Consider the following 118685-nt stretch of genomic DNA (forward strand, 5'->3'; position numbering starts at 1 on the left):
TTGCACACTGGTCTGACTGGACTCAGAGCATCCAGTGCTTGCCAAGGGAATCCAAATATCACCCAAGAGCTGTACTGGAATGACTGACGGGGTGCAGTCCAGAACACAGAGTGGTAAAGCCCCACAGCAGGAGTGTTTGCTATCACCTGGGCACAGCTGGGAAGAGGAGATGAAGAGGCTGCTTCAAAAGCAGGGAGAAAAAGGCTTTAGCTGAAACGATTTGACAGCTGCAATCAGGGCAGGAGCTGAAGGAGCTGAGGAGAGAAAGATGCAGTTGGGTAGGGAGGAATGGCAGCCAGCAGTGCACAGCTCCTACGATACCCTCTGAGCAAGCACACACCTCCACATCTGCAGAACCCTGTGCTCCTGCGGGGATCACGGGGCCAGCAGGAGTGCAGGGCTGGGGTCTGTTGTTTGGCCTGGCTCCTGGCTCAGATATTCAAATGCACAAAGCCTTCCCCACCTGAAAATGGGCATTCTGCGTGACGGAGGCCCCGGGTGCAGCTCTGCATAGAGGGGTGGTGGGAAGCTGCAGTTCCCAAGCTGCCTGCACGGCACCCGTGTGCAGGGGCACACAGGAACCTCCTACAGACACCCGTGTTCTTGCCAGCCATGGGCTGTAATGGATGGGCTGTGTCTCTGTGCCTAACGTCGTCCAGGAAGAGTCTCCTCCTCTGCAGGGTTTGAACCAGCACTGGGTCCGTCTCTTTGGTTCTGGTTTGGTTTGTACCCGGTGCCTGTAGGAACACCTGGCCTGTGTGTGTTACAGTCGTGCCCCCAGCTCCTGTCGCTGCAGCTCTTGCGCCCTGTGTTTAGAAGAACAAAGCGGGTGGTGCAGGTTTTGGCAGGACCAGGGACTGATTTTCTGGTTTGAAAGCTCTGCTGCTGCAAACAGAGCAAGACAGATGGACAAGCCAGTGGCGTATGCCGTTCCCTCTCTGAGTTGTGTGAAAAGGCATTTTCCACGATAGAACGGGGCTAACGCTCACAGTTCCCAGGCCATTAGAGTATCTCTAATGTACATCTGGGAATACAGGCTCAGGTTTGGGTTTTGTTTTTAATTTCAGGGAGTAGTGCCCATATTGTAAACCTGACAAATCTGCTTCGCCACGAGAGCTGTCGTACCTGCGAGGAAAACACCAGACTTTCTGCTGGAAGCGTTGCAGGAAGGAAAGGTTAAAGTATTTTCTGTCTTAACACTGCAGAGATGGCCCCGACCAAATGGCTGTGCTGGGTGTTTGCTGACTGTGTGCTCTCCAGCTCTGCAGACACTGCAGGGTCCCTCGCAGCGGGACCTCCTCTTGTGTGAACTCTGACAGATTGTGTGAACGGGAAGGTGGCCAAATGCAGCGCAGATAGAGAGAGCTTCTTTGCACTGTCACTAATGAACTGCCTCTGCAGATTGGTGTCACGCAGGCAGAGGCTGTTGTGGTCCCAGTGTTTAGGATTAAGATATTGCTGCAGTTGGCTCAGGCAATGCCCTGGGCTTTTAAGCTGAAGCAAACATCTGAGCAATAAACCTTTGGTAGGCAATCAGGTCAGCACACAAAGGGCAGCCAAAATCACTGGTGCTTGGGCAAAACCCCATAAACTGCTTGACCGCCTTCAGGAAGATCATCTGCTGAGAGGGGCTCCTCTTCACCGTGTACTCGTGGTACTCCATCAGCGTCCATCAGCCCAGAGGGCTTTCGGAGGTGCTGGGCAGGGTGGAGCAGACATCGTAGTGCTGAGGGATTAGATTAGCAGGAGTTAGCTGTGATGAGACACTTCTGCCCAAGTAAACTGGGAACTCTGAGGGAACGGAGCACTTCTCTATCCTCTACCACGGTGTGGACCAGGGGAGAGATTCATCCACCTGCAGCTCGAGCAGGCTGAAGCCCGATCCGTGTCCTGAGCCTTGCCCCGGCTCCCAGCCCGTGGAGCAGGAGCAGCCGGAGGCTGTGCAGCCACTGGTGCTCCATCGGCTCCTGCAGGGCCTGTCCATGTAGGATGCAGCTGGAGAGGTGTCCGCAGCTTTCGGCCCATGGACTCTCAAAGACAAACTCTGAAGGATGCTCATGCTATTAATGGGGTGTATTTGTAGCTGTTTATCACTGTCAGTTGGGTGGAAAATCGCCAGATGTGTCATTTGCCTTCATTACACAGGCATGTCTCCTGTTATCTGGATCAGGGCTTTTAAGCGGTGTGTCACCAGCAGGGGAAAGCTCATTTCTTCTTCGTGGTGTTGATGTTTGTGGGATCTGCCTTAGAGAGCGTGGGGAGCAACACCCTGGAGGCAAGCCTGCTTATGGGGCAGAGCGCTGTCCTCTGCTGCTCTGCATATCAATTCTGTGGAAGGAAAAGGAAGCAGCAGAGCTGAGAGCCTCCTAAGGGGGGCTCCAGAGCAGCCAGGGCTGCCTGGGCTGGGTTCTGCAGCCTCAGAAAGCAGGTTCCTGCCCCCTGGGCCAGGTCATGTGGGAAGTGCTCAAGGGCAGCAAGGGGGTCCTGTGGGCAGGGGCTCCTGGGGAGCACAGACACCCCATGTGTGGGGCAGGAGCTCAGAGTCATGTACATCTTCCTTCAGACACAGAACAAAGGCGTAAGAAAAGAATGCCTTAAATAGGAAGAAATTGTCTCCAAATAAAATGTTTTTCCTCATTTCCCATGATACAGTGAAATTTCTTCATGGAAAGATAGTCAGAGTAGAGTCCATTACACTCCACGCTTTTTGCCTTGAAACATAAAGAGCTGCATATCATCTAAGTGTTTGTTATGAGGAAATGTGTATGCTGGAAGAAGCTAGAAATTAAATCATTATTTCATGCAGAAAGATATTGCTAAAGGGAGAGGATTACTTACTATATTAATTCTGTCCTTCAGCTCCCTGTACATCTCTGTGCACATAATGACTTTAGACACAAAACATGTTGTTGAAATGATCCTGGGTCCTCTCCCTCCCATTTCCTCAGAGCCTGCACCCTGGGCAGAGGTCCCTTGGCTGCCCAGGCTCCAGCCTCGCTCCAGGCAAAGCCCCGGCCCTCAGAAGTTGCCAGATCCACACAGCTCCTTTGGCAGGGTGCCTCTGACACTGGTGGGATGTGTCCAACCCCATCCAGAACACCCATGGGGCTGGTGATGGCAGCATGGGGAGCTCTCTGCATGAGTCTGCAAAGCCCCAGTGTCTTTCTCCTCTGGCATCCTAGAGCACCACTAGCTTAGAGCAGAAATTCCTCTTAATCTGTAGGTGAAACCTTCCCTGGAGTAATCTTCTGGTCTGGGAGCCCCTGTCCTTGCATGGGGTGCATGTAGGCAAGTGCTCACGTCTATTGGGCTGTTAGACCTTGTGTTACGTCTAACACATTCCAAAATATTCCTGTTGGTGGTATAAAGCAATAGCAAAGTGAGCCTCAAATTATTTCTTCTGATTTCAAGTCTTTCACCTGAAGTCAGAAGAGCTTCTTAAAAGGCATCAAGGCTTTTCTAATCAGATTGTTTTTCCAGCGAGTGACTCATAGAGGGATCGTTTTTGAGGTCAGCAAAGCAAAGCAAAACCCTGAGCAAAAGGCACCACTAAAGCTGTTGAAGCAAGAGCATCGCTTCCTTTGGTGGTCCTGCCTGGAACATCTGGGAGGTCACAGCCTGCTGGCACGGAGGCAGGAGCCACCAGACTGCACCACGCGGGGTCGCCGGCTCCGTGTCAGGGAGGTGGTGGCAGAGGGCAGGGTGCTGGGGAAGGGAGTTTGTTCTCGCTGGCAAAGCTGCAGCAGGTCATGGTGGTTTGGACCTGGGCAGCTGAATAACCCCACGTTGCTCTTCTCCAGCTCATCTCTGTCCCAGTGTGTGAAAGCCGATGGTGGGAGCCCTTCCCGGCTGCTCTGGTTTCCTGGTTTTGCTGATGCAGGTGCAGAAAGCCCAGTGCTACACACAGGACAGGGAAGGGCAGTAAGGCACAGGGTCTCGTATCGCCATCTGCCTGGAGGTCATCTTGGGCTCAGTGATCATGAAGTGATAGTTCCAGTTCCTGGAGAAGTAAAGTGGGGGTCAGCAGAACGGCTCCCTTGGACTCCCTGAGGCCAGACTTTGAACTGAGCACGAGTCTGGGTGGCAGAGTCCCTCAGGGCGCAGTCGTGGAGGCAAAGGGGTCCAGGATGAGTGGACATGCCTTGAGACGGAAATCCTAAAGGTGCAGAGGCCAGCAGGGCAGAAAGAAGCCAAGCCTGGCTGAACTTTGCTGAACGGGCTTTTGCTGGAGCTCGGGACAAAACCAGAGTTCATAACCTTTGGAAGAAGGGGCAGGAAACTCAGGACCACAGGGGTGTTGTGAGGTTATGCAGGGAGAAAATTAGAAGGGCCAAAGCCCAACGAGAACTTAATACAGCTACTGCTGTAAAAGACAAAATGCTTCCATAAATACATTAGCAGCAAAAGGAAGGCTAAGGAAAATCTCCATCCTTCACTGGATGTGGGGTCCATCTCTTCTTCAACAAGCAATAGGACAAGAGCAAATGGCCTCAAGTTGCATCAGGGTTTAGATTGGATATTAGGGAAGATTTCTTAACTGAAAACGTTGGAACAGGCTGCCCAGGGAAGGGGCTGAGTCACCGTCCCTGGAGGGATTTAAAAGATGTGTAGATGTAGGTGCTTGGAGACTTGGGTTAGTGGTGGCCTTGGCAGTGCTGGGTTAATGGCTGGACTTGATGATCTTAAAGGTCTTTTCTACCCTAAACAATTCCATGATTCTGTTTAGTATGTCATCCTTATTCAAAGGGCTCTGTTTGAAACCTGGCATCAGCACACACAGAACATGTTGATTCTTTACTGGTACCTCTTCAATCTGGTTTGCAAGACATCCTGGAGGATGTGACCTTGGAAGGCAGGCGGAATATTGAACCTGCATAATAAGAGCATCTCCGCATCGGTGGCAGCCTGTTGGGTACAGGGCAGTTAATAAATAATGAGGATGTCAAAGATAACAGCAGGAAAGTCAGGGCAGGCAGCAGCTTTGCAGCCGGCGTTCTGACAGCCGCCTGGCAACGGCCAATTAAGAGGTGCACGCTGGTGCTCAGCCCCACATGGAGCACATCCAGCACCAGCACCAGGGTCTGGTGATGCCAGTACTGGCACTGGGGTCTGGTGATGCCAGTACCAGCACCGGGGCTCTGGTGATGCCAGCACCAGGGCATCCCGCACATGTGCAGCATGTGGAGGGAGCGGGGAGCTGCACAGGTCTGCTGGGAGCAAATCCCTGTAAGCAGCAAAAGGCGCCTGGTTATGGTGCTGAGGAGCCAAAGGGCAGTGGATTGCAGGGAGTAGCAATGCTCGCTGGCCAGACAAGGAGAGGTTTGCAGAGGGTGGTGAAGCCTTGCATGGAGCAGAGGAAGGAGACGCTGTAAGAGGCAGCTGGAGCAGCTCAATGTGGGGCTCACCTGGGTCTTGCAAGAGAGGAAGTTGCACAGGAGCCCTGGCCCTGCATCCATCAAGTGCCAGTGCTGCCAGGGCATCTCCTCAGCGTTACAGTCCCTGCTCATGGGGGTGTTTGATTCAAGGTTTAAATTATATCATGCCACAACCTAAATGTTAGAAATCTGATTATGTGTGAGGTGTAATTGATCTTCTGCTGACTTTCTAAACATCTGGTAAGAGGGGACTGCTTTCCAAACAGCAAGATCTACACACAAATGATCTTGATTTGAATGAGTATTCCATCCTTGTTTAGCAAATATACCCAGTGTTAATGGGGCTTAATGGTGCCTGTAATTGGTGTCCAAAGTTATTTAAAAGTAAATTTACTAGAAAATAATTAGCAATTTTATAGTTGACTACTTCCTCATTTTGTTGATAAAAGTTTTTCAGTGGTTTTTATCAGATGACACAATGGGGCTGTGCTGTGAAATGGCGTTTTTCAGACTAGCAGGAAATTGTGCACACAAAATAAGAGAAAAAAAATCCCCCCTCATCTCTCTGCCTGCAGCCAGCCCCCTCCCTCCCCTTGTTATCCACTGACCTGTCCTTGATGAGCAGCAAGTGAAATGGCTCAGGCACTGCCCAGGGATTTGTTCTTTGTGACCTTGGGAAGTGCAGCCCAAGCTGTGAGGCCAGTGAGGAAAGCTGTCCCCCATTGCAGGGACAGTCCTGCTGTCCCCAGCTGGGGCAGCTCTGGGTCTGGGGGGCAGTGACTGATCCCTGCCTGCAGGGGAAAGCAGGGTTTGTGCTCTCCATGGGTCCCTGACTGGATCCCATGAAGGACATCTCAGGATGTCTGAGAGCCTGTGGGCTGGAGCTGGCCCAGGTGGTCCTGGACCTGGTCCTGGTTCAGGTCCTGGTCCCACTATGGCACGCACCTTCCTCCAGCCCTTCTGGCACCAATGGGGCCGTGTCCCATAGCGGGGTCGAGTGGCTGCTCAGGACTGGGCTGGCTGATGATGGGTCATGGCCAGCACCCATCGTGGCTCTGCTGCTTGCAGGGTGTTAGTGGGAGAAATGGAGCAGAGAAATGCAGCTGCTACAACGTTTTATTGTTTAGTGCTGTGGGTTCAAGTGTTCAGTTTGGGGTTTTCATATTGTTCAGGTACACTGACACTGACAGACAGAGACGCGTTTGGGAGGAGGCGACAGCACAGCGGTTTGGTTTCAGAAAAGACTTAACTCTCCATTTCCAGTCTCTGAACCATAAAGCACCAGCTTTTCCAGAACAATGAATCACCCGGTCTGTGTATAAAATTAAATATAATTTATGCTCTGCTAATTGAAATCAAATACAAAATTCAATTTCCTGTGTATTCTAATGCTGACATTTGAATAGTTTAAAAAAAACACATTATTAACCTGACTCTCCCATTCGCAGGCCACTCTCGGCCAGATAGAAAATAATTCCCCTGTCAATCCCCAGCATCGGCGCGGCAGACACGGGGCGCGTGCCAGGGAAGCAGAAGGGGCCGGTGGCACCGTGTCCTACCGGGATGGGGCTCTCGGCGGCTCCTCCCGGGATGGAGGCTGCAGCCAGTATAAAAAATAAACCTCTGAACATATGGCAGAAAGAACGGGAGCGAGAGATGCGCACGGGCAGGCCCAGCACCCCCGGCACCCCGCACCGCTGTAAACCATGCGGTGACCCCCCTTGGGGGCTGCGGTGCACCCTGCTCCAGGGGCTTGTCCCAGCGGCAGGACTGAGCCCCAGGTGTGACTGTGCTTCATCCCAGCGCAGGACAGATGCTCCTCCAGCCACACGCCGTGACTTCCCTATCGGGATGCTTCATCGGGTCCTGGTTCTCAGACAAAAATGTGGTTTCAGATCTCCTGTCCCTCCAAGTGAGTGAGGGGCACGGTGGGAAGAGTGACAGTGGCTTGATGGCAGCTGGGGACCAGAGGTTCTTCCCGGGAGAAGCCAGCCTGAGCTGCCCAGGGAGACACAGGGCAGCGCCTGGACCAGACCACACCAAGGCTGGGGCACGCAGGGAGACCTGCAGGGTGGGCATGGGGCTCCTTGGGGACTCTTCAAGCTCAAGAAGACCTTGCTCAGAGAAAAACTGCTCGTGGTTAAGCTGGGGATGGGGGCTGAGGCAGTCCCAGCTCTGGCCATGAGGTGATGCACAGGGCCATGCTGCGGTCATGTGCAGCCAGCAACCTGCCAGACCCCGGCCATGCCATGAGCTGGGGCAGCGTCCCCCAGGGCCAACCCCCCCCCACCCCCGGCACTGGCAGGTTCTGCTCAGCCGGGTGTTGGGGCTGCAGCACGCTGGGAACAGGCAAAGATCTCTGGATACCCCCGGTGAGGAGCCTGGACTCTGGTCCTCGGTCATCCCCTCCCTCGTCCTCCACTGAACGCATCGAGCAGCTTGCACTGAACTGTGTAACAGCGGTTTTCACTCGGAGCTGATCTGACATTTTAATAACATGTGAAACACTGTAAAATGATTCCTGTTACAGACTTCCAGTTTTCAGGTCATAATTCGGGGATTGTGGGTCTGTGAAAAACTGTTGTGTCAGGAGCTGGTTTTAAATCTAATCATGCTAACGGGAACTGACGTGATGTGAGCAGGGACGTCGCGGTGCCCCTCCAGCATGGCCCACGGGCTAAATTGTCCAAATGGCTTCAGCTCTGCCTTTCATCCAATCCAAGGCACCAGCACCACTTCATGGCGTAATGAACCACGCGACAGGCCACGAAACCCAAGCAGGTTCAGCTTGTTACCCAGAAAACAGTGATTTCATTTGGTTAGCTGGCTCAGGAGGGATTTCTTGCCACCTTAATCAAAACTGAGTCTTTGTCCTCCCACAGTGATCATGCACAGAATCTCCGCTGCTTCCCAACAGCCAGGGGCCAGCCTCTCGCAAGGGGACAGGACTCACACACAGCCCAGGAGGCATCCTCACCACTTCTTAAAACAAAGCAAGCAGCCAGCAGCATTGGAGTGCCCTTAGAAATCACCCCTACGAGGGGAGCATTCAGCAACAGCAGCTCCGCATTTTCCCTGTTGCTCCCTCTCTCTGTTTTCCCTCAGTGATGGGGATGGGAACAGCGCTGCTGTGTCAGAGTGCTGCTGGCTGCTCTCCACTGGTTCCAGCGTGCAGCACTCACCACGTCGCTGGCGGATCCAGCTGGGATCCGGGTTTATTCTACAGCTTCTATCAGCACTGCAAATTTGGTTGACTTGGCCGTTTCCAGTAGAAAACACACATTATCTGTGCAGAGCAGTGCTCTCCCTGGGAATCCATTGCTTCTCTGCAATTGTGAACTAAAGCTGTGCGGGCCCCTCTGTCACCGACAAGCAGGAGAGCTCTCGTTTTCAAGGTGCAAAGGGCAGTGCCAGAGGCCCCACAGCCAGCCCTGCCCAGGCCCTTGTTGGGGCTGTCCCCATGGCTCTGCCTGCAGGCACCCCGCCATTCCCACCAGGAACACCTGGCTCCAGACCTCGGAGCAGGGCACAGCACAGAGGAGGGGGGGCTTGGGGAGGACCCAGGTCTGACCTCACTGAGCATCCCAGCAAAGAGGAAGGGCTCCCTTCCAGCAATGGGGATGCACCCATCAGCTGGAGGAGAATCAGGCCCAGGCGTTTTGTGGCACTTGGTAAACACTAGTTTTAGTGCAACAGGTAATTGGAACATCTGGTGCAAATGAAGTTTCTGTACATAGTTCCCCTGCAGCATAACTGGCTTTATTCCTTCCACACATAAACACCAGTGTGCATGTGAATGCACGAGCCTGGACTTCAACAGATCTGATGCTGCCGCTTGGGCAAAACTAGAAGCCAGGACAGAAGAAATCAAATCTATGAGTTTGACCCCATGCTGCTGGGTTTTGGGCCACCCTCCTGCTCAGGCAGCCCTGCAGGAGCTGCTCCTGCCTTGCCTGGCTGCGAGGGGGAGCCAGCAGCGAAATGTGGGCACGAAGCATCCCAGCACCCCGAGGAGTCCCGCACCCTCTGCCTCCTTCCTCCCACCAGCCCCTGGCTTCTCACGGTCACAGTGGGGAGAGCCCAAGTGCGACCCGAGGTTTGGTGCCATTAAGGTTTCAGGGCTGGAAACATGGGGTGGCTTTGGCAGCAACCTTGACAGTGCAGGAGCCTTGCGCTCACGATGCTGAGCCTCCAGCCCTGGGTGAGTTTTGGGTCTCTAATGATGATTTACACCTCAAAAGAAAAGAGCATTTTTTGGTCCTGATTTTGTGGGTCTACTTATCACTCTCTTCCTGCTCCCACTGGAAATCCTGGCCTGTCATTTGGTAAAACATGACATTGAAGGGTTTGTAAAACTTCCGCAGTCTGTGGATGACGTCTGGGTCTATTTTGGGGTGAGTTCGACCCTTGGACTTGCCCAAGCACCGGGGAGCACTGCTGTCCTCTGGCTTCTTTAGGCAGGGGAACCCCTTGGTTTTATTAAAATAAAAATGTTTCTCTGTCACAATCCTCTTGAGGCCTAAGAAGTCCTGGACCTTGGCCATTTCCCCAGCCGGGTCAGTGATGAGCCTCTCGCCACTGACAAAAAGGATCTGCGAGAGAGGGAAGTACTGGAGCCAGTTCTCCAAGTGCAGGGCATAGATCCCGATGCGGATGGCGCTCCAGGAGGCGTCGATCAGCCCCAGGGTCCGGTTCTTGAAGGCCAGCACCTCGAAGGTGGGGATCTCCGGCTTCTTGGAGAGCGTCTGCGTGTAGTCCGAGATGGCGCGGGTGACCGGGTTCCGCACCACCACGATCAGCTTCGTGTCCTTGGCCATGGAGTGAATGCGCCTGGGGGCCTCGTTGGTCACGAAGTAGCTGGGGGTCTTCTCCATGGTGATCTGCCCGTCCAGCGTCTTGGGCATCACGTTCCTGTGTGGAAGCAGAGGAGGGATGTTAGTGAAGGGCCGGGCATGGGGGGACACCCCGTGTCCCTCCTGCCCCGTGCAGGCGCTGCTGGGGCTGTCAGGAGGGGGGATCCTGTGTGCCTGAGGGCCCCAGTGACCAAAGCACTTCTGGCTTGGCTTCCTCTTGGACCCTGGACATGGTGGGGACCTGAAGCATTAAATCAGCCTCGGTAACACATTATACAGTCAATTCGCCATAGGCATATGTAGACAAAAGTTAATTGACAATAAACCTGTACAATACCTGTCTGTTCAGCAAGCCATCTGCTTCCATTTGCTCAATTAAGCCTATTCACTTCTGAGCCTTGTACCAGAGTGGTGCAGTTAGGATTACACAAGACCTTTTTGTTATGATGACATGCTTTTAAATGTCTCAGCTAATAAAACTTAATACAGAATAAGATCCCTTGCTTCTAGTACAATAATTAAATTTATTTACTATCTTGTATGTGAGAAAGAATGACTTTTTTTTTTATCTCTAATTCACATGCTCTGTCAATAATTAATTGCTGCTGGGTTTTGAGCTTCCTGTGCAAGCACTTTTATTAGCCAAAAGGAATTTGCCTACTGGATAAATTAGCATAGCAAGACTTTCCTGGATAGCATATTACCATACTGTAAAATGAAACTGTGGCGAGATAGCATTTATATCTAAGAAAATGAAGAGGTAAATGCTCATCCCCGCTGCCCCCAGTTAAAGATTATCATAGCAAGCAGGAAGGTATTAAGTGATGTCCCTGGCAAGAGCATTAGAGCCTCTTTCACACCTCCTGAGGGTGCTGGAGATGCTGGAGAGTGGTGCCAGGAGCCAAGCTCCGGCTTTGCATGTGCCATGGCCATGAACTGCCCGCTTCTTAACTGAGTTACAGCAGTATTTTTACCTTGAGCTCCCCAGGCGCTCCTGCATGGGTGCAGCCCCACAACCCCTGTTTGTTTAACCTGTTGTTGGCTGGTTTGCTCCGCAGATGGGGTGCCTGGGAGGCAGGAGGAGGAGCGGTGTCACTGCTCCGGGAAGCACTGGTAGCACTGGCCAGGTCTCCTGCAGCAGGCACAGAGGATGGCGATGCTCGGGGTCTTACAGGATTATCCCCTCGCATTGCGACTATTTTTAGTACAAACATACGGTGAGGGAACAATGTGAGCAGGCTGGAAATGGTTCTGTAAGAGCACCTTGGGCACCGGCGGCCGCGGTGATGCTGACGTCAAACGGCTGAGCCCCGGGAAACAGCCATTTCAGGAATTACACAGCTCGAGTGAGGCCAGGCCCAGCTGGGTCTGACTGCCAGCCTTGCCTCCTCTGTGTGACTGCTGCCCAGCCCAAGGGAAGGGGCTTGGTGCTGCCACAGGGCTGCTCGTGCCACCAGCACTTTGGAGTGAAGATGCCAGCAGGGTCCTGGCATCCTGCAGTCACCTCTTCCCTGTTAAAATACCTCTCTCTGGGTCCTGGCAATGGGGCTGTGCTGGGAGCAGGGCTGCAGGGCTCCGGCTCACCCCTTCCAGCACACCAATGGCCAGGACCTCCAGCATCATGTCCCATCGGAGCTGCCCTCTGGAAGTGGCAGGCAGGTGCCTGTGCTCTGGGTGAGCACTGCCACAGCCTGAGCCCCAGTCCCTGCCCCGACGAGCTGCCAGGACAGTGGGAGCCTGCGGGAAGCAGCAGCCAGTGCCTGCGGCTGTCCTTGGGGCTGGGAGAACATGTGGAGGAGTGAGGCAGAGAACTGAGGCCAGGGAATAAAGATGCTTCTAATCCAGTGACTTTGCCCAGGGCGCTCCGAGAACAGGTTTCTATTGAACCATTAATTACCAAAATCAATGTGTTCCTTGCTCCACAAAATAGTTATTTTATCATCAGTTATAGCTAGCAATTTGTGTGCATTTCCTTCTTAACGGGTTCTATCACAAACTGCAGACCACACTTTACGGTGCTGCTTGCTGTCCTGTGCTAACAGCCAGAGCATATCCCTAGTGCTGGTGCTGGCAGTCTGCAGGGACACAGGTACCACATCCTAGGTAGTGGCTGGGGGTTTTCTGGTCAGGCGCCTCTCCTCGACACTCGTGAGTAATGGGAGCTCCTAAGGAAGGACCAAGGATCTCTCAATCTCAGTGGATTACTCTGCTCCTTTCCTCCTGATTTCTGCCACTGAAGATCTAATGAAGTTCCAAAGCAGAAAGTGTTAACACTGCTTCCCAATCTCTGTAGTTAGTAGCAACTCTAGATGCAGTTAACAGGCACATTAACATGCACAAAGGTGTCCAGTCCCGCTGGACCCGTCTCTGCTCAAAGACATCAAGCAGCAACAAGGTCCATTAATTCATCCTGCAGGACTCAGGCAGTGTTTCTCCTTTGTGCTCTGTATTCACTGCTGGCCTGCTCTGAGAGGATGGGAGAATAGAGCTTACCGCCTTCTCTCTTTACCCCAGTCTTCATTTTACAGCACGGTAAAGCCTGACAGTGCTGGACCAGCTCTGATGCTCCCTTTGATAGCTCCCAACAGGAATACCGAGGGTCAGGGTTCACAGCAAGCTCTCCAGAGGCATCTCTTCCAGGCCAGAGGCATGTTTGATAATGAGCTGATAACGAGGGTGAAACTCTGGGCACCTGGGGCTGTCCCGACTGCTGCTGCTGGGAGCTTGGATCAGCACTGTGACAGGAGAGTCAAATGGGTGCCGTGGGATCACTGAGCCTGTGGTAGGTGGCACTGTGGGGAGCGGGGAGAGGCAGCTCTGATTTTTTACTGAAGAGGGCATCAGCTGAGACAGCAGCAGCCCGGATAAAGCAGAAGGAGCAGTTTGCAAAGTTCTTCTACCTTGCAAATGGAGCTGGACTGCCAGGCGAGCACCAGTCCCCCGTGGTGTTTAATTACCCGGTCACCCGCACGCTGTTTGTGCTGCCTCAGACAGGATAAGCTGTTTTCCTGTGCAGTTGTCTGAGCAGAAGGAGGGACCAGCAGAGGCAGAAGTGGCTGGTGTGTGCTCCTCTGCGTCAAACACAGGCTGTCCAAGTGCCAAAACGGGGCGAATACGCTAAAAGCTCTGCGGGATTAGGAGCGAGGGACTCCCAGACAAGAGGGCTCAAGGGGACCGTGGCTGTCACCAGCCCTGACCCTCTGCATGACACAGGCAGCTCTGCCCTGGCCTCACAGCACTGCCTCCACCAGCACAACTGCTCTGCCCTGGGAGCTGGGGGAACGGGGGCTCCGGGTTAGTTAACACCCCTCACCGGTACCCAGCGCCTCTGCTGCAGCGTGAACCGGGCTGGCCGCAGCCACTGCCTGGTGGGTTTCTGTAACACACCCTTGAGCCTGGTCTCTCTCCCAGCTGACAAGATGCTGCTCTGCAAGTAAGTGCCTGTGGGCTCTAAAAGTAAAAGCTCGGAGCAAACAGGGACTGGCTGGGCCCTGCCCCTTGTGCCCATGCTCTGGCTGTGCAATCAGAGGGTGTTACTGGTGGCATTTGTGCTTCATTTGCTCCTACTCCCCCCCCGACCAGCACCTCCCTGGCACTCGGAGCCTCTTGGTGCCCAGAGACGTGGCACTTTACCTACACAAGCCTTCACTTGCTCTGCATCATGGATTGTGCCTGTGGTCTCTGGGGTTTTAGATGGCAGTGCTTCAAAAGAGACGAAACCACTCAGAGTTCAGAGGCAGTTCTGCTCTCTTCTCACCCCTGCTGCTGCTCCAGCCCATCCCAGCACTGGCCAGGGCTGGGTGACAGGAGCAGGGTCCTGTCCTGCAGGCACTGCCATGCTCCAGCTGCCCCTTCACAGGCACTTCTGTAAACAAGGATTTTGGTCCCCTCTGCGCTATGGTCAGGGCAAGATGATTGTCTTGCCTTTCATATTGTACTTACTGAGTTTTGCCTTTAAATTATGGTTTCAATAAACTATTGCAAAAAAAAAAAACAAACCTCTAAGCCCTTTCCCTGTAGTGGGGATGCTTCAGACAAGACACTGGAAGCAAGCTGTAGTGGCTGATGTTGGAGTATAAAACAAACACACCAGGGGTTTATAAAAGAAGCACGAACAAACTATTAATTACAACAGCCCCTTCAGATGATGTTATCACACCAAACAGGAGCCAAGGAATTGCAGAGCTAATAACCTGAAAGTGTTGCCACATTTACAGACCCCGTTTAACTCCATGCACAATAAAGACAAATGGATAGAGAGGCTGGCACTGAGGAGAGACAGCAGGGAAGGAGCGATCAAGGAAAAGAGGAGGAAAAGCAAATTCAGCTCTTGCTGCACAGTTTTAAGGATAACACTGGGAGCTGCAACGTGTCCTTGAGACACCCCTGGCCCTGCAGAGCACCGCAACTGCCGCGGCTCTGGGATGTGCACGCAGAAAAGCTTTTTCCCCAAGCTCTGCCCTGTTTCAGAGTTACTTTTAGGTGCTGCCCTTCCTGGGCAGGCACACGGGTGCCTTCCTGAGCTCCCACCGGGCACTGGCAGCTGGAGCCTATCAGCACCAAGAGCCAGTGAGCCCCTCACACATCCTGCCGCATCCATCCTGCCGCATGCACCCATGGCACTGCACGCATCCTGCTGCATCCATCCTGCCGCATGCAACCATCCCACTGCACCCATCCTGCTGCATGTGTACATCCCACCACACGCACCCATCCTGCTGCACACAGTAGCTGTTGCCAAGTGCACAGCAGAGAACAATGCACGGCATCGCCAGCTCCTGCTGCTGAGGGTAACAAGGGTGTTAAACCTGGAGCGGCCGAGACCCTGGAAGGGCAGGAATACTCCTCAGAGCAGTTAACCTTCACAGAGCTGCTCGCACGTGCTCTGCCCTAATTGCACATGTGCTGACAGAGTGCCAACCAGCTCCAAGCGCTCCTGCAGGATGCAATGCTCCTATTGCTCTCCTCTGGTGGCTGCTGCAGAGCAATTGCAGTGCTGGGACAAGGCTTTGCTCCTCGAGTGGACTCCATAGCCTCTTGGACACACTTTAGCTTCTCTTGCAGCATTCCTTTCCCTTCTGATGCTAGGCTGCTGACATGCTGCTGACCATGCCTGATGCACCTCTGCAGAGCAGCGGTGGAATGGGACACATCTGCTCATGCCTTTGCCTCTGGTTTCTACTTACATCCCACCCCCTCCATCACCTCCCACCTGAAAAAAGGGGACAATGACAACAAGCCCCTGGAGGGAGCTCCACTACCCTCTGGCATCAACATCTCCATCACTCATTTGTGGGGATGGGCCTCATTTCTTCACGTTGGTAGCAGCGTCCCTGTGCTGTGCCATGTCAAAATGAAACTTTATTTCCATTCCTGGGCTTGGATCCAGAACTGCCTGGTCCTCCAAGCAGTGATCAAATATGCATTACTGGGTGCTTGTGTGGGCTTTTGATACCTCACTCCTTTCCTGTTCATCCCCCGGTGCTGAGTTGGAGCAGAGCAGGACCAGGCTGGCGCCCTGCGTGCCCCAGCTCCTGCAGCAGGATGGGGACTCACTGCTTCGGCCCGTAAGTGCAACGCCACGGCTGCCGGCCTCCCCCGGCTCGTGGCAAAGGCCAGCTCGGAGCGCTCGTTGGGAGAAGTGCTGCAGTAATTGTTCTTAACCGCCGGCTTCAGAAAAGCTCTTTATTTTCAAAGGATACCTTTTAGAAATCTGTGAATTTGCATGTTGCCAAAATCCCCTTGTGCTTTATTTAAATCCAGATTATCTTGTTTATTCCTTCAGTCACAGCTGTCATTTATCTCTGTGTAGGCAGCCTGCTCACGGTGCTGCAGGTTTCCCGCAATCCCACTCTAAAGGAGCCTTTGTTGGCTGGATTTTCATCTTCTTCGCAAGAGAAAAAAGTTCTCGGCAGCTCCCAGGGCCGGGAGGAGCGGAGGAGGGCTCTGAGTTGCACAACCGCTGCCCGAAAGAGGCAATGCCCGAGCACCGAGACAGTGTCACTGCCCATGGAGCTCAAACATCTGCTTTTGTCTTCTGCGAAGGCAAACATGAAGTCATTTTCCCTTTTATTACTAACACATTCCAGTGTAGCTGCTCGAGCTGTCAGCTGTGACCTGCCAGTAATTCAGCAGCCGTGGGACATTGAAGGGGAGAGTGGCATTGCAGCCGCACGCTGCAGCGCGCATTAAAAGCAGAACCTATTTGCTGTAAGCCCCCAAGTCAAATCTCTTGTTGAATTTGTTCAAACATAAATTTACAGCTGAATTTACATAGGTTTAATGTTTTATAATCTTTTTGCTCTGTGAATCTATATTCAAGACTGAGTGCATTAGCTTAGAAATATTGTGCTTAACGCTGAAAATAATTTTAATCTCTCCAAAGTCCAATCCTTTGCACATCACTAAACCTCAGAATCCAATCCCTTCTAATAAGAGACACAAAACTTGCATCTGTTGCTGCCTAATAGATTCATACTGCTCTAATTCAAATGGCTTGCACATGTCTGTTAAAAATCATTAAACAAATTGTAAAGCACTTTCAGAAAAGCGGGTGCCAGATCAGGCTGGGGCTAAAGCAAAACAAATCTCCCCCAGGGACTTACTGAGAGAGTTTAGTGGTTTGGAAGCTGGTGGCTGTGGGAGAAGGGGATGAACCACCCTTCTCTGTGCCTTGAGCCCTACTCGTGCGGACTTAATACCCCAAATTGAGGGCTGCCTGGGTCTCTTGGTTTCCATCACCAATACAAGCAGCTTTCCCCACCCCCAAAGGTTGCAAAGCCATTTGGTGTCCATGCAGAACACTCTCACGAGGGGCAGGTTGAGATCCAAGGGCACTGCCTTGCTCCATGCCAGCCACATCCCTGCTGAGGTCCTCCCGTGCAGGACTCAGGAGCTCAGGACACTGCAGCCAGAGCAGGAGCAGCCCCAGCTCTCACTGCAGCCAGGGAATAAGGATCAGCCAGGGCTTGGGAGCATCTCACTGCCCTGTAGCAGGGCCAAGCATGGGGCTGCACTGCCCTTCGGGGCCACAGGGTCCCTTCAGGGCCGCTTGGACCATCCCTGGACAGCAGCATCAGGATGGATGGAGAAGGGCCCAGTGTTGCCATACCAACGCAGGTGCTGACTAACTGCAGGCTGATCTGATCCCAACGGAAGCATCGAGTTGCTATGGTAACCGAGATGCCAAATTGGAGATGGTGCCAATAGCAAAGTTATCCAAACAGAGGCAAGTGTGTGCAGCAGGGGCCTGGCCCCAGCCCTGCTGAGCTGCTCCTGGGCAGATGCACAGCTTGGGACACTGCGGAGCCTTGGCTGCCTCCCAGGACTCCCATTCCATGCGGCTCCCCTGCTCCCTCCTTTGCTCTCCTGCTCCTCCACCCCTGCTCCCCTCACAGACATGGCCAGAGGGGTCTGCGCCTCTCATTGCAACAAATCCCGGTGGGGCTTCCACGTGGAGGAAGGATGCCGCCTGCGAGCATCATCTGAGGCACTCTCCCAGACACTGAGGAAAATGCCCTTGGAGCACAGTCTATTTCTAATGTGATTTTTCATCATCTCGCCCAGTCTGGAGTCCAGCAATGGTGGTGAAAGGGATTCTGTGTCTCCACAAAATGCAAAATCTTTAACAGCGCATTGGCGTGTTTTTAGGTTGGCCTGGATAAGAAGTTGCTCCTGAGAGCCCACTATTGATTCTGTCAGAGATTCAAAGGTTTTATAGGCATCGCTTGGGATCTCTTTAGCATTTGTACCTTCTTAATGGCTCTCATTGTCAATAGGACTGAAAACATCCCCCTGCTCACTGGGAAGTGGCTGAACCCATGCCAGGAGACAGAGCTACTGCCACTGGAGCGTGGCCACCCTCCATGGCCAGCAGGCAAGCGTCCCAGCAGCCCTGGGCACGGAGCACATCCATGGCTCCTCTGATGGAGGTGGAGGAGATACCGGGGGTAGGGACCGAGGCGGGTGCACCTCACTCAGGAAGGCTCCTCTCCTCCTACCACTCTGCAACTAAATCAGTGGGCAGGTGGCTGAGTAGCAGACAAAAATATAAATATGCTCTGATTTCACTGGGACCATCTGGCTCATGCATGATAGGCGGGTAAGAATGCTATAATCATGGAGCAGAGAACTAAGCTGATCCATTAAAGTCTTTTAGCTGAAGCAACTATGGAACCTGTATTAATCCAGCAACGCTTTGTGAACAAACATCACAAGGTTAGATCCATTCAGTTGCAATTAAAAATAACCCTGGCTGTTCAGGCTGGCTTGGATAGCTATTACAGCACTATGCTCCCCAAAGGCTCTCACATATATAGAGTGTTGATGCTCACACAATGCAATCTGAAATTATGATCTTAATGCTAAATCTTGCTTTCTTCTGTTCTTTCCTCAAGTGGATCTCCTCTGGGATACGGCTGTTGCCTTGTGCTGAAATCCCTTTGCCCATCTGACTGCACAGCTCACACGCCAATTGGAGTGTCTCAGATAGACAGTGCTGCTGTGGTTTTACTGCCTTCTTCATGGGGGTGCCCTTAATCAACCCCTTCCTCCCCAGCAGCCAAGGTGAATGCACAGGGCTGTACTCACTGCCCTGGCCTGGCCTAGCAGCTCTCCTAGGAGCAGCCCCCAGAGCTCTGCAAGCTCCTGGCACAGTGGGAGGCACTCGGCACATCTGCACTGGCACACAGCACCTCAGGGGCTCACAGCCATGGCCCTCAGCACCACATGGCTTTGGCTGTGCAAAGCCATCTCAGCGCCGAGGATGAAGACGTGTGCTGTGTCACATTGTTCTACAGGGATAAATTTGGCCCAGACTCTCCAATTTTAGTGTATGATTTATTGCTGGTCAGTGCTGAGCCATGAAACAGCTTGTGAAAAAGGCTGGAAATGCCTGTTCCTAACCCCACTGCAGTCAACGCTGTTTTGACTAAGCCTCGCTACTGTTCTCTACAGCAGCACTGTGATCCTATTCTCCGGGAATCTCTCAGTGTCATCTCCCAGGTTTAATTGCTGTATTAATCACAGTTACAGCTAAGCAGCACTGGTGAGTGCCCTGCCTCGTACACGCTGGAACAGGGACTCCCTGGCAGAGCCTGCCTCCTCTGACTGAGGATGTGCAAGTCAAAGAGGTCTGTTCTAAGACCAGGCTTCCCTTCAGCGTATGAGTACAAGTCCCTTGAGTGAGCTCATTCATTTTCCACTGTCACAGGAGAAGGGAAAAGACCTGGATGCCCGTGACTGCGTGTAAATCCTAGGGCTGAGCAAGCAGCCAACCCAGAAAGCAGCCCACCAGCCCCAAAGACTGTGCGAACCACATCGAGCTCCACACTCGAGACAGGTCTTGCAGGCAGTTTGGGGAGCAAACAGCAGGTATTTAATGAGCAAATACAAACTCGCTGAAAAACTGGGGTGTCCCAATACCTGCGTCTCAGTCACAGGCATCTTGCTCTGCAAAGCGGGTCCTCCAAAGGCTGGGGATGCTCCCGTTTCTCCCAGCACACCCACAGGTAAAAGAGGCTTAAAGTGCATGGAATGCTGACACACGTGTTGAATGGTGCCTGCAGGACAGAAGTCCTCTCCAAAACAGCAGGCCCAGTGCACCTTCTGGCAGCAGCCCAGGGCAGAGCTGCCATTCCCACTTGCTTGAGAAGAGCTTTTCCCAAGGTGGAGCTGGCCTCAGACGTGCACTAGCCAGGCCCCTCTGCCCCGAGCACACCGGCAAGACAGCCCGGCACCCCTGCAGAAGTGCTTCCATCCAGCGCTGCCAGCCCTTGCTGGTTGCTAAGTAGTATCTGTGGAAGTTTCAGGACTGTTAATAATACATGCCATTGATGTTGCAGGCTATGGTTCCTGGAAAAGCCAGTTTGAGATGGAAAATATACAGCTGAGGAAGGATGTTACAAACAGTCCAGTCCACTTTAAATACTGGTTTGACTCAGCTGGGTGGTTCAAACCATTCCTGTTTCCCAAAGACGGTCCCATCCTGAGAAGGAACACCATGAAACTAGACTATTAAAATGTATTAGTCTGGAGCTACACATCATGAGGAGTTCTTTTTCATCTTCTGGAGAATTTACTTCTACCAGGAAAAACACCCTGACAATAATGGCTGCCTAAGTGAAAGCACTGCTGCTGTATCATGCTAAAAGCTTTTCAGGGAAAAACAGTAAATAAATTCCACTCTTCAGATGTACCTGGATGTTATCCTAACACAGTGCCAGAGTAATAGACGAGCCATCAACAGCTAAAAGGCTGGGAATTATGGAGGGACAACAGAGGAGCAGTACCTGCAGAACAGTTGAATAACAGAAGTAATTGTGCACATCCCGTTGCTGACTTCTTGCCCCGCTGGCAGCTGGGAAAAGGAGATGGACTCTAACCCAAGTGGCACAGAAAGGTCTGATATGAAACCACTGATCCCGGCTGGGCAGGGGCCAGCAGACAGCCCTGAGCTCAGCCCTTCTGCAGCTTCAAACCCTCATGAGTCCTTGTTCAAATTCAGCTGTAGACAAGATGGGTCCATGCAGGGCCACTGGTGCCGCAGATAGAGCGGCTGAATGCAGGGGGACAGGGACAAGGAGGACGGGATCCCACAGGGAGGGGACAGCAGATGCTGGAGGTAGCAAAGCCAGTCCCAAATCCCTCCACATACACACCAGGTGGCCAGATCTTCCCGATTGCACCAACCTCCCCTGTCCAAAACACAACATCCCACCTTTTAATCTACAGTGGGGGAGGTCTGCATCCTGGTGTCCAGCACTTGCCCTGGGCAGAGCTCCATTGCTCTCCCTCACCATCACCAGGCAGTGCTGAACACTGCTGCCCTGTCCCCCTTCACTGCCTCTTCCCTGCAGCTCCTGATGCGTCCCACTCTGTGCCATAGCCAGCCTGGCTGTGTCAGCTCCCAGGTCCCCAGAGCAACCTGGAGGCATTGAGAAGGGGCACTGCACTGCCTTGGTCCCAGCCTCAGAGAAGCCCCACGGCAGCCAAGGCAAACCCCAAGTGATTGCCAAGCACCACACAGGTCTGAGACTCCTTTTTCCCCACCCTGGAGCTGCTCTTCACTGCCGAGGGCACAGCTATTTATTATTTGCTTCTGCCGATTATTTTGGGGTTTAAGTTCATTTATTATGTATGCAAAAATGGTAATACACTGGCATCTGAATGTCTTTTAGGCATACAATATCCTTATTATTCAAAATGCTTTTTCCTCCATAATTGAACGGTTTACCTTATTATTACTTTATGTTAATGACCCAGCATTTCCATTTTTCTATAGGATGCTTAATTGTAAGCAAAGTGCAATCAGAATCAGAGATGCCATCTATAATTGACAGCATCATAATAACAGTGAGCATTGCAGGAACAAAGTACCAAAATAAACAGCAGTGGAGAGAGGGTCCTCTGAAAACACCCGGGAAGCTGCTCCGGGCTGGGACAGAGCCCGGCCGTACAGGCTCCTCACCCTCGGCAGTGACAGTTTGGGCATTAACACAGATCGAGTGCTATTTATATCAGTTTGTACATTTAATCAGTTTTTTTGCAGTTTTCAGCGAGATGTGAACTATATCCCTGTCCAAGGCATTTGGTTCAAATCAGCTGAGACAGAGAATAATCAAGATTTATGATTCTCATTCTGACTTGGATCACACAGTCAGTGCAATCGGTACAGCAGAGCTTCCTCTCCGAGCCCAACTGACATCCCTTCACTCTCCCTCGCAGCAGTGATTTAACGTCCATCTCGGGAGCTGTCAGAAGCTGCTGCAGCTCCAGATAACGGCAGCTCCCGGCTTCTCCCCTCTCCCCACCGCCCACTGCCGCCCGCTCCCCTCCCACCCAGCCAGGGGCTGCTTGGCAGAAATCAGTAAAATAGCAATTGCCAAATAAAAGGGATTTCATCTTGTTTTACCTCTCCGTACAGCTTAGGGCAGCCAGAAGGTGTAGCCTGTGGCGTGTCTGACCTTTTCTACATGGAGCATCCTTGCTTGGGGAGCAGCATCGCAGATCCTGCACAAGCCTCCAGCGCCCCAGGTCTCCTGCCCTGCTGCGAGTGGAAGGGGCTGGGGACGGAGCAAGTCCTGGTCTGCAGCAGGGAAGGGCCCGGGAATGGCTCAGGAGGCAGCTTCCAGCAGCAGAAAGTGTTGTCAGTGCTTGCAGCAGACAGCTCTATTTCCAGGGGCTCAGCACCGGTCCAGGGAGCCGGAGCTGGGCTCTCCAAGACCTCAGCTGGGAAGCAAATGTTTAGATAAAAATTAAATGATCCAAAAGCAACTCTATTAAGAGCAGCCAGGTGATGGGAGCACAGTGGTGGCGGGGCTGCTTCCAAGCCGTTTGCAGGCAGCCATGCCATGCACTGCAGGCTGGCTGCGGTGTGCTGGCCTCGGCTGCCAGGATGCTGCGGTGGGTTCTTCCCTGGGCATCTGCTCCTGTCAGTGCAGGATGGGCACGAGCCCGGGCCAGGCCGCTCAGTGACAGCAGCGGGGGAGGCATCTGGTACATCAAGTGCTTTTGTGCCTGGAGAGACCCTGGAGGCTACGTCCACATCACACACAGAGCCGGGCAGGATCCCTCCCTGGGCACCACAGCCCAAGCACCCCCAGGATAAGCCCCATCTCCTAGGTCTGGCTCATGACAAGAGAGCACCACAACCCCAGAAGGAGGCTCAGCAGGGTCGGGGGAATAAGTGGGGTGATGGGGGCTCTGCTTTGACTGCAGCAGGGGAGGGCAGCTTTCGCTGTGCACACCCTCAATACAAAGGCAGAGAAAGAGGCCCACCAGCAAAGGAAAATAAAGGCTGTTTTCTTGCACTGCGGAGGTCAGTACAGGTGCCTGCTAATGTTTTGTTTTCGTCAACGTTTGTTTAGCCATCTTCTCCCCATACACACTATGTGCAGCACAGCTTAGATTAGGCCAGGACTCTGTTAAATTCACATATGCAGTATAACATTCAAGTAAGTGAAAAAACAGACTACTGCCATCCCAGTCAATAGAGTAAACAACTCCTGGTTTGGATAAACAGAATTACTAGTGCTGCAGAGCCCTGGGCAGCACTGCACCCTCCGATTAGTGTAAATGCTAAACACAAACCAATTAACACTCTCTAAGTCTGCTTATCTCATGTCACTTAGTGCTAAAATAAAGCCTAACACTAAATACACATATTGATTTAGCCATTAAATCCAGCATCACTCAAAATAGCTCATTATATTACTGAGAAACAAATAAAGTCACCTTAATTTTCAGAACCTACTGTGTTATGAACAATGACTTAATTGCTCCATCCAGCACCAGGGACTTAGCGCTGATACTGAGGAGAGCCTGATACTACTTGGCTTGAAAATGAAACCAAGTAGGACCAGAGGCAGAGGGGACAAGAGGACAGCCCTGTGCCACCCATGGCAGCCTCACTGCAGAGACACTCAACATCCCCCCCACCGTGCGGTGCCATCAGCTCAAAGAGCCAAGACATAAACGTGACCCCTGGGCAGAACACTACTGCTGGTACCAGACACCGGTCCTGGGCATCCATTAGCTCCTCTAAGGAAGAGGATGAGACTCACCACAGTCCTGTCAAATGCTCCATGCTGCTGGTGCCACTTGCTACAGCACAGCCAACACTGACAAAGCACCAGACTCAGTCCTGAGGAACCAAAGCTGCTTTGGCTTTGCTGGGGGTTTATATGCCTGTTAATTTAGGGACTATTGGAAGCTGGTGTGTGGGAAGTCGGTGATGGGAAGAGCCCGGCTGGCAGCATCCTGCCCTGAGGAACACCGGGAGCAGGCAGGGATAGGGGGTGGGTGGTGTTTACATTCCTGATTACAAGAGCTCGTTCTGGCTTTGGTCCTTCTGCAGGCAAGGTTAATGGGATGTGAGAGCCCACAGCTGCCACAGCACCAAGTGAGGAGGACAGACAAGGGCCAGCAGTATCAACCAGCCAGGAGTGAGGCAAAAAACTGGTTATCTCAAGCTGTTTGGAGGCACGGATTAAAAATAAATCTTCCTGAGTTTAATATTCTGCCAGTCAGCTCCTTTTTGTAGGTGGAATCTATTAAAAAATTATCTTTCTGCTAAAATGCTAAAGTATTTCTGACATTTAACAGCTTGCTTTAAGCAAAAAAGTGCAATAAATACATGGGAGAGCTAAACTGGCTCCAGTGCACCCGGCACCCAGCCCGTCATGAATAAGCAATGCAGTGCCAGCCCACCAGTGACTCCCGCAGACCCTGGCTGCCCAAACAATGGTGCATCTACTCCAGTCTCCCTGTTCACCCAGGGTACCTGGGAAGTTCCCACCAGGATCCAGCAGCAGAACAAAACCAGACAGAAACTGAGCGTTTAGACCCTAGGGTACCAGGGGAACGTGTGCTGTAATTTGGCCTCTGTACTTTGAGGTACTTGGTTTGCTGCAAGATGCAGAAGGAGCTGCTTGGCAATGTAGTCTTCTCAATAAAAATTAATGCTTTAACAAGAAGCCAAATAGCTACAGCTAATGTACTTCTGAATGAGATCTAAATTTTATTCATAAGCATCAGTGTCAGGACTAAAATAACAGTTTTATGGACACTATGAGCATAAACAGCTCTGCTGATTCAAAAACAGAAACTGCACTTCTGAATGAATCGACTCATTCATTTGGAACAAAAGCATCATTTTAAATACATGCCTCAAATAAAAGAGAAAGCCAGAGACAATATTCTTCTCATGAGCCTGCTTCCAAGAAATGCACTGCAGAGAAGGGAAACAAGCTCCTGGCAAGGGGATGCTGATTGGGAATGTGCTGGGGAAAAGGAGCAGAGATCACTCAGAAGCTGTCTGGGACAGGGCTGGAGGGGGGGTTGGATGGCATTCCCCACCCCCTGAATCATCTGTATGTGGAAAAGAATCTCAGATGGGGAAAAACAGGGCTGTGGTGCTGTGGAAGCAGCCCTGAGCTCCAGCATTCCGGACCTGCTGGCTCTGGTGCCTGTTGAAATGGCTTTTGTTCCTCTGGGCTGGATTGCACCATGTTTAGATATTTCTCTAGAATCCTGAGCACCAGGTATTGGGAAATCAGAATGAATTTGAAGAAAAAAGGATCCCATGCCTGTGGGCATCACTCACCAATGTGTAGGAGGATGCAAGGAGCCTCTGAATGTCCCTCCACATGGATTTGCGAGGATGCAAGAGCATCTGCATGGATGGCTGTATGCACACAGCCATAGTAGGGGATGCAGGATGTATGATACGGCAGCAGCTACACTGAATTTGTGTCTTTGGAAAAACATAATACAGAGGAGATGACTGTTCCTTGCAGATGTTTCCAGCCACTGCTGGTCCCTGGTCTTCATGCTCTACCTCTGACTGTGCTGTTTGCCTTGCCTTCTCCCACTATAACATGCTATGGTGGTTCCAGGAGCTGATGGCCACAGCATGCATGGATGAAGGCAGCTTGAGCATATTCCTCAGTTTGGGACCCTTCCTGCTGCCTTACCTGTCATTTCCAGATGTGCTTTAAAGTGGCAGTGGCCTGGGCAGGGCCCTGTGGTACATTGCACAAAGGGCTCTCCATGAGCTTAGTCTGGATCTTGCTGTGAATATTGATAAGCACAGATAGCCACTGTGAGCCCAACAAAGCAGTTACCAGTGCAAGTTAAAAACAGTGCTAAAATGGGAAAACGTGGAGAGCTGTATAACTAACTACAAGGTTTTTAGAGAAATACATCTCGAAGAATGTGCTCATTACAGGCAGGAAAGTCAGGCAGCTGTCAGGCACTGCTCTGACATAAAGAGAACTTGATCGACGTGCATGACAGGATGAGATAATGATGGTCATCTGGGCTGGTGGCAGTTCTTGTGCCTTGAGGCCTTAAACAGGGAGCTGTGCACCACGGCCAGCTCTGCCGGGTGAGGGTTGTGCTCCCGGGGCAGAGGAGCTGTGTCCAGGTGACAGTCACCGGGGTGGTTTGGCTGGGCAGGCGAGGTGGTGACACAGGGATGGGGCACACGGGAAGCTGAAGCCCTGAGCCTGCGCTGCTCATCCCCTGTGAGGAGCATCCTGTGGGGACGTGGGTCCTCCCAGCCACCCTGGCCAAACCCCACCAGGGACCTCGACAGGCATTGCGCCACGTCCTCTGATGGTGTCCTTGTGGAGGATGCTGAGAGCACCTCATCCCCCAGCACACGATGCGGCACGGGTGTGCGGGCTGTGGTGGGACCACGCTAGCCAGAAGCACTCCAGAGCTGGGTTGAAGACCACATTGTGCATTCAATGAGGAGCCGTGAGCTGTCTGAGCTGCTAATGAAACCGCAACAGGCTCTGGGCAGTTTGCTTGCTTTACAAGGCCAATTAGGGGCTGTGCAAGAGGAAAACCGCCAGCGGCCGGCACCCCCCTGCTCTCACCCGATTCCTGCAAGTGAGAACAGGACTGAGGAACTGCTGTTGATACTGCAACAGCCCACGTGAAGAGATCCTCACCCAGTCCTGAGCAGCCAGAGCTCCTGGCAGGATGCGGCCAAGCACAACCCTCCTGCCCCGGCAGACCCTGGTCTCCTGACAGAGATCCAGGGCAGCTCTCTGGGTGCCAGGAGCCCAGCTCTGCTGCTGAAGTGCTGCTTGTAACTGGGGTAATATATCTGTGGCCACAAATGAAAGATCAATATTTATTTAACACACACACACACTACCCTTTAGAGGCCCTTAATTGTAAATTAATCATCATTAAGTGACAGTAATTGAACATGCTGAAAGCTGCGATCACGGCTCTCCCCACAGCGGGAGGCCCTGGCGCGGCTGCTGTGGCGGAGGGAGCGGGATGCAGGTGGGACGCTTGTGCTTTAGTGCTCCCTCAGGAACAGCAGCATCCTCCAGACTGGACCCCCCCACCATGTGTCCAGTGTGGAATGTCAGGACTGAAGGGACTGTCCCAGGAGAAGAGCACTCCGGGGATGTGCTGCCGCCTGCCCTGGGACTGCAGGTGGTCCCAGGCAGGGGAAGCACATGTTATGTTGTGTTGTTATGTTGTGTTGTTATGTTATGTTACGTTATGCTATATGTTATGCTGTATGTTATATGTTATGTTTGGTATGTTATATGTTATGTTATGTTGTGTGTTATGTTATGCTATATGTTATGTTTGTTATGTATGTTTCTCACCGGCTCATGGTGTGCTCTCCACAGGAGGCATAGCTAACAGCAGGCTCCAAGCCCAGGGGAATGCCTTTCCCTGGGGAGGCAGAAGCTGCAGTTTGTTTCGTTCCTGATTTCACAGAAACATAAACCAGAACTGCAGGGGCCAGCTCCTCCTCCCTTGGCTCCGATAGCTCAGGGCCCTGCCGTGGGGTGCTGTGGGAGAGCAGCGGGCAGAGGCTGCGGGAGATGCCTGGTCACCAGCAGCAGTGATTTGGAGCGTGCTGCTTTCAGAGGAACCCGCACACTGGAGGCTGTTGAGGCACTGGTGTGCTCCCCAGTCCGGGGGGCTGGAGGAGCTCTGCGTTTCTGTGTCACGGTGATGAAGCCACAGAACCCATCAGTCTGAGGTGGGGCGTGGAGGGAGCGCGGCAGGTCTCCTGTGCCAGCAGGCTGTGCAGGGTGAGCAGGCAGAAAGAAATGCAAATTCCCTTTCTGTAAGGACAACAGTGGCATGAGCCCCGACTGTATTAAAATGCAGAATTATTTCAGGGGCCTTTGTTTAGCTCAGAGCCTGGAGGTAATTTATGCACAAGGATGGAGCAGTGAGGGCTGTGCTCAGCTGCCTGGCACTGCCAGCATTCCTTGGCTCCCGCTCCTAGTGTGAAGGCTTTCCAGCTCTGGAAAGGGACAGCTGGGAAGCCCACAGTCCCCCTGCTTGTTCTTGCTGAAGAAGTTTTCCTGTCCCCACATGTCCTATGTACATCTGGGGACCAGACCTTTAACACAGAGGCTAATTAAATACTCTCTAATCAGGCTGGTCCACTGCTTCGCCATGCCTGCACCTTTCCCTCTCAGCATCCCTTTGCCTGCTGCTCTCCCTGCGGTTCCCTTAGGACAGGAGCAGGAACGTGGCCCCTTGGCACTCTGGCAGAGGAGCCGATTGAGCAGGGAGGACGTGGGCTCCCAGCTCCCTGCTCTGCACTGGGCGCGAGCTGCAGCTCTCCCATGGGAGCATTGACCCTGCAGCCACCAGGCTCGGCAGTGCCGCTGGGTCTGCCCCATGTGCACTCAGGATGTGCAGTTCATGGACTTTGCAGACCATTAATTCTGTTTGGATTTGGAGACCCGTAGCTGGCAATCTGAGCCACTGCAAGCTTTGACCAGAATCTGGGGCTTGGTTGGCCCTTCTGCAGCTTTGGCCTCTATATGTTGAAGAGAATTGGGCAGGAATTGGCAGAAGAAATCCCAGAACCTGGCATGGAGATGACAATTAGTTTCTTATGATGAAATAAAGCTCAGAGGGATGCAGTTAATTCACCCAAGTCAGGACTCCAGCATGCCCAGCGTAACCGTCCTGGTCCACAGCAGAGAGCTGGGCATTCCTGGAGGGACCTGGAGAGTGTGGAATGGGGCAGAGCCAGAGGCAGGCAGAGGGGAGAGGAAGATGCTGCCCCACATCTCTGAAGGGCAGCGGCAAGCACAGTTACTGATTGCCCGGCTGGGGGGGAAGCAGCACAGCCCAGGAGCACAGGGGGACACCAGGGCAGAGGTATCACAGCAGGCACCAGTGCCAAGCACTTCACCTCTGCCCAAACATCATTGCTAAGGCAAACAGAGGCTCCAGGAGCTTGCTGGCAGGGAGGTTTATTGAGATGAGATCTTTGCATCAGGCTGTGTGTTCTTGTTTTGTGGAGCTTAAACTATTTCCAGGATCAGGCTGGATTAAATCCTTGACTTGCACTGCCATCCAGGAAGTCTCATCTGGGCTGATTTGCATTTTCATCTGCATACTAATGCCGGGCTTCTAATCAGCACGAAAACCTTCCCAGCTCATTGGTTCAAAGGTAAATGTCTGCAGCAGAGAGAGCATGGAGGAAGGCTCCAGACAGGGCTCCACCAGAACCTTCCCCGGTGCTGCACATATGGGATTTGCTGTATCCTGACTGACAGAACATCAGGGGCTCTGCCGCCTAATCCCGATGTGCACGTCTGGCATTAGGATGTGCGCTGCTGGGGCTGTGTCTTGAGAATATTAGAGTGTGTTTGACACAAGGTCTGGCTTCACTGAGCCAGGTTTATCACCTGATGAAAGCTGCTACCCCCAGACATTACAAGCAGAGCAGAGGGCTGGCTGTCAGCAGGGGAGGGAGCTGGTGAATAAACCCAGAACCTCTGCAGAGAGCAGAGGCCCTGGCACTGGGAGCACGAGCTCGGTGCTGCTGGGGCATGGCCGGGAAGGAGCTGGAGAAGCCCCAAGGTGCGTGGAAGCGAAATGACCACGACCCCGCGTGCAAACGGGTCTGTGCCGTGAGCAGCTCCGCTCCACCCAGCAGTGCTGCTGCAGGGCCTGCGTGTGCGCTGTCCTGCCCGAGGCAGCCGCCCCAGGCACCGCGTCCCGCCATGGCTCCCATGCTGCTAGCACAGGGCAGCATCGTGCCACCCCTGCCCTGCCCCGAGCTGGTGCACGCCCTGGTTCCGGCTGCCAGGGACAACGTCAGGGGTCTGGTTCCAGAAGCCAAACACCGCATCCCCACGGAGTTTCCCAGAGGAAGCATTTCTCCTTCTGTACTTGAATGTTTCCTGACAGTTTCCATCAAATTGGGGTTACAGTGAAGCCGAGCCGAGGTCAGCCCGTCCTGCGCCAGAGGCAGACGTGCAGCCCCGCTGCGGCACCAGGAAATTAATCACCATGGCTAAGCTCCTTTCCTGCCACTGTGTCACAGCCCTGATGCCCTAATTGTGCTTGTTAAGAGGAGTGTCTTCCTTGCTCTCGCTCGGGGCTGCGGTCACTTCAGATAAGACAGAGTCCGGATCGATGCTGTTTGACAGGCGATGCGCTCCCAGCCAGGCAGTGCATGGGGTGCTGCTGCCCCTGAGCAGGAAACACGCACGGTGTGTGCCCTGGGCACTGCTCCAGGCATGGAGGACGCCTTCCTGGGGCTGAATGACCCAAATGTCCCAGCGCAGGCAGGGATGTGCCAAGCGTGGCAGCGCCAGGCGGCTCTGTGCTGCCGACCCTGCTGATCTGCAGCGCTCACCCCACACAGCTTCTGCTGGGAAGGCTCCAGCCTCCTGGGGAAACCTGTTCATGGTGCCCGGAACAATAAACCCCAACACTGCCCCGGCCCTTCCGGAAAGGCCGTTATTCCTGTTTGACTCCTGCTCTTCAGAGGCTCTGCCACCGAGGGCTCCTGACAGCTCTGTCCTTTTGTTGCTGCACCAGCATGGGACAAAACCACCTGCACATTTAGCACCTACGGCATCGCAGGTAATCCTGTTAAGATGTTTCTGCGCTACCTGACTGGTCGCAAATACCTTGCTCTAAGGAAGAGCCGGCTCTGCAGGCTCCAGCTAGCGATGCTCAGTTCCAGTCTGGTCCCCAGAGCCTGTGGGCAGGGGCTCACACTGCGCCCCAGGAGATGGCTGGGGAGCAGTGGCCAGGCTCAGCACCCATGCTGGCCAATGGGCCACCAGACACCCAGCGGGGCAGGGACATCCTTCCCAAAGCCACTGCAGCCCCAGACTAAGTGACCCCGCTGCTGACTGGGTGCAGAGCTGCAGGTCCCAGCCGTGGTACCCAGCCAAGGGGGCAGCCCTGACGGACCCCAGTTCCTGCCCCGTGCACACCCTGTGCCCCCGGAAAAAGCAGCCTTTGGGGCCAGAGCCAACCTAGAGGCAGCAGCATAACCTGCCTGCCTGAGCTGGAGCTCTGGGGCAGAGCAGCCTCCATCAGCTCCGACCTGCTCGGCAGCCTCACGCCGTGTGGACACATTTCAGACCAAACACATCTCCAGTTTGGGAGTGCTTGGGGACCAGCAGTGATGGATGGCAGTGACTGCTGCCCTGAGCAACCTGAGGCTCATATGGAGAGACGTCTCCTTCCTGTTAGAGAAGAAAAAAGCCATAATCCACCCTAACTGCTGCTGTGATTTTGTTATCCATCACAGTGGCAGCTTATTTCTACCTGCCTGGGACTTGTTACTGCTCCAGAAGCGGGGGAGTGGGATGGCAGGGAAGCAGTGGGAGCACCTGATGAGTATCCTGTGATCCCAGCCAGAGCAGGGGGGCAGATGAAGCCAAGGGGGTTCTGAACCACTGTGCGGCCCCACTGCACCCTGGGCACATGAATGAAACCACCACGATTCTTCCCTTCTTTGGCAGTCAAACCTGGGGCAACACATCTCTGAATTCAGTGCCATGCTCCCGGCCAGCTCCCCCGTGTACCGAGCCCTTGGGAATGTGCAGTGTTTTCCTGTAAATCTACAAATTCCTGTTCGTTACCTCGCACTGTGACCAGGAGCGCTGTGTCTGTGCTCATCTGCTGCCAGTGTTGTGCTATCTCTATCACATCTCCTGAGGGGTTAAACTGTCATGTTGAGCTTGGGAAATGGTGCATGCTGGGCAAGGTCTGAGGAGCTGAGCTTGGATCCTGGGATGCCTGCGGGGCCTGGGGATGCCAAAAAGACTGTCAGACTCTGGGAGATACATGTGGAGAGATGTGTCACCACAAAGGAGCAGTCACTGGCTTCAGTATTGGGCTGAAGTTTCAGAATCCTCATTTTACAGTGGGGGAAGGTGTTTCAGTGTGTGTTTGCATACACCTCTGCCTCTGATGAGAGAGCAAACAGCTCAGCAGTGGCAGTTGACAAAGAGGCAAACACACAGTGAATGTCCCCAGCTCCAGGAAGGGCCCAGTGGCTCATCACCCTCACAGCCTCAGCTCCCTGCAGTGACCCTCGGTGGGGCAGCAGCAACCTGCGGGGCTGTGAGGAGCAAATTGTCCTCCTGTGAGCGATCCCCCCCTCACAGCCCAGCCACCAGCTGCTTCCTACACAGCTCCTCTATTCACAGACAGAAATCACTGGGGTACCACAAGGAAAGGTTCAGCTTTGCCAGCCACACTTGGGAACCGCTTCACAGTGCCCCATGACTGGCACAGACCTTCTAATGCGGCACCACTATGCACTGAGTCAGCACCTGCCATGTGAACCCCACGTCGAGCACAGGCTGAGCTCTGCCTGCAGACACCCCAGTACAGCCCCAGACCTGCCCTGTGCTCCTGCAGGAGCTCAGCCACAGCAGCAGGAGCAGCTGAGAGAAGCTCCAGGCCCTTTCACCCTGCCCAGGAAAGGGGAACGGCAACTTCTAAAAAGTCAATTAGTTCTCTGTCAATTAGCTTGTGCTGAAGAAGGTAATTACCTTATCACTCTCAGCGCCCCTGTGCTCCTGCAGGAGGCACGTGGTGCTACTCCTGCCTGGCACACACGATCCTCCAGGGAGCCACCAGCTCCCCTGCCCACGGGTGATGGCCAGCACTGCCTGTTTCGGTGCCCCAGGCTGCCCGGGCACAGCACCAGCACAGCCCAACCCGCGCTGATGCCGCACATCAGGCTTTCAGCAGCTGGGAAAGGAGTGAAACCAGGGAGGGCCGTGACGTGAGCCCCTGCTGCGGGCTCTCTGCAGGTCAGGGCCAGCCCTGGGCGCACCGTGCTCAGCCCCATGCTGGTTCTGCCCTGTGTTCCTGCTCGTTTCTCTCCTACTTTTCCTCCCCGGGCCTGGGGATACGGGGCTCTGGGTGAGGACAGGCACTGGGTGCTCTTAGATCCCAGCAGATGCAGTGCCCTGGGAGGGAGCTCTTCGGTGTGTGACAAACATCGCTGGTCCCCAGGCTGCTCCCAGCAGCAGGGGCTTGGCAGAGCCTCTGCAGGAACAGTCCCAAGCTCCCGAGCTGTGTCCCCAGAGGAGGATGCTCTCGTCCCGGCCGCACCGCATACACGCAGCGCAGTGTGTGAGCACAGGGTCCTGTGTGTCAGCACCGGATCTCCATAAAAGATCTCTATAAAAATAAAGCAAAATAAAAAGGTTCCATTGTAATCCTATTAATGCATCACCACACAGGTTGGTATCTCCTGAAGAACACTTCCCATTAAGGAAATCAATTTAGTATTCAGCTTTCTTCCTGTGGTGCATGTTAAAGTGGGATTTGACAATGATGGAAAAAAGATTTGTGTTAAATACTGCCAATAACGTCTCATAGCTCAGGGTTACAGCTTCTTGTGAGCGACAGACGCTCGTAATCCAACGTGCTGGAAACACTGCACTCCCCTATCAATTATCTCAAGTTATTAGGTTTTAAAATAAACTGCACATCCGCACTCCAGGCCGCATGTTTAGTCTGCATTTTCCTGCCAGTTGCTTCACCCTGTCCTGGGTTTTCTGAAGCCGCCTGCTGCCGGCCCTCACAAGGCACAGGGCTGCTGCAGCCTCAGCCTGCACCCGGACACCCGCTCAGTGCGTCCTCACTGCCCTGGATTCCAGACCTGGATGGAGCTCCTGACTTCAGAGAGGTTCACAGCAGGCAGGTAATTTCTCGATCCTCTTCTGCTCAGCTGAAGACAAAGGGTGGGTTTTGGAGTCACCGGTTGAGTCAGGAATTTCAAACAACTGTTTTTCTTCCTGAGGTTCCTCAGAAGCCCACAGCAAAGCCGTTTGCTTTGTGTCCCAAATCCCGGCTTTGATGCTTGACAAAAGCTTTCTTTTCTTTGATAAACAGAAATGAAGAGCCATTAATGGGTCCTTCTCTTCTCACTTGAGGAGGCAGGGGAGCCCTGCTGGGGACTCAGGAGACCTTTCGGAGCACCTTTGTATGTTGAAGCTGTGGCAGTACCAGCCCAGCCGGCGCCTGCCCTGTGAGCTGCTGCGGTGAAGGAGGTGGCACGAAGGGACACGGACCTCCCGGTGGGCACCGGCCTCACCATCACACATCTGCTACCCAGCGCGTGCAGGGAGCCTGGCTTCAGCGATGCCACAGGGAAAACTGGGGCAGTGTGGGAACCGCACAGCGGGCTGGGTTTCAGTCCCTGCCTGGGGATGCACAGAGCTGTGTGCCTGTGGATGAGGAACTGCCGAGGCCAGGGAGCAAACCCGGCAGCCAGAGCTGGGAAACAGGCAGAACGGACAGGTAGGAAGTGCAAAATGCAAGCACGCTGGCGTAGGGGGCCAAGGAACCCGGATCCCAATGCATTCAGTGCTAGGCACCTTCCCAGGGATTTGTTATGCTAACTTGCAAGTCAGTGAAGCCACACGGAAGCCCTGTCCCATTCCTGGATTGCAGCGTTCCCTGGGACAAGGAGTCTGTGGCATGAGTCCTTATGAACATCACTGTGCCAGGCAATGGCTGCAAAATCAACCAGCTGAGGAAGAGCCTACAAAGGTGAGCAGAAGGCCTGAGCTAGCCCAGCCTGGCTGCGAGGTGGCCATAAACTGGAGCACAGATCAGTCTTTTGCAGGCCACAAAGACATTCACTGGTCCTACAAATCCCAGGGTTACAGTGAATATCCTTGATTCCTGCTATCAGCACTTATTAGGCAATTACAGATCTACAGACATTCCTCTTCTATAAAGTGTTCCTGCATCAATGGCAACAGCCTGCAAATATTCTAGAGGCATAAACAGAGTAATTAATCAGGGTGCTGTAATGGCAAGAAATTAACATAAGGAAAACACAGGCTGAATACTGGAGAAAGTTTTCTGGCAGCGAACCACGGCAATCAGGGAATTGCCATGCCAGGGAAAGGGGGAAACTCCACGGCATGATGCAGGTCAGAGATGCCTGGCAAATATCCCAGGGGAATGCACAAACGCTGGCTAGTGAGACGGACAGGATGACCCAATACCGACTGCTTCTAGTATCAATCTCTGAGCGATTTCTAACGATGATTCACTGCTCTGGGAAAAGGCACTTTCATTCACGGCTGCCTGGCAAGGCAGAAACTCACCTAGATCTGCTCTCTTGGTGAGAGCATTTGCTGCCCAGGTGTCCCCATGCTCATTCTGCTGCCGTGCCAAAGGTTGTTCCCGTGCAGCTCACAGTCCTTGTGCGTGTGCCATCAACTGCAGGCTCCCAGGCAGGCAGGAGCTGTGCTGAGTGTGTTGGCCACTGTTTGCTCAACCCTAGCACTACCAGGGCTGGTTTCTCATGGACTTGCTGCTCCCAGGCTGGCCATGGCAAGCACTGTCTGTAGCTGAGTGGCAGCGCCTGCACCCACTGCGGCCCCCTGGCCCTGGGGATGCAGCACTGCAGATGCAATGAGCAATGCTGCCTGGGAGGGCAATGGAACCAGCTGCACTGGGAATTGCCAGTCCCCCTGAATAAAACCAGCTTAATAGTCAGGATTGCTCTTGGCACACACGTCAGTAGTTTGGGCAGAAGCAGCAGTAATTGCAACTCTGTGGAGCAGTTACTGCTGTGGCCTTGCCTGGGAGCAGAGGTTCACAGAACATGCAGCAGGACAGGAGTGGCTCCAGGCAAATGGGTCTGCCCGACAGCTACCCAGAGCATCCCGCAGCTCCACATCAGAGACCTGATCCTGCAGGGGAGCTGTGTGCAGGAGCACTGGGCTCCAGCCAGCCTTTGAAGGAGTAAAAACTTCAAGGTGAAGGAAGGAAAGTGCCCCAGTCATAAATTCTGGTTTTACAGCAGCTTTTCTGGGGGTTTGGGCACGCTGCAGCAAGTGTGAGAGCACTGCTGGAGCCCACCGAGCCCCTGCGGCAGGCACAGCGCACCCCTGTGAGCACACAGACCTGAGCTGAGGCTCAAACCCCCCTCTTCCCCACACAGCTCTGACCATGCCGTCACCCACCTGTGACACACCACCGGGTGCTTCGTGCATTTCTCAGGGTGACAAATGTGCCCAGAGCTCTCCCAGCCCTCTTTGACCACGGAGCTGTGCTGCGGTGCTCATACACAGTGGAGCCAGAGCCCCCCTCTCGGGTGTGCTGTGTAATCATGGACACCAAAACCACTCTCTGTAGCTGTGGCAAAGGCATCAGCCCAAAGGGTGGGATGCACCCTCCTGCTGCCGGCTCCGCTCCACTCCTCTGCAGGCTGCTCCCCGCCTGCCGTGATGCTGGAGGTCAAAGTCAGAGGAGACACGGGCCGGTTTCACAGCACACGCCAGAACGCGGTGCAGTAACAAGTGCCACCAACACAGCCCTGGAGCACGGCCTGTGCAGCTGCAGCCATGCAAGGTTACCGCTACCTGCCAGCGCGGGGGGGGCACCCGCTTGTAGGACGCGTCCCCTCGCACACTGACAGATCATCCGCTCAGCGCGTCCTGTTGCAAACAGATGTCTCTGTGCCGCCAGGCAGCCACCCGAATGCGAGAGCAGTTTGTTCCCGGCGCTCCATAAAGATGTTATATTTGTCCCCAGAAGTTAATCTTTAAAGATTTTTAGAGAGATCGATCACAAGTGGATGTATGCAGAGCTGTCTGCAGCGACATCCAGAGAACCTCCCACGCCGAGCACCGTGCCGGGCGGTGTGACTGTCCCTGAAGCTCAGGATTGGGGTCACCAAGGCGCTGAGCTGGGCAGCGACTGGGGCACTAAGCCCCATGGCACTGGGGGCTCCTGACACTGAGCCTGGGGCCATCAGGGGACTGAGGCAGCACGGACCCAGGCCAGCAGCGGTGGGGGGTCCCAGAGCACACCAGCTCCTGTGGGTTCACTGAGCCCAAGCTGCTCTGGGGTTCCCACATTCCTGTTGTGAGCCACAGGCTGGGGCTGCTGCCTGGGCTGGATGCAGGCACACAGACGTCCATGAGGAGCAAGGGGGAATTGAGCTTCAGCCTCGCAGGCAAACCAGCAGGGAGCGGGGTGCTCAGTGCCAGGGAACTGGAAAACCACTTGAGTGGGCAAACAGCGCGATGCTGGGCTGTGCTGCTGGCGGGGACGACGCGTGCTGAACGCAACGTGCCTGCTTCTGCATGGAACGTCCGCATGGAGCATCCCGGTCCCAGCGACTGCTGAGCCTTGCACAGGCACAGGAAACGCCTCGTCACCTTCACACAGCTCCCCAGGCCCATCCTTGGGCCCCTGCTCTCCTCCTCCTGAGGAGGGACCTGCCCAGCTGCTTCCTGGCCCCTGCTCCGGCACCGCTCTGGATGTGGTGGGGCTGTTTTGGACCAGAGCTGCCCATCACTTCAGCACATGGCCCCTGCAGACAGCTGGGATGCGCGCGACTCAGGGAAACACCCCAAGTCCCAGCAAACCCCCTTCCACCCCCTGAGAAATATTTCCATATTCATGAGTCTTATCACTGCCCTCAAGCTGCTGTGTGAACACAGGCGATACAAAAGCAGCACCACACAAAGGCAGATTTTAAAGCCACCGGGGAATCGGCAATACAGTTTCTCAAAGACTCGCTCGCCCTGCGCCTGTCCTGCCTGATTTAAGCCTGTGTTCCAGCACCACGAGTCCCAGAGCAATGACTTAGTCCCAGCATCTCCAGTGCAGCCTGGACGCCCCTCATGGCACTTCCCGCTCAGTGGCTGGTGCGGGGTAAGTCCTCGCAGTACCTGCAGTGGGGCACATGGGCTGCCCACCAGCACCGTGCCCCCCTGGGCTGGCTCCTTGCTGAGGGAGTGAGCTCCTGGTGGGATGCTGGAGGCCAGACCAGCGCTGTGACCAGCCGCACGCTGCTGCAATCAGCCAGCCCGTGGCCAGCCTGCCCGGCAGGGATGCACATGCAACCTTTGCTGTTGCATTAAGTGTTTTATTAAGGACAGCCATTATCATCTGAAAAAAACCTGGACTTTGTCAGTGCTTATCCTTGTCTGACTCCGCAAAGCTTGTTCACTGTTATCTCCTGCAGCCTAGATTACAGTAATGCCTTGCAGCTTCCAGCTTGCCAGGAGGACGATTACCAGCTCTGGGCCCCGCAGGGCAGTGCCACAGCCCCACGGAGCGTGAGCACTGTCAGTGCAGTGCCTTGCACCAGGGCTGCTCCCAGGGGCTCTCCCTCTTGGAAAGGCTAATAAGAAGATTACTCCAGGTCACCTGCCTTAATGAGTGCTCCACAGAATTAGTGCCCTCATCACCTGAACTGCAAAGTGCAGCGGGGCCCTGCACCATCACTGCACCCATCACTGCACCCATCACTGCACCCATCACTGCTTTCCCTCGGGGTTTGCTTCCTGGCAGAGGAACCTTCAGTGTTCCCCACTGTGCCAGGAGAGCAGCTGCTCTAACTGCATCCCAGTTGTGTCCCTGCTCACCCCTTGCTGCAGGCAACCACTGTGCCCCATGCTGCTGACTAAAACTGTTCTGGCATTCATGAGGCTGAACACGCCTGTCAGTGCCCCACTGGAGTGGTGGAAAAATGCTTGGGAAGCAGCTGACGGAAACCCCATCCTCCCAGGAAAGGCCCAAAATACCACTTACACCTTCAGGCAATGACTGCAGCCATGCTGCCCGGCTGGAGCGATGCTCCTGGGCCATCCCCATGGGACGGAGCTGTGGGATCCACCAAGGAGCAGGAGCAGGAGCAGGAGCAGGAGCAGGAGCAGGAGCAGGAGCAGGAGCAGGAGCAGGAGCAGGAGCAGGAGCAGGAGCAGGAGCAGGAGCAGGTCCCCTTGTACTCATCACTCTCCCTGTGCCAGCCCACCACAGGCTAAATTTGTTATTCCTAATTACCCCGTGCTTAAATTGCAGAGCCAGGCAGGGGCCAGCTGAGTTGGCCTCTTACTCCATTAGCTGTGCTGCAGCTAGGTAAAGCTCTCAACTGCACCCCTTGACCGGCAGGCATGGGGCCCCCCTTCCTCTGGGCTTCCACAGCTGAGGATCTTGCCCCCTCTCTGTGCTTGGAGGGAGTCCAAAAGGGATCACCATGCACCTGAACACACACCTCAGCTCTGGGGCACTGGGAACAAATCCTTCATCTGGTCTGTGCCAGCGGTGGGGCAGATGTCCTGAACAGGGAGAGGGATACAAGCTGTCAGCCCCTGCATCAGGGCCTGCGGCTCCTGTTTTGGAGAAAGTTCCATGATAATACACACCGAGGAAGAAAGTGGATTTATGGCCATCGGCGGTAATGAGCCTGCTTCCAACAGAGCTACGGTCAGCAGGGTCTGCAGAGGTGACGCTGCTTTGCAAAGGCAGATGCTGGGACAGGGGATGTGCCACAGGGCAAGAGGCTGAATGATCTGGGCAGGATTTATAGTACCCTGCCCTGGGTACCTCAGGTTTATCAGGCTGGACCCAGGGAGGAGGAGGAGAAGCAGAAGCACTTGGAGGCAGCAGGCTCATTTCAGCATGTTGCAGTCAGAGCATCTAAGCTTGCCTGGCTCCCCCCACAACTTATCTGAACTCTTCCCAGATGGCTTTTATCTTTAAACTACTGTACAGCAATACAAAAAAAGACAATAATAATTTAAGATCCTCTTTGACTGCGGGCTAATACCAATTCACTCCGCTCACCGGAGGATGGTACTGTCCCCTCTTTATACAGCCTCTGTGATTTTCCCAGCATATGCGGATAGTCTCCTGCTCCTCACAAACGCAGCCATAAGCTTTCCTCCCTCTGCCCCCTTGGAAGTGCATAAAACCTGCAGGGAAACCGGCATCATCCTGGGAAACATCTGAGGAGGCACCAGCTAAAAGGGGGCAGCTGCAGCCAGGCAGGTCTTGAGGGGAGCTCCCCAAAACCGGCACCATCACCCCTGGGATGTCTCCATGGGCAGTGCTGTCAGCTGGGCACGTGCCGGACAGCAGGGACCCCTGCATACCGAGGACTGGCTGCCTCAAAACCAGCTCATCCTCCCCTATTGCAGGGCCTGCCTAGTTCACGTGGGGCTATCAGGAAGGAATTCCTGCTCACAGACCAGCCCGGGGTGGTCCTCTTCTCCAGAGAGATTCTGAAACAGAAAAGCTCTTCCCATGCGGATGAAAGGTCAATGTCTTGGAAATGTTATGATCTCAGTGAATTATCGGGGGTCTGTACAAACACAGCCTTTCCTGATTTCAGCCCTATTAATTGGGTGCTTTTTCACATGCTAAGGCTGAATTAATTAAGCCTTCAAACTCTGACTCATTGTCAAACCTGTTCACTACAGCGGCTGAAAGAAGGTGCTCTGTCAACAATGGAACTTCTCCCCCAACACTTTAAAACCTGAAGGCTCATCGGAACCAACTTTAGTTTGCAGATTGTTTAGGGTTTGACTTAGCAGATTCTTTTTTGTGGCAAAAAGAACGGCTCAGAAACGCTCCCAGGCATCTCTGCCGCAGATTCTGGGAGAGCAAAGGGGGCTGGCACAGATCTCTGATCCTCAGCCAATTTCTCCAGCACCGGATTATAAGCATCCTTCTTCCTCTTGCTGGAGTGCAGACAAAAACTGCATGTTCTTGTAAAAGCCTCCAGCCATAAAGAAGACAAAATGGTGTAATGTTTAACAGAATGTGGTGTCCTGGCCATGGCTCTGTGTCCTTGGGGTTGTGCATCGGCAGCTTGGGCCAGTGCTGGCCTCTGTAGCTTCAGGTACCCCTGGTGTAGGAGGAAATCTCCGGATGAGCAGCAGAAGATGCCACCATGGACATGTGTGCATCATCCTTAGGCAGCAAGCAGACCTGTCCGTGTGGGCAAATCAATGAAAGCCCCTTCCCTGGCAGCACAAACCTCCTGCCTCTCCTCTGGCTGCTCTTTCTGAGCTCTTCACTGAGAGCCAGTATGAAGATGAGCACTTGCATTTTCCCTTGGCCTGGGATGGTTTGAGGGTCCCTTCCAACGCAAACTCTTCCACGATTCTATGATCCCACACTGCTGGGAGAGGGCAACGGCAGGCATGGGCCTGGGCTCCCAGGTGTCTGCTCAGGTGTCACAGTGAGACTTCAGGTTCTACATTGCTCCTGCAACGTCCTGCTTGAGCAGGCTGGCACAGGCCGTGTGGATCAGTGCTGCATGCACGGCACCCAGAGCAAACCCCTCCTCCTCGCTTTGCTCATTGCAGGTGCCTCCATCCTGCAGATGACAAATCACTCCCTGAATGCTCGGGCTGCTCAGCCTGTCTCTGGTTGAGTTGAGATTTCACCCAGAACCACATCCCCAAGAGTTATTATCGGTTTCATTAGATTAATGATTGTGGAACCACCAGCAGCATAGCAGATGAGGCGTTTACTTTTGCATTCCCATACAGTAGCAACCAGTTGCATGGTTTTGCTTAAATCAGGCCAAGAGACTGACACAGTGAGGCGTGATTTCTTGCTGGCTTTAGCAGCAAGGAGACAGATTTATGATGCTTAAAAAATACTGGCTGGACCGGGAAACGGACAGAAATCTTGGTCTGTGCATAATGACACACACAACTTTGACCCCTTGCGTACTATAAACTCCTTCCCAGTCTATTCTCAATTTAGACTGGTGGCAGAACCCCCCTAGCATAAGGGGGTGAGGAAAGCAAATTAGAAAACATCCTCTCACTGCCTAGTCTGTCATCTGTGCTGCTAATAGTCATGAGTAGACCACATGGTGGGCATGCTGAGATAAAAGGAAGCTAAGAGATTGTTTGTACCGTTAATACATCTCATGATAAATGGTGTGTAAAGTTTTACTGCAAGGTCTGAAGGAGGCTGTGAGCATGGAACGCCAGCTGAGGGGATGCCAGTTTTGGGAAGGATTGAAAGGCAAAGCTGGGGAAGCTGGGGAAGGGCTGGGAGCAGCCAGAGCCCACGGGAGAGGGGCAGAGAAGGTTTATCCCATCTCCTCCAGATCCATAAGACACTTCCAAAGTGCAAGGAGCTGAGACCCCACATCTGATGGGGAGGTTGGGGCATCACATGCACATGGGGAGGTGAAGTTGAAGACTCCTGTGATAGCTGAAACATGAAGGCAGCCAAGGCTAAACCTGGCAGCCAGCTATGCTCTTGGTGGGCTTTCCTACTTTATCTTTTTATATTTTTCCCTATGCTTTGACACAGTGTCAAATGGAATACAGTTCTTTTTCATCCTGAAGCCTTCCCTGAGGTCTCTGGACACTCCTTCCCTCTGGAATTAAAGAGGTTGCACTCTGCAAAGCCTCGTGGAGCACGAGCTGCAGGGGTCCCTCGCACAGGGGCTGCAGGAGGCACCTCTCCAGACCACTCACACTGCGACTCCTGGAGCTCCGTCCTTTGGAAGCTGCTGAGATTCTCCTTAGCAAACGTCTGTGAAACTCAGGGCCATTCCCAGTGTCTGCCAGGGTTTCCTTGCCGCAGCAGCAATGTAGCAGCAAGAGAGATGTTGGCACCATCTACGCTTTCCGTGCTCATTCAGGCTAACTCTTTTGGTGCTTTGTCCTTGGCTCATGGCTGCTGAGAAGCAAATGGCAGGTCACCGTGCCCTGGTGGGCTGGAGCACGCTGGTCTGTGTGCCCCCGGCTGCAGCCAGTGTTTGAGCCTCTCATCACCACTCCTGGAACAAACCTGAGGGTCCCTGGGAAGCTGCCACCCACCTACATCTGCTTCTCCTCCATCGGTACCAGATCCTGCCACATGGAACCCAGTGCTGGTGGCATCGTGACTGGGGACACTGCGAGCCCCTCTCCTCAGCTGAGGCATCTTGAGATGCCCGCAGCAGAGGATTCATGACGTGGGCATCTCATAAATGCCATGTAAACATGAAGAGAATTGAGCAAATGCTAAAATGGAGATGAATTTTTGGGAGCAAAGAGATTGAATAAAGAAACAAGGCAACAAAATATGCGGTTTATGCACTGGAAAGATATATCTTGACAAGGACTAATATTTTATGTACAGCAAATAACTCACTGGTAACAGATATGCACATTTTAAAATGTGATATTAGAAGAAAGTCCTGGTTGCCCCTGCTTCTCATCAGAGCCCCTGACAAGCACAACCTCCTCACCCTGCACTCAGCATTGTATTTAATCACTCTTGTCCTCCCTGGCCCTCTCTTTCCCCAGCAGCTCTCCTGTCCCTGCTGGAGCTGGGTTGGGATCGCTGCTCCAGCTCTCTGTGTGGGGCAGCTCTTTCTCCCCATGACCGACACACAACGCTATGTGCAGACTCCCCATGTTGCAGAGCCCAGCCTGCATGCTCTGGTCACATCCTGCCGCTGCTCCCTGCACTGGGCATCACTTGGAACATAGGGGATGCTCTGCAGCTCAGCAGTGTTGGTGATTTGGGCTTGTGTGGCGAACTGCTCACTGTGACTGCTTGAGTCCGACCCAGAGGAGGATGACACGCTGAGGAGCAGGGACCTATGGTGCTGGGACCCATCCACGGTGGGGCTGGGAGCTGCGATTCATTACCCTCACCTCCATGTCTATAAAGGACTCTGCCACCAGGCAGTCAGGACGCCTTTTAGGAAGTGTGCTTCTGCAGGCTCCCAGCGCGCATTCTGTGCCAGACCATCTGCCTGTGCTCCCCATCTCTCCTTGCCACAGCCAGGGATTTGCACAATTGAGCACATTTAGCTGTCACTGGAATCTTCCTACCTGGCGCAAGGGCTGTAAGCCTTATCTGCATTTAGGAATTGCGCTAAGCCAGCAGATCTCCTGCATATTTGCTCTTTGAAACCGTGCTATGAAAAGCTCTGGCAGGAGGGCCACATAAAGGGAAAGCCCTACATCTCCAGCCTACAGATAAAGCTTTGCACCATACAAGACATTTTGATATTTTATGCTAGAATTTGGCATTTCTCCAGAAGAGCTCTGAGTTATCTTAAGCTTCATAAATGCAGAGCTAAAGCATTAGCAGAGGAATTGCTCTTAAGTCAAGGGTTAGAGGCGCACAGCAAAAAGGGCTCTTATGGGGGACTCTCCCACCGGCTTTGGGGGATAAGTGCACATTTGCACACCCCCATCCTGGGAAACCACAACGTGCTCCCCGGTGCTAAGCTGAAGGGCTTACTGAAAAACTACAGCAGAGCACTTCGGCCAAGCTCCTAAGTACATAAAAGCATCAAAAAGTAAAAACGTATTTTAAACTAGGATTTAATTAGATGATGGATGGGGACACAAATCTGGTTACACACAGATGCTGAAGCTGTTCTTAGCGGGAGAACCCGAGGTGCTCAGAGCAAGGTGCTGCTCCGAACAGTCACAGCCTGCTCAGCCCTGGAGAGCAGCAGGACTTGAGGTTGTGGCTACCAGGAAAGGGCAAAAGGCTCCTGCATGCAGGAGTGCAGCGGGAAGGTGCGAGGGCACCAGAGCTGTGCCCATGGCCGCCCCGGGTGGCCTGTTCCCGCGGGAGCCGGTGGTAGGAACTGAACAGCTAAAACAGGCGGTCTTGAAATAATCCTGAAGGAGAGAAGCGAGGCAGCTGCTCAAAGGCTTGTGCCAGCCTGGAGCTGAATCTCGCTCAGGGAGAGGTGCCGCAGCAAAGGGGACCCTGCGTCTGATCAGGAAGCTCAGTCAAGAGCTGGAGCATTTAAACAGCAACAGCAGAGGAACTGGGAAACAGAAAACAGGAAAGAGCAAACGGCTTTTAAACAGTGGAAATGTTCTGCTATGGAGGAGGAGGATTGCGCAGGGAGGATTAGCCGTCTATAAATACAAGCAGCACTGAGTTAAAAGGCTAATTAGAATAGCGAAAAGAAATACAGCAGCACATTTCAGAGACTATTTCAACTAACAAAGAGTTTTTCAAATCTGTTTGCAGGAGTGAATACGAAAGAGAAAATTGGATCCCTATGAAATGATTTCAAGAATTGGAGGAGGAAAAAGGTAATGGCAGGTCTCTTAAGCAGCTAATCAAGCTCCCTGACATCTTCATCTATTGCAAAGATAGAGGGAAAGATGACAGGCCCCAGTTTTCATGTCCTGGGAGGAAAGAAGAGCCAGTAACAAAGGATGGGTTTGTGAAGAGATGGACCACAAAGGGAAAGGCCAGGCATTCTTTCCCAGGCAGCCCAGAGAGAACCAAGCAATCCAATTATTTCAGGCTGTCTCGGAAGGGCCTGAGCCCTGCCCTGCCTCAGGGCTGGAGGCTGCACAGGACCCAGAACATGGGGTATCAGAGCCAGCACGGAGCAGAACCCCTGTGGAGGGGAATCACTGAGCCCACGGTGATTTATTACCTACAGCCTCAGCATATGCCAGAAATGGCTTTTAGTGTCCCCAAAAGCTGGAACAGATGGTCCTTGAGTTTCTTACCTATTAAATGTGTACATACACACACATACATGTACATACATACACATATACATATACATATACATATACATACACACACCCCCCACATGGACACCCCCAACCTGCCCCATCCTGTGAACATTCAGGGCTGGCCAGGATCACTGCAAAGCAGCACCGGGAGCTGTTTGGTCCCCACAACACAAAGGCAGCACGGAAAAAGAGCACTGTGCCCGGAGCAGAGGCCAGCCTGGATTCACATCCCTCATCCGGGCTCCCAGCAGCTTGGGCTGTGGCACGAGGGTGTCATCCAGACCCCTCTGCAGCTGGAGAACAGGGCCTGGCACCCCCAGAGCTCACATCGAGGTAAGCAGCTGAGGATAAACGAGGTGACTTTTACTCTTCGTCTGTTCATGACATCACCGGTGGCTGCTGCGACCCCAGCCACGGGTCACGATGACATCAGGCCGTTAATGGGACAAAAGGGTGGCAACTGGGGATGATTCAGGAGCCAGGAGGGCACCGGGGGGAAGAGGTGGTGGCAGGAGCAGACGCCGAGCGCTGCTGTCTCCTCCCCGGCAGACAGTGCGAGCCGGCTCCCCGCGAGCGGGCACGGACGGGGACAGCGGCTGCGGGCAGGGCTGCCTGGCTGGGAACCTCCCGGAATTAAACTGGTTGCACTGCCTGCGAATCACAGCGGCAGCGATGACACTTTGCTCTTCTCCGAGCGGCTTCATGAGCGTTAATTAACTGCGGCTCGCACACCGCCCGCGAGGCAGCTACGATGGGAGCTGCGGGGAGGGGAAGGCAGCGCCGGGCCCCGCGCCGCGGCAGCGCGGAGGCAGCGCGCACGACCGGGGCCATCTCACAGCTCCCCCGGGGCCGGCTCCATTGCCGGGGTGTGGTTACAGCGCAGGGGTTCCCGCTCGCAGGACTCCACTCTCATGAACCACCCCACTCCCTGCGCACCCCCACCCGCATTCATCCCGACTCCCGAGAGCAACCACCAGGCAAAGACGGGAGTATTTTGCTAATAACCAGCCACTGGCTGCCGCTCTCGGTCGTGCCCGGCGGCAGCAGTGTCCGTCTGTCCTCTCTTCTCCTGGCTGCCCTGCTGTGTCCTTCCCTCTGCTCCTGCCTGGCCCACCCACCCTGAGCAGCCCACGGGCCCTGCAGCAACACATCGGGCTGTTCCCAGCTCCACATCGTGTGCTGGCCATGAGGCAGCCTTGCAGACGCAGGACAGGTCCAAGATGCTCTGTGCACTCGGCTCTGCATCCCTGGCCTCTCTCCATCAAGAGTCACAGAATCCCACCCAGCCTGCACTCCAGGCACTGTTCTCTGTGGAGCAAGGGGGGGGAAGAAGCAGGAAAATTCACAGACGTGCACCTAAATAAAAGTGAGTTTCCCATGAGATGTCAGCAGCTCTTTAGTATTTGCTGGCTGATCGTCACTCCAGCTGGTGGGGAGAGTGGCTGCCAGCTGCCTGCAGGAAAAGGAAGATAGCAACTTCCTCTCTTGCCTCAAGACCTATGTTGGCTCATCCCTGGGCGCCACTCCTGGCTCTACAGAAGAATGGCTTCTTGCAGCGGGTAGCAGGATGGCAACAAGAGGGTCAGACACAGATTGCTTCCCTGTCCCCTAAAGGGAGCAGAACAGCAAGTCCAGCCACAAGATATATAGGGTTTTGCTCAGAAATGAGGAGCTTTGCTGGTCTCAAAGTGGTGGAACTGGATATAGCCTCCTGCATCACAGCACCCCAGCTGGGATGGCTGCCCTGTCCCCAGAGACCATTCCTTTCCTCCAGCAGCCATCAGGAAGCTAAGGATAAAGCCACCCAGCTGCACACTGCCCTGCACTGGGTGCTGAGCTGGCCTCTGTCCTAATCCTTGGGCTGAGGATATTTGAGATTATGAGGGAGAAATACCTCACATATTAGGGAGCAATACATTATACGTACAGGGATGCCCTGTCCTGTGTCCCTGTGCACCCACCTGTGGCCAAAAGCAGGGTACTGGGCTCAGCGACCTTCCCCACAATGACCACTCACCAGGTGTCCTGCCCTCCCCACTGCGCAGCCACTGCTACCACTCCAGCACGAGGGAGACTTTTTGTACAGAGCAGGGATGACTGCTACGAATGTCAGCTTTAATAGCAGACTTCACCTCAGCTGGACAAAAGAGCTGTTTGCCCTGTGGCAAAGCCAATGCAGCTGAGCTGCATAAACTCACTAGGTCAAATCTGCCCATTTGCAACTTGCTCTTTCTTAGCACGGGGAAGAAATAGTTATTTCCACTAATTACAAGTTAAATGCCAAATAAATGCCCTATCCTTTATGGTAATTGCAATGTCACTGAGTGATTAATGCCTGCTCTACACACTGAGAGCCTGCACCACATTTGCAAACTGTAATACTTCAGCTCCCCAAGTCACTGAGCTCTGCATAGCCTCCGTTCCCATCAGCCCACCACTGCTGGGGCCTGGGGAGACAACATGAAGGGTGGGCTCCAGATGTGCCACAACACAACTGCAGCAGGACTCATGACAAAGGATGTTCTGCACCAGTGTCAGGAGCTGTGGCTATGCCCAAGAAGCCACCTAGCCCCAGAGTTACCCCTGGTCGTGATGTGATGCACTGGGCTGCACTGCCTGAATGCCATGCCCAGCACCGTCAGCTGCGTGCCATGCACAGCATCGCTGTATGCCATGCACAGCACCATCAGCTGTGTGCCATGCACGGCATCAGCTGTGTGCCATGCATACCACTGGCTGCTTGGGCCCTGGCCCACAGCCTGGTTTCCATGGCCCCACAGAGAGCCCAAGCTCCCAGTGCAGTACCAGACCTCAGCGCCAGCCGTGGCAGCTCCACATCCCTTGGGCACACAGTGCCCATCCCAGCATGGCTGCCACAGCCAAGTGCCCCATCACTGGTCAGCATGAGGCGGAACATTAAAATTGATTCCACGTTCCAGCAGCTCCCAGTGCCCTCCTCCCCATGGCTCTGCAAACTCACTGCTGCTCTGTACCCACCAGCCAGGCACTGGCGCTGAGCCACTCCCGAGAGGGCGGCTGCAGGGAGAGAGAAAGGCTTTCAAGTTCAGTTCTATATGGATATCAGGGTCTCCAACGGTGACACTTGCTAATTGCATTTTAGAGAATAACAAAAGGAAATTCTAGAGAAAAGCTCAGCACTTAGTCTCCCCCCCCCCCCCCCCCCGGTTTTTCCCTTTTTAAAAGAAATAATCTTTTAAGCATTAAAAAACTCCCCAGTGCTGCTGGTACAAATGCAGTGTAACCTTGAATTATTTGTAGCAGGGCTGGCTTTCATTATTTATTAGCAAGATCAATTAGAATATTCTGTTTGCAGGAGAATATAATCCAATATGTACTTCAAGCACTAACAGCTAAATATATGCTTACTTAAAAATCAATCTAAAAGTCAAGGTTTCCTTTGTAAATCCTTACTACAGATTAAAAAAAAAAAAAAAAAAAAAAGCTTTGAGTGTTACCACCTGCGGAATGCTGTAGTCTCAAGGAGACAGTTATACATATTAAAACATCTCAAATGGGAATTGATTGTAAAGCAAACAACTGCTGAACCCCGCCAGCGCAGAGGGCTCACGGCTAGCTGGAACGCAGGAAGGCTGCGTGGCTCCCATGGATGACACCCTGGGAGCCGGCCCAGTGCCCTGTAGGGAGCAGGCATCAGCCACCTGCTTCCCAGCACACCGGGGGACACCGTGGTACCCAGCTCCACCAGCACGGGGGCTGTGCCAGCCGTGCCACCGACCCGCTCAGAGCATCGCGGCAGAGGCCTGTGTTCCGTTGCCTTGCCCGGGCTGACACGGAGCCGAGGCACCGCCTGCCAGCCCGGCGCAGGAGCCGCAGTGTCCTCGCCCTTCTCCAGGTTGCTAAGATTAATTGTCATGTATTATTTATTGACCTCAGCCGCGACCTTGGCCCGGCGCCGCTTCCTTCGCACCGCGGCGCTGGCGGTGACAGGCTCCGGCAGGACAGGGCAGGGGAGCACCGGTGACCCGGGGCAGTCAGTGCTCCCGGCCCCAGCCGTGCCATGGGGCTGCCCCACAGCCCTTGAGGTGCCCCAGCTGCCCCATTCCCACCCCACGCAGCCCTTCCCCTGGCCGTACCAGCGCCTGCTTTAATCTCTCTCCTGCCACAAGCCAGGCACGGGCGTGCTCAGCGAACTTCCAGGTTCTCTTTCTTTCTTAAGCTCTTTCTCTTTCGTCTTTCATTTTTAAATCTTATCTCCAGGTAAAGAGGGTATTTGATGGGATCAAACGGTGACCTTTAACAAGGTGAGCAGAGCCTCAAACGATATCCCTGCAAGTTCGTGCGCGCTGGAGCGTTAAAGGGAGCGGTTCTCTGATCTCCTGTTCCTCGGTGGAAAAGTTTCGCAGAGATCTCTGCCAAAAGTCAATGCATCAGGAAAACTTTCTTAAAAACGCAGCACCCAGAGCCAGGCACAGGCTGTCCTCCGGCCTCTGAGAAAGGGATCGTTAAACGCTTCGGAGGTAGCTCTTTCTCTGTTCAGTTCCTGGGTCTAGCACATTCCCAACTATCCCCATCTTTCACTCGGCTAAATAAAATCACTCCAATGCCTGTTAGGAGAAGCATTGCCACCCTGGAGGGAGGGCGGACAAAAGCAATCAGGGTGCTTAGAGAGTGATTAGTGGGCTGGAAAGGCATCCAAACAGAGCACGGATGGAGACCCCGTGGCTGTCTGCTGGGCAGAGAAGACACTGCCTGAGGACCCCTCTGTCCCCATCAGGCCTCCTCGGCAGTGCTGTGCCCTGCAGGGGCCCCTGCTCCTGCTGGTCATGGCAGGGGACATGCAGAGAGGGACCAGCAGCATGAGCTGGTGGATGGCAAATCCCTTCCTTGGGGGGACTGGGCTGTTTGACCTACGAGCCAGGGGTCACTCCAGCCTTGGCCGAGACCACAACCTGCAGACCTCTTCTAAGCACCTTGTGGATGAATTCCAGGCAGGAGAACAGCCTGGGCTAAGGAATGATGTGGACACGTGGGGATGTGGCTCCTGAGCTTCCACTGTGCCATACGGTCAACTGGCTGCAATGCCGGCTGAGACAAGGGGGCACAAAAGCACAATGTAATCAGATCTAAGTAACTTAAAGTCTGATGGCTTTGTAATGGAAAATAACTGCAGTGCTTGAAGGTAGTTGACATAGTTTTAGGTCTTTAGGACCTTAGTACAAAAGTGTAAGAAAAGCAGAACAGAAAAACAGTACCTGGGGATGGAGAGTACCTGGGCCTAGCAGGTGTCCAGGATGGGAGCAGTTAAACTAACTGATAAGTAGAAGGACAGGATGATTGCTATGTCTGTAATGTCAATTAAGCTGGTGCTTCAAAGACTGCCAGAAGTGATGAAGGTTGTTGGGAGTAGGAAAACGACCCTTAAAGACCACCATCACATTTTTGTATGCAGCCGGGAAACCTGGAAAACGATGTAATTCATGTGTAGCCTCATAAATATGTATGTAGAAGAGAAGGCTGCCTGGAGATCTCATAGCAGCCTTCCAGTATCTGAAGGGGGGCTGTGGGGATGCTGGGCAGAGACTCTTCTTCAGGGACTGTAGCAACAGGACAAGGGGTAACGGGTTAAAATTTTAACAGGGGAAATTTAGATTGGATATAAGGAAGAAATTCTTTACTGCTAGGGTGGTGAGGCACTGGAATGGGTTGCCCGGGGTGTTGGTGGTGTTCAAGGCCAGGTTGGACAGAGCCTTGGGTGCCATGGTTTAGTGTGATGTGTCCCTGCCCATGGCAGGGGGGTTGGAACTTGATGATCTTAAGGTCCTTTCCAACCCTAACTATTCTATGATCCTATGTATGCCCAGTGACCATACAAGGATGGCCTGTATAGCAACAGGGGACACACGTCAGGAGGAGCTATCCCCTGTGTCTCCCGGTGCCGCAATAAGGAATACCTGCTTGTGAACTTGAAAACTTTGTTGGCAAGTTTTTGCCTGGAGTGTTTTCCAAATCACAGCTGAGGGGAGCAGGGAGAGTCGGAGGCCGGGCTGTGCCATGCTCTCCAGCCCATAACCAGCACCCGTGGTCCTGGGGTCATTGGTGGTGATGGGACCCACGCTACCACAGGGCAGGGGCTCCCTGGTCTGCAGCGGAGCTCAATGGTGCTCCTGTGTGGCAGCACACCCGGAGTGAGCGGGCAGGGGGGAGCGCTGGGCGGCTGCAGGGAGCCCAGTGTTCATCATTTCCGTGCCACCGTTCACGAGAGCAGTAGCGCCCAGGCTGCACCGCTGCCAAGCACCGCACGCTGGACGGGGCACGGGTGCCCGGCCCTCAGCACAGCCAAGAGAGCAGGTCCCTCCTGTGTCCCATTCACATCCTCTCTGTGTCCCCATGCCTCCCAGGAGAGGGACAAGGGATGCCAACTCTGAATGCTCCAGGATGGGATCCACTGCACCATGCTCCCAGCCTCCTTGTGCACGCACATCCCCACAGCACCTCGTCACACGGATGGCAAAACCACCACAGGCAGGCAGGCAGCCAAGGGGTTGAAGAGCTTTGTTATTCCTTTCATACCTGAGCTCCACTTATTTGCAGACTGAATTTCCCAGAAGCCGCAGTTTTTTACTAGTGCATTGGCTGTAGAACCATGTTATTATAGATTGCAAGTTCCTTAAAGGTCAGATAACACAATACAATTGAATCATATTAGTGAGCATGGCGACTTGGTATTTTACTAGGAAAACCCATAAAGCGGATTGTTTGTTGCAGAGAAACATACAATGTATAATAAACTCGGTGTAATTGTCTCCAGAAACAAACAATCAGTTTAGGAGAAAGCAGCTCCTGTGATCACTTGTCCTGGATGCCAGTGAAGGGTGTCAAGTGCAGGTACTGCCTGTCTGCACTGCACTGTTAGGTTACAGCACCCAGATGCACTGCACTGTTAAGTTACAGTACCCAGATGCACTGCAGATGGCCTGGTAGGGAAATAAACAATTTCCAAGTGTATTGTTGAGAGACAAATATTCAATACCTCATTTAATGTATGGGCTGCAGTTAGCGGTTAATCTAGGACAATGCGGAGCGAGCTGTGTCTCACACCGCTATTAAGGAAACGCAGAATTGATTGTGAGGATGATTGAAGATTTCTGAGGAGCACAATTCCCAAGTCCATGATGACCCCTCCTTTTTTTCTAATTTGTCTGTAATCCACTCAGACAAATCCTTTTATCACGTTTATTTCCTTTCCAAGTTACAACCAGTGTGATTAATTGCTTGACTTTGCCATCCTACTTACCCTCCTGTACACTCTAATTTTTCTTCCTTTTAAAATGGTCTTCCATGCCAGACAGACATATTTCCTGTTTAAGCTCCTTCACTCTGTCCCACTGAAGCTCGCTGTTACTGACTGATTCCCCTGGTGAAGGGTTTCCTGGGCCGGGACCAGCGGGCACCCATCCCATCCCAGATTTTATGGAGGCAGTGGGTGACCCACGGCAGCAGGACTCGGGTCTATGTCATGGGAAGAGGAAAAGCTCAAACCTCTTCCTCCCGAAGCTCAGGCGCTTGTCAGCCCCGGGGAGTCGCAGCCACTCTGCCAGCCTGGAAATTCTCTTTTGGGTCTAGATTTAATCTCGTAATGAAAAGGGAATTGGAACCAGCACAAGTGTTTTAACCTTCCCCAGACACAGAGAGAGGAGGAAACGTAATTTAACCCCCCATACACACACAATTTGAATTCACAAAGCCACGTCTCCTCTCATCCACCCTTAACACCCGTGTCGGCCTTTTGAGGCTCCCACCTCTGCCCATGCTGCGTGCACTCTGTCCCAGCCAAACATACACAGAAAAGCAATGAGGTTTAAATCCAGTTTCCTCCTTCTACCTTGCCTTTCTCTTCTCTCTATGTAGATGCTCTTCAGTGTTGTAACTAATATGGTTTGTGTTTAGCACAGTGTGAAACAAGAATGATTTATGGGTCTGTTAGCAGTACACGGCTACCTGACGCCATCTCAACCCCCCCGAAAGGGCACTCCAAGAGCAGACTGAGGAGAGGGCTCTGGCGTTACGTGTAATTATTTGTACACCCTGCCCACATAATCACTGTTATTCGGCTCTCACGATGCCTGCCTGCTTTTCTTACGCCACGCTGGGCTTTGCTTTGGGAGAAATTGGGACCAGGACCTTTGACCAGCTCCAGCCCGATGCCACACACCAGGCACTGCCCACGCCGTTTCCATGAGCTGATCTGCTGGGTTTACATTGGTATTTCCAGATTAACTTGTGCCTCAGCTAAACCCAGTACTCTCAATGCTCAGCCTCTGCATTTCATTACCAACAGCTGATGCAAAGGCTCTGCACCGATCCAACCCAACTCCTTGAACCTCTTCAGAAGCTTGGCACGTTCAAGGCCAGCTCACAGTGAGTCGGGTGACAAAGTCCTATTGGAAGTCTTTAGGATCAGTCAAATTCTACCTGTGGCTCTGAGAACAGCTCTGTCAGTGAGGATCCTGCACCTCTGCACTAGCAAGTGCCCTTCATTAATGCTTAATGCTGCCCCAAGTACATTCCATGTCCAGCCTGCCTTGGCAGCCTGCCCCTGCGAAGCAGGGCAGAGGATGAGCAGAGTCCCCTCGCCTTCCTTCAACATACAGCAAGAAGCCAAATGAAATAATGAAAGAAACTCATTTTAATACCACAGAGGGAATTGTTTTATTGCTAAACCAGCAAATAGAACTAAATTGAATCCACTGGAAAAAAAATAAAGGAGTGAGGAAAGGAAGGGATCGGTGCAGTGCGCAGACAGAAAGGGCAAACTGGAGCCTGAATATTCATGGGCCCAGAAACTGCAAATCCTTGAATGCAAAATATCTTCATAACTGATAATACTGCCTACGGCGATGCATGCACCGTGTTCTCGCAGGAGCTGGCAGTGTTTGCATTTACAATATATATTTTTTAAGCGATATTATGAAACAAATTCTCTGGTTCATTAAAGCTGCTTTGCATCTCCCTGGTCAAACAAACCAGCCCGGAGTGAGCGCTGTAGCTGGGGCAATTCCCAGCCACAACTCAGCACAGGACAAGGATGGTCATGGCACGGTGCTGACACTGCCTGCATCCTGCCTGTGTCCTGCCAGCGGGTGGGCAACAGCCCTGCAGAGCCACATTCAAGGGCAGCGGGCACCCCAGGACAGTTCTGCTGCCAGTCAGGGACAGGCAGCCCCTGCAGGATCAGGCTGTGAAGGCAGCTGAGATCCCCGTCCCTGTGAGCACAGTCCTGCATGGCTGGGTTGCAGAGCTGGGGCGCTCCAAATCCCATCACTTCCCATTGCACATGCTGCCAGTTAAATCCGCCACAAGCTTTTAAACTCAGTTTCCAGTGAACCTTAACTTTCAGCAGCAACATATATATTCATGTAGGAGGCTGCATTTTAATTAAGACAGCATTCATGTTCTTCATTACAATACTAAGTCATCCAGCAAGAAACACCAAGGACATAACTCCTGTTAATGAAGGAGTTACATATTCTGCACTGTACGTTTAAGCACAGAGGACCAACATACAAAATTACATGAGGTGCAAGGGGGTTCTCTGGGAGAAAAACTGGATTAGAAATGCAATTTATACTCTGAAGGTTCACACAACATTCATTCGGCGGCACCACCACAACTGCAGGCCCTGAATCTGCATCCCAAAGGAACCACAAACAGCCTGTGGTACTGTAATCTACTTCTTTCCCATAGAAAAACCCAACTCTGGTCTCAGGTCCCCCCACCCGTGCTGCCGTGGAGCGCTGCACGCCCCACATTAGGGCAACTCGGGGCTCAGCAACCCCTGGGCTCACAGGAGGATGCAAGGTGAAATCCAGCTCTCTGCAGAGCCCCAGCACCAGCATCCCACATCCTCACCCTCTGGGCACAGCAAGGGGCTTGAGGCTCTCCTCCGCCTCACTGCGCTCCCGCATTAGCAGAAGTTAATAGGGAGCACGGGGGGAGCGGCGCCGGGGAGCGGCTGCCTGGGAGGGATGCGGCCGAGAGGCTGAAGGCTCCGCATCCACGGCGGGGACCCGGCTCCTGAATGCATTACCCCGACTGCAGTCAGCAGCTTTGAACTCAAGCATTAATAAACAAGCTCCTTGCACACGCCGGCAAAGGGAAGGCACTTTCGCGCCATTGCCTACAGCAAAAAATGGCTGAGGAATTTCTGTTCGGGTTCTCCAGATGAACCAGTCCATGGCGGAGACGTGGATGGGCTTCCACAGAGACAGCCCCATTCCAAGAAGAGAGCGCTTCAGAGAGTTATGTGGGAGCAGGGTAAGAGTAAAACGCTTTGGTGTAACTTCACCAGTAATGGCTCTAGCTGAAAAAGCCTGTTATGATCTGATAACACATTTCCCCTGCTGCCACTCCAGCCTCAAGAACTCCAGGGTAGTTTGAGCTTTAAATCCATACCAGCTCTTCTTTTGCCATTAATTGTTAGGCTATTTGTATTACACGTTTTACATACCAAATAGATTTCCAATTTCATGGTGGGCTAGACTGCAGAAATGTTTCTTTTAATCTTCTTAATTCTAAAGTAGTATCAAACTTTAATATTTTCTAATGGAGTATACATTTACTCACATCTAACAATATCACTACAATTTAGGAGCAATAAAAGTCAAGCTCTCGTCTGTATGATAAGCTTGCAGCTTTATTTCCAAAGTTCAATCAGTTAACCTAGGAGAGCAATAGCTTCCCTACAATGAGTAACGATGCAGAATAATATTTAGATAGAGATAAACCCTTTTTGCATAGGAAATTGCATTATGATTTGCTGGGTCTAAGACATTCTCAGTGCTTTAGTTTACCAATGAAGTTATTGCCTCGGGCATTCTTCCAGAGTGCTTTGATTTCTTTTGGGGGGTTTCTGGAGGATTTTGAGCCGAGTAAGGAACCGTTATTGTTCTGATCCAGGCATGTGCAGCAGCCTCGGCAGCCTCCCTCCCATGCCGAGGCACAAGCAGAAGAGCTTCCCAAGCAGCAGATGCGAGAAAAGACCAGAGCCCCCTCTCAGTGGGGACCAGGCTCTCTGCCCCTCACGAGGGAGGTCTGGGGGCCCTGCTCACGGTGCCAGGGCTCCCCTCAGCCTCCACTGTCTGTCCCATCAGGCCCAGCTCCTGTGCAAGACTGATCTGAAATCAGGCTCCAGTGTCCATCGTCTCAAAGACTGGTCTGAGAAGCTGAGATGGAATTCCACCTGTCTTTTGACTGAGATGGATGGGAGGAGTCGAGTTAAAACTCCAGTGTCAGTTCCCTGGGAGAATCCTTGCTTCATTTTCTACCTTTTTTTTTCCAACCTGTCCTATCACTGCCCCCTTTATGACAATAATTTCCCTTTTTTATAATAACTGTCTTTCTGTAATTTGTTATAAACTTACCAGTCAATTCCGGTACTTGACCTCATTTGTATCTAAATTTCACTCTTGGATCACAAACTGGAACAGGGTCCGACACTGGGGTTTTCTCCTAATCGGACCCCGACAGCTCCCCGGGGACACATGCGCATGGTCATACCAGCAATCGCAGCAGATGCCTGGCTAGCTTGGATCGCTCTCTTTTGGCCAGACGGTTAATCTATCTTGGGTAGCTGTTAGTGAAGAGTGGCAAGCAAGAATGCCTGCCAAGAGCTCCTGCCCACTGCTAGGCAAGTTTAATCCCCTCCTGCCCATGGCACAAGTCACATCCAGCCCCAACCACCACACTTACACCTCCCTCCACACCAGATATCACACCTCCCCATCACCCCATCCTGCTCCTCTGGAACCTCTTGAGCTCTGGGCTGCAGCTATTTGCCTTCCTGGATGATTTTAGCAGCTCAGGTAAAAGAGGCAGAGGCTGTTCCTGGGGTACCTCCCATACCCCCTGGTGCTGTCCCCTGGCCCCACGGAGCAGCAGGGGTGGTGGTTGGTGGTTTTGGATTAACACAGTTCAAATAAACAGCCCATAAATGAGATCAGAGGTGAGAGTGCTGACAGTGCAGGTGAGCAGCAGTAGGATCAGTGCTGGTGCTCCCCAGGGGACAGACAAAGCAGGGATGGACTGAAGGCCAATTAGAGCCCTCCAGCAGCAAGGACTCCAGCATCCATGGGCTGCCACCAGGATTTCACAAGTCAGCGCTCTGGATGCAATAAACAGGCCTGGAGCCCAGTAATACCCAGTTAATGACCTGCCCAAGGGGTGCAGCTCCTCACACCCACAGATGAGCAAGGAAACCCTTTGGGAGCCATGGGGATTGGCGGGGGGGGGGACAGCCGGGGAGCCCCAAAGCCTCTGTGGCTGGTGCCCCTCGCAGTTGGCCTCACACAGGTTGGGTGGCTTTGTCTGTGCCCTGGCTGGGCCATAGCAGCTTGTGTTGGCAGCAGAATCCAAATGTGAACTGAGCACAGCCCTGATGCTGGCTTTCCATGAGCACACTCACTGCTCAGCTTAATGATATCAATGTCCATCAAGAACAAATACAGAAAGGGCAGAGCTGAGGCTGAAATAAAGTTATTTGCAGATGCATATGAAGACTAATAGAAAGTGTATTATATTACTGTGCCCATCTCAATGCTAGATGAAAGGAAATATGCTCTAAAACAAAGGAGAGCTGCAAATTCAGGCTCCCAGAGCAAGGTTGCTCTGTTCAGATCCAAAATGATTACCTGCTACTAAAGGAGGGGGCCACATCCTCTCCAGCCTGGCTCTGGAGGGAATGGAAATCAGATTTTGGCTTGAAATGTGTTACAGCAATCTCAGTAATACAAAATAAAGTCTGGCAGCTGGAGTTATTTTTACCCAAAGCCAGTTCCATTTAGTAGGTCTGTGCCTATAACTGACATTCCTTTGCTGCTCTATTTCCATTCCCCCGGTCCTGCTGCCTCAGTTTCTCCAAGGCACTGACAAGATTGGAGCAGACAATCCCGGGCACATTTTGGGAGGACCCTGCATTATTCAGCTGTAAAAATCAATTGTGAATTTTGCATCCACCCTCAGTATTTGGCCTGTTTATGTTGCCAAATAAATTCTTTAAAGAAGTACTGTACTTCACAGGAGAGCTTGTCAAGGTAAATACCTTCATTTACATAAAATGTGACTAGCAATTGAAATGTTAAAGCCATAAAGAGCAAGTTTATGATCCATCCTTGATGCTTGGATGTATAATATGACAAGGGGGAAAATTGTGTGCCTTGCAACATTTACTAAATTGGTGTGTTGACTCTGGGGATGCAAATGGGAGATCTGAAAAACACGGTGGAGGGCTTTTGAGGTTGTTTTGGTTTATTTTTTCTTCCTTCCCCCCCCCCCCCCCAAATATGAATCCTTTCCACATCTTTCAAACCACTGGCTTTTAAACACCCCCCTTCGGCTTGGAAACAGCAGCTGCCTGAATGAGCAAACAGAGGGCCAGGCAGGGACTGTGTGGGAAGGAGGCCCCTGGCACAGAACCACGGAGTGTCTTGGGTTGGAAGGGACCTCAAAGCTCCTCCAGCTCCAACCCCTGCCACGGGCAGGGACACCTTCCACTAGAGCAGCTTGCTCCAAGCCCCTGTGTCCAACCTGGCCTTGAACACATGGGGCTCTGGGGGATGCTCACCTCTGGTTGGAGGGGACAGGACTCTGACCATGCACTGGTATCCCCTGAAGCAACTCAAAGCCCTGTTACCTGTGCAGCAGAGGTGTGAGAAGCTGCTCCCACAGAGATGCCTGTGCCTTTTCTCAATCACAGCAAGAAATCACTGCTTCGAAAAGACTCCTATAACTTAGGATTTTCTTTTTAACTTTTTAAAAGGGAGGAACACCAATGTAAACTACCTCAAACCCTAAGTGCTACTTTAAAAAGTGAATAAACAGGATAAAATGGACTGCTGCCTACATACATACCACAGTGAGATGATAATATCCACACTTCATGCTCTGGAAAGTTTGACAGTTCATGTTCCTCACCGGAGCCCAGTACAAACAGGCAGCCATCCATTCATACTCGCACCCTTTGCAATTCATTGAAACCACTTCAAGCAAAAATCATTTGAAAGAAATTACCTGTGTGTATTGCACCATGAGCAGTGAGAAATGTCCCACATGAGCCTCTCCAGCCCCCAAAGCAATAAAATTTCTGCTGAAGTGCATGATAGAAAGAGTCGGGGAAAAGAAGTCCCCATGACAACAAGAGTCAAGAGAAAGCCATGAAAAGCAAAAGGCTCTGACCTCTCTCGATACACAGTGTCACCAATTTGTACTGGAATTTTCACTTTGAAAATCAAAAGCCTTTGTCCATAACTTCCTTTGAGAACCTGTTGCACCTCCTTTGCTAGTCTGGGCTTTGAGCAGAGCAGAACGAGCCTCACTAAATTAGGAAGCAAGCAGGGTCAGGCTCGCCAGTTAAACCCATGAACACAACAAACCGACTCTTTGCCTTCCTCTTTTCCAAGGGGGCTGTTTTTCCTCAGGCCTATTTCGGGATTTCTGTAGCATTTACATGCTTGAGGGATGCTGCACTCACACACGGAGCGAAGCTCACAAACTGTAACACTACAAGTAACACTTAAGCCATTAATAGCAAAGCACTGCAGTGTCTGTTTAGGGGATTATTGAGCAAAATCTCACAGAAAACATTCTTGAAAACACAGTGCAACAGTTGGAGCATTTCAAGCCTTATGGCAGCTCCCTACATGCTCCAAGGATGCTCTGAGAGCATCTCTACATCCCATGGCTGGTTTCTGAGCCCTGGGTTCATAACCCTGTTGATCACAGCAGGGCAGGACCCAGGGGCTGCAGTGGTGGGACATGGCCACGGAGTCCCCCACCCGCGCTGCCTCCCCCCACACTACACACTCAGCTGCAAGTGGTTTACACAGCAGTGGAAGCAGTGAGCAGCCCTGCAGGCGCTCTGGCCCCTTGCGCTTCTCACTCTCTTTGCAAGAAGAGCAGGCACAGCATGGAGGGGCTGCGGGTGCTGCGAGGAGCTGCCATTCCCATGGCTACAGTCAAGTAGCCTGCGGGTAACCATCATCAGGTGAAAAAACACCGCAAACAGGCCTGAATCACTCCTGCAGCCCATCCATCCCCCGAGCTGAAACCGAGCAGAAAGGCTGGGAGAAGTGTGCTGCCCATCAGAGAGCAGGGTGGGCTTCAGCAGCTCAGCACACAGGGCCAGGAGGCCCCCAGCTCTGGCACTCGGTGAATTCACTCCTTTAGCTCTGGATGTGGAAGAAAATCCATGCCTGATGCTGGACTGACCTCTCTTCAGCCCTCAGATGGGTAGGACACAGAGAGTGCCCGGGCAAGACCTTGGCCCCTGCCACAGCCTCCAGCCCAGGACCCAGGTGAGCCCCAACCCTGCACCAGCCTCACTGGGAGCCAGACCTCAGCACCAGCGGGAGGCCAGTGCTGTAGGTGTGTGCGTGTGCGCTTCCAAGTCATGGAAGACTTGGGCTAGGAAAACCAGCACACACGTGGGATCTAACCCAGACTTAAAGGTTTAGGACAGGCACAAGGGGACAAGGTATTGAAAGAGCTGTACAGTCTTGTACAGTCTTCAACCCAGATTAATCCTGATGCATTAGATCCAGAGGAGAGAGGGCAGCTGAGTCACTACATTTCAGCAAAAGCCAACTCACAGCAGGTCCCAGGAAAAAAAAAAAAAAAATCAATACACTTTCCCTAAGTTACCAGAGTGCAGAGGGCACTGTACTCTGGGAAGGACTTTTGCAGAGAAATACAGCAGTTTCCAGCCTTCGGCAGTGGTGCCACTCATTAGCAGCAAGCACTGATCTATCCATCCGCTGCAGGTGTTCTGTAGTGCCCATCAGCACAGCCTCACAGCACGATGGAAGGGGTTTGATTTTCTGAATACCCCGAGCAGATCAGAGGCACAGGCACTACCCAGCCACACAATTACTGCTCACAGCGAGGGTCACACCGTGTGGGACCGCAGCTGAACCGGCCCCAAGCTATTGCTGTCCAACAGCTGTTAAGGGATGCTGCAGGGGGGTCTCATCACACTCCTCAGACACAGCAATAGCCATGAGGAGGATCAGCCTCGGTGCACAGGGACAGTCCCACCACGCAGCCCCCAGGGCAGTGCAGGAGCTGAGCTCATCGCAGCAGCGTGTGACAGACGCTTCCCAACACAGGCGATAGTGCCCACAGGGATACAAGTGTGAGCACTGGCTCCGCAGCCACAGCTGCTCCTTGGAACCTCTGGCTCGAGAGCACGTGTTTGCCAGCAGGAGAAGAGCTCCCTGTCATGGTGTTATCCATGATTTGTATGAGGGCAGCAGCTCACAGCACAACGCGCAGGCCTGACGGTTGGCGAGAGCGCTCCAAAAAACCCAGACAGGCGGCAAAAACAGCGTTAGACATGCAAACCACTTCATTGCCTGTCATGGTGACTGCTCCTGCAGCGCCTGCGATGGGGCTGCGCCACGCAGAAAGCTATGCCCCTGTGTAAGTGCTTAACACACGGAGGCCTAGGGCAGAGCAAGAGGTCTCATTACAGACATTGCTGCAGCTTCTCTGTGAAGGCTCCACCGACAGGGAAACAAGGAGTAAAGCAGTGTGCAGGTACACGTAGAATTGAACTCCTGATTATTTGGAATAATCCTCAAATCAGTGAGCTTTAGAGCTCCACAATTTCAGTCCACCGCTAGCAGTTGCTCTCTTTTCATTGTGTGGATTATGTTTTTGTTAAAACCGCAAATTTGTTTTCAAAATACTGTTACAAATCTCCAGTTTTCTGCTAACCACAGGATGGCAAAAAAACCTTGAAAGTGTGGGCAGCACTGAACCACCACAGGGTGCTGAGCCTGTGGTGGGAGCAGTGGACTTGGAGCATTGAGCTATTCTATTCAGCTCAGAGAGCTCCGAGATGCCGAAGCCTGAGGTCTGAAGCACCGACCACTTTTCATATTCACAGATACAAACTTAACTCCTTCCGTGCTCAGAGGCCTCAAAGTCCCCCCATCATTCTGCTCAGAAAGGCTCTCAATTCATTTCCAACTGCAGAACAGCTCGGGGCAGAGTTCACAGCGTGGGACAGGCCCACTGAGGCACGAGCATCACACTGGAGAGAGCATATCCCTGTGCAAAAGGCTCTGGTCCAGCCCTGCTGCATGTGAGGGTCACCCCATGCCTGGGGTAGGTGGGCACCAAGAGCTGCCCTGGGCACAAGAGGGAGAAGGAGGGTGCTCAGGCACTGCCTGGAAATCAGCAACAGTTCCTGCAGGGAAGGACCGTGTGTCCCATGGTTTAGAAGGAACCAGCAGGTGAAAGAGCAGCCAGCAACTTCCAAAGGGAAGGCAGTACCGGCCCCTGGCCACAACCTTCATCCACAGTGGGACCACATCCTGGCACAGTGAAAGGGATGAAGTCAGCAAAGTTCATCATCAAAGATAACATTTACTGCTAGGTAGCCATGTCCCCAACTTGAGAGAGCGATGAAGCTATGCCAGTAACACACCAGAGAGAAGCATCGCCAGTCTGCTAACAGAAGGAAAGGTTAAAAGTCTCTTCCCACTCAGCCTTTAGCACACTGCTTAACAGCAGTCAGCTTACATTCTGCATTAAATAGACACGCTAGGAAATTTATCAACAAGAGTTAATGTACACGGGGGTATTAAGTGCAGTTTAAGGCAAGCGGCATCATTGCACTTGTCCTTCAGACAGCCCAACACCAGGATGTGCAGAATCACAAATTACAATTACACAAATGATTCTGGAAGCACAACACCAACCGACTGAAACAAGCCTTCGACCCACTGCGCATAAATACATGTGCAGGAAGACCTCAGGTAGCTAATTCCCACATAAACCCTGACTGCAGAGCCAGAGCACAGCTTTCCCTAAAGGATACTGGGAAAGCAGCACAGGCTGTGGGGAGCTGGCACTGGGGCTCTGCTTGCACCACAACTTCAGCCTCTGACTACTGTCCCCACACAGACCCAGGCACTGGGCTCATAGCTGACTGTCCCAAGACAGCAAACCCACAGCACACAGCATGGGACACATGAGAGGACATGGTAGTGTTTGGGTGCTGTCTTCATTTTACAGTCAGAGAAACCAAGCTGGGAAAACTGTTTCTCTTCCCTACGGCTCTGCCGGAGCAGAAGACATCCTCAGGACTGAATGACAAAACGAGGAACTCCAAGGGCCTGCTCTTCCCTTATTTTGCTACATAAGGGAAAACCTGACAGCATTAAAAGCTAACAGTTTATAAGGCGTACAGAGAAGTGTTATATGCAAAACATAAACAAGCAGTAGAGGTGGCTGTAAGGAGATGCTGGTATAAACACGTCAAGAGTTGCTTCTTTGCTTAAAGAAAATCGGTATTTTTGTGGATAGGAAACATCTCCAATTACCAGTCCTGGGCTGCAGCTGGAAGCAGCCGCCTTGGGTGAGCTCAATCAGGTGAGCTCCAGAAGGGCAGGAAGGAAGAGCAGCCAGTGGGGATGGCCACCTTCCCCCTCCATCGTATACGTACAGCACCAAGCGCACTCGCCTCCTGCGCCAGGGCAACAGCCCGGTCCCGGTGTGGCTCTGGGGGAAACCTGTCGCTCACCGAGGTGCAGCCACCAGCGCAGGGTGACCTGGTTACTTCCCAGGGAGGCTGACAGACATGTGCAAGGAGAGAGGAAAACACTGCTGGGGTTGGGCCGGTGTGGAGATGGCTTCAGGTGAAACAACCGGGGAACATCCTCAAGGCAAAACAGCAGATACACAGCAGCGTAATCTATCATACAGCCTATACAGTCAATATACACAGCCAGAGAATCCACCCCAGCCTCTTGTGCCCTGGATCCTCGCAGACCAGCCCTGACCCAGCCCCTCCAGCAGCACAGCACAGCGCCCATACTGGAAATGAGCTGAACAAACCCCAGAGCTGCTGCTGCAGGGAGGAAAGATTTCACAATGCATCTGCGAAGGAAAACCTCTGTGTGCCTTTCACTCCACGAGAGGAGTTACACCCACTCTCCAGCCCTTTCCTTGTAGCATGACTTAGAAGATGAAAAGGCAGCTACTTGCCATACTCAGTGCTTGATCTTCTGCCTATTTTGAATAAACCCAAACCTTTTATATGCTACTTTCTAGCCTGTTCCAGCAAGTTTCTAAGACTTATTTTTCAAGGCAAACCTTTCCTGCAAGAAAATTCAGTGAAATAAGATACTGTGTCTGAAATGATATATATAAAAACAAGCAGCACAGTCAGTCCTTTATTCCTTCCCCATGCTGGTACACCACACTGAGCACACTCCTGGAGACAAACACACTCTCAGGGCTGATGTCTGCTGATGAAATCCCCCCCAAAAAATCCCTCAGCATTTCAACACAGTCTAGCAGATGCTAGAGCAAATAAGCGTTATGAAGACTTTGCTTCCACAACTGCCACAGAAAATTGCCTGGAGTTCCTCACATTTAAATGCCATTGACATGAAGACTGCGTAGTCTATTTGATAAAGAGTGACCAGATAATTCAAGCAGTAACTAACTTGCTGCCTCTATTTATTTTCCCTTCATTTCAGAGCAAATACCACACTAAGTGCAGCAAAAAGAACTTCACCAGCCGAGCCATATACTGTTTCTTACAAAGAAGCTAGTATGGATTGCTTTTAACCGTAAACTGCTGGTAAGTTGCAGGTTCCACGGATGCCCTGCGTTTTTAAAAGCCAGAGAGGAAGCCCGAGCCCTGAGTTCATTGATTTGCTAAACCTGCCAAGGCACTTAACACTTCATTACTGCAGCCCGCTGTTTTCTAACAATCAGGGCTTTTAGCAGAAGATTCCCTTAAAACATTGCCCTGTGTCAGACAAGAACACGTAGAGGCTTCTTCACGGGTAATATCAGATCTTGTCAATGGAAAAAAAAAAACTTTCTGACGCGGAACTTGTTGAATAAAAGAGTAAATCTCATTTGTGAAGCGAGCCCTGCAGCTTCTATGAAGGCAGGCGTCCTCCTGCACTCGGAGCCCCGACCATCCATCACCGAGCCACTCGCGATCTTGTTTATTTCAGTAATTATTTATCACTGACCCATTTAGACCAAGTGCAGCGGCACTGCCAGGGTCTGCCCGAGCTCTCCGGGCACGGCACTTAGAGGAGGGTGTTCCGCACATTTTCTGCCCTCCCATGAGAACGCCGCATTCCAAATCAACACCGCGACCAGCCGAGGGGTCCGCGCGAGAGCCCGGCCTGCCCCGGCTCCGCTCCCGCCGCGTCCCCGCGGACCCACGCACCAGTCCCGGGCCCCATCGCCAGCCACCCACCGGGGCCAGCCTGGGGGAGAACCGGGCATCCCCCGAGCACTGCACCCCCAGGACCGCCTGCGCACGGACACCCCGCGCGGCCCCGCAGCTCCCGCGCCCTCACCTGTACCACTCCAGCCCCTTCTCGTAGTTCCTGTCGAAGAAGTGGGGCTCGGTGCCCACAGCGCGCACGTCGGGGTGCGCCCGGATGGCCTCCAGCAGCGCCCGCGTCCCCCCCTTCTTCACTCCGATGATGAGAGCTTGCGGCAGCCTCTTCTCCCCGTAGTCCGGCGTGGTGCTGCTGCTGCTGCTGCTGCCGCCGCGGCTCCCCGGGCTGCCAGCCCGGCTCAGCTCCTCGTCCGTGGTGCTCGACTCCTGCGGGTCCCTCTCGAAGGCTCCGCTCTGCGCCGTGATCACCTCCCCGGGGGCCAGCGACGTCCGCGGCCAGGGCCCCGCCGCCCGCTCCTGGCTGCTGTTGCCGGCCCGCGCCGGGGCCGCCGAGGGGTCCGGAGCGAAGGAGCCTCCCAGGAAGCCGGCCGGGGAGCGCGGGGGCCCGGGGAGAGCCGTGCCAGGGAGCGCGGCCGGGGACCGCGGGGTCGCCGTGCCAGGGAGCGCGGCCGGGGAGCGCAGAGCGCCCGGTCCGGTGCCCCCCATGAGGCTGTAGCACAGGTAGGTGAGGCAGAGGGAGAGGCTGCACATGCAGAGGAGCTTCCGCGCCGGGGGCACCTTAGAGCCGCGCCCGCCCGGCACCCCCGGCTGGGCGGCGGGGGGGGCCATGGCTACTCCCCGCTCCTCGCCCCGGGCACCGGGCGCACATGGTGTCAGCCGCCGCCCGGCCGCCCCCGCCGCATGGGGCGCCGCTGCCCTCCCGCCCCGCCGCCGCCGGTGGGGAGGGGGAGCCCCGCATGGCACGGTCGCCGCCGGCCCCCGCCGGGCACCGGGGCGGCCTGGGCTCAGCGCGGCTGCGCTCCGGTGCCGCCGGCTCCGCACCGCTCCCGCCCGAGTTCCTGCTGCTAAACTTTGTGCCGGGTGCGAGGCGGGAGAGCGAGCTGCCGGCGCGGGGAGAGGAGGAAGAGGAGGGAGGGAGGAAGGGGAGGGGAGGGCAGGACCCGCCCCCGCCGCCGCCGAGAGCGCGGGGAGCGCGCTGGGGCCGCCGAGCGCCGCTGCCGTTCGACACCGCGGACAGCGCCCATTCAGCACCGCTGACAGCAGCGGCGGGGCCCGGGAGCGCGGGGCCCCGCGGGCGGCCCCGGGCACGGCAGCGCCAGGCTGGGCAGGGCAACCCCCTGCGCGCTGCAGCCCCGCTGCTCCCCGGTTCTCCGGGGCAGAGCCCGCGCCCCGCAGACCCAGCAGCGGTGCCACGTCCTCCCCTGCCAGCGCTCCCGGCAGCAGGGAGGGTGCGGGCCAGGGCGGGAGGCAGCGCCCATGGCCTCTACCAACTCCGCTCCCTTCCCTCAGCAGAAACCACCGCGCTACAGCTAGCTCCTTGGCCCCTTGTCCTGCCCTGCTCCCCTCTGCTTCCCCCAGTGCATTCTGTATCACCACCCTCCCAGCCCACTGCCCCCCGCCCATGGCTCCTGCGGAAATCCTCCAGCTCCCCCAGGGGAACGTCCAGACAGGTCCTCTGGGACAGCCCCTTGCAGCAAGGTCTCCTGTCTGTAGCCCTCTGAGACCCAGGAGCAGCGTGGAGAGGTTCCGCAGGGAGCCTGCTGTCTCCTGGGAGCCTGGGGAGAGGTGGCAGACCGTGGGCAGGGGCAGGAAGCAGCTTCTTTGCTGGTACGGTGGAGCTAAGGGCCATTTGCAGCAAGGGGGGTTCATAGTTTAGGTGCCAGGATCTGCACTAGTAGGTGAGACCAATTACGCCTTCACAAGCTGCTCTTCCAGGAGCTTCATGCCCAGCCTTAGTGGTGCAGGCTGGGGCTGAGAGTCTCCCTCCTCACAGTTTTTCTGGAGCAGCCACTACCTCTTCTCAGCTCCACATTTCTGGCACTTCCCACCTCCAGTTCTCAGCTTTGGCTTTTGGAAGGATTTTTATGAAGGGAAGAAATGCTTTAGTGTCTCTCAGCTTCCTCCTCTCCCTCATTCTGGGATCTCCCAGGAGTCTCTTCCTCATAGGTTTTGCCCTGTGGCACTGGGGCACATCACAGCTCTTGGCATCCTGGCCATCGCGGTCCCCCCTGCAGCAGACCAGTGCTGGCGTTGCTGTAGTACAGAGAGGAATTGAGGAGCACAGCCATTGCTAATGCCCTCTCAATTAAACCAGCAGCAACCTCATCTTCTGCACCTGAACTCCTGCCCCCAAACCACCAGCATTTGAATGCTGCAGATCACCCAAAAAGCCAGCACCTGATCCTCATGGCAGAAGCTGCAGAGCTGCCTGTTAATGTGTGTGAGGGCCACTGCTGGGCTCCTGAGCAGGCACTGGAAAAGTGCAGCGTACGTTTACAGCTTTGTGTGGCTGTGAGCACTGGTGAGCTGGAGTATTTGGAGGCTGTGACCCTTCTCTGCTTTGGGAAACTGCAGAGCTGTGCATCCCGTCATGCAGAGGTGCTCTGGGCAAGGGCTGGGTGGGAGGAAGCTGGCAGAGCTCCATCATACACCCCCCGCTGATGAGCCATGGCCTAGATTTCATGGGGGAAGTCCAGAGATTGCTCCAAATGTCCCTGTTGCTGTATGAACCTCAGGGGGAGCATAAACTCATACAATGGCTTGGGTTGGAAATACTGAAAGGGCACTGTAAGGTCTCTCCTTCAGGAGCCTTCTCTCCTCCAGGCTGACCCAGCCCAGCTCTCTCAGCCTGGCTCCAGAGCAGAGCTGCTCCAGCCCTCACAGCATCTCTGTGGCCTCCTCTGGACTCGCTCCAACAGCTCCACATCCCTTTTGTGTTGGTGCCCAGAGCTGGATCAGGACTGCAGGGGGTTCTCCTTGGAGTACAGCAGAGGGGGAGAGAGAATAGGGTGCACTTGATCCCGCTGTTTGTGCCACTGATGAGGGTATTCTCTAGGAGGACCTGCTCCATGATCTTCCCAGGCACAGCACTGAGGATGACATGTTCCCAGGGTCCTCCTTTCTAGCTTTTATAAAAAGGGGTGCAGTGTTCCCCCCTTTCCAGTCCCAGGGGAGTTCACCTGACTGCCAGGACTTACCAGATATGATGGAGAGAGGCTTGGCAGATACATCAGCCAGTTCCCCCTGGCTCTGGGAAGATCACGGATCTCAAACCTGATCTCTTACAGCAGGAGGGACTTTGCTCCCCCAGTGCCTGTCTTGCAGTCCATCCACTTGAGAGCTGTGGAATGAGAGGCCTGACAGGAAGATGTTGCTGAGTACCTCAGCCTTCTCCCCATCCATTGTCACCAGTTTGCCAGGCTGGCTCATTGAGGGGATGCATTTTCTCTGACCTTCCTTCTCTAACTGACACACCTATAGAAGCCCTTCTCATTATTATCTGCATCCATTGCAAGTTCAGCTCCAGCAGTGCCTTGGCATCCCTGACCACATCCCTGAACAGCCAGCCAGTGTCCCTATGCTCTTCCCAGGATACCTGTTCCTGCTACCACGGCCTGTACATTTCATTCCTGCCGTTTATTTTTGACTCCAGGTCCGTCTCTTGCCTTCCCTTCCTGATTTCTTACACCTGGGCATCAAGAGCTCTTATGTTCCACAGAAAGTGTCCTTAATGCTCTGCCTGCTCTGTTCTGCTCCCCTGTCCCTGAGGGGGTTCCATTGCCTGGCTCCTGGCAGTTCACATTCCAAAAATGCAGGGCCCTGACTTTACTCTTCATCTGACCCATATCCCTCGGGACTGTGAACTGCCCCAGGCACCGTGCCACTGGAGTCTCAGCTGTGCTGCGATTACGCCAAAAGCATCGTCTGAAGAAAAAAATTAAGTTCCAATATGAACTCCATTCCCAGAGCTGGGAAAAACATTCATTGAAGAAGAGAAAGCACAGGCTTTCCCATAATGAACAAAAGCTCAATGCTGCTCTCAGCTGGACATGTGTTCTCTCTGTGCAGCGCCAGTTCCAAGAGAGATTATTCCTTCATAATATATTTTTTATGGCACACATGAGACCTCTGAAATGCAGTGTCTTGTGTCCTCTAAATCATTTCCTGTAACTCCTTTTCAACTGCATTACGGTAATGTGAACGTTTGGGGACTAACTGGAGCTGACAGGAGTGAATCCTCACATCCCCTCCCAAGCTTCCTGCCCTGCTCGGTGCCCAGAGGAGGCTCCAGAACTGGGCTGGTGGCAGGGGTTTGCCTGAGGTGTCCTTGGGGCTCTGTGGGGCCCACCAGGGCGCAGGGGAGCACAGCGGGTGCTGCAGGTTCAGCAACTAGAACTGAACCTTAAATGAAAACCCCGAGTAGCTGAAGTTTGGGTCATGGAGCAGGGAGGGGGCACATGTGCAGGACTGGGGGTGACATCCTCAGGTGGGGACAGACTGGCATCCACGGGAAGCCCTGCATAGAATGGGTTTGCTCTGCTTAGCTCATGTATCTGTCCTTTCACATATGCATGAGTTTTCACATATACAACACGTATTATTGTTATGCCTAAGTCTACCTTGAGAGAGATGAGCCCTCCTCAGACATGGAAACACATGTATTCCAAATTGTAGAACCCACAGAGAGTCTGCTGGCATCAACAAGCCTGCTCTAAACTCTCCCAATATCACATAAAAATAAAACCCAAGAGATCATTTTCGGTTCCAAAACTATAAGATAACCCTCAAAACAGACACCATTTAATGAAGAGTCACAGTGCTTTGGTCTTTCTTACACTGAGCACACATCTGAACTGCAGTGCTTAGCAAAACGCCCTGGTCTGACATCCCTGTGTCTCTTCTCCTGTGACATGCTGCACAGAAGACTAATAGGATTTGCAGCAAATCATACATAACAGAGAGACTATTTCTTCTCAGGCACCAGCTTCCAGCCCAGAGGAAATTTTACAGCCTGGATGTAAAGCCCTCTAAAACAAATGGTTTAGCTTTAAATGCCTGCTGCCTGGGCTCTGACTCTTTTTATTCATCATAGAATGTGTATTTCTCCTGCATGGATGTCAAACGCATCCATGAGCAGATCGGAGCGTTATCCAAGCGTCTGGTGATGTTCAGCCAGTGCAGGCAATAGGAGCTGATGGAGTGTAACACTTTATTTGACAGTTCTGCTTTTAAAGGCTTATGTATTTACACTGCCTATCTGCACACTTTTATTCACCTTAATTAGCAATAGGAGTGCATCCCCAGCATTCAGCACTTCCAGCATTCAGGAAGTGTCCAGCCGAGAGAGGCCATCCAGTGCTGCTGGCCCTATGTGGGAACTGCCAGGACAGGTCCCTCTGGGGATCATCCAGTTCATGCCCCAGAGTCTGGCAGGGGTCGAGATCAGCTGCTTTGGAGAAAGGTGGAGGAGCTCTGCTCTCGTCTCTAAAGCCATGGCAGGCAGTGAGGAGCCCTTCCTTACACCAGTTGGTAGAGCCTGAACCTGCACATGCTAAAGGCAAGGCCCTAATCAGAGCCAGGTTTCCCACATAACAGACCGGAAAGCCCTTTTGGAGATGCTGCTGCACCTCCGAGAAGCAGAAGGGTCTGGCTGGGACCATGCAAAGGCTCATGAAGGGGAAGCAGAACTCTGCTCCAGGGCAGGGACAGGTGAAGGTTGGCTCTGTTTAGACGCGGGAATGCCCACTATTCCCATCAGCTCTGCTCCGGGAACATAAACTGGGAGAGCAACAGGGCAGAGCCAGACCCCGAGGACAACCTCCAGACTGAAGAGCTCATCTGAGGGGCCTTGGGCATGTTCAGCCAAGTGAGAGGAGGGCTGGGGAGGGAGCTCATCCCTTGCTCTAAAAGCAGAAGCAGGTGAGCACCAAGGAAGGAGGGAAGTGGCCTCAGAGAACAGGCAGCACTGGCACAAGAACAAAGAGGTATGAATTGGCACAAATACGTTTTGGCTGGAAATCAGATGGTTTCTGACTGGGAGAAATGCTGTTCTGGAACAGATTCCTGAGAGGAGTATTGGGGGCAAGGCATGCAATTAGCTTTAAAATTGAGTTTGAAATGGACTTTCTAACATGGCTGCCAGCAATTGCAGGGAAATGGGATCTGATGGCCCATGCTGTCCCTTCCAGTTCTACACTCCTGTTGTGATTCACAAGCACCAGTCTGAGAAGAAGACCTCTGACAGGAAAGGGCTCTCTAATCTATCAAAGGCTTAGCACTACCCATTGATGGGAAGCTGGAATTAGACACATTTGAGTGAAATGGGAAGTGTATACTTTATCAGGGACAGCAATTTCCTTCTGCAGTGATTTGTGAAGGAATATGGAGGTTTCCTCCCTTGGAAGGCTTTACACTGCGATTGGAAGTCTCTTGAAAGAAATGGTCCTGCCGGACCAGGCTGGAAGTGGGATGGATCCCTGTAGGGAAGGCTCTGGCCTGCGTATCACTGCATGCTGCTGCCCCAGTTATTTGCTTCTGCTACGAAATATTCTTCAGAGATTATCACCTTTGTTTCCTGACTTTTACAGACACTACAAATCTATTTTCCGGGAAGCATCAGAGGTTAATCCCCCATAATTCCTCCTCATTATTTACTTGTCATCAGAAGCAGTGAAACACCTTGAAAAGAGGTAGATTAATTCACACGGTGCTCTGCCTCCTTCAGGGAATGAATGAAGTTTGTAAATGTATACCAGACAGAAAATAAACAGCGAGCGTGCAATGACATTTAAACTCTAGCCCAAGAAGGCACTCCAGATGTTCTGCAGCAGCATTCCACGCTGTCAAAGCATTTTCTCATTCATGGAAACAGCTTCGGGTTTAGAGTAAGTGTTTGTTCTGATAGCTTTTAATAGTGGCTCCTGTGATCTAAACTATACAGCCTAGGAACCTACATCCATCTTTCTTGCCTAGAATTAACAAAAGAAGGAAGAAGAGCACCTCTGGGCAAGCTGCTCAGAAACCAGACCCCTGTTGCACTGATGCATTGTTCACAGTTGCTATGAAAGAGGGAACAGCTCTTACACTTGGAAAAGTGCATGTGCCACAGATATGTTGTGGTCCATGATTTATACAAGGAATAGTCCTGAAAAGGAAAGGGAAAGCCATTGTCTGAGATGTACCTGCTGGCAGAGGCAACAGGAGAGCTTAAACAAGGGGCAGCCACAGGTGACACGGGCATAGGAACAAACTGGATGGTCCCCCATGGTCCCACTGCTGGCATCCACAGAGCCACAGCCCCACACAACGAGGCTGCACGGGTCCAGTCTGACCAGTGTCCCACTGAGGGGGCTGCACACTGAGGTGATGCTCTGCCACAACCAGAGGCTCCAACCTCCCACTGCTCCTCACAACCTGCTCCCACTCTGCAGGTCCCAGTTATCACTCAGGACCGAAATCTCCAGCTTCCTCTCAGCTGCCCTCGGTCTTACTGTCAAGTGAGTGGCTCTATCTGCACATTATCAGGAGATAATCTCCTGTTCTAATCTCAGCTATTGCAGGACGAGGACCAGGGCTTGCAAAGGCAGCCCTTGGCTGATTGCATGACAGGATGACACGGCTGAACACAGTGTCAGCTGGCTGCATCCATCCTGTGCTCAAGTAGTGACGATGGCAGGGAAGAGGAAGGCAGCAGTTGCAGAGATGCTGTCTTATGTTTGTGAGGCGGCAGAGTATATTATTGCTTGGCTACAGAAGGGGAAACCGAGGCAGGGAGGGAGGAAGGGATCCACCCATGCTCACAAAGGGACTTAGCTCTTGGAAGGCACTGTCCATGTCCCAGTGCAGGCACAGCTCTGTCTGGGTGCCCAGGGCAGAGGCTGGCAACGCAGCACGCAGAGACCTGGCCTCAGCTGCTGCGGCTCTGCAGACAGAGCTGCCTCCGGGGCAGCTGTGACCAGAGCACGGATGTGTCCTGCTGCTGGTGCAGGCACAGCCCTGCTGGCTGCAGCGAGCTCATTCCGAGCCATCCTGACATCACGCAGCCGGCCAGCAAGGGCGAGAGATTAGCAGGAGAGCCGGGAGACCGGCTGCGCTCTGCACCTCACCACCTGAGCCCTGCAGCTGACACTGCTGGTGCTGGAAGTCTCTACAGCTCCAAACTTGGAATGAGCAGGATGTAGCCACAGACATGGCAGAGCCCAGGGCCTCACAGACAGCTCACCTGCAGCACAGCCTGCTGCCAGCTTTGCATCAGGAGGCCAGATTAGAAATGTTCTACCAACATACTCTGTGCTGTGTAAGCTGTCCTTCACCAACTGCACGGTCCACTCCAGGAGCAGAATGTGCTGTCTGGGTGGCTTGGTTGCCCAAGGAGGGTGCTGGGCCACTGTGCTGCAGCTTTGCAGAGCATCACCGCCTCTCACACACGACATCTCCTGCGCTTGCTCACGGGGTAGGGTGATTGCCCATGGCAAGACGCCACTGAATCAGCATGGACATGCCAGCCGCCCTGCCCCACCTCGGGGAGCTAGCTGTGCTGTGCTCTAAGGTGTCCCCATGTATTATCACAGTGGTTGGCTGGGCTGCCTGGAGAGCCTCTGCAGCCACGTGTCCAAGGGGCTGAAGCTTCCCTGAGCCTCAGTCCAGAGCCCCATCAGCTGAGATGCTCACCCTCTCCTTCTCCATCACACACTGATGCTTGGACACCGTCACATCACTCACTTCGTCCCTTTGCTGCCAAAGACCTTCTGGTAGCCAGCAACGCTGCCGGTTTAAACTGTTAAATTAGAGCTGACAAACCTGTTCTGGCATCAGAGCCTGATCCTGTGCCGTAACCCACAATTCCCCAGTGTCGCCTCAGACACGACTCAGCTTCTGACGACTTTGATCTCACAGTGTGGGACGGCCACAGGGACCTCACAGCATCTGCTGCCACACACACACCCCAGCCCTGGTCAGCGAGTGCTCAGGCTTCCACCCTGCCCCACCGTACGGAGCTGCCCCTGGATCAGCATCAGCTTTTACAGGGACCATGAGGCTTCCCAGGAGCTGCCCCTGATCAACTGCCCTTCACTGGCAGGAGCAATGCCCAGTGTGAGTCTCTAAATCATCCATCTTACTCACCCTTTCCCTTCCCTGCGCGGTTCCTCCTCCCCTGTCACTCAGCCGAGCCCTGCCAGTTTCAGTAATTTAATCCCTGCTCATTAGATGGATCCTCCACCTCCCTCATCATTCCTGTAGCTCTTCTGTGAGCTGCCTGATTTATCACTCTCTGCCTGGTAACGAGGTACCCAGCATGCTCCCACTAAGATTTATTCTTCAGAAACACCCATGCCACCTACTCTGCGGGGCTCTGCTCTCTTGACTGCTTCAAGACTGCTTCTTTTAGGAGTTTGAATGATTTTACTTGGGGTTGTAACAGGATTAGTAAGTGATCGCAACTATTCATTTGCTAGATTTTGGGGCCACACCTGCTTTCCTTGTTCCTGATATATTCTATAGTCTAGAAAAAGAAGCCTCTGATGGTGTATCCCTAATTGCTGGGACATAAGTAATACCTGAATTCCAAGTGGGAAATGAACTGTGCACCTTATGCAAACAACTAAACAGCGGGCTCTGAGAGAGTCAGCACTAATGTAGGCTGGGATGGCCCTTAGCAAAGTCTGACTTCATTTCTTCCCTATCAAATGAGAAATTCTTGTTCTCTCATGGTAGAAATGTTGTTGGGACATTAAATTTTACAAACCTGTTGCTGCTTCAGCATCACCCGGCCACCATCCGGCTGCTGGTGTGGGCCCAGAGCCTGCTCACAGCCCCAGACCTCCTGTCACCCTCCTGCACTGCTGCCACCAAAGCAGGGCACCACCAGCCACGGCAGCATGAGGTGACATTGCCAATGCTTCCCAAAACTGGGGAGGGACACAACACTCTCCCCCACCAGAGCATCCCCCAGGGGCAGCAGGGCAAGGTGATCCCTGCACCTCCCCATGGGTGTCTCAGAGCATCTGAGCCTTTGACAGAGGCAACAAAGAGAGGAAGCGAGAAGGGAGCCAGGGCTTTGGGGAAAGTTTACTTCAATTAAACTCTTACTGCCCACAGGCGCTCAGGAGGCATTCCCTAGGGATGACAGTTCACATCCCACAGCTGCACGTGGTGGAGCAGTCCTGCTCTCAGTACAGAACACCAAAGGATTAAGAAAAGGGCCAGGAAACAGAGTGAGTGATTGGCACCCTTGCACCAGTTGCATGCAACCCTCTCTGATAAACTCTGCAGCCTAAGCTTGCCCTCTGCCACGCACAGTAAATGTATTCACCCAGCCGTAGGTGTGATTTCTAGGTAGAACTGACTCATGCGAAATGTTTGGGAGCAGAAACCCCTGCAGAGTGCCAGCTGAGAGACTTCAGCGAGCTCGTGTCACTGCGTGTCAGGACAGGACATCATCGGTAGCTGAAGCAGAGGGGAACAGCCCCTGCTGCCCGGGATCACCTCTTAAGGCTGCCAGGGACCACAGCAGGGCTGCCCCCGCCTCTCCCGGGCTGCTGCACTCTGGTTCAGAAATGCACCGTGCACTGAACTGGAACCCAGGTGGCTGCCTAACAAGCTGCTTAAACAAACTTCAGATTCATCTGGACGGTGTTTCTAAAGACTCGGATATAAAGGTCAAACAGTCCTTGCCAGCCCAAGAGCCTCTCTTACCGAGAAGAATCAACTATGGCTCTTGTTATGGAAGACAGTCAAAATAATACAGTGGTGCTACCTCCAAGAGAAAATAGATAGTGTGAGTTATTCAGTCTTCCCTTTCAGCAATATCAGTTTAGAAAAAGCTAAGCTATTTACAGAAAGCATTTTGCTTCCAGTACTTTTGAAGTAAGTGAATTTTGAATTAGTTTAAGTGCAGGATAAATCAGTGAAATAGGAACATCTTTACACTCCAATAAGATGCTATTACTCATAAGCATATTGCACTCTAGCTTGTGGACTAAAACTATCAGTGCATGACAGGACACCAAGGGCATGAAACACAGGAGAGCCATGAAAATTAGCAAAGCTCCTTTGGTACAAAACAGAATTTGGGATATCGATAGGTGATGATGGCAGCCGATGCTGAGATCATCTGGCCAGATCCTGTGATCCAGGATGCTCCAGACAGTCAGGAAAACTCCAAACCTCCTTCCCAGAACAATCCATATTGCTTCGGGTCTCACTGTTACCGCTGTTTGCCACATCCATCACACTGGCATGGGAGAGCCACAGGCAGGAGCTCAGCCCCTCACTGAGTGGTGGGGTTTCATTAATGAGATTTTAACCTGGGCAGGATGGTGAATGCATGGAGAAGGATGGAGCAGAGGCTGCTGCAGAGGCAGATGCAGCACCACCACTGGATGCTTTCCTTTTTTACATCCATGACCTTGCTGTGTGTGGACACCTGCAGCTGGGCACAAGGAAATGCAGCGCAGGAAGCCCCATGCCCTGCATGGGCTGTTCTGACCATGGAACAACACTGGGGCATGCCCTGCTGCAGGCAGCTCAGCATGGAGCTCTTGGTGTCTCCAGTGTCTGTTTTTATGTTACCAACATGATGTGCCGTTGGAAGGGCAGACCTGAAGGGCTCCAGGGATGGCCAGACATGATATATCATGCTACCTGCACACTGTCAGCTCCTGAGCAGGACACACAGCAGACACAGTCATTTCTGGCCCTTATCTTTGGACATCTCTCCAGGGAATGAACCTCCTTGCCTTGCAAGTCCAGCCAGAAGCTGGTCAGAGAGAAATGGTGCTGCATCTTCATCATCTACAGACCCAGCTGGTGTCAAGCATGAAAATATGGGGACAAAGAGCAGAAATGGCTTTGCGGTTTCCACCATGTCTCTCCTCCTTGCTACAGAAAGAGGAAAGAACATGAGGTGAAGGCATTTCCATGCCCTTGGGACAGTGCTTCCCATTTGTGACCCAGCCATGCCGTATGAGAGGAGCATGCTGATGTATTTTGTGTGGAGATACCCAGTGGGTTCCCTGCTGCCTTCTGAAGACTGGCCAGGGACCTTCCTGGGGGCTCGCATCTGGCTCTTGTGTTTCCAGTTCTGAAACGTAGGTGCTGGAGAATGGGAGATGAAACAGCCGCGCGCGGCATGCGGAGAGGCACAGAGAAGGTCTCCCTGTTCCCTTGACACCTTTCACCCCGCTCCTCACAAGCTGCTTGGATTTTGTGTCAAGAGGGTGATTCTGCAAATTAAAGCGGTGCTTGTCTCCTCTTGGTTGGCATGGCAACCCGGGAGGAGCCATGGCACAGCCGGCTCAGCTCTCCTGGCTGGAGACAGCCCCGCTCCTCCGGGCCGGTGCTCCTGCTGCTCCGGGCAGACGGTGCCAAGATCCCAACCAGAGCGGCTCCCAGGCACGGATTCCATGCGGCCAAAGGGCCGAGCTCGGCTCAGGCGAAGCAGGAGCAAACCCACGGCACGGATTTGGTCCTGGACCCGCAGAGCCTCCAGGAAGAACCGCAGTGAGAGCTGCACTTGGGCACAGTCATCTCCCGGCACTCAGACCCCTCAGCACTTGGCAGGGATCCCCTTTTCCCTGCTGCCTCAATAAATGAATTTAAGCATTTTCCAGCTCAGCAACTGGAGTCTTTGCTAGTCTTGCATTTGTGTTTGATTAATGAGATATAGCCAGTAATTTAAACATCTCTTGAGATCTCCATCTTTCCCAAGTAATTCTGAAGTTATTGCTGTTTACACAGAAGAAAATCATATTGCCTTGCAGAGAGCATTACTGTGGTGATAAGGGTGGAAATTGATCCTCAAGGGGCAGAGCAATGGCACCTCCATGGACTTCCAGTGAATGCTCATCCTTTCCTGGAGGAGGAAAACAAGCTCTCTGCAAGCTGAGAGCTGCCCACCCAAAACCCAGGAGAGGCCAGGGCCATTCCTGCCCCATAGATCCAAAGCGCCTGCTGCTTCTCTGGGATAGGCACCAGAAGCTGGGACTCACCCTCACGACAGTGCAGTGGATTCCTGCAGGCTGGGGTTGGGAGGGTAATTTCCACACGCAGAGGGGTTGTCAGACCTGTCTGAGATAAATCTGTTTGCAAAATTATCATGTTAAAAGGTTTTAATTATTAGGGACATGTTAGGAAGACAGCTGGGATTCGCCTTCTGTTGTTCCCACCAGGCCTGATCAATCCTGGTTTTTCTCACATCCCAGCATAGATCTGGAATAATCCTTCAGGTCAGAGGAATACGGTTGCTGTCAAGGCAAAACCCAGCCTGGGAAGGGAGCGCAGGCAATGATGATTTGGGTGATACTTGTCCAAAACCAGGACTTGCTCCTGAGCAGCAGACGTGGGATTAGCACTGACATTAAGCCACGCAGGTTTCTGCAGGTGTAACCTTGAAGCTGCTTTGCCTTTGAGAAGAGAGAGCCGCGGCCAAGCACCGCCTGCAGCACCCCGCTCCGGCTGGATTTCCATGAGCAACTTGGAGCCGGTTCAGGTCCTCAGCTCTGGTTGGCGAAAGCTCTCATCCTGCTGCACTGCCATTGATCACAGTCCATTCCTGGGCTGCAGAACCACGCTGGGCAACTCCCAAGCGGAGGATGATGAGCAGTGCCAGGGGACAGCAGGGACACAGCCGGCCGCCCTCCTCCCTGCTCTTCTGCAGGTGTGGGGAGCGCCAGTGTTTTCCTGCTGCTCCTTCAGCTGCCTCAGGAACAGCCTGCAGGGGCAACTCAGCCCAGCTGAGGCTGGCATTGAAACGAGTGACTAAAGGGTCTCAATAAGGGCCATGAGGCTCCCAACACATCCTCTTCATTCTTGAATCATCCTGTTATAGCTGACTGCTGCCAAATGGTCACCTTTCCCTCTACACATACCAGTCAACCCAGCACACCCCAGCACCCTGCGAGCACTGGGATACTGGGAGCCATGTTTCCCAAGGGCAGCTCCCCACTGCAGGAGCACAGCCGATCTCCCACTCCTGCCTCCTGCTCACTGCACTGATGCCAGAGGGGCAGGGCTGGTACCAGTTCCGCAGGTGCTCTCTCCAGTCCCATATGAAATAATTCCCTTTTAATGAGCTCAGTTAGCTGCAGATTAATCGAAAACAATTTTGCACAGGTTCCTTCTTCATTATAAAAACATTCTGGTCCATCTTCTCATTTCTCAAACTGTCTCTCTGTGGTCATCTTCCTTCTCCCCTCATGCTGCCAATACAAATTACCCTCCCCTACACATGCTGTCTGGGAGAGCAAAAGACTCAGAAACTCCTTAACCCCTGCATCTTCCCTGGGAGAGGTACAGGAGTTAAGCCTAGACGCTTACCCCAGGAAGCCCCTTCCCATGCACAAGATACAGCCTCAGGAGAGACATTCACCACTCCTGCCACGGCACAAAGATGGGTTTGCTGCAAAGCAGCATCTCCCCTGCAAGCCAAGAGCTGCAGAGGGGCTGCAGCTGGTAACAGCTGGCGAAGTTCTGGGATGGGCTGGAGCCGAGCGGCCCCAGCCAGGGGAAGCATCAATTTCCTCCATTATATCCCAAAGCAGATTGGCCAGTGCAGAACAGAAACTACCCGGAGCCCTCCAGGCTACCCACCGGGAGCTGCTGGTTGAGGTGAGCGACTGCCCCATTGCCAGCAGGGCCCCGGCCGCAGGACAATCCATCCCCAGCCTTATCGCCACGCACTGCTTGAGCCTGATTTACTGTTATTGGCAGTCACCAACCTTTGCCATTTATATTCAATGCCAAGTTTCAATTTACAGTATACTTTCTGCTTCAGCTCACCCCGGCCTCTATCTCCACCTTCCACATTAATGCAGGATATGCATGGAATTCATCTCGGAATTTATTTAAGAAACGTCAGCCACGCTGGCTTTAATACATTTCCTCATCAAAGCAGCACAAAGCTCAATTTAAATGAAAATTAGCAAATTATGGATTGTTACCCAAGACCAGCACCCAGTTCTGTCCTGCTGACCTGGCAGGGTCCCCAGCACATGGCAGGTGCTCCAGCATGGTTCCAGTCACTCCTATAGGGAGCCCGTGTGAAGGGTGGAAGGAAGGAAAGAAGGAGTAAGATGCAAGCTCACAACCAAAGAGAATTCCTCAAGTAACAGAAGGTAGACAGCCAGGACCTGTGGTATTTATATTAAGGGCAAGGCGCTGCAGCTGGGCACAAGGCGGGAGCAGTAACTGTTGACTGGGGTAAGAATAGAGCATCCGAGCTGCCTTCTGCTAACTGTTCTTGTGTTTGGGGTGGGAGAGGGGCTGCACCATGACAGGGTCTTTCTTGAAGCATCTCGTGATGCTTGAATTAGTGGGTTTACTGTATATAAGGATTTGGATGGAGGAGAGAGGGTACCTGCTAAGACAGCAGCTTCTGCTGTTTGTAGTTTGACTAGCTTCAGGTGCAGATTTGCTCTTGTGGTGGTTTCAGTCTTAACAGGAAGTTCAGCCAAGCCTGCACTAAAAACTTGGATATGAGCAGCAATGATCTGGGGAAAGAGAAATGCTGGAACAGGAGCCATTTGTGAGGACCAGCGCTTGAGTGTTATCAGGGCTTAAGGAAGATTCTCACTCCTGCAGCTGGCAAAGCTGCACATACCAGTGCCCAAGGGGCACCCAGGGCTTGGTCCTGCTCTGGCCGTGGTGGGGGAGCTGCCCTGGACCTGCCAGCAGCACTCCAGTACCTGCTGCTTTCCTTGAAAGAGAGTGGAAAATGGGTTTATAGCTAAAAGAGAAATTAAAATACTGAAGCCACAGCCTGGTGAGTAGCGTGTAATCCCCTGCAGGACGAGCAGAGCTAAAATGCTGAAATCAAAATGAGCATAAACAGAGAACCCGGTTTTGTTCTCCAGGCTTTGCTGCCTTGAAGCAGTTCTGAGCCCCTCGTGAGAAGTCCCTGCTGAAAATCTCTGTGGGGGGAGCTGCTTCCTGCACCAGAGCCCCAGGGTGGGGTTCTGGCAGGGTCTGGCTGCTCTGGGTGATGCTCAGGCTGTTGGTTGGCCCCAGCAGATGATGCCACGGTTTTGGTGTCTTCTGTGGAGCAATGCCTTGTGTGACCGTGCTGATGGGGGGCAGGGGGGGGGCTGCAGAGACCTGGAGAGCGGGAGGGACCTTGTGGCCTGATTTGGGAGGGGGCAGGACTGAGTGATGTGAAGGATCCCAAAAGCGCCTGGCAGCTGGGGAAGGGATAGGGATGAGTGTGCTGGCTGCTGTGGGGAGAGGTGCCTCTGCAGAAAGCCAGGAGCAAACAAACCTCGCTGCAGAAAAGCAGTTTCCCACATTTTGCACCAATTAATATTCTTTTGGAGAGCGAACCGCTGCTCCTTTGAGAAAGGGACAAAAGAAGTAACGCTGACGAGTTTCGGCCTCATTACAATATTCTGTACAACAAATATGCCTGTGTACTGGAAAATACAGATGTTGCAGCTGTCATTTGGGATAATCTGATTATCCTTCTATTTCTAGCTTTGTTCAGAATGCATTAGATGTGTAGGCTGTTCAGAGAGATAATTAGAGTTGGGATAACCACCGGAATGTAAGGAGCCTTCTCTAAGTCATAGACTTAACTGAGGCTAAGCCAAGCTGAAGCCTCAGCCCTACTCCTGAGCCTATGTATCCCACCGTCTTTAGGACCTTCTCTTCTCCCCTCCCACAGCATTTGAGGATAATGAAGGAATGCTGATGGGTGATGAAGCTGGTGCTGCTTCTGTACTATGGTAGGTCCCATTTTGCCAAGTTCAGTACAAGCACCCCCTGCCTGCATCTACCAGTGGGCAGGGGAGCATGGGTAGGGGTGCTGAAGGCTTTGCAGGATGCTTCCTGCTCAGCCCTGTGTTGCTGCAGAGCTTCAGGAGGCAGAGGAAGGCTCTGGGGCAGATTTCCCTGCATTAGGACTGGTCTGGGGGAGCTGGATCTGGCCAAGATTCCTGTGGGCCCCTGAACAGCCTCCACTGAGAACAGTGCTGCTGCTAAAGCCCAGTCTGCAGCCAAATTGCCAAATAGATTCAGCACATCCTGTGCACCAGTTAAATGCTTCCATTGCAGTGATTAACTCTGCTCACTTTTTGACAATAAAAAAGTGAAGACATTCTCTTTCTAAGGCTGATGGCATTTTGGCAGCTGTTGAACGTGTCAGTCTTAGCAGAAGCCAATTCCAGTGAATTAGGCCGTAGTCAACTCTCTGTTTTCTAACTGTAGGTATTTAAAGCCCGAATGATTAGATAATCCAGAATACAAAGGAATAAAGCCTGAGGAAAAGGAAAAACAAGCCATTTTAGCAAGGTCCCATCCCATATGTTCTTACAAAACTAATGCAAATCAATGCAGCTGTGGCTGTGCAACGAGGACCAACGCACTTTTGGCACGTGGTTAAACCGGTGTTTATCCCATGCTGCTTTCGGGAATGCTCCCTCCCTAATGGGTATCCTTCCCACTGGTGCTGGCTCCGGGCTGATTCCAGCACAAGCTGCACAGTGCCAGGTTGTGCCAGTGCATGGAGTGTGTGCTGTCAACCCCTCACCTCTGGCAGGGTGTTAACAGGGGCTCCATCCCACTGCCATGTCCTGCAGCCACAGCCGCTTCCTGCGTGGTGAAATCACACTCATGACATTGCAGTGCTACAGATCCACAGTCAGCGCCTAGAGCCTTCCCCAGGAGCGGCTGAGGTGCATGGGAGAGCTGAGCAAGGTCTCTGCCACAGCCTCAGCTCCTGGGGACACCAAGCTTCCCCTGGAAGCCCTGGAAAGGGGAAGCACTCACTCTGAACCAGCACATGCAAAGAGCTCAGGTCTCTCCGGAGTGTATTGGCACCATGGGGAAATAGAGGGAGGCAGGAGCAGCATCCAGCTGCATCCCAAACCTTGTGCAGTGCCTGCATCTGCGTGCATGGAAGACCTTTTGTGTATGTAGCTGCTCCAGGTGGCCCAGGAGAGGCTGCACATCCCTGCCTGTGAGGGGACACACAGACTGCACAGGCCTTGCAGTCATCTCCCTGGGCTGGGGTGCCAAGATGCTTCTTGGCTCCCACTCTGTGTTGTGCATCTCACAGGTCCTGGACCAGCTCCACATGGAGCTGTGGGATGAGCACCAACAGGCTCCCCCCATGGCAGAGGTGAGCGTCCCAGGAGCTGGGGGTGGATGTCATGGGAAGCAGCAGCAGTGTTCTGGGGAGCTGCTGAGCATGCTGGTGAGCATGGCTGCAGAGCTGGTGCTGGTGATGCCAGGGCCGGGCGCTCCCAATGGAGCAGAGCTGCCTGCCCACAGGTTCATAAATATTCCCAATGCAGCCAAGACTGGCTGGGGTTTAATCGTGCTTTGCTGAGAGCTTTTGCAAGGATCTTTATCATTCAGTGTCTGTGTAAAACATTTTCCAGAGTCTAAATTCTGCTATAGAAAAACTATTTATCAAGTGCCCCCCCTTCTGCTGATGCTGGACAGGAGTTGCCAGCGCACCCTGACAGCCGGCTGGAGGCAATATGATAGATATGTGGCTGATAATCAATCGATACTTTTGTTTGGGCCTCTGTCTATCAGCCTGGCATTGTGTGAACTAATTAGATGATAAAATGTGATGAATGTGTATTAAAGTCAGCTTCCTCCTGTTAGCACTCCAGGGACCCTTTCCATTTTCTAGCTGACCTTTTAGATCTCAGCTTTATTGTACGTGAATGCAATTAAATCAATTTGTCAGATATTTGCATTGCTCCTGCTAGTTCAGAATTCAATTAGTCAGTGTCACTTTACCGTCCTTGTCAGCCTCTGCACCAGCCCGGGGAGGGAAAAAAGGAAACCTCCAAAACGAGCCCTGTTAAACCCGAACCCTCCAAGCCCTGCCATGCAGCTCCTCTCTGCAGCTCGTTCCTTCCTGCTCACACTATCGCTGCTGCTGCTCCCCGCCGGGGCCCTGCGCAGGAGGCTGCGATGGGACCCCCGGCGTTCCCCCCGTGCTGGAGCAGACGGGTTGCCTGGGTCCAACGCAGCAATTAACAGAGCCCCTCATTACTGCTGCTCGGGCTGCGCCGAGTACAGATCTTGTCCAGCAAAATTATCCACACAAGCAGAATGAAACAGCAACAACCATCTCCATGCTACGAGGGTTTGAAAGAATATTCAAATGAGAGCCAACCTTGGCAATTATTTTTCTTCCTGCTGTTCTAAAGTGATGGCTCCTTTATCCATATTTTATCAGCCAGCGAGGAGCTCTGATAGTTAAGATTCTGTTGCTTGCTTAGATCCACGAGAGCTCATCCTGAAAGTCTGTTTGAAATTAGCATAGAGGAATGTGTCTGGCAGCCAGGGCTCAGTCCTCATCCCCCGCACTTGCATTTGGAGTTACTCCTCAATGGTGAGGGAGCCGCTCACGGCTTGTGCTGCCCTTCTCCCTGCAGGATTGTCAGGGCTTCCACGGGGGCTGTTATTAGGCACAGGCAGGGTGGGGGGATTAGAATGAGTCCTTGTTTGCAAACAGACAGGGGCGGCAGTGGGACAGGAGGGGAGGATGAGCAACAGGACCAGGTGCTCACTCAGGGGCAGGGCTGGATGCTGCGGGCCAGTTGGGTCAGGGACTGGCACTGGGCTGGGCCGAGGAGCAGGACTGGTGTACAGCAACTGGAAGCATCCCTCGTGCTCTGCCCTTCAGCACTGTCCCCAACCCCTTCCCTGGTGCCGTGCACTTGTCTCCACCACTCCCCATGGCTGATGCATGGTGAGGCAGGAGCATCCGTCCTTTATCTCCTGAGGTAAGAATTCAAGTGGAGGGACACAAGCACCAGGCGCTGCCAGGGCTCTGTGTAAAAGCCTCTGCTCAGCCTGTGCTGGGCTCAGCCTCCTCAGTCACCAAGGCCCAGGTCTGCTGTCACGCTGGACTCGAGCTCTGACTCCTGCCCTGGCAAAGGTCCATCCAAACCCAGCCTCAAAGGGGTGTGGGGAAGTCATCCCTGGATACCTCCCACCCAGGGCTCCGCAGGCGCTGCCAGACAGCAGCCGCGGCTGGGGCTTCCCAAAGCGGTGAAAGGACAAGGGCACTGAGAGGGACCCTGCGAGGGCTGGAGCACGGGGGAAGGAGGAGCTTCTCTTTACCCTTGTGAGCACACGGTGCCTCTGAGCAGCCACAAAGAGAGACTGAAGCTTCCTGGAGCTCGTGTCTGGGTGATGAGTTTTGCTTGCACAAGCTCACCTTCCTCCTCCAACTTCTGGCTGGGATATGAATATCTGATCCATGGCAGGTATAATTAACAGATGGAACTAGCTAATTATGTCCTTTGCATGTGAGCAGAAGACGCAAACTGTTAATTGCTGTTTGCACATTTGTTATTCCAAGCGCTGGGACTGCTGGCATTTACTGTGACATGTGCCCCGTTTGCACACAAACAAACTGCACTCCTGCCTGCGCTGTCGTACAATTTAAGGCCTAATTAATTTAAGCTGCTCCGCTGCCCTGTTGCTTTGAGAGGGGTGTTGGGGGGGTGCTGGTGTCAGCAGCAGCCCCCAGGCGCTGCAGCTGCTGCGCTGGAGCCGGTGACCCAGCTGGGTGGCAGGGACAGCCCTGCAAGCTGTGCAGGGGAAACCTGCTCACAGGGAAGCAGACATTGCCCTGTTGCCAGCATCACAGCAATGGGGCTGTGAGCGCTCCCATGGAGCCTCCCAGAGGGCACCTTCACATGGATATTCTGGGGACTGCTCAGGAGCCAGCCTTGGACATCAGCAGGAGCACCCTCATTTGCCACCCTGCATCTGCCAAACCCTGGTGCAGCAGCTTCTTCCAAATCCCCTCAGGAGCTGGGGCATCCTTCACACTGACACCAGTTCAGAGCACGTCCCAGCCTGAGCCTCTTCCATGCCTTGTCCCTGCCTCTGCTCTGAAACCAGCACCAGGAGCAAAACCTCCATCGGTGGAAGACTGCCCTGGAGCATCTCCTGGGCTCAGTCAGCAAGGACTGACCTGTGTGCTGATCAGGGCTCTGCAGGCTGGGGCTGATCGGGGGGTGCCAGAGCGAGGAGGGGTACAGCAGCACAGGGGCAAACCTGCAGCAGACCCGGTCTGCAGCCACTGTCTGCCTCTGAAATACAACCAGAAAATAACAGCTATGTTTTCAAAGGTATTATTAAACCTCTAGCCTTGAATACGTGTTTGTTTGAGCTGAGGGCTGAGTGCGCCTTAGCCCAGTGGTTAGTTATATAAATATCAGAGATGAATAGCAAAGGAATTTCTACCTTTTCTGTTAAAGACTTGAGATGGTTTTCAATGACCACACGCACATCAGGGGGTCTGAGCTGATATTTTCTAGGTGAAGGCTTTCCTTTGTGGCTGGAGAAAGCCGTTTCTGAAATGCTGTTACTCCCTGGCAGAGCAGGATGTACCTGTTAGTACAAGGTGAGGAGCATCCCCCAGATGGGCTCAGCACAAACAGGGGCTGAAACGACCACAGGACTGAGGAGGGAGCTCAAGCCCTGCCCTGGGTCACCCCAGATCAGCCTGGTCAGGAATGGAGCCAGCCTGGAGCCACTGTGGTTCCTGATGAGCCAGGACAGGTCAGCTCTTCCCTTGGGCACGTTGGGGCTGCAGGGATGGCCCGTGGTCAGGGAAGCCCAGCACTGCTCTCCGAACAGGAACAGCAAATCATTGTGGTCTGCCTTCCCCTTCCTTCAGCAGAATGAGCTGTGGGGCGGATCCTGAGATGCTTGACTGATCCTTAAAATACCTGGGGAAAAATAATAGGGATGGCTTGAACGTATCTGCAGAACATTAACAACCAGTTGAGTGGTTGTCTTTTAAGTGTTGTCCTCAGCAGACTGGCATTTGGAAACCCTCCAGGATAATAGCAGCCTGGCTACCAGACCAAAGGGGAATAGATGGGGGTATCCACGTATTTCTGCTGGATCCAAACAACGGTGGTGGAGACGGATGGCTGCAAGCACCTCAGAGCATGGTGGTTTGCTGTTAAACTGCTGTTTGGGAGCGCCGGGCATTGGGGTATCGCGTGTGTTAGGAAACACATTAAAATCACCTGCATGAAGCAAGGGGACCCCAGGTATCAAAAACAACCTCCTCAACCTTACCTCAACACTGAAATTATGGATTGGAAATGTCAAAAAGCTGGGAAATGCAAAAGTTAAGTTTCTGGTATTGATGTTAACTCAGGCACAATTGGATTTAACTTGTCCATTTTACATAATATGTCTTGATGCACACTTTGTCATGAAACTCCAAATAGGAAGTATTTAATGTGCACAAGGTGGTGATTTTGTGCTCCTGGTATATATTTTACATGCCTCTGACTGATGACTTTCAGAGCACAGATGAAGTGTTGCAATGGTGCTATATGTTTTCAGAGCACAAACAGGGAGGGGCGATGTGGAATAGAAGGAACAAAGACCAACAAATGACCTTGGCACTGAAACTGCCTTCAGGGTTTGGATGTAACCTCTGCTCCCCACTGCAGGGATCTGGGGGTGACTCCAGGGAGATCCCTGGCTGGGAGCTGCTCAGATCCAAAGGTGGGATCCTGCAGAAAGGCAGAGGCTGTGGAGCAGGAGATGGGAGCAGTGAGTGCCCAGGCCCCGAGCTGGGATGTTCAGGCGTGGGATGCTCAAGCTCGTCCTGAGGAATTGCATTGAAATGTCTCTGTCCCACAGAAGTAGTAAATGCTGCAACTGCTTCTTTAATTGTTTCTTTCTGAAGGTCTTTATTTAAAGACTCCAAAGCCGGTCCTGGGAACTTATAAATTGATCAGGTATCGACCTGGTGGTTTGGATAAATAACCACAGAGCAAAGTGCTCTCGTGGAGGCCCTGGAGGGCGCAGGGTCTGCAGAAGAAGGCTTTGCCTTGCGAGTCTGAGAGGGTTCTGGGGTGGAGGGGGCTGTCCAATGGACACAGTGACTCCCTCCCTCCCTCCAGCATCCTGCGTTGCTGCCCCACATCCCTGGGGGTGATGGGAGCTGCTCCTGGGCTCCGGCAGCACCTCAGCTCTGCGCAGGACCATCTGCACAGTCCCACCTCCTGCCTGTCCCTGCCTGCAGGCAGCTGCTCTTTACCCCAGCTGCTCCCACCATGATAAACTGATGTTCTCCAGAGCTCCGGTCTCAATGTCCTCTCGCTGAGCTCGCCCCTCTCCACCGTATGCGGCTCTTTACAGCACCATGAAGAATTACAGTTCTGCACCACAAAAGCAGGAAATGGAGCTATTAATTTCCTTGCAAGTCTGCAGGGCACTTCCTGGATGGATACTGCTTAAGTAGATGTTACCCGCTTCAGGAAGGAAGGAGAGATGCACCAACAAGGGTCAGGTCCCCAGCATCACCCTGCACCATGCCATGAGGGACCTCATCTGGGGCTACCCAAAGATGCCCTGGAAGGACAGAGCAGCAGCAGGGAGAGCTAAGCCCCAGGGGCGGACCCTCCAATGACCCAGGACTGGAGCAGGTAGTGGTTATGTGCCTGGCAGCCTGGAACACCCGGCATGGGAAGGGTGGAAGGCAGGGTGGGCGGAGTTGTCTCAGCACCCCAATTCCTGTAACTGAAGCAATCGTGAATCGTTTGGAATGCCAGAATCTTGGCAGGATAATGAGTTAAATCCAAGAGTGCGACTCCAATTACACCTCAGGGTGCCGCTTGGTGGGAGCTGCCACAGCACGTACCTGGAGCTCCGGCGACACAGGGAGCAGCCGGGTGCCAGCCAGGGGTTCCCACCGACCTCAGGCTGCTCCCATCCAAGCAGGCGCTGGAGATGTTCCCCAGTCCCCTCCTGCCACAGCCGCAGTTCCCTGGGGCCAAGTGCAGCCAGAAGTGATGGGATGACCCCAAGCCCACCCTGCCCCTCGCACGCTGCCGTGTGGCCCCCTTGGCTGGGGGCAGGCCCTGGCAATGGCCTGTTGGGACCCAGCCTGTACCGGTGTCCTGTGCCTCGGGAGGAGCTGTTTGTGTTGTCTGCTCCTGCCACGGCTCAGCCAGCGGCTCCCCCAGCTCTGGCCCCATCAAACCACCCCAGCACTGCTGGCAGGGCTGCAGCTCTGGCTCTGGCTGGTACTCACTGCCCAGCAGAGCCAGGGATGTGTCAGCCCATCCATCAGTCCATCAGGCAGAACATGTGCTCACAACTTTCCCCTCCTCCAGCGCTGCCCCTTCCAGCCCGCACACCAACAGCATCTCCATCGCTGCCTTGGGTGGGTGGCTGGAATGAGGGAGCATGTGGATCTGCATGACTTCCATCTGGAAAACTGCCACCCTCCCTTCCCAGCCAGATCCAGCAGGCTCTGGCTACTTGAAAACACTGCAAGCTTTGAAACAGAGGTGGCTTTGCAGGATGATGGATTTCAGTGTCTTTCTGCTTCAGCTTATTGAACAGGGTGAATTTTTATGGACATCTTTCCTCATCTCTATTCATCCGAGTGTTTCCAGAGCTCCAGAAACCAAGCACCAGTGGCATTCCCGGGAGAGGACAGCGGGGCCGGCTGTGGGGTGCATGGCAAACACCCTGTCCCCAGCCTTCCCTCCCCTACAACCACGCGAGGCCGCCTGCCAAGCTAGTCAGTACAAATCAATCAATGTTTGTGGCCTCTCAATAACTCTATTACATCCTCAAGGACAGATCTAAACTACCCGAATGGGCCTGAAGCAGACGCTTGGCTGCCAGAAGAGCAGGCGCACAGGAGATTGTAAATCATGCAACATTAATATTGTCACTGACAATGAAAATCTCTGTATCTCTGCATCTGCCTGCGAGCGGTGGCCTTCAGATGTGCTTAATAAGCACCTGAGCTCCTGCACCCGCAGCAGGGAGGGGAGATGGAGACAGAGAGACCTCAGCCATGCTCTGCTCTGGGATCCCATCTCTGACCATGGCACAAGGAGGCTTTTGCCAGGCCAAAGCATGGAGCAGGGCAGAGCATCCCGAGGCCAGGGACCTGCAGAGCAGGAGGAGAAGGAAAGGGCATGATGGCTGCTGAGAGCTGATGGGGACGTGCACATGTCTCCAGCCTGGCAAGGAGGAGAGGGCCAGCCTGATGGATGCGGTGCTGAGGCACGCACCAGGCAGCAGGGAGTTATCTCAGGAGCTGGAGATGAGTGTGCTGCAGGCAGGGCCCTGTGCTCTCCCACAGATCCTATGTGAAGTGCCTGGCAGGGAGACTGATCAGGACATGCAGGAACCTGCTGATGGAGGTGCTGAGGCTGGGCCTGGGGATGCAGAGATGAGGCAATCACTTAGGAGGATGGTGGAGAGGAGGAGTGGGCACTGGGTGAAGCCCTCGCTGCCCTCCAGGATGGAGCCAGCAGCCCAAGCCCAGCAGCTCTAAGCGCTCCTCAGCGGGAGCGAAGGCAGCCTCCCGTGGTCCCACCAGCCCTTCCTGCCGCCGGGATTCAGCCCAGGACAGCATCGCTCCTGGCGTGCTTTGGATGCACAAGACGCCCTTAGAGCCACGGCTCGGGACCCGGCCCCGTGGGGCTGAGAGGTCAGAGGACGTTCTGTCCTTGTAAATGAACAGGGACGAGCACCTGTTTGAGCAGGCTCCGCGGTGCCCCTGCGTGCAGGAACGCCGCGCCGGGTTAGTGCTCGGCACTGACACGGGGACAGGGAGAGCTGCTGCTGCCCGAAGGGCTCATCCACACAGCGGCAGCTCTGCCGTGCCCAGGACGGCCCTGTCACACAATGGGCCTAATCCTGAATGCACCTGAGGCACAGACAGAGCCCATGGGATGTGAAGGGCTCCTGCTGCATCCCCCAGGAGAGGGGCCTGGCGTGACATGAGCCCCCGCCCCTGTGAGTTTCAGAGCAAGGTAAAACTCAGTGTATTTTCCCTGAGCCCACAGCTTGACTCAGCCCTGGCAGCTGCTCCAGCTATGGAGCGAGTCTGTTCGGGGTCTATAGGAGCATTCATATGGAAAAAATCTGCTCCTTTGAGTCATTTTTCATTAGTTGCAATACTACTGAGCAAAGCAGAGCTGGGTTTGTAAATTAAAATGGGTTGCAGTTCAATACAGAATACTTCATTTGCAGCCGAGTTAAATAAGAGAATTGACATAAATATAATGCAATTACTTTTGCTACTTTCATAATGCCTTTATGAGGAAGATAACCATCCACATGAATACATTACCCCACAGTGTCTCTGCATCGTTTCTGGACTTAACTCTGTGAGTAGTATCACAAGAATGGATACATTTAATTAAGTATCTTATTGTAGAAGTCAATTTTACGATGGTCAGGAAGCAGTAACTTTTATTTTCAGTCATGGAAGAGGCTTTCCTTTTGTCTCCAGACTTGTAATTCTAAGGATGCAAATTCAAATAGAGCCCCTACACGTGTGCGTCTCTCGCAGGAGGACATGTAAGGTCTGGGGACCAGAATGGGCTCCCCTGGCGTGCAGGGTGCAGCAGGGCTCCCAGCACAGCCGCACTCCAAGGCTCTGTGCTGTGATCCCTTCTGATGGCAGCTCTGCGGGGTGATCCCTTCAGTCCCCTTGTCCGGGGTCCTCAGCACCCAGAGGTGAGTCCCAGTGAGCACCGAGGGCCACGGGGCTGGGATGCAGCACAAGGCAGCGCGGGGAAGCTGGCACTTTGCTCCGCTGACTCCTTCACGCTTACACAGCTCTTCCACCTCCCCGCTGCCTTCCCAATTAACTCTCAAGTGCTCCGGTGTGGTTATTACCTGCTGTGCCCCAGCCCACCTCCACCAGCTTCCTTCATTAGCGGTGACTTCTAATCAGCACAGAATTAATTGCAGGTTTGCTGGGAGAATGGTGAGTTTGATAAAGCCCATTTCTAAGGACGGCTGTGTTTATGTTGCTCTCAGCAAACGTTCCGTGTGGGGACCAGGAGAGGTGTGATGGTGACACAGGGAGGTAAGTGATCGGGAGAGGGGGTGTTCAGTGGAAAAACAGATGTTATGTTTATGCCTTCAGCAGGTACGTGGCAGCAGCAAGAGGCTGCTCCCATTCCAGTGCTGTTTTGTGATAGCTCTCACGATTCCTCTCTCCTGGAAAGAGCCCCTAAGGACAGAAAGTCCCTGCTCCCAAGAGGGACCCATCTGAAGCTGCTTTGGGCTCCCCTGTGCCAGGTTCTGCTCATGTCACCTATCTCACATCAGTCTTAAAATACAGAGTACAAAGAGAGAGAACAAAATCTCTGAAACTGAACTAGAACCCTTTTGAAATGTGCTTGATGCCAGAGAAGATGGAATCTGTTTCCTCTGGGAGGGGACTCTGCAGGCACATTCCCTATATTTGCTTTTACATCAGTAGCTATTTTAGACTTGCAATGCCACTTCTCTGCAAGCAGCCAATAAAAATATCCTCCTGGAAGCGATGGGATCCCTACCTCTGTACTTAGAGCAAAGCTGCTCATCTCGAGTGCAAAATGCTTCCAGCTCCTCGGGGTCAGCAGCATCTCCTGCAGCCACAGGACAAGCCCCTGATACCCGGGATGGCCGCGGTGCCCACACAAAGGCTGCTCAGCCCTCATGTGCTCTCCCTGCTCCCATCGTGCTCCTGACCATGCTCCGCACAGCCCCAGGGATGCAGGGAGCAGGCAGGATCCCCGCTTCCCTTGAGCCCTGTGCACTAACTGGGCAAGAGACAAAGCTTCCCGTGGGCCGGCAGGGATGTGTTGCATGGAGGCAGCTCTGGGGACAAGGACACACATAAGGATGGAGATGGGAAGCGGTTCCCAGCCAGGGTGTGAGGAAGGCTCGGGGCTGGCTGAGCACAGGAGGGCAGCATGCCCATGTCCTGGGGTGGGAATCAACCGGTGGCTGCAGCTGCCCTCTGTGGCGTGTTAATGCAACAGCTTTCCATCCGCAGGCTGAGCAGCTATGCTTTCCAGTATAGAATATTAGGGGTTATGACAAAATCAAACAACACTTGCTGGAGAATTGATTCTGCCCCTTGTTTCCCTCCTAGCCAGTGCCTTGGTATCGCTCCTCGGTGAACGGTATATCAGCTCTGCAGCAGCACAGGGGTGGGTTTTCGGGACACTCTTACGGCCGGCTTTTCAGCATGAGGAATAGGAGCCTGGCTGCAGATGGGAGGATAAAAAGTCCCTCTGAAAGTCCTCGAGCAGATCCATTCCCCGAGTCTGGTGGTGCGAAAACAACTGCACGATCGATTGGGCCCTACGCCCAAATTTGTGAGTTGCAGACAGTCTCTGGCTCCAAAATCTCTTGAATTCCCCACATGTCCCAGAGGAGCCGTTAGCTGTTGGGAAGCTGAGCTGCAGAGCTGAGCCCTGCTCCTGCACAGCCACCCGCCTGGAAATGGGCTGAGCTTCGGAGCGCTCACGGAATCCAATTGCCAGGGAATGGATCCCTGCCCTGAATAGAGCAGCTTCTGCATTTGATTATGCAAGAGCAGATGAAGAATCCCAATCTTCCCCTTAGTTATTCCTTCCCTACTTTGTCCCTGATTGCTCAGTACAAAAGCTTTGAGCCATCTTTAAACCAAATGGCTTCACAAATGACAAATAACATGAAAATAGGCTTCATAACCAGGAATAATGAAAGAAATCATTCACTTTGATATCAGGAGATGGTCTGTGTTAAAGGAGCCCTTCAGCCTGAATAGCAGAAAAGCACATTGCAATTTTCATGTACTTACTGGGATAAAACATGTGATTCCATGGATGCTGCAGCTGTCATTTCGTGCTGGTCTTTGCACTTTGATTCTGAATTGCGTAGGTTATCTTGACACTTGCTGATAAATTTTAAATCACCTCCTTTGCTGTGTGTGAGAAGGGGCCGGGAGAACATCTGAATACAAACATTAATGATGGGTTTTATTCCTTAGGACAAATCCACCTGCAGCTGTCCCATGTCCTGGGCCTGCACCGGAGCACAGCTCCCATCACCCATGGGGCAGTCCCCGGGCTCACCCACCCATTGCTGCTGCTGCTCTGGGCCTGCAGGAGCGATGTCCCCTGGAGCTGGGGGCACCCCAAGCTCTATCCCCCAGAGCCCTGCTGCAGGGGGACCCCTGCAGCCTTCCCCCCACCCGCAGCTCCTCACCTACACACCATTAACCAACACAGTAATCCTGGTGTCATTAAGCAAATATCTGAGCAAAACCTAATAATTTTCCAAAGCTTTTATCTCAGCAGCTATGAAGATAATGGCTAAAAATAGGTGTGCCCATGCCGGCTGGCAATTAAAACATCATCATTTTGATTCCATCATGTTTTAGTGCACACAAGGCTCTGCTGGGAGTTAGATTAGCTTGATGTGGCAAATTTACTCATCAAAACATGTATGAAAAGTGGGGCAACATGGAAATGCATCAGCAAGCAGAGCCCTGCAGAGCTCCAGGGTCAGATGCACAGCACTGGAGGGAGGCAGGAGCTGCTGTGTCCCGGGTTGTGCATCCACAAGCATGGGGCTCCCTGTGAAAGCATCCCCAGGCAGTGCCCCACTTCCCAAAACCATGTGCTTCCCATCCTGCTCTATCCGAGCAGCCGCAGCACCCGGCGTTTCCTCTACCACAGTGATGCTTTTGCCCTTCTCCCCTTCCTTGCCCAGTTCAGGCAGAACAGCTCAGGGTTCAGAGAGGAGTTTGCCCCAGAAAAGTTCAAGGGTTAGGAAAATCCACAGTGCAAACAGATTAATTAATCTGATCAGACACATCCCTCCAGAGGAATTGGATTAGTGCTTCTGGGGATAAGGATTGTATTAAGCTGATAAGATAAGTAACATAAGCACTGAAATGCTGATTTATTGCAAGGAGAGGGCTTGACGATTTGCACAGGTTCACGATCTCATCCTTAGGGCTGCAGATCGCTGCTGAGCAAATCAAACAGCAATGTGCTCCCAAGTTTCCTTTGTCATTGCAGACTGCTCTTTCTTGGAGGCTGCAGCTCAGTCCCACGAGGGCAAAGGCTGATGCACCAATAAGGCCTGCCAAGATCTGGGGTTTTTTAGTTCCTTGCCAGCACATGAGCATGTCTGGGGGAAGATTTTTCTCCGAAGACACAAAATTCCGCTCCTCGCCCAGCTCACACTTTAAGTGCCAGAAGAGACTTCTCTGCTCTTGTCTTGTGTGAATGCAAAGCACCATCTGTTTCCTCTTGTACCACCAGCCTTGGCGTGCAAAGAGTTACCAGGTGTTCACTGCCTGTCTTCACTCTGACACAGAAAAGTCTCTGAGACACTTAATCAGGGCAGCACCTCCTGTGCAGTACAGCTGTTAAGGGACAGTCCATGGGACACCCGTCCCCCATTTGATCAAGAGTCATTGGCAGCGCCTACCCACATGCAGCACGTTTAAAGCGCAGCCCATGGCATCCAGTAGCATTCCAGCAGCTTCCCTCCCTGCCAGCTGATGGCACCGGGACTTGCTCTGCCTCTTCAGGATGGATGGAACGTTTCCAAGATCTCTCAGGCAGGGGACAGCATGGATGCACTGTGGCACTGGTGCATCTCACCTTCACACGTGGTGACTGGTGTACAGAATGGGACAGACTGGAGGTTACCTTGGCAGGTAGGGCAGGGAGAGGGCAGGAGCACATCAGCAGGACACGGCGCCCAAGCACGGTGCCAGCCTTCATTAGGTGCTCACTAAGCCGTGCCACGGCCATGCCGCAGCAGCTTTGGAAGCAGCCATTTTCCCCACCTCCGGATTTCCCCACAGAGCTGTTGCTTTTCTTGCTGCAGCTCCCTCAGCATCACCTGAGGAGCCTGAGTGAATGTCTCTACACAGCTACACTTGTCCTTTGCTCTGCTCTGTGCTGCCAGAACAGCAGAAATACAGCTGAACCACACAGAGCAGCAGCCGCCCGGGGAGCGCCATCGCTCACAGTTACAGGGTGCTTAACAAAGGGTAATGGAACAGCGGGTGCAGGCTCTGCGCTGCCCGGACCTCCATCGATGTGACTGCTAATCCCTCATCCCTGCTCCTGAGCCCGGCCTGGGCTTCTCTGTGCCAACACGGGGATCTTCCAGCCGGAGGCTGCCCCAGCTGGCCTGCAGGAATGCAGCAAATCCTCCTCTTTTCCAAGCTGCCGGGTGCCCTCCATCACCATCCCTGCAGTGCTGTGCAGCCTGGGACAAGGCTGAGGAGCTGCCAGCACCACGAGGAGCAGAGGGGGTCCCTGAGATCACGGCTCCACAAGCCTGTGTGTGACAGGGACACCGGCTGCCTGCCCGCCTCTCGGGTTTGCAAGGTTAATGCAGCTGGGGAAGCCTCCTCATGAGCAGGCAGCAGCCGCACCACCACCTGCCTCGCCAGCTGTGGCCTCTCTGCCCCAGGAGAAGAGGATGAAAAGTTCACAGAGTGAATTTCTCAGCTGGAAGAAAGGCAGAAACAAACACAACTTGAACTGTCACAGCGGGTGCATCGCTGCCTGCTGCTCGGGAATCAAACAGGCAAGTAGGCAAGGGGCTGGTTGTAAATACAGGCAGCAGCTCCCCGACTGGGGCATCCAAGAGAGGGGGAGCTGCCTCTGGACAAGGACCAGCCTTTGCTCTGCACCAAACAGGGCAGGAGCAGCTCAGCCAGCCCTGAAGGCAGCTGGGCTCTTGGGCTGATGCCTGGGGTTGGAGAGCCCTGGTTTTTAGAGCTCCTTCACCCTGGCAGTAAAGTGCCACACAAAATTAAAGAGCCCACAACAGAAAGTTGCTTTTCTTTCTGTTCCCTCAGGCAGGGGAGATAAAAGGAGATGTTGTTGCTACCCAGCTTCGCACTGCACAAGTATATTACACCCATATACTCAGGCACTTAGACTACAGCATGCTCAATCACGCCAGCATGGCCGCAGCACACAGCCCATGAAGAGAATGAGCCCATCTCCAGCCTGGCAAGTGCATCAAGAGAGCTTCTGCTCATAGGGGATTGCAGCACGCTGCTTTCCTTGGAACAGGCAGTGCTGGGGACCAGCACTGCTGCTTCTGCGGCTGGACCGGCTCCCCCATCCCACCAAGCCTCCAGACAGAGGGAATGTGGCTGCCCAGCACAGGGGCTGGCACAGGACAGGCAGGGTCCAGAGCCACTCCAACGGGCAGCACTTCTGAGGTTGCTGGGGCCTCTCTAAACCCAGGGTGGCCCAGAGGTTTGCAGAGCTGGAGCTGGAGCAGTCAGTTCGAGCGTGGCCCTTGCTGCATGTGGCAGCATCAGGCAGCACCGGGCAGCACAGGGCTGTGTTTGCTGACACCCAACCTCAGCTGCCCCCTTGGCACAAATTTGTCTGGGAGCTGGATAACCCCCATCCCTGCTCCCCTTGCCTTTTCCAGCTCTGTGAGCCTGCTAACTACAGTAGAGCCACGTGTTTTCTAGGTGAGACACAAATCCAGCAGGAGTGGTGATCTTGTCCCTTCAGCACAACCCAACACTGACCCGGGGTTAGCAGAAGGCATTTTACTACTGCGTTTCCTTTCCCTTTCCCCAGATTGATCTCCAGGCAACATGATAGCCGTGCAGCTAAAGCCCGGCCTAATCCTGCTTCCCTCATTACCACAGAAGGCGAAGGAAGGGGTTTGCTGCTTTGAAGCCTCCACAGAGGCTCTCCAGGGCAGCTGATGAGCACCAGGGGCTCAGCACCGCCGAGGGAGGCTCCGACCATCACTGGAAGCAGCTGCAGCCGCCCGTCTCCACAAGGGCTGGTCAAGGAGGGACGGGGTCCTCCTCCTTCCATCCAGGCTTTCCCCAGCGCAGCAGCAGCAGAAGGCGCCCGCTCCGCCCCGGCGCAGCCGTTGTGCGGGCAGAGAGCACACTCTGCCGAGCCAGCGCCGCACCGCACCCGGGCTGGGCCCTTCCCGGTCCCTGCCCGGTCCCGGTGCCCGTTCTCGCTGCTCTGCGCTGCGCGGCCGCCAGGGGTCGGTGTCGTCCCGCAGAGCCCCCTGCGCGGCCGCCCCTCAGCCCCGCGGCCGCCCCTTGTCGCTCACTCGGTGTAATCGGGCAGCTCCTGTTTACAAAGCAGCCGTCTTTCCCCCCGGACACTTGTGAGGGCCCCGGTGGCGGAGCCTTATTTTATAATCGATAGCTGTTGGCACCGTGTGAGGCCCGTAATTCACGCTGAAACACTGGGGCCATCAGTCATGGGCTTAGGACGTTCGGTGGTCAAGCTGCTAAAATATTGCCTGCTGCTCTCTGTGTGCTTGTGGGGCACCCATCAGCAGGGCCTGTCCCCTCAGGCCTCCTCCAGCATGTTTAACCCCACGCAGTGCTGAGCGCGGTCTGTTTGAGTGCTGGTGTACATTAACGTGGCAGTTTCCCCGTGCCCGATGAGACAAGGACGTGGCAGGTCCACCATGAAAAGCTGGCTGCCTATGGCCACATGTAGGGAAGTTTGGAAATCGTGCAATCTCTGCTGGCTCTTCTTTGGAAACGTTTGACCCAGTTCATGCTTTGTAAAACACCACCACCAAAGATGGGTGCAAACCAAGCCCCAGCCCAAAGCTCACAAGCTGCTTTCTGCTTCCAAGGAGCTTTGGCACCCTGGGGACCGCAGATGTTGGGGTCATAGCTTCACATCCTGATGCATCACAGTGTAGCTGGAGCAGTGGCAGCATTACAGCCAAGGAGTGCTAAAAAGTCTGTGTTTGTTTTAAGGAAAACCTTCCCACGTTGTGTGGGCTCTGACAGGGGCTTCAGTGCAGCCCTGCAGGACACGAAAGAACATCTTCTGTGACCCCTGTCCCTCCCTGGAGCCCGGGAGGGCGACTGCTCCTGCAGGCAGGGGATGCCTGGGGTGGCTGTGGGCAGTGTTGTTCACATCACTCAGCCTGGACCTCTGTCCAGAGACTTCAGCAGTGGAAGCAAAACTGCAGTGCTGAATACACCGAGAGAGAGAATCAGTAGGAGAAGACTGTAAGGAGGAGAGCTCTGCACCGGAGCCAGGCAGTTTGCTGCTGCGTCTCCATCCCTGAGGAGAGCCGGAGCATCCTGCTCAGAGTTCAGCCCAGCCAGCAGGGCCAGGTTTCCTTCTTGAACGGCCAAGCTGAATTCGTGCTGTATGAGACCCTTTTGCTGACCTCCTCACAAGTAACTTCCTTGCTCACAACTATTTACCTCTTCCAGCTTCCCTTATAGCCTTCTTTGGGCTTCATAACCCCAGGACTGAAGTTCGTTCCAGTGTGGATGGGGAGGGCTTTGCATACTCTGTGAAATGGCATTTCCACACAATGTTTTGTAGTTACACAGACTGGGGCATCAGGCCACAGATTGGCTCTTGCTGGGGTCTTTGGGCTGCCGAGAGAGGCGTACGGTGTTCTTCAGCTTGTTTCCTTCCATGCTGTCCCAGAGGCACATGTAGGATGTGCTCCTGGTCAGGACTCAAGACAGCGTCCTGAGGATAGAAACACAAGCAAGATTAATACCATGGTGCTTGTGCTGTGTGTCCCTGGGGGTTTGGGATGCTCTTGCTCTGTGGTGTGCTGCCCCAGCCCTTCCCTCCACTGTGCCAGGACACAGTGCCCAGTGCCCTCTGCAGTGCAGATACCCAGCTCTGAATCACCCCACAGTCCCTTGTGTCTTTCAGTGTAATGGTCCTGGCATTCCCTCTGTGCCAGTACCTAGGAGAGGGATTTTTGCTTTTCCCTTCCTTCCGTTCCATCCAGCCTCCCTCCTGCCTGCAGCGTGTTCCCAGCCCTATAAATACGTGCTGCTCTGGAGGAGAGCTCTGCGCCGTGCCTCCCTGCTGCCCGCCCCGCAGGCTCACACGTCTCAGCACCTTCCTTCTCACCATAAACTCTTTAAATCACAGCTCGCCTGAAGGCGCGAGGGACTAGCAACAGCACAACTTATATTGGTTCCTGGGCCATCTGGAAACCTGATTTAGATGTAACATTTTCTGCAGTCACCTGGAGGAGGCTTTGGATGAAATATTTCAGGGCTATTGATCTCTATATCCATCAGTCAATCCCTTGTATTCTTCCTTGTTACTTCCAAAGTCATTGGTGCCTAACAAATGGCCCTAGCTCCCCACTGGCTTAACGCTGCTCCCTCAGGCGTGCACGCCCATCCTGTCCCGCTGCCCACATGCGATGACAGCATGTCTCATTCACCAGCCCAGAAAGGAGCTGTCCGACACCCCAGTGTGCTCAGCGTGTCCAGCCGGCCAGGGCCACCTCCTGAAAGCCATCTCTCAGCCACGGTTTGGGCTGGAGAGCTCCTTGGTGCCTGATGCTGCTGCCCAGCGGGCACACGATGGTGGGGCACTAACGGAGCACAGCTGTGGCAGGCAATGGGGCACTGGCAGGGCTGGGGTGTGTGTGCCCACAGACAGGCACCCAGCACCGCTGCTGGGGACAGGAGGGCTGCAGGCCAGGGAGCACCCCAGCGGGCTGCAGTATTTAGACAAGGCTGTGGCTCTGGGGATAACTGCAATGGGAATGAGAGCAAAGCACGACACGATGCTCCTTAGCACCCACTGATGGGCATGGGAAGCTGGAGTCCTTAATAAATGCTTCAAATGGATCCCTCAGTGACTGCAGCCCTGGAGCTGGGGTGGGCGCAGGCAAGGCCCATGGGTCATGGCAGCAGAGAGGGGAGCAAACCCCCGGGTTCCTGCAGCAGCGCGAGCCGCTGCTCCCCAGGCTGGCTGTTGCCAGCAAAGTGCTGCGCTTTGAACGCTAGAGAGCAGTGGACTTTCGCAGGGACAGCGCTGCCTGCCCTGCCCACTTCTGCACGTTCATGTCTTGAGCACGTCAAGCTCATGCTCAGGCTCATGAGCAGGTTTCACATCCTGCCTGCAGGCACAGCGGGCACAGACCCGTCAATGAGAGCAGCAAACCCCGGTTTGCAGAGACGTCTCCTGAGGTGAAGATGAGGATGGAGCATCCCCATCACAGTGGGGTGTCCCCAGCCGCCTGCCCCCATGAACCACTGCTGCTGTCCTGGCCAGGCACTACCAGCAAGCCCAGGGCACACAGCATGGCAGGGCTCCGTTCTCTGAGTCCTCCCTGGCTGTCCCTGCCTGATGGAGGCTTTCCCTCTGGAGACACCAAAGCCCATAGGAGCGGGTTTCTGTAAACAAGGGGGATGCCGTGTGCAGCTTCACACGGAGCTGCTTGTCCAACACCTGCCAAGGGCTGGGTGTTTATTTGCCAAGCTAAATCAAAGACTGAAAAATGATCTCTCTGAGCTCACCTAAGTTACTCCAGATTGGTTTTTAATGAGAACAGTAACCTCTGGCAGTTGGGGCAATCAGTAAGAGAGACACTTGATAACGAGGGTGTAACTGCACAGCACAGTCTGGCTTTAACCACATCAGAAGCCTGTGCAATTTCAGATGTGCCCAGTCCTTGTCACCTCTGATTTTTCACTAACTTTTTTGTGTATCAGATGAGAACAGCCTCTCTCATCCCTGCCCTGACTGGGGGGTGTGTGTGTAATGAGCCCCATGTAGGAAAGCAAAAGGAGAGGGAGGAAATTGTTATTTAACCCGAATCAGAAGGCTGTGGCTGGCACTTTCATTAAGGGAATTACAGTATTATAGAGCCACAGACTGATTTGTGTTGGAAGGGAGCTTAAGGCTCACCCAGTTCCAACCCCTGCCATGGGCAGGGACACCTTCCGCTAGAGCAGGGTGCTCCAAGCCCCATCCAACCTGGCCTTGGAAATCTACTAACTAGTGCTGATGGTGCTGTTGCTCCTCCTGCTGCTGCAGGGGCTGAGCTGTGCCAGGCTGCAAGGCCTGGCCCATTGGGTGCTGCTCAACGTGTCCATGATCCACTGGGACCTGGGGAGAAAACAGCAGCAGCTCCAAACAAACCACGCACGGCTCCCAGGCACAAAGGTGGTGCTCAGGGTGCCGAGGTGAGAGCTGTGCCTGAGATGGAAGCACCACTTCCTGGGCACCCGAGCAAGAGGAGGTTTAATTAACTGAAGTTAGCAGCTTGTTTCAAGTCCAGCGATGCTTTCCCAGGCTGCGCTGCCAGAGTGCCTGCTCTCACAAACTTAATGTTGTGCGAAACTCATAATTCGGAGGAACGGGGCCAGCGCATCCTCACCACCTCACAGGGTGCAGGCAGAGGTAACCACGGGTTCAGTTCAGGTACTTCATTATGTACGTGACTGGAGGTCAGCCTGGGCGAGGGGGGTCCCAGCAGTGCTCCTGCCTCAGCGCTGCTCCCCCATCACAGCCAGCGTCCCACCGTGCTCCCGTGATTCATGGCTTTGTCAGGGAGCCGGCGGCGTTAGCAGCCAGGAAAAGCAATTTGTGACGAGAGGGCTCTCGCCTTCGCGGCCACCTCTGCAGTTTGGTTGTCCAGCATCCTCAAAATTCGGCATGGAGTGCCAGTTCTGTGTGATAAATATAGCATCTGCGCGCCGCTGCCAGGGATAAAAGACTGTTGATGACCTTTCCGGATGAAATCTTGGAGCGCGTGGAATAAATGTAGAAAAGGTCATAAGTGGAAACTTTTATTATGTGGTAAAGTCAAATGTCATTCCTAATCAGTCTGCAGACACCTGGGCCTCAGCGCTCACCTGCCTGCGCTGTGTCCTCCCCGGCAGCAAGGAGACAGGCAGGCTGCCCGCTGTGTGCTCCTGCCTGCTCCGACCGCAGCCACCGCTGCGAGCAGGGACTGTGCTCTGCCACCCCAGCATGGCCAAGAGGGACAGAACCCAGAGCAGGCAAAGATACCCAGGGAACAGGGGCAGATCTCGTCTTAAAAGCAACCCAAGGGAGTGCTGAGGGGTTGTTAGTGTTATTAGTAATAGCAGCATTAGTAGTATTGGTATTTCACATTATCTCTAGGCAGTGTGAGTGGTTGAAATCTCAGCCCTGGGTGAAATGGGGCAGGAAGGAGGTGCAGAGGGGTGCACTGTGGGACCCGCTGGGTAAGGATGCCTTTTGGGGGTGTGAAGGGGACCTGCTGAGAGGCTTGGTGGCAATCTGTGCCTTACCCTAGGCAGCATCCTGCCAGGGCGGTTTGTGACCTCACCTCTGGAAATGTTCTGACTATAGAAATGTTATATGGAGGACAATGCAAAAGAGGTGAAATTGGGAAAAACTGAGCCCGGGAGGCAGGGATGGAGCTCCGCCTGCTGCTGCCTCCCTGCCTGCCTTTCCGTACCTGGGCCAGCCAGGAGGGGGGGAAAGCGTGTGTGTGCAAGCAGGCGGTGGAAGGCTCGGCAGCACTCACACCATGTCTTGCTCCAGGACCGCTGTGGGTGGATTTCATGACTTTAATGCTTGCTTTGGTGTTGCAAACAACTGTGCCAGTTGCACCTAAAGCAAAAAGCAGACAAAGCGTTTTGTTTCCAAGGGCTCATTGAGAGCAGCTCCAGGCTGCTCAGAGGAACCCCCAGCAAAGCTCCTCTCTCGCCGGGTCTTCTCCTGGCTGATTTCACAAGTGTTGTATAAGAATGTGAGTTTACCTTCCGTGAGTGCTGTAAGGAGAAGTGTAATTGAAATTCCCTTCCCAGCGCCGGGGAAGATGACTCATACATCACTCTGTTATTTTCCTTATAATAAGATGGAAAGCCGGGGTTGCAGGAGCTGGACTTAACAAATAGCTGAAGCTCTTTGCATTCAAACAGAAATGACATCAACATTTAAATCCCAAACAACCCTGCTAAGATTACATTTGCAGTCAGCATAAAGGGCCCCGGCAGCCGGGAGCACTGGTGCAAACGCGTGTTTGCATTTATCTTTTGCAATAAATATTTCCAGCTGTGTACATGAAAAATTACATAATTTCCTGGGTTTCAACATTTGGGCTCTTGCAGCACATACATCAGCCGTCTGCTTGGTTTGGGCCTTTCCATAATGGGCTGGGGAGTCAGGAAGCACTTTGCAGCCGCAGCTCTTCCAGTGGGATCCTGTTGTGCCCGCTCCCGGCTAGCCCCGGTGGGGACGTGGGATGATGTTGTGGCTGCAGCGGCACAGCCACAGGGCCGGGTGAGAGGCGTCACCCCTTTGCTCAAGCGCAGCTCCCTGGATCCTGCCGTGCCTCTGTGGGACAGGAAAGCCCTTGGGGAGCACCATCAGGATGTGCCCAGGGCTCCTCCTCACCTTCGCCTGGGTGCTTCTGCACCTCCATGCACTTTGCTGCCATCCCCATCACTGCTGGCAGCTCCCGCAGTCCCGGCCTCCTGGTAGAGCTGGTGAATGCCTGGCCGTCCTCTCAGCCACCCACTGGTCCAGCTCCTCACATCCCAGATCCTGGCACTGGCATCCAGCTGGCAGAGGAGTGGTGCCAGGGCTGTGCAAGCAGTGCCGGCTTTGCTCCTTCTCCCTGTGCAAGTCTGCTGCTCATCCCTTTTGTCTAATGGAGAAAGGGGAGGATCAGACACAGCTGCCCCATCATGTCCCCAGCCCGGTGCCAAGGCTCCCATCCCGTGTCCTGCCATGTCCCGAGCCCTGGCAGCAGCAGCTCTGCTCCATGCGGGGCTCCCAGCTCCGCTCTCCCACCGGGCACCGGAGCTGCCATCACCGTGGAGGAACCATGGAAAACAAATTGTTTTCCTCTTGTACTTCTCTCTCCTGCTAAGAGCCCGGGCGCAGTGATCTGAGTGGCATTGTTTAGCCAATTACTAATTTACTAGGAATTAACTTTAATGCATTAATAAATGTTGTCATTTTCCTGACAAATTATCATAATAATGCATTTTAATGGGCTGCAAGAGTCGGGAGAATAGCAGGAAATAAATATATTTTAGTATTTCTTATTCATTGCATCTGAACCTAATTATATTTGCAGAATAATTACAGCAGTGCTGCCTCCCTGGCCTGTGTTTGTGTCAGCAGCACGGGGTGATAAATCCCTACCAGGGTGCCCCCGCGGTGCCGGGGCTCAGCCAGCCCTTCATCACCTGCAGGGACGCCCATGGGTGACACACTCCGCTTGGGCCCCCGCCGCCCACCCTGATTTACTGACCTCTGCACTGAGAAACTAATCCAGGAGGCGGATGGCTGGAAGGCCCCTCCATGTGAGACGTGAATCACTCCTCAATACCAGCCTACCCTGGGCTAAAGAGGCGGCTCCAAGGTACTGCTGGGAGAGGAGGGCTCTGGCCAGGGGGATGCAGGTGCTGCAGTGATGGGTTGGGGGACGCTCCTGCATCCCCCTATATCTCCCAAGCATTGCACTGGCCGATGCCAGGGCCCTGGAGCCACAGGAGGGGACGGTGGGACAGGGTTGTCAGCACCTGGCACGTGGCACCAGCATCCTGAAGAGGTGCTGAGTGATGGGCTCCTGTCTGCTGCATGATGGGTTAGAGCAGGACCAGTGAAACACTGGACTTGGCCAGCCTGAGGGCTTCTGCTGCTGCTCCTGGGTGGTGCCACACCACTGGACAGGGACAGAGGCAGCGACAAGAACAGAAGAGCTGGGCAGCGCTGTGAGCAGGGTGCTGGTATAGAAAGCCTGGAGCACTGCTACAGTGACAGAGTGGCTGGCTGCTTTCATGGATGGAGGAGGACAGGAGGACATCAGGACAGACAGCAGAGCAGCAGGATAGCACCACATATGCTCTCGCAAAGGTCAGTGCCAGGGCTGGCAGTGGCACCGCTCCATCCTGCCGCTTTGTGTGGGCTCTGAAGGGTCCTGGACAGCAGCAACGAGCCACAATTATGTGAGACCTTTCGATCATAACAGATTTATTCAAAACTCATGCATAAATATTAATGTCCCCAGTGATTTTGAGCAACTATTTGGCATGAGCAGAGCAAATATTTAAATCAAACCTGACTGCTGTGCACTGCAAACAGACAGGACAGTGCTTCACATGAGGCACCTCTGGCAAAGCCTGTCTGTGGGCTGGCATCTCTGGAGCCCCACGGGCTGCTGTGATGTGCACGGCACATGGACCTGCACCCACGAGTGCCCCTTCTGCTTTCAAGGTGACTGCTGCAGCCGTGCAGGTGGCTCCTGGATGAAAGTGGATGGGGCAGCCCCGACCTGCAGTCCCCTCCTGTGGCACACACTGTGGTACCCACAGCCTGTGTAACATCTGGTGCCATGGGGGTTACCAGTAATGGGCCGAGAGCCTCAGCCCCTTTGCCCCATTGCCACCCCTGCCCTAGAGCAGCACAGGGTGCCTGATGTATCTGCAGTAATGAACAGAGATGTATGTGCTGTCATCAGACTGCGTGAGAGGTTATAGAATCATAACCGGCCTCTCAGCACTGATTGAGCACGTTCACTTCAGGGGAATCGCTGTGTTCCTGGTTAATGGTGTTCAGATGCTCCCCAGGGAGCTGCCTGAGGGCTGGCATGGGGCTGTGCCAGCAGCTGGAGCTCCTGGCCCCATGGGGCTCATGGCCAAGGGCATGAGCTGGTGGAGCTGGGGTTGCTGTAAAACCCTCTCCGCTCCTATTGCTGCTGCTGCTTCCAGTGCAGCTCTGCAGACAGCAAGGAAGGACAATGGCTCAACCCCTGGCACAACTGCCTGTGACCTGTCCTCACGGGGGAGATAAGCTCTTTGCCATAGGAAAGGGAGAGACCTCACAGGTCCTGCTTTGTGATCAGGCTGCTCCCTAATGACACAATCGATGCTCATTGACTGTTCGAGGCCATGGTACCGGGATGCTGTCAGCCACAGAGGCTGATATTGCACAGAGAGCTGGTGTCTGGCAGTCAGAGCACAGAGAGAACAGGGGTCAGCCCGTTTTGCACCAATGAAGTAACTGCTCAGTGTGTGCCCGCAGGTGAAGGTGCCACCGCTGCATGGGCTGGGTGATGGGGAGGGACAAAAGAGGCTCCTGCTTCATCAGTGCTCCATGGCCTCATTCACAGGTATCCCAGGCAGAGCTGGAGCTTCTGCAGGACTGGATCAAGGAATGGATGCCCACAACGTGCTTCTGGTGTATGATTTCCTTCTAAGGCTTAGAAAACAGCCCCAGTTCTGCCCCTTCCAACAGCAACCAGATCCTCTCGCAGGTAAGGAGGGAGGAAAGTGGCAAACTGCAGCCATTTCCTGCAGAAATGGGCTGTTTTGAGGCTGCAGATGTTAGCACCAGTCTGTCTGAAATACAAATAAGTGCAGACCATTAAAATAAAGCCATCTCTTTGGAAGAGAAACAATTATGCTTTTCAAAGCAAGTGCACATGTCTTTACACCTAGTAATTATCAATTACAGAAGATACCTGCTCTGTTATCTCAACAGCATCTCCAGTTATCTTTTCAGGGCTAATTGCAACGGGTTTAATTCAGAACTCAGACACTAATGATTTTGACCTTTATGCATATTCCTGAGGTGTGATAACACTTTAAAGGAGGCACAAAACTGATCTTCCTGTTGTTTGCATTGCTCTTCCCCACCTTTTACCACGGAGAAGCTCCCTTCCTGATGTTCCTGGGTGCTGCAGGGCTGGAATGCTGGGCTGGAGCAGGGGTGCTGTGGAAGATGAACATCCCCAGGACTCCACGGTCCCTCCAGCTGGATGCATCTCTGAACACACTGGCTGCTCCCCAGTGCCGTCCCCTGGGGGCAGATCCTGGCTGCTGGCGTGTCCCTGGTCCCCAAGGCTGCGGAGCATTCCCAGAGCAGCATTCCCCAATGGCAGCAGCATGGCGTCCACAGGCCACACGTGAGCACTGCTGGTGGAGGCTCCAAGCAAGGTGGAGGTGATGTTACAGCTCTGCCTGTCTTGGGAGTGAAACATTCTCATCTGTTCCTTCAAAGCAGATTTATCTCCATGCTCAATAAGCACATGTCCTGCCTAAATCCCCTCTTTAAAGGCCCTGGTTTCTTTTCTGCCCTTGAAGAAAGTGATTCCCTCTTGGCTAATTAAAGCCTCGTTTCCCTGAGGACCCTTTGGGTTGGCTGGATTCTCTACTGGTGCTGTCCCCAGCAGGTCCACAGGGCTGTGCCCTCACATGGGCTCCACAAATGGCTCCCGGAGCAAGGAGTGAGCTGCAGGGAAGGGAAGGGCTGTGGGGAGGTGCAAAGGGTGGGCAGGGGGTCCCTGGGGTCCCTGGGGGGCAGGAGATGCAGTGCATCTCTCCCCATTCTTTGCCTGCTGCCTCCAACAGCTGAGGAGCAAACTGAGGGGCAGAGGAACAGCAAAGCAGAGCAGTGTCAGGAGTGAGTGTGCCAGAGGTCCCTGCGGTGGGTGGGTTCCCATCACACCCTTAGCGCTGTCATTACCACCGAGGGTTTTCATTATAAATGAGCTTGGATGCTCTTCCTTCACCTCCGATACAAGCCACCCTTATTACCTGCAGATGGCGGAGGCACTGGGCCGAGCGCCCAGCCTTTCCTTTGGAGCTCACACACACCCCTTCCCCTCCCCTCCTCTGTATCACATTTGCGAGTTTTAATATTTAATTGGTGTTTTCTGCTATTTTCATCCCCGGCACTCGGCTGAGGTCACCAGCTGCCGGAGGAGGGGAGGCTGTGTTAGTTCATCAGGTTTCTATAATGCATTTGCTATGGATGCTCCTCGTGGCCTTTCCCAGAGCCCTGCCTGCCTCCCCACCCTGTCAGTTATTTAGGGGCTTCTCTTTCCCTCCCCTCACACCCCAGGCTGTGGCAGCATCACTGTTGGAACCTGCCTCCCCCTGGACCCCACAACCCCCTGGTCAGCTCCGAGGCCAGGAGGAGACCCAAGGGGAGACCCGAGGACAAGGCTGCTGCAGGCATCATGAGCATCCTCAGGCTCAGTGGGGATGCTGCCTGCAGCCGGAGGCACCCCCATTTCAGCCAGCAGCCCCTGAAGCACAGCAGGGCTGGTCTGGTATTGGGCATTGAGCACCACAGGGGCTTGTGCCACGGCCAGGGCTGAGCGAGACACCAAGGGCAGCACGGGGACCTCACCCCACTGCCCACCCTGAACTGAGTGCCTTGCACCAGGCTGGCATTGTGCCTCTGTTGTCTAGGCAAAGGTTTCCATGACACTAAATAAATATGATTGTGCACAGCTGGATTCTGCCTTAGATGCAGGTTGGGAAGGAGAAATGCACATCCAGCAGGGAGCTGTAGGTAGCAAATTATAAGGGCTGTGATCTGTGATGGTGACAAGCAGAAAAATACCAAGTTTTAGCAGTTATTCAGCTGGCTCCCCAGCAGATGTTTACTTCCAAAGCTGTGTCGTGTTTGTTGGTCTGGTGTAACCGGCTTATGCCATGAGGACAGGAAGTGTTCCTGTGATGTCATATAATAAATGAGGAATGGGGGGGACGTGTATCTGTGCGCCCACCAGCGAGCTCCCATCATGGCCAGGATGCAGCCAGCAGCCCCTGGCTGTGTGGGGGTGGTTGGCAGCCCCATGTGAGGGCACCCTGGGCTTGAGATAAACCAGGCTCAGGCTAAAGAGAGCCCATGCATCACTTCCCAGCACCCAGGGACATCTTCAGGCAGTGGTGAGGGGAATCCCCAGCACCCTGCACTTGGTGCAGCTTCCCCACAGCCTCTGCAACCGCTGCTGATGTGAGGGTTTAAGTACCCTTATGGTGCAGCTTCCGATGGGATCATCTCTGTGAAGCGTGGAGGGGAGCTTCAAGATCTTATTTTAAGAGGTTTAATTAAATGTTATGGGATATCGAGTATGCTGTGTTAATGGGTGTTAATGTGGAAGTTGTCTGAATTCTGTAGGCTCAATTAGGAGTAATTAAAATCCACTCTCATTTATTCTTGCATGCAAAATTGTAGAATCACAGGATCCCAGACTGGTTTGTGTTGAAGGGACCCTAAAGCTCACCCAGTTCCAACCCCCGCCACGGGCAGGGACACCATATATAAATGTGTACAAAAGATGTGCTGCTTTTCCACTCCTGTTTTTCCACCAGAAGCAGAGGGCGCGTCCGGGCCCAGCTTTGTTGGGCAAAGCCAGACTGGGAGGAAAACCGGAGCAAAGCTGTGCCATGGCCCCGCTGCGGCGATGGGCGGCTGGGAAGGAGCCTCCTGTGGTTACAGCCCAACGGATTCCCACTGTGCGGGCAGCGGGGGGGCTGCGGGCAGAGGGGCTCTGCCGGAATCCTGGCAGGGCACAGGCAGGGATGGGACCCGGGGAGGGTTAGGGTTAGAACAGGTAAATGGGGGGGTGAGAACAGGTAAATGGGGGGGTGAGAGCAGGTAAACAGGGGGTGAGAGCAGGTAAATGGGGGGGTGAGAACAGGTAAACAGGGGGGGTGAGAGCAGGTAAATGGGGGGGGTGAGAGCAGGTAAATGGGGGGTGAGAACAGGTAAACAGGGGGGGTGAGAACAGGTAAATGAGGGGGTGAGAACAGGTAAATGGGGGGGTGAGAGCAGGTAAACGGGGGGTGAGAGCAAGTAAATGGGGGGGGTGAGAACAGGTAAATGGGAGGGTGAGAGCAGGTAAACGGGGGGGTGAGCAGCCCCTGCACCCCCCACATGCAGGGCAACACTCGATGTCTGCAGAGTAATAATGAGAAGTGAAGAAATACCAGTCACAATGCAATAATAACAGTAATAGCGATGTAGACATGCAGGGGGCACGCGGGAATGCCCCCGCGGCAGGCGCTGGCTCTATGAATGAGCCATGAAATTGGGACCCTGACGGGAGCTTTGAAATTTGGAATTTGGGGCACTTTGTGACACGTGGAAAAGGCAAAGCCTCGACTTTAATTATTGCGGTTTTAATCAGCAGGATAGTTTTTTCTCCGCTGGATGGCAAAGTAATTGGAGCTGGGAACGGAGGGTGATGATCGTGTAAATTACAAACCAGGAAGAAGAGCATCCCAGCCCAAAACCACTCCGTGCTCTGCGGGAAGCGCTTTGGTTGCACTGGGCAGAGGGAATGGGGGTCAGTGCTGACCATGTGCCAGGGTGAGGGGGGGCCTGGATACCCCTTTTGGGGGAGCTCTGCCCGCTCTGCTCCAGGCATGGGCAGCTCCTGCCTGCTCCATGCTCAGTGGGCCACAGCCACAGGCAGTGGGTGCTGCAGGACACTGCACCCATGGCTCACTGCGGGACCTGCTCCATGGGCACGATGCCCTGCAGCCTGTCAGGATGAGCATGTAACATGGGAGTCGTTTGATAGCAAGAAAGGGAGATACCTGCTCTCAGTCATTTTTGGGTAGCTGGAAGTAAATAACTCCTTTCATCCTCAAATCAGGTGAGTTTACACACTGGGTAAATGGAAGAAACAAAACCCTGATTTTCGCTCGCGTTCCACGCACGTAGGAAAAATGAACCTTCATCTGCAGCAATTCTGAGCTAATGAAAAACGAATGAGGTTTTAAATCAACCCAAAAGGCAGAGCTGTGCTGCCACAGCCACCGTAGGACAGCCCCATTGCCAAGGCTCCTCGCAGAACCCTGAATCATTTCATTAGGTCCTGAGCAAGGCTGTTGCCAAAACAGTCATTACAATGCCAGCAAAGGGCGGGCGGAGGATGGGGTACGAGGGGCGGAAGCCAGTCGTGGGCAGTCAGGGATCCCTCTTCTCTCCCCCAGGTTCCAGAGGCCTGAGGTTTATTGTTGGTGTCTGTACATTGCTCATCCAGCCCATGGTGACCAACCCTGCCCGGTCCCTTCTCCTGGAGGGTCCCTCCTGCGTGGCCTTTAAGCACCCCATAATTCTCCCCTGTGCCTGGTGACTTCCATGTGTTTGATCAGTTCAGATTCCATAAAAATGTAAATAATCAAAGCCCTTCTGCTGTTATTTATAACGCCTCGCTCCGGGCCATAATTTATGCATTAATTTCAGCTACAAGTTTCTGAAGGGAGGGGAAAAGGGAAGATTAATGATCGGATGTGTGGCTGCCACTAAATGCAGCTCTGCCAGCATCCCCTCTGCTGCACTCACACAGCATCCTGCAGAGCTCATCACCGGGGACTGCCCTGGGACCCGATGGCCACAGCATGTCCCCATGGGTGCTGGGGGTCTCTGCCTCCAGTGGTGGGTGCTCCTGGAGTCAAACCCTCCTCTAGGTGATGCTGAAGCAGCCTTAACTGGGTTCTGCGGTGAGCAGAGGGGTTGGTTGGGATGTGAAGGACCAGTCCCAGGGGGAAAGTGGGAGATGGGGAACATGGGGCTGTTTGTGGTGCTGTGCAGGCAGCTCTGGGGCTGCTTTCCTAGGGCAGTGTGACTGCATAGGGTGTGCTGAGACCCAGCAAACTCGTGCCATGGGGGCTGCTAGGGTGCTGCTTACGTAGGCTCACATCCTGGGCAGGGAGATGCAAACCGGCCTGGCCATGCTGGCGGTTCCGCAGCCCTGTTATTAGCTATCTGTTAAGCATTGTATCTGATCCAGACACGGCATTATATGCATTTCTCTGGGAATAAGCTCCTGCTTGACACAGTCTGTGATTGCTTTTTAAAACCATGTGGGGAGGATCAGTTCCTTCATCCACTGATAAGGTATCAGGTGACAGAGGGATCAGCATCCACCACATAAATCTGCAACTAATCCTTCGGAATCAATATTTTTCATTAAGAACCTGTGAGAGTTGGGCCATTATAGGGAAAAATCTGTTTAGGTTGACACCTTGATGAAGTTATTCAGTTCAGGGGCTTAAGTCATTGAAAGGTAATAAAGAGCAAAGAGCACAGAAAGATCGAGGTGCCGGTTATGAGAGCTTGCGACGGGAATAGGGGCTTTATTGCAGGGAGAAATTACCATACTGATTTATTGGGGAATTAGGAGGAACTTAAACGGCTGGCAGCACGGCCCCGATGTCACTGCTGGCTGGGGACACTGCCCAGGCCTTCCCTGTCCCTCCCTTGCTGTGCTGCACTGTGCCAAAGGTTTGCTTTGTCCTCCCAGCACATTGAATGCTGACTGAGACACCAGAGCCGAGGACTCCAGCACAGGCACTGCTGGGGATGGAGGAGCCCAACATTCCACCCAGGACACAGGGAGTCCCCGGTGCTCAGGAGCTCTGGGTGGCTCCTCAGGGCCATCAGTGCCGCAGCAAAGCCAGGGTCCAGGATGAAGAGCTTCTCCCACTGCCCCGGACACTGCCCCATCCATGCCCTGCATCCTTGATGCTCCGCAGCCACCCATGCCCTGTGTAGCTGCAGTTCCCCGGGACAGGACTGCCGCTGCTGTCCCACGCTGCTGGCAGCCGAGCACTCAGCACCATCACTGCTGTCTCCATGAAGCGCTTCCAGCCACAGCAGTGATGTTTGCTGGTGGTACTGGATGGATTTGTTCCCTCGGCTCCCTTCCAGGGAGCGTGACTGCAGTGCGGGGAGCAGCCCCACGGCGCAGGAGGGCTGCAGGGTCCCTGTGTGAGCACACGCTGCTCCCAGCCCAGCAAACACTTAATCCCTGGATAAACTGTTGGAGCAGGAGTGCAGGCAGGCACGTACACAGCTCCTCACACACAGGGTACCGCTGCTGTTGCTGTACACGGTACCTCATGGCCTGTGCGAGCTGGGGCACCATGGGCTGCCTCGGCTTTGGGAACTGAACGAGTCAAACTCCTCCTGAAGTTTCCCTCATAGGTTAACCAAGGTTAATTGTGTGAGCTGCGAGTGGAAGTGTCTGGTCCATTAATCCCCAAACCTCATTAAAGAGGATTAAATGATACAGGTACTTTGTAAATCCCTAAATTTCAGGCAGACGTCTCGTAAACAAGAACGCAGACCCCGACACACTGCATGTCTGCTGATCCCGCTGCTCATTCCAGGAGTCAGGAGCATCCGGCTCCTTGCAGAGTGTCAGAGTGGGGAGCATGGAGGGGTCCAGTATCCACATCCACCAGCACCCAGCGCTGCACTTGCAGCACAGCACCTCGGAGCACCCAGCGCATCCAAGGATGCTGAGAGAGCAGCCGGAGGCCCCTGCCTGGCACAGGGACGGGACCAGCTTTGCCCTGGTGCTGACATCCTGCTCCAGCTGCTCCAACAAGTGGAGGCAAAGCCAAATCCCTGCAATGTGGGTAATGCCGGGGAGATCCTGCAATGACCACCCTGGTGCTGAGCCACGGCTGGTGGCTTTCCTTCCACAAAGACTGCTCCTTCAGCAGTCGTTTGTTTCCATCCATGCCGAATATCCCCCACTGACACTGGAATGAACCAGGGAGGGGGAGATACAGAGAGCAGCTCCTGAGGCAGAGAGCAGCTCCCAAACCAGAGAGCAGCACCCAAGGCAGAGAGCAGCAGCGGGAATGCTGCTCTCCAGTGGGAGACTGGTTACCCAACCGGACATTTGGCCCTGCAGGGATGCTGCTCCTCTGCTGTGCAGAAAAGACATAAACCACCCAAATCTTAATGAGCAATTAAAAGCTAATCAAAGAGAAATCTGCCAGATAAGGGTTGCTGTGCAGCTTTATACTTGGCTTTGCATCTGTTTGTGGAACAAAACATATTGTCAGCGAGATTTGTAGCCCTGAGATTTGCATTGTGGTTCCTGGATCTAATTCAGTGCCGAATTGATGCGTTGGGAAGGATGGGATTTTTATGGCAACAGGAACCTTTATCTTAGATTTAAGCTAACTGCTATGTGCTGTGTAAATACGTGCATGTGCCAGACACATTCCCTCACGTTACAACCATGATGAGAGCTGCTGTCGGTTCCTCTTCTCTCTCCAGAGAGGGTTTGGGGTTGGTGGTGCCAATGCTCCTTCTTGGTGTCCGTGCAATCCCTCCCCAGCCTTCTGGGACCAGGCAGAGGGGTGCAGGGCTGGTGCCTCCTCATCCCATGGGCCACAACATGGGGCAGGGGCTGGGGATGGATGTGGGCTCTCATCCCCTCGGCAGCTACAGGCTCCCCAGCGAGCCCAGGTCTGGATACACACCCGAGACCTGCTGGGAGGGCGATGCCAGCATCCAGCCCCCCTCCTGTCACCCCGAAACCAGGGACAGAGGGGACAGAGAGGTCTGCAAGCAGTGCAATCCAGCTGTAATTCCCTGCCCGGCAGGGAGCTGGGACCTGCCTGCACCAGACACAGTTAAACACTGGTGATTCTGCAGGAGCCACCCGCCCCTGGTCACTGGGATTAACGGATTACGACATTCCCAGTTCAGAAGGCCCTGGTATCCAGAGTTTTGCTGAGCAAATGCTGCTCTCGGAGACCTGAAGAGAAATTAATTGCTCCGAGTGTCTTTCACATTCCTGATCTATTGATTAACCACAGGAGTGGGAATCCCTCTAGAAATACTCTCCCAACTTGCTCAATCCACATCACTTCAGCTTCTTAAGTAAATCCCTTCCAAATCCTTGCAAAAACCTAATTGAGAGCTCACGCTGCTGAGCGGAGGTGCTGCAGCCTGACTCAGCCAGTAAATGGCGTGTGAATAAGAGGGAGCCTATTGTTGCCTAACATGGTCCCATCAATAATAGATACCAGCAAACCTCCGAGGGAGCTAAAAATTTCTCCTTTAGGTATGAATTATGGATGCAGTTTAGTGTAATGTAGATGTATCTCAAAGGTTTTTCCAGTTTATATGCTAGCAAAAGTAGCAATTTGCTTGTGTTCCACCTATAGGTTTTTAAGACGCAGGAATTCTCTCTTCTGGAATAAATTCCAGCATTAATGAAGGCGAAGACAAATTTTTAACATGCATCTCAAGCACAGGATGAGTGTGTCCAGGTGGGAGGTGTGCGGGGCTGCGGCTCAGCTCCAGCACCAGCGGCACCCAGCAGCACTCAACACATACCCATGGGCAGCAGGGGCCGGAGTGCACACAGTGCCCAGCCCCACAGTGCCCATCACCTCCTCCTCTGGGCGGGTGGTCAGGGGGGACCCTGGTCTCGAGATCTCTGCCCCCAGGTAGGTTTTACTGCAGTAGGGCACGGGAGCCGGGTGATCCCAAGGGATGCTGAGCAGGGCCTGCTCCCAAGGGGCCTGATAGACCTGCGGGAGGCACTTGAAACGCCCATGACCGTCTCCAGAGGTCAGAGGGGTAATGCTTGCTTTAATAGCCTCTAATAATTAATAGGCTGCATCTGCAATGAAAGATCATTGCAAAAAGATTTGCTCTGACTACAGCAGCTCCTTGCCGAGCAGGGAGAGAGCAGCAATCCCGCGGGGTCAGCGGCTGTCAAACACATCCATAGCTGCAAATTCATGTCGACGTTTCCACAGCTCCAACAGCCACTGAGCAACCAGCGGTAATGAACTGACACCGGCAGCGCGGCACGGAGGGACCAGCATGGCACAGCCTCCCCTGGGGCAGGAGCGGGGCACTGATGGGTCCTGATGGGTGATGCTGGGTACTTCTGGGTGCGGATGGGCAATGCTGGATGCTTATGGGTGCTGCAGGCTGCTGATGGATGATGCTGGGTGGTGCTGGTCACAGTGCAAGCGAAGCAGCAGCACCCTCCCCCTCGGCTCTTGCTCCAGTCCCCAGTGGGGATCACAGCTGGTCCCTCCACGAGAGACTGAGGGTATTCCCTAGGATCCATGGTAATGTAGTGCCCACCGCAATGCCAACCCCAGCTCTGACTCCAGCTGCCTGTGCCCACTGTGCTGGCCATTGCCACCAAACTGGGGGCACCAGCGGCTTTGCAGCCCCCCAGCATCACTGGCCTCTTCTCTCCTCCCTGGGAGGAAGCACACAGCCACAGCAGCAGGGGTTCCGCACCCTGGGACCAGAACTACCAGGGAAATTCCCGGTTTTCCAAAGGCATTGGCCTGAAACGCAGTTGATACACAACCCCCTTGTCATTTGATGTGAGTGATGAAAGGCTCTTTAAGCACATCTTTTGCAGACATAATGTTTCCATTTGCAAGTTTAATTTTTTCTGTTTTTTTTCAGAGGGTGTTGACATTTCTGTGTTTATTCCTTAAAGAAAGAACAAACTTTTATAGACCTTCTGCAAAACCCTGTGAAAATACAATCCCTGCTTGTGCCAGACAACTGGTGCCTGCTGACTCAATTGCTTTTATATATGACAAGGCTTGGAAAAAATGATTGCCATTGCCTAACTCTGAGCAGATTGGAGTGCAGGACTCATCAATCAGAGGTGCCACGTTGGGCGTGCAGAACACAGCACCCGGGGCCGGGATCATCACACCAGTGTTCTCCTAAATCTTCCCCTCAGCTGCTGCATCCTGGCTGCTGCTGAGCACCTTGAGCAGCAGGGTTGTGGGATAACACGGCAAATCCAAGCGCTGTGCATCCGATGCTGCTCCTGGCCCTGCTGTTTGTCAGGCGGAGTGATTGCCCACACGCTTCCATAGGAACTGTCTCCAATTCAATAGATGTGTAAAGCAGCATTTAACAGCCCTGCAATAAACTGGTGAGCTACGTGGTCCATGGAGCTGATCTCGCCTGCTGCTCCCGGCAGTGCAGCCCTTTGCATCCATATCAGAACGTGTCACGCACTTGGCGCCTGCAGCCACATTCCCACAGCCCGCTCCGTGTTCCCACGTCCCCACACTCGTGTCTGTGATCTCCCTTCCCCTGGGCAGGCTCAGGAGCTCGCACAGGGGCTGTGAGGGGCTGGTGCTGGCAGAGGGGGTCTCGGCCATGGCTCAGTGTGGTGGGAGCACTGTCAGGAGGGGACAGCCGGCTCTGTGCTGAAGTGCAGGGTGCTGTTGTTTGAAAGTCCTGTGGTGCGTGTACCTGAGCAGGATCATTGATCTGAGCACGTATGTGGAGCAGCATTGGAGCCAATCAATACGTGCATTATTAACGCCCTGTGCTTATACCTAGTGATTACTCATGAATAAGTGGCTTCACGGGGGCCAGAGTTCAGACTGCTCTGCTTTGACAGATGGCTTTTAGAAGTGCTGGATTTGAGTCACTGGTGCTTCACTCCAGGGGTCCTGTGAGTTACTGGTCCTTTGCTTGCTGCTTGCTCCTCCACTGACTTGCCTTGGCAAATCCAGTGCGCAGAGCCACTGTATGGAGCCACCATAAGGAGCCCCATCTCCCCCCCGCCGCTTCTCCCCACGGGGCCATGGCTCTCCCACTGCCACCAAGGCCACCAAGGGCTGAGCAGCTCCACAGCGTGGCTCATCCTGGCCATGGAGCCCAGCCCTGGGTGCAGGGTCTCAGCTTGGTGCTGAAGAACTCCCCTGTCACTGCAGCCACCTTCGTGCTCTGAACCCTGGGAGCACTGGCTGCCCCGCTGCCACCGTGCCTGCTCCTCCTGCCCTGTGCTCCAGGACCAGAGCTAGGTATGGGGTGGGAGGGGGGATGTGAGACCCCTCGGTCCATCTCTGCCACTCTCTGAGGGAGGGAAAAACCATCCCTTGGAAAGCTGTTCCCTGCTCCTGACTCCCCAGTGTCCGAAATTCACTGAGCAAGCTGCTCTAGTGGAAGGTGTCCCTGCCCGTGGCAGGGGTTGGAGCTGGAGGAGCTTTAAGGTCCCTTCAACCCAAACCCTTCTGTGAAATTCAGTGTGTGAGATGCCCCCTGTGCCAGCAGAGCTGGTGGCCGGGAGCACGGCCGTACTGGGCAGACTGGATGGGAGGCTCCCATCCCACCACCAG

At 53.6% G+C, this 118685-nt stretch overlaps 1 protein-coding gene across 1 annotated transcript; it reads right to left on the reverse strand.

The window, feature by feature from the left end:
- Window positions 1-8726: 8726 nt before the first annotated feature.
- On the reverse strand, window positions 8727-66429 carry HS3ST4 (heparan sulfate-glucosamine 3-sulfotransferase 4). The gene is made up of 2 exons (XM_062614714.1): window positions 65643-66429; window positions 8727-10286 (listed from the first exon to the last, which is right to left on the reverse strand). Exons 1-2 carry the CDS (start codon window positions 66293-66295, stop codon window positions 9650-9652), a joined length of 1290 nt encoding a protein of 429 aa, XP_062470698.1. The 5' UTR covers window positions 66296-66429; the 3' UTR covers window positions 8727-9649.
- Window positions 66430-118685: the final 52256 nt, after the last annotated feature.

The sequence above is a fragment of the Pezoporus occidentalis genome, unplaced genomic scaffold (genome assembly GCF_034315485.1).
Source record: "Pezoporus occidentalis ecotype Australia unplaced genomic scaffold, CSIRO_AGI_Poc_V1 ctg178, whole genome shotgun sequence".
Lineage (NCBI taxonomy): Eukaryota > Metazoa > Chordata > Aves > Psittaciformes > Psittacidae > Pezoporus > Pezoporus occidentalis.

What these genes read in the sequence shown, in the direction of transcription:
- HS3ST4 (XM_062614714.1), bottom strand. Translation starts at nt 66,295, where the DNA reads ATGGCCCCCCCCGCCGCCCAGCCGGGGGTGCCGGGCGGGCGCGGCTCT. An exon ending in AAGGGGCTGGAGTGGTACAG is followed by an intron (nt 10,287 to 65,642) that starts GTGAGGGCGCGG and finishes GCTTCCACACAG; the next exon opens with GAACGTGATGCCCAAGACGC.